Here is a 106,583-nt window from a genome sequence, read left to right as displayed (position 1 = left end):
TAAACACACACACACAGTAGCAGACTGAGTGCGTTTGTGATGGCTACTTGAGGCTTCATTCACTCGAACACCGCTTTTTTACTTGTCAGCCTGAGTGAAGCCTTTAAATAAACACTCAAGCTTTGAACAAATAAGCCAGTCGAGGCCTTCCTTGGTTCATGTTCAACTCTGATCCCGTTTAAAGACAACCTCATTTGTTTCCTCAGATGTTGAGAGTCTCTGGGAACTTAGACTAACTCCCTCTGTAAACATTTATGTTTACAAGGTCAAGTGCAAGAATAGACAGAGTCAAAATGTTTTACTAACAGATTACTTTGATAACATTTATACACTGGAGTGGGTATCAGGTGGAAATTTAAGCTTTTTTGATGACAGCCCATGCAAGAACAATATTGACTTAATTGAAAAAGCAAGCGTTTTATGACAAGCTTTGCACTATTCTTATTTAAGAGTACATAAAAAGTCTACAACATTAATTATGAACAATTTAATTATGCTCAATCTGCTCACAGACTTGCTCAAATCTCTAAAAAATCAAATTTAGACATGTGATGTTTAATGCTCATTTTACTAGCATATATTCTAAATGGTAAGTTAAAATTTCATCTACTCTGTACAGTAGAAAGTAAAACATACTTTACTTGTCCATATCTGCATGATGGGCATGAAGACTGTCAGTAGTGAGCTGTTGCAAAACTGATAAATAAAACAATCATTAATATCTAGTTGCAGACATGAACTGTTATTAAACTATATTTAAGTTAAATATGTGCAATTATTTTACAGTTATTTAAGCTGTTTTAACAAAAATATACAGCACTTGTTTTGGTTTGTATAGTGAAATAACCAGACACAAAAAAAGGTCAAATAGTTTTATAATAATTTGGATCCAATCTTTATGAACATTATAAACAGTATTACATGGTATTATTTATCAACATTATTCACACAATTATATGATACAAAAACATATACATTTACAGTAATCAAGTTGTTCGTCTACAATTTACACTAACCAAAATTTAATACAAAAATAAACTTTCAGTATTTGTTTTTATCTCTTTTAATATAAGTTTCCACAATAGTTCATAACTTAATATATGGGAGCACATATTTCCAACATATTTTTTTGACATCAAAAACAACTTTTCATGGTGTGCAGATGTTGGTAGCTCATCTAGGTTTTGGAACAACCTTTAACTATGGGATTCTGGCTCTGCGACTCAACTCAACTCAACTCAGCTTTATTATAGCACCACTAAAAACAACAACTGTTGACCAATGTGCTGTAGCCTACAATATATTCTTCCACCATTTTATGCCTTTAAAAAAAAAATGGTCTATTCTCTCGTGTACCTGTACAATATAAGCACCTAACCAAATGCAAATATAGAGTCAAATACAATGTGCGAATGAATCAATTACTTTCATAGGGTCTACTTTTCTGCCAGTAGGCAAAACCGTTTTCGAAATGAGACTCGTCTCGTGCAACGCAAATGTCTTGTGGTGCCACCGCACAAAAGACATTTTGAACAAAACACAATTGGTCGAGTCAAATTTTTGTATGTAAACCAACAATAAAGAGATAAGTTAAAGGCTACTTGTTTCAATGAGGGGAACCCCCCTTGGATTTCCACCGAGGATGCGATTTCATTTAGTTAGCTGGGCCCCAATTCGTGTGTCCTGGCGCGAGGCCTGGAGCGACTTCGAAAAAAAGCGACTTTGCGAGGGTTTTGATAACATGTAGCTTTACTTCTGCGGACAATGAAAGGTTGAAAACTGTAACACGTAGCCCCACACACACACATTTTGTTTTGACTTCCATATGTCCCATTATTTCCACCCAGGCCAAATATGCAGCTAACCACTGAACTCTAAAAACATGACTTATCTTAATATAAAAAGTGTTAAAATGGCAAACACCACAATTGAAAACTGTTGTGATCTTAAATCCCAGGCATCACTCTCTTCGTCCTCGTAATCCGTCTCGTAGTCGTCCTCCAAGTCGTCCTCGGTATCTGAAAAGCCACTACCGCCATATCTGTCGGCAAAGCAGAAGTTTTTCATGCTGACTTTGACATACTCGCATATGGCCCTTTCTGTGCCGTCGCACACGCAAGTGTCCAGAAGCTGGGCTTTAGGAATTGAGCGCATGTTGGTGATGACCCGCCGGCAATCGTCCGAGCAGCGCTCTCCTCCGAACAGTTTCCTGCAGTGATACAGATAGTCCCTCATGGCGGTACTGCACTCGGGATCCATCTCGCACTGCTTACGGGCTTCGGTGCAGCCCATGTGGCTGGTTCTGGGCATACAGGGCTCGATGGCTCGCTTGGTCATCTTGCATAATGTGTCCGAGGAGCATTCGCAGTCCTCCAGTGCCGGGCCGTTCACAGTCAGGTTGAGCTGAATGATGGAAGAAATGCAGTGGCTAGGACATTTCTTCCTATTCCCGTTTATCACCGGACCGCACGCGTGTAGATACTGAGTATACGCGTAGTGGCACTCCGGTTCTCCTTGGCACTTCATGATGGCCTGCCAGCATATCAAACGCTGGTTGTGTGTCGGTGAGGCGGTGGATAAACGACTAAAACATATCAACGCACAGCCGATGGACAAAATCAATATCTGCAGCCGTAGAGTGACTGCATGGTTGCCAGACTGTGCCATTCCTTGATGTGCCCACATGCAACAGCTTAAAAGTTAACTTATTGGGTCAAGGGTTTCCATTTGTTGGTCCATAATCCATACTGTTTCTCTGTTCTTACCAGAGATTGAGACGAACAACTCGCCTTGTTCCATGCCCGCCGTCGTCAAGCCGCGTTTTGTTGACCACTTTAGTTAAGTGTGCTCATATTTGTTCCTTCACTATCCACAGAAACATGCATCGAAATTTATCCGTGGACAAAACTCCAAATGGTTGGAACGAATCACATTTGCTCACTGCCGCGAGAGCAAAACGCGCAGCAACATCTTGATGCGCGTCGACTCGTTTTCTCGCTGCTCTTGATTGCAGTAATCCAGTGATAAATCAACGCTTTATAAATTACATCGAAACATCCCAAACGCGATCTCACACTGCACCTTGTTCAAATAACAAATCTGGAAAAAGTTCAACTCTCTACTATGCTATCTGTTCAGTTACCCAGACCCAGACGTAGCCAATGCATGCAGCACACTATTGGTCCGATCAGTTGTTGTGATTTCTGACGTCATTTGAGGGTGGAGGTCAGAACTTGATGAAGGTCGAGAATGTGGAGAGGGTGCGGGTCGTAATTTGACTTGATAAAGCATCAGTCCCTGACACAGTGCTAAAATATTTTGGCTGTCAATGTGCATTGCACATCTCATCCGATGTCTCTGCCCAACCCTCAGCACCCAAACAGCACTTTCAGTTCTAATTGTGCAATTATTATTTTAACTTGTAGCCACTTATTTAGCTCGACAGACCTCAGCATGTCTTAAGAAGTGTTTTAATATATATATAGTCCTATCCATAAAGTAGCATATTAACCTAGAGAAAAAAAGGAAAGGGACAACTTTTGAATATAAGGTTACAAAACACCATCATTTAATACCATTTAATAAAATACAGCCAATATGTTATTTTGTTTGATTTAAAATAGAATGACCTAATACTTTGGTTTCTCCGGGAAATATCTTGATCCATTTCTTCCATTTCTCACAAAGAAGGAAAATTACATTTTCCAGGTAAAATTATCAGGTCAAGTTTGTTTTGAATCTCCATTATTTAAGAACACATCAAACCAAAGATTCTAAAGGAAATAACAGAGACTTTGCAGACAGGTTTGCAGATGGTTTAATTTTACATTGGTTTATGACTCTTCAAGTCTCATGTTTATACACAATCCATAATGAATTTAACAGGCAGCATTTTGCTGACAGTTGTTTATTTTGCTAAGGAGAATTACCACAAACACTTGTAGACAGTTCAAGGTGTTTTCTGTGACAACTTCCTCTGAACAGTCCATTTGGTCTGCAATAACGGTCAGGATTGCATGAACAATCCTTTGATCCTTTCTGGTCGGTTTGGAGCAAAATAGCAGCTGTTACAAGTTACAACTTTTTTTCTTCTGTTCTCACACCAAAACTTCCCCATCCTCCACAGCATTTATACAAAAGCCCTGGCTTGAAAATGTTCAACACCTAAATAGTAGCAGGTTTGCATTTTGAGAAGTTTAATGAGATGAACAATATGTTATATGCTAAACTGACTTCCTAGCTCATGAACACATTCATATAAAAAAAAAACTCCTGTGCTTTCCATCTCTAAATGACTGATCATCACTTGGCCTAGATCTGCAGAAAGAGAAGGAGCAGCTTTTGGAGAACAGAGCGGTCTGTGTTATCCATGCTACATTGACCTTATCACACTTCTGCACTCAAACCACAAAGCTTGGGCAGCTGGCCAAAAATGTCCCCTATCCCTATACCCCCACCTTTCAGCATTTTCTCCTTTTCCCAATTAGAGAGATTAGATGGCCGATTTGGGAGGAAAGGAGCAAACAGTCTCATGCAAATTCTCTGACATTCCACTGTAAAACTGTATACAGAACATCCATTTCTCACAAGAATGTTTTTGTCGAAGTGAAGAAATGAACTGACTAGATGACATATAGCTATACCGTGAGATTCACAATGTTGTTTTGAATGGTAATGAGAAAAGTGCTGTAGTCATCTAATATGTATTTATTCAGATGGATATATTTTAAATAGTAAATAATCACATCACACTAAAATCTCAAAACTATAACACAACAAGCAATGAAACTGCTTTTCCAACACAGTGAGAAAACAGAATATGAGCCCTGTACATTTCATTCGCACACAGAGAACTCAGAGCAACTCCAGAATTCAAGGCTTCACTCCTCACAAAGGATGAAATTGTTCGATCTGGTGAGACTATTACTGCAAGATGTTGGCATTTCCTTTTCTTATAGAGAGAACTGCTGTGAAATGTATTCAGAATCTCTCTGAGGAGTCGGTTGTTCCCTCTTGCCAAGCTGTCAGACCTGTTTATCATTATTTGCTGTAAAGTAGCCCAGACTATGCGATCAAGGGAAAAACTAAAAAAGAACTTTCAGTGGAAAAACCTGGATCAGAGATTTGTCTAATTATTTGTCTAATTTGAGTTCTAGAAAATCTCTTTTAATACACGCATACTGCTGGAATCCAGTGTGAATCATGTCAGTGTTGGACGCAGACCAGAAATGAAGCGAGCCAAATTTTCTCTCGCTCAGATGAATTCTGAGGCATGAACGGACAGATCTGTCCTTCTTAACTTTAACCAGTTCCGTACTTTTACAGATATAAACTACATTGTAAAAAAAAGAAGAAGAAAAAAAGAAGATTTTTCGAAGTTTTAAATAAAACAAAGATTACTGGAGTATATGCAGGAAAACTATCTTGTTTTTTCTACTTCAAAATGTCATGTTTAATTCAATGTGTTACTTCCAGTTTATTTAATTATTTAATAGTATTTTCTAAATGAGTGTTCATTCATTCATTCACTAATTATTCAATAATTTATGAATACTGTATCTTATATTTGTTTTAATCTTGCCTGGGCTGCTCAATGTTTTCTGTTTTGTTTTTGTTGAAAATTTCAATAATGAATAAATAAATAAAAATAACACTCTATTTCCTTTTTCCTGTTTTGCACTGTTGCCCATGTGACAATAAGTCATAACAACTCTAGAATAGGAATGCTAAGGGGTTTTTTTGGAAAGAAGATAAATGGCTTTCTCAGCACTCCAGAAGTCTCAGTCTTCACGTCTCCACCACTGTCACAAATGATTACACACACTCAAGCCTCATTGCCAAAAACATATTCAGTCAAGAAGCTCTCAGAGGCACAGCGATTGCACACTATGATATTAGTTTGTTGCCAAAAATGGCCCGGCTCCACCAGTTCTTTTCTTTCTGATTTAATGGAAACAGCTGTTTACTGTCTCTCTGTTACTTTCACTGGTCTATGTTTTTTTAACCGTCTGCTTTCTTTTTCATAACTCAAGCAAATGTTTCTGAATGACCTGATGCAGCCATTTCCTGGGCTTTTTTTTTTTTTTTTTTTTGGGAAGATCCACTCTAAAGCGTTTTATATAAGTACCATCTGTTCAACTGAGCACATACTTGTATGTGGAATTTGGTAATATTTAAACAGTAGTTACAAAGCATCTGTGAAATGAATAGAACAGAACTGTGGGCTGTTGGCAGTGGTAAAGCTAATATCTTAATCAGAATTTCAAATCTTTAAAAATGTGCCAAATTTTTAATCACATGACAACTTTGAAACAATCATCTCTAGATGTTTGGTTGTGCTGCCCACAATATGGTTTATAAGATCTTAATAGAAGGCCCTACATGCTAAATATATTTTTTCACCTGCTCATTTGTATTGAGATGGGCATTATACTGAATAAAATTGACTACAGACTCTAGTTTCAATCAAAACTATGCACTATAGGCTGCTACACTATACTCAGATGACTTTACAAGAATAGCCACAAGCTTATTTTTTACATTGAAAACTGTAATCTCCGAACTGTTATACACCTATGGGGTGGTGGCACAGACTAGTCGACTAGTTGACTTGAATGCTCTGCCATGATGCTTTGACCTTGAAGATGAGTAGTCGGTGATCATGGCCGCAAAAGGATAATAAATATTTTAAAGTCTACTTTTACGCTCCATTTCCAACAGTTAAAATGACAAATAAATGCATACTCACTCAGAGAGAGCTCCACAAGATTTGTTTGATTATACCATCTGGATGCTCAAAACTGATCTGGAGAATGCACGTTTTAAACAGTTTATTGTACATGTAAGTTAATTGCTGTTCTAAACTAATGCTGCGTTACGCACACACAAAGAGTAACTCGCACATCACGTGCAGGTCGTGCGCACACAGAAATATTCAGTGCAGAAATGTATTGTCAACACTCATCTGTGATATATCAATAAAATAGATTAGAAACTGAAAAGTTCTAGCATATATTTCTTAGTAACTAAAACTCACTGGTTCACTATAATTAGAGAGACGCTGCATGCCAGGTAGAATGAATTCACACACAATCACTCTCTCAATGCATTCAAAGCCTTTATTGGCTACTTTATCTGTATCAGATTTAGAAAGAGCAGAAATCTGTGAGAAATATAATGACCAAAAGACAAAAGAACTGATAAAAATAAGCTCTTATGTTGGAGCAATAGCCTTGTGGGCAGCGCTGTTTCATATGCCATTGTGCACAAGGCAACCCGCGTGCGAGTCTCAGCTCCAGTTTAAGGCTTATTTGTTCATTAATGACGTCATCAGCGACTAGTCGACGTTGATTTAAAAAATCTGAAGTCGTTCATAATCAGCCTACGTCAAATCCTCACATATTGGTTGTTTTACAAGTTACACTCCTTGCAATTTTTTGTATTACTTACTAATGATATTTCAGTTTGTCAGAACACACAGCAGTTTCAACATTAAATTCGGCATGAAATGGAAATTGCAACTGATATTTTTTCTTTGTTGTGACGTATCAGAGTGAAGCAGCTCATCAACCAAGACAGAATGCAGAACGGGACTTGATTTTGTCCAGTAATTGATTGGAAGGTGGCATAGCAAACTAAATGTATGAATGAGAGGTTTCTGGAGGGGAGGGATTGAAACTTGTCTGGCCATTGGACAACCTTATCGCCCTGCCCTCATGTGAGTGAAGGCTACATTACATCAGAGCAGATAGTCGCATTCTGTTAATGTTTAATGTTAATGTTTTTGATTAAAAGGGCATATGTTTAAACTAATAATAATAGTAATAATAATGTGTGGATAAATCATTCACAATAAACTGATAAATAAAAAATTGAATAATCTATTGTGATTTTACGGTGACTTTAAAAAGAAACTGGTGAATTACTTATTGCTGTTGTGAAATTTAAAGCATTACTCTATCAATATTCATCGGTCATATTGAGTGCCATATTTTAAAAAAAAAAGAAAAAAGAAAAAAAAGAAAGAAAAAGCTATTTCAGCTAGCTGTTTTGTCAGGTAATGCTAATATTGGTTATACATAACCTTTCTGCAATGTGTTAACCATTTTTCATCAAAGAACAGATGAAATTTGTTCCATGTGGGACATCATAGCTCTCATGTCCCAAGACGGTTCGACCAATTAAGCCTCATGTTTGATGATTAAAAGAGAAATCATGGTGGTCCTGAGCAGAGCTTTTATTCTCTCATTGTAGATCATTTTACATTCTTGTACAATTTATAATCTTATACTGTAACATATTTTGAGAAAAACTTACATGCAGCTGTTGGTCACTATAGTTACAAATCAAAATCAAGTTTTGGTTTTCACCTTCTCATCAAGTACACTCACTATAGTTATATATTACAACACTGAATACAAGTGTAAACATTTTATACCATGAACTGCATTGATGATTAAGTGCATATCACATGTGCACCAATGCCAAAGTAAAGCAGTTAACATCAGTAGCGAGTGTAATGACACCAGCTCTGTCCCTCTCATTAGGCCCATGTTTTTGTTGATTTGTTTAGGGAGGGGATATGAGATGTAAATAAGGCCTCTGTTGCCTATTGTATCCTGTATCTGTCCCTGTCCCTTCCCTCCCCCTTCTAATTATCATCTCGGCTGGAAAGTTCCCACAAGGCCTGAATGTTTTTTTACCATAAGCCAATCAAGTGGCATGAAGGCAGGGCAGTGTGAATGATCCATTGTCTGTCCATGGAGCGCTGGAGAGAGGGGAGGAGAGTGGAATTGTTTGGGCCTTGAGTTCACCACTATCAACAGATGACACAGTGAGTTTCTGAATAAGTAAAAGAGTATAGACAAAACTCAGATTTATATGTAACCGTTATTGCGTCTGTGTTAGTTCTTGGTCCGATCATTGCAAAATTGCAAGGGAATGGGTTTGAAAGACTGCTAAATCAAAAGAATGAGACATTAAATTTTAGAAAAACAATTCTTCAAAGGAATTAGCAGGAGATAGAAATCAAAAAAGTTGATTTTGGACAACAATTTCAGAGAACTGAATAATGTTCAGACTAACCCTAAACCTAACCCTATATATCCATATCTATCTATCTATCTATCTATCTATCTATCTATCTATCTATCTATCTATCTATCTATCTATCTATCTTATCTATCTATCGAACAATTTGGGAATTCACTGTAACTTGCTAAAAACCTATATATATAAATTATTTTTTAGGTTTTTAGCAAGTTACAGCGAATAGGGTATATGTCGAACGTCGCATGACGAAACCGGAAACCTGGTCTCATTGCATCCGCTTGTCATAGAAAGTGTTAACAGCCGTATGAACTGACGCCGATATCTATGGAATTTTAAGGTAATCAGCTAACCTACCTATCTCACTTTGTTATTGCCGTTTTATTCTATTTAAATATCTAAACGTTAGTGTGAAGATTTTTTTTTTTTTTACTTTTAAATATCGATCTTCACATGCGAGGGACATTGGTTATGATCATCTTTGCTCGCCCCTTTTAAGTTATCTTGAGTAAAACAGTAAAAAAATGCAAGAAGCACATACAAAAGACCTGAACCGGAAGCGATGCGTTCTGTTTTCCGGTTTCGTAATGCGACGTTCGACATATACCCTATTCCCAAATTGTTCTACCACCTGTATCCTCTATGGCCTTTGTCCTCTGTTTCATGTTGACATCAGCATACCATGGTTAAATGAATGTCATCACTAGCAGTCATAAATCGATGTATACGTCTACAGACATAAGTTTTCCTCACATTGACTTAAATTCCCATATGCCCACTTGGGTTGTGCATTTGGAATTAAGTCTCACACACACAGTTAGACAAGCTGATGTAAACCATTTTGAGGAGCCCCTTAAACTCTCAGAAAAAAATTACCTTTAGGGGGTACAACATTTTGTCAATGGGGCAGAACCCTATAGAGACAACTTTCATATTCACCCCTAAAAGGGTGATACACTCTTAAAAATGAAGGTTCTTTATTGGTATCAATGGTCATGGAAATTGTCCATTGCACAAAATATTCTTTATAGTGGAATAAAGTTATTCAGATTTTTAAAGGTATAGGCTACACTATGTTTTTTTGGTTCAAAATGTATAATGAGCGAGTACATCATGAATCCATCTTCCAAATTGTATTTTTGTATTATCGTGAATCACTAATATAGCCTGGAAATCCAGACCTAAATCTAAAAGATTAATGGTCTGGCGTCGACTAATGAAAATCACCCAGCTCGAGGGGCGGCACCAAGCATGCATTTGAAAATCTCACTGGACGCAATTGGATAATAATATGACCAATCACAACAATAAACCCCATACGCTTAGTTACCAGCGGAGCTAACTGGTAGATTATACTCTTACCGTATCCGGTCGGCAAAACAGCAAAAACATCCTTCTTGCAGAGGAACGATTCGAGCGGCGTCTTCTGTTCCTGTTTTAGATAAAAAGCCAAGTCTAACTCGTTCATTGTAGCGGCCAAAGCCGTTTCAAACATCTGTTATTCATCCATAGCCATCTTGCAATGTTTACTAATCTTCGACGTCACAGCGCTGTCGTCATCTGTTAAGCTAGCCTCTGGCCCGCCTATATCAGATAGCCCGATGTGATTGGTGCAGCTCAGATCGAGGGGCATATTTAATGAGCATCATTACTCGACACCAGAGTAACTCGCTGAGCAAATTCAACTTGTGCTCTCGTGAGAACTCTGGATTACCAGGGTAAATCATAATGGTACGCCTATAATAAGTGCTTTACCTGCGTGACTCGTCATATACATAAACAGAGAGAAGTATCTCCGGCTTCATTGTTCTTCCGCAAGACGCATGGTTTTGCTAGAGTGCCAAAAGTTACATAGTGTACCTATAAGAAGTAAAATGGTTCTTTTATGAACTTTTAGGAACTGTTTTTACTGCAAAAAAATTTATATTGACTATGTATTGCTAATCTAAGATACTTATATGCACATTCGTATCGTTACTGAAATACAATTACATAAAATTATCCAAGATGACAGGGCGGCATGGGCACTGGGACATTACTTTTGAATTTGATAGGAAATGTATAGATAGGACTGGAATGATAAAGAGAATGAGATTGAGAAATTATGTAAATCGAATTTGCATTGCCTGCATGAGCACTGCAGCATAACATCTCAGAGCACATAAGCTGACAACTATATTGCAGTTCCATAGAACATATTATGTATTTTAATCATTACAATGATTGCTCCAGCCGAACACATAGGCCTACTGAGATGAGTGCAGTAAAAGTGGGAATGTCCTGTCTGATGACATGCACACACTGAGGGGAGGAGAATAGAGAATATGGCTGAGGGCCTAACCACAATATCTAAATATTGACTGTACAACTTGTAATCATGTTTGGTCTGCGGACAGGGTGAAAATAAACACCAGTGTGTGTGGTGTTCTCTCATCCCATAATAGAAACAGTGCAGACATGCCTTTTCAATATGTTTAGAGCACTCATAATTGAACATGCTTAAATCATTAAAAGGATTAGAAGAAACGTATCTCATCAAGACTTAATATGCTGTGCTTGCCAATGATATTTGCGATTTTAAGCATATGGAGTTCATCAGAGTGTTCCTTTGCATTGTAATTGCTTGTGGTTTCAAAGCATACTGATATAAATCTTTTTACGTGGGTGGTCTTAGGAATGGGATTTTACTGTCTTAGTGTAAAGACAGTAAAATGTTTTATGTTGTTTTATGTTCTATGCTAAGCATTTCAAATTCATCTTCATTGTTACATTTTCATAATTCACCGTTTGGGGTGGGTAACAGCTTTCCCTGATCCTTCCAGTACTGGAATGTCATTGAGCAAACATTTAGAAAAAAGAAGAAGAAGAAAAAACATTAATTTGACTAAATATCAGCATTCAAGCAACATTTCCCACCAATACTGTTCTTATAGCATAAGGAACATTTCTGAAATAATAAGAATTCATAATAATTCAGTTTATAATTTACTTAAACTGTATAAAATATGGATACACAGCTAAGTTCACAACTTCAAGAATTTTGTACTGTGCCATTAAATGTTAGTATTCAAAATTATGATAACACTTTACAATAAGGTCTCATTATTAACATTAGTTAATGTATTAACTAACATGAACTAACAATGATCAATACATTTGTTACAGTATTAGTCTTTGTTAATGTTAGTTAATACAAATACAGCTCATTGTTTGTTCATGTTAGTTCACTGTGCATTAACTTATGTTAACAAATACAATTTTTGATTTTAATTTAACATTAACTAAGAATGACAAATGCTGAAGAAGTATTGTTCATTCTAGTTTATGTTAACTAAAGTTTAACTAATGAAACCTGATATTGTAGTGTTACCAAAATTACTTTCAGCTATGTCTGATTCCCTCTCCCAGCAATAATAACAATGGATATAATCAATCTTTGACTAAATTTCTGCTATGAGAAAGCAGTTCTCAAGGTAAGTGGATAATAAAATGGAGTTTAATTCGATCCTTCATAAACCATTTTTTCAAGCATTTTTTTCTGTTTGTTCATAAGGACAGAAAAGGTCTTTTGTATGGTCAAATTAATGAGTAATTGGGACTGCTTGTGTAAACTGTGATGTGATTGAAAGTTTTGGGATTACGCCATATTAATGCTTAGCCCAAACAGCCTATGAATTCTGCACTGAGATTGAGAGGGAGAGACAGGTAGGCTAATAAGAGATATGCCATGTTATTCTTCTGCCTTTAACTCCTTCCATTGACCTTTGGAGGGGCTAAAGGGAGGAGCGCGAGGGGGAGTTTGGGGGAAGAAAAAGAAGGCGAAGAAAGGAAGAAGACGGGGAATATAAATTAGCTGAGAGACAATTGAGCAAGAAGAGGGAAAACTGAGATCAGACCGAGTGTACGCAAGAGCGTCGAACTGTGGGAACGACACTTAGCCTACATTTACACAAGCCCTAAATTATTTCGTTATACACTTCTACATTGAGTCAAGGGACAGTCACCCAAAAAGGAAAATTCATCATTCACTTACTCTCAGTGACACTCTTTTTTTATATATATATACATATTTAACTCTTATTGCCACACGATGTCCTCGCTCTCGCCAGTAGTGCAATGACGTACTGCATTTCACGTCATTTGTGCTTGGACACAAACATGTACAAATCCAATACAGCCCCCCCCCCCCCCCCCCTCCTTCCCTCCTTCCCTCCTTCCCTCCTTCCCTCCTAAACCAGTTTAAAGGGGGGGGTACAATGGTGTTTCATGTATTCAGAGTTGTTTACAGTGTTAAAGAGATAGATTCTCATGCTAAACATGGGCAAAGTTTTAAAAAAATATTTTGGACGAATAACGGAGAATTTCTATGCTGAAAATCTTACTTCCGGGTTGGTACAAGTTTCGGCTGGTTTTTTTTAGATCGTGGATCTAATGACGTAGACCAGAGTGGAACTCCTTATATGAGCATTTCTCTCGGAAAAGCGCGCCCGCGAGCACGTCGACTAGAGGAGAGCGAGACCGCGCACATCAACGCGCTTCAACAGGAAATCATCGGCAGCGCTGCATAGGATTTGTTCAAGAATGTCTCCAAAAAAGTGTGTATTTGGATGTGAGGGAAAGCTTACCGTGTTCAGTTTTCCAAAGAACCCAGTGTTACAGGAACAGTGGATGCAGTTTGTTTTTCCGGGGCAGCAACGGAGTGTAGGAAGTGCGGTTGTGTGTTCTGGTCGTTTCAGTGACGAATGTTTTATTAACAAGGCTCAGGTCGACGCTGGATTTGCAAATCGTTTGCTATTAAAACGTGGAGCGGTCCCAGTGATAAAAGACCCCATTCATGTAAGTACAACTGGATCAGATTTCTGTATTTTGCTGGAAATCAAGGACTACCGCTTGACTCTATAGCTCCGCCTCCAGGACCTCGGCTTTTTCCGGAGAGAATCGGAAAGCTGTATTTTTCTTTTCTAAATATAATAAAACTAAACACTTTTTTGAGATATTAAGGATGCACTACTACTCTATAGGTACTCAAGATTAACATGAGATTAGGTGAAACTGTGCATGTTATGTACCCTTTAAGGCTAGGGTGTAAGGTAGGTATAGGGATGTAGCACGTAGGCGATCAACTCTGAATAAACATCTTTGAAATCGACTGCGGGGCGGAGTTTGCAATAAACAGGTTTAGGAAATAAAAAGCACGTGTCCACTACGTATTAGATGATTTAGATAATAAATTGTCAGTCTTTTACCACATTATATGTGTTGCAGGATCGCCCTCTAGTGTGCAAACAGATTAAAAGCATGTTTGAGAAAGGCTCCTGGTTATAACTTGCATTGTGGTTCAGCGACCTGGAGGCTCTGTTGACGCAGAGCTGGATTAAATTGATACATCACATGCAAGAGAACATAACTAGATGTTCCACATCAGGAAAAACAATAAACATCATGAGTCAAAAGAAAGTCAACTTCTATCATTAGCTACTGTCATTTATTTGTAAGACAGCATGTTATTTTGTTATACAAACAACAGACCTGAATTCTGCTAATGATGGATGGATGCCATTACTGTCTGTGAAGTTAGCATTACAGTGAAGTAACACATGACCAGTGCATACAGACGTTGTAACTCTCCAATGACATTTTCGGATAATCATATTTTTACCCAGTATCTTTCCACTGAAATGTGTGAGCAACATGGTGAGAAAACATTAAACTATCAACCCCCCCCCCAAAAAACGTATTCATTTGTTTTGACGGTTTGGGAAAATAAAACGTTTCATTGTTCTAATGTTCCAGTAGGATATACAGAACTACAGAAGCAGATATATAAAGTGACAAAGGCTGGTTAGCCCTGGATTATGCTAAAAATAAGATCAGTCTTTAAAAATAAAGATTAAAAATGAACATTCAATGAGATTCACAAGAAACATTTTTTGTGCAATCTAGTCTGGCTAAATAGTGGTAAGACTAATTCTTACAGTGTCGATTACATTAGGTTAAAAAAATAAGCATAAAACATTTTTCTCTCATTGAGGGAGGATTGTAACATTGTGACACTGTAAATGCAAAGGGTTAAGTGTTAAAATAAATGCACGACTAATTAACTGAATGAAAAATAAAACCAAGGGTCAGTAACAGCAAGAAGCCACCTCTGAATGACCTTCATATGAAACCCATTTCAGACTGCATTTTATCAAATAGTATTTTCAAAAGCTCAGCAAAATGACCAACACAGATGTTTGGGGTGCAAGCCAGCGCCTACAGACGTAGAGGTCTGCAAATTCAAATTCTTCAAAAGGAAACCGTAGATTTAAGGCAACATTTCTCTATCTACAGGAAAATTCCTGAAGTTGAAAAGGTAGCACTCAAAACAAAACAAAAACACTTCATTGTCAATCTTGGTGATTGTGCTAGAAAAAAAACAAGCCAGCTCTACTGCTCATGCTTGCTGTGAAGCGATCTGTGCTCAGATGGTGCTGTAGCATTTCACTACCTCTCACTGGTGTGAAATCTGAATGTCAGTAGGAACTCTCTTAAATCTTCAACAAACAAAAGCCTTGGATTGTTCACATCATGGAGAGAAGCTATGGTCTGTACTACAAATCTTCAGATGTCTCCTTTTCTATAAATTGCAACGAGTAGAATGCGTGGTTTGCAAGTGAATAAGAAAGAGTGAAGCAAGAGTAAATTCCTAATCTGAATGGAAACAAATGCAAAGAGGGGTGAACACACTTTGGTCCATGCATTATCTAACTTGGTTGGCGATCATTTCTTTTTTCATATTGAGAGCACCCTTTTTTCTTCTTTTTGTTGTGTTCATAAAAGTTTTGCCTGATTTCAGAGCACAGGGCTAGTATTCACCACCTCTGTGTTTCTAGCCGTTCTCTCTCCAAAGAACCAGATGAATGCTATGGTCGGGCATGCTGGTGGCGAACACCAGGCCCGAATCGTTCTTGCCGTCCAGTCCGTTGAGCCAGGAGGTGACGCCCGGTAAGAAACTAGAGCCACGTTTGGATTTGCGGTAGGCTGGCAGTGGCCAACGGCCCACGGTGACCTCAGTCCTCAAGTCCATAACATAGAGGTGGTGGTTATCAAAAAGCAGAGCGAAGATATCACCGAAACCAAGCAGAGAGAGGCTGGAGGGTTCCTGCTGTGGTTTGATGACTCTGTAAATATGAAAAAAAATCAGTAAATAATAAACACAAGCTGCCTTTTATTAAAACGTCAATTTTAAAAAAAAAATGTTTTTGCATAAAGCAACATTGCACAAATGTAACTTATATAACCTAGAAATAGTGCATTAGGGCTGTCAAAATGGCTACTAATAAATAATATGACTAATATTCAAATTATATTCAAATTTAAAAGGCACAATTTCAGTTAGGTGAAAAATAATGTTTTGGCCTGTCTCTTAAGGCCACAACTGAGCACAATGAGCAAAATATGAATGCACTGTATTCATGATGACCCAATCACCCAAAAGTGAAAAGTTGACGGTAGCCATTGACTTCCATAGTAGGAAAAAAATACTATGGATGTCAATGTCTACCGTCAACTGTATGATTACCAATATTATTTAAAATAATCTTCTTTTGTGTTCAACAGAAGAAAGAAACTCATACAGGTTTGGAACAAAATGAGGGTGAGAAAATGATGACAAAATTTTCATTTTTTTGGGTGAACTATACCTTTAAAGGACATTTGATTCAACAGGGTTATTAGCAGCTTGGTTAAACAATTGAGGGGCTGAAATGAATGTACCTGATGACATCAAAACTTGCAAAGTCCCACTGATATATCCCCAGGTCTGAACTACAGACAATGTACCGGCCGTCGAACTGTAATCGTGGCTGCAAGCAGACACTGCGGTCTTCTGACACGGATAGGGTCTTTAAGCACTTACAGTTGATCTCACACCCTATAGGCCACACCTATGGAGAAACAGAAGCAGAAACAGATAAATACTGCGCAACTTTACATTTAAAAATCACAATCTAGTTGTTTTAGACATCAAACTTCACACTGAACAGCAATTTGAAAAACATTAATAGAGCTTGAAAAATACTTGCACAAGTGATTTACATTACCTTTATTTCATACTTATCAACACTCAGTAGTATGTAGTCACCAGGACTGTGCATCATGGACTCCACTTGGCTTTTTTGAAGGTGCACCTAAACCAGAGCAGATGTACAGAGAACATCTAAATAATAATAAACTACAATGCTTCATACCACAATGAGATCTGGTCAAAATAAGTCTTACCTTAGTGACCCACTCTGTGTGTCCAGTAAGAGTGTTGACACAGGTTCCTGCAGACAGGGACCAGACTTTTACAGTGAAGTCTGCTGAGCCGCTGACCAGGGTGTCCAACTCATCGTTGTAGTCTATGCTGAATACTGCAACAACAGTAAAACTGTTTTTTTATGCATATGCAATGTCTTGCCACCATAACATTACCATAAAGGTCAAGAGTGACAAAACCGAAATAAGCAAAATCTTTAATCACTGATCTTCTTTGTGCTATTAGCCGACAAAGCTTGACACCAACCTGCCCCAGTATGTCCTCGGAATTGCTGGATTTTGGCACCAGTGCTCCATTCCCAGCATGCAATGGTGTTGTCAAAAGATCCTGTTACCAGTTTCTGCTCATCAAATTTGACAGTGGCACAAGTGTGGGTCTGAATGCCATAGACGCACTGACCTGTGCGAACATCCCATAGTTTGGCTGACAGGTCATCGGAACCTAAGTGGAAAGACGTCTACAATCAGCGAGCCACTAAACGTGATCTTCACTTAAAACAAGCAATAATTTAAAACACCACCACCCATTCATATTTAAATTCAAAATAAATGAATTTGACTACATGGATTCAAAGAACAGTGTTGGTTTAGTGCGATAGAGCAAATATGGCTAGGTAAAAATAAAATTACAGCCTTATTGAGTTCAATCTATGAAAAGACTTCAACCATTTAATGCACTTCAGATTAACATTTCCTATCATTTTTACTGACCCTAGGATTTAACAAGAATCCATAAGAAGCACAATAACTCATTCTCTCCCACACTGGAAATTGAAAACTGAACTTACAAAAGGGAAAATTAGCACTTAAATGTCGCAATGTAATAGCCTGGGTTTCCCCATGCTGCCTTGTGCACAGCGCGATTTTATTCACGCTGCTAGGCAGCCTGGACACCATGGACCAGATTTTCCCCTCAAAAAGGGAACCAATCACAGAACGGGGAGGGAGCAGTAAGACGATGATGACGTCTATGCGACACACCGAAGCAGTTTGTTTATATCTATGGATCCAACATGGCATCAGACACGAAGTTACCTTTCGATGCAGCCTTAGATAGTGTTCTAAGTAGTTTAGAACGCAAGTTTATTTCGTCTTCTTCCTCGTCGAATTTCTGTTGCTCTACATACGTCATCTGGTATAATTGAAACGATTGGCTATGAGCTACGTACAGGCGCATTTGATAGACATTCATAGCGCCCAATAAACGGCTCTGGGCATTCGTAAGCCACGCCTCAAATACGCGAAAATGAACATGTGGTTCCCAGACCACGTCTCAATGAGACAAGGTCTGACGTTAGCCAGGCTAGCAATGTAACAGAAGTAGCAAGTAGTGTGTTTTTTGAATGATTATAGAAACATAAATTGTGGAGTGGCTACTTGCTTCTATCTATCGGTTGTTGATTTGACAAAGACAGATCTGAATGCAAACTTGAGGATGAATTTAAATAAGGGATGGGGTCTAAATGATTGGAGAAGTCTGCTAAACATTACACCAGAGGGAAGTCAAATTGACAATTTGATGACAAAAAATTAGATAAAAAAAAAATTAGATCAATAAGATGCATTTATAAATTAGATGAATTTAGGGTGAATTTCCATGTTGACTGGATCTCCTTTTGACCACATTACCAGGAAAAACAACCTCTATAAAGGTAACGCACCTGTGCAGAGAAGCCCATCCCGATAGTAGAGAGCATATACCCGAGCACTGTGTCCAATCAGAGAGCTCGTCTCAAACGCATCTTCCTCATTCAGCTGCTTCATGCGCAGTTTGGCCTTCAGATAAACACCCTTCCAGTGCCCCGCATCCTGGATGGACTCATCGATGCGCCAGCCGAGGTCTCGACACACGCTCTGCCACACTTCTGTACAGGTATTGATGACCTTATTCCACTGCTTGCACACCAGACAGCAGGTGAGCAGGGTCTGGGGGTCCAACCAACGGAGCAGGTAAAAAGCCAGCTCTAACGGCAACAGACGCAGGAAATCCCGCTTCAGCAGCGCTTCCAGCCCGTTGGACAGGTGTCGCAGCTGGGCAGCGCCGCTCAGTGAGATGAGGTGGTCCAGCGATTGGTTGCGCTGCTGGTCGCTTAGCGCCAGGAAGGAGGTGGAAACCGACTCCAGCCACCTCTCGAAAGCCGCCTTCTCCATGGGCACATGAGGGCGTCTACCTGTTGACAGATAACAGCAGGTTAACATATCAGAAACATACTTTTTGCACTGCATATAACAAACAATGATATGCAATTAAGCAGTGCCTTTTATATACAGAGTAAAAACAAGACTATAACAACTATCAAGAGAAATGAAAGAAAAAACACCTTCGGATTACATAATGGAGGTCTATCGGAGAAAACAAACACTTTCCACTCTGAAGCAACCTTTGAATAATGTAAATGTCATCAACATTGCTTCGAAACATATAAAACATGATGTTGAAGGTACTCATTTTTTTGAAGAACAAACCATGACGGTGTTGTTTCGAAGTCTGTGTTCCTCCTATGCTTCCTATGGACTGTCAAACCCTAAACCTAACCCTACCAGTAACCTAAGGGGAAACAGGGGGAACAGATAAAACGGTAAAACAAGACTGAGAAAAAAAGATGAGATCTCCATGATTACTTGACTGTCATGTTAACAGAATCTGATAGGCTGTCATGTAATTGGAATGCAGCTTTCTGGATTCCAAAAACATTTGACAAAAAGTCGCTAGCTAGCAGGCCAGAGACTTTATTAAACACACACACATAACAGTTACCGGTATATACATTTTTGTTGACCAACTCAATCTCAATAACATGGCCAGCAGATATTCAAAGATAATACATCTTATAAACACAAGCTTAACGGTGAATATAAAATAGAGTAGGGCAGAAATAATCACCATTTCCAGTAGAATCAGTCTGTGGAGAACGCTAGCTAGCCGCGCTAGCTAACAGGTGTCAACACAAATCGATATCGCTCTACAAAAGGTAGCTAAACTTTTCGTTTTTGCGGTTGAGTCACAGTCTGGCCTAACATTTATTTTTAGCGACGAACAAAGAAAAAGCGAAACTCCAAGCTAGCTGACATCAAACAAATCTCTAGAGTCCTGAGCTAGCATAATAACATACAATACAGTGTGAATCTAACGGAAACGCTTTGACTTTAAATTTATTCGATCTCTGTTCGTTCACATTTCAACGGCTGTGTTATTCCGGAACGTAATATCATACGTTAATTTAATGCACATTATTGTTGTGTTTTTTTTCTTTTTTTTTTTCTCCTTCTGTTTGTGGAGTTAGCTGGATAGGCTAAGATAGGAAGCCTCCGTTAGCAATGAGGAATTACAGCGACAGGAAGTTGCAGGATGAGCAATTTGACACGAGCGGGAGGAAGTCAGGAGGAGTGTCCGCCTGTCACTTTTTCAAACCATGACTTTGAATGAGTTTGCATTCCTTAAATACTGTGTGCAAAAATTATGTGAGTCATATGCAAAAGCATCATATGATGCTGTAGCTAAAATATCTTAATCGAGTTAAAGTCACACAGATGGTGTTTGTGGCCGGTCATTCACCGCGTGGTAAACAGGGGGCACACTATGCCAACAAACAAACCATAGCAACAAACAGAAATTTAGTGTACGTCTAATATTACTGTTTTTAGCAAACTCAAATTACTCGTTGTAATTCGTATATTATATACATTACATATTAGCTACTCGTTGTATATTATTATAGGCTAGCCTACCATTCAAAAGTTCGGGGTCGTTTTTTTTAATGTGTTTTAAATGTGTTCTCTTATCTGACATAATAGGCTACAATAAAACAGTAATATTGTGAAATATTGTGAACTGCTTTCTATTTTAATATATGTACAATATAACTTCATTTTGTGATGCCACTGCTGAATCAGCATCATTACTCTCGTCTTCAGTGTCAAATGATCCTTCAGAAATCATTCTATATGCAGATTTGCTGCTCAAAAATATTTATTATTATTATCAAACAGTGCCGCTTAATATTTTTATAAATATAAAATATATTATATAAAATATATATATCTTTTTTTTTTCTTGAGTAACGTTACTATAAAGTTTAAAAGAACAGTATTTATTTGAAATTAAATGTTTTGTCTTTACCAGGGGCGCGGGAAGTGTGGTGCAGCTGCAGCACCCCTGTTTTCACAGGATTGTAAATGCAACGCAAATTTGTATTGTTAGTTATTATGTTAAATGATGCTTATTAAAACATACGCGCATATTGTGTGTGCGTGCTTAGAAAGAATTCTACGGGGGAAAAAACGAAAAAAAGAAAAAAAAACGTCCACAGCCGCTCTCGTGAGCGCCCACCCTCAGTCATGTGTAAGCTTGGCACTAGGCAATTTTTTGTGTTCATTTCTACTTCCTGTTGCTGTGTAGGCTCTTTTATTGTATATGACACTGTAAACATCCCAATAACCCTTTTATTTTTAAATGTATAGCCTACGTGGGACATATGGTAGCATCGCAATCAAGTGACAAGATTCAGGGAGGAGTTTTAGTAGAATGGCTGTGCATCTGTTGAAGAGATAGTGTCTCTGCTGCATGTAAACACAAAACAGTCCCACCCTGCCATACTGATACCTACCAACTGCTGTTAACAACATGTCCACCGAGGCATGACATGACAGAAGTGAGGTGACCCTACATTCCAAGGGCTGAGGGTATCTGAGCCCAAGCAGCCCGTTAAAATTAATGCGCTGTCAGGTGAGGCTGAGCCCAGATAGCAAGAACGTGTAGATATCTGGTATAATCAGTCAGCAAAGTTCTCATATGAGCAAGAGGAGCTTTGACTGGGAGTAGTGTTAGCACTGAGTAATGATAATGATATTTAGTAATATTAACAGGGATGTATTTAATGGAATCCTGGTCAACCATATACATTTGACCATGTGTTAATAATGGGATCATTGTTTTGTAACATACGGCAGATTGAATATAACAGTACAGAAGTCAGGCCAAATATGAAAAGGCCTAATATATTTTCTCTTTTCTAGTGCCTTTCGTTTTCTGAACCAGCTTCCATTAATCATGAGAATGATATTTTCCACGATTAACTACATCTGGTTGGTTTAAATGATTATTGAACAATGAACAATGCCAAGTGTTCCATTTGTGAAATGCAAGCAGTGAGGTCTGCCAACTTGAACCTTTCCATCTCCATTTTTGGTCCTTTTAGTCTGGAATCTTTTCATACTGCATGTCTATTACAGCAGTTTTGATTGGATGGTGGAGTGAGGGATAAATTAAAGTCTTTTTACAGAACAATAATAGAGACATTGGAGTTGAAAATGAGTTAAAGATAAACAAAGATTGTCATTTTAAAACATGACGTTGTTGTGATTATTATCTAACATGCAATATTTAGGTGAAATAACTTCCTGTAGAGCAAGATATTTTCTTAAAAATATTTATTTAAAGAGACCCCATTAACATTAGATTTCATTAACATTACTCTATAACCATAATATTTCATCTACTGCAGTGTCTGTGTGACATTACAACAAACTCATCGGTGCATTTTGTAAGTGGAGAGCAGACAGACCTTGTAACATTTCCAGATGACCATATTAGAAAGATGAAATGTTAAGCTTTAAAAAATACATGAGGGTTGGTTATTTCATTGTTCATTTCAACATTACCTGAAATCTAAATATAGCAACACTGTACTGACCTCCAAAAACTGTATGTGCATGTGTAGTGCTGCTGAATGCTATATATGCTATTGTACAACATAAATCTCATTCTTTCAAACAAGCTAAGCTGTCTGAAAAGAGCACGTTTGGCTGTGTTGAATGCATCGCATGTATGCCCACACCATCACATATGCAATACTGTAGAAAAGTTGCATTCTACATCACAAGGTGTACAGTGAGACTGCCTGTGGGTCAAGCATGGCAGTAGATACAGGTTCAATATAATACATCATGGCTGTCAGAGTTTCATAAGGACTAATGATCAGATTTTGTTTATTGTTGAAGTTTGCTGATTTACATAGACAGGTCTTATAAATAAATACAAATGAAAGCATGTGATTCAGTGCCAGTGCTGGCTGAAGTTCTGTGGAGCGGTGCAACTTCATCTTCGTTCTTCATGTAGTAGTGAAGGCTAGACTACAATCCAGCTAGGTCCACCCTATCACTTATGACAAACACCACAGCAATATAAGGAATTCATTCATTGGTGTTAAGGATATTTGAGTTATACATTTAATAACATTGATGTGGACACCCTCAAAGTCACTCTCCATATGAGTGTCTCTTTTTCTTAACAAAAAGGGCACTGAACCCATCAGACCTCATAGGTTCTTTTACTGTACATCATTCTTCCCAAATGAGTTCTGGAAGGGTTCACATTGTCTTGAGCGGCTTTTGGTCTGATCCTCTCTCAAGAGCAGCACCCACAATGCACCTTCCGGTTGGCAGGCCAAAGAGCTTGGTGATAGGTCAGCTTTCCTCCACAGTGCCAGCAGAATGATATAAATGTATTGTATTGATTATCTAGATAGGAATGAAAGACAGAAACTTTACATTTACACAGAGTGGGTAAATGATTTATAAATTGCAATAATTACCATTAATTTAATTAGTGCTTTCAAGTTGTTGCAATGGTCAAAGGCCTTGACGTCGTTCCATCAAAATATGAAAAAAGGCAGAGGGTCTATAAGGCTTAATATTCTACAGTACAATTTTTCCCTTTGCTAAGTATATTTGTTTCAGTTTGCTCTAAAGAGTAAGAACTTTAAAGATGAGTGCCAATGTTGTTATTTTCAGCTAAAAATACATCTATTAGAAATCATTTTCAGTATTTTAAATAAAGCTGAAATAAAATAAAATAAGTATAGAATGAAAAAATTAAACTGAAAAAACAAACTAAAATTGGAAAAGTTGTCTTGGCAACTAACTGAAATATGTTGAAATTATTACAACTAAAACTAAGATATAAATGAATTAAAGCGGTGTATAAATATTTAAAAAAAATGAAAAAGCACATGAAAATTGCTTAAACTAAAATTTTTATTAAAACTGAAAATATAAAAATAAAAGCTAATTAAAACATTAATAAATACTATAGTAAAATATACCTGCAAACAGCAATTATCGGGGCCAAGCGCAAAGAAAATGATAAGACATGCCAACATGGCTGGGAGTGTCAGACCAACTTGCAACATTGAGCAATTAAAGACATTTAAAGATGATTTTAGGCAAAATGGCTGAAAAATCATACATACAGTAACTAATAATATGATTGAATGGTTTATCACTATCCCTTTCGCTGTTACGAAATTGATGTGACGTGGTCAGAGTGAGGTGACAATGACACATTCAAAGTTTGGTGTCAATATGTCAATGCATTGCAGAGATAAAGCCTGAGTAGTGGTGCCGAAGACACATGCCGAGTTTCGTAATGGTACACCAATGCATTCGTAAAGTGTAGCATTTAATATCATGATATTATATTGTAATTAAAGGCAATTTCATTGTTTTGTTCTATTACAGTTCCACCGTTTTTGTGTGTCCTCAGAGTGAGCCCATACATGAAATTTTGTGAACATGTGTGTGAAATTTGGTGAACATATCTCATTTCATTTAGGAGTTATAGACATTTATATGTATGAACACATACAAAATTACACACACCTGACTTTCATTGGATTTATTTACCACTTACTATAAAAATTTTGACATTTGGGCATTGGTGTATAGCAAGCGACCTATGTTTCCGAATTTCCTACGGTGGTTTCATCTCGATCGGACTAATAGTTTTGAAGATATTCGCAAAAGTTTTTTAAGCACTAAATCACAACGTTGCGCTAACCATAATGCAAAACCTAGCATGTTTGGTATCGTTGGACTCGGCTAGGATTCAGGAATGTAAGGAGATGACTCCCGTGAAAATAAGTCAATTACATCCAAAGTTATAAGCATAATATTATATTTTTTTACCACTAGGTGGTGCTGGTCCGAAACTTCTCAGACTCTTTCAGAGCATCGTGTCGATGACCCATACCAAGTTTTGTAACGATACATTCATGGGTTCATAAAATATAGCATTTTAGTACAAAATTCGAAATGGCCAATATGGGACAATTTGATATCATTCGATTCGGCATATATCGTGTTATAAACAAAAATATAAATTTTGTAATTTTTCAACATATAAAAAGCACTGCTTGTGATGACATGTACCAAGTTTGGTCTGAATACAATAAAGCGCTGCGGAGACACAGCCTTACGTCTGTTTTTGCAAGCGCTATGTAAAATTTGTTTGCGCGGTATTCGAGAACGGTTTGACAAATCATCTTGAATTCCATAACTTTTTGTCGGCATGGTCTGAAAATTATCTGGTTCAGTTTGAGTGAAAATTGTAGGTTTTTCGGAAAATTCAAAATGGCTGAAAATGTCATAGGATGTAATTGAATCGGCTTGAGCTAGGGAATCAGAGGGGGAAAGAGTTTTGTTTCTAGCCCTTACGGTTAAAAAATTATTAGCATAAACATGAGTGCAACTTTGGGCAGTTGGTGGCGCTAGAGGATTGAGTTGGAGACTCCAAATTTGCTATGGTGACAGTTCAGACTGTCCTCTATTAGTGTGCCAAATTTCATAACTTTCCTGCAAGCGGTTCTGTGGGCTGCCATAGACTTCCGAAGCGGAAGAAGAAGAAGAAACGGAAGAAGAATAATAAGAATGCCAACGATTTCAATAGGTGCCTACGCACTTTCAGTGCTTGGCCCCTAATAAATAATATTAAAATAACACTGTGTTCATTTATTAACTTCATTGTAGTCAGCCGGCTGGTACATTGCTGTTATAAGCATTTGGGAAAATGTGAAATGGGACTCACTGAACGCCACTTTGAGATGGGCCTACACCAGGCCATCATAAAGGGAGAGTGCCTGTACAATAGAGGGGTCCCCCTTGGAGCCCTCCTGAAACTCCTGCAGAGTCAGCATCCCATCTGCATTCTGTTGACAAAAGAAACACAGTTAGTCTTAAGTCACATCATTGTTTTCAACCACAAATACTAGGTATTAAAAGCTTACAGTTGGTGGCAGAACATATGCAGGGAATCAGGTAGAGACATTTTTTAAATAATGTATTCAAATCTCTTTTTTCTCTCAAGAGCTCCGTGTTCTTTCAAAGGTTCTTTTATCGAAGCTTTCCAAGAGCCTCTAGAGCTTCAATTTTGCGTCTTTCATGTGGTGTGCCTTCTGTGTTTCTAGTGCCTGACAAAGGACCGCTCTCCTGACAATCACAGCAAAAATAAGCCATTGTATTGAACCTATAGCTATGAATACAATGACTGAAAATGATCATAGAGTGCAATTCACTGTAAATGCAGTACATTTTCCATGTTTACTTTTTAAATAGACAATAATATACAGCATTAACCTTATCCATCATAGCAAAGATGCGGTCGACTCTTTTCTCTGGTGTGTTTTCCTCCTCGGGTAACTCCACTGTGTTCCCCTGCAAGACATAAACAAGATGTAAACTCCTAGGACACCTGGCCTTTCACAGCAAGATAAGAAACAGCCTCAGTCAGAAGCATGTTACCCATTCATCTCTTTATGTGGAAAATAATGAGAACTCTATAGTATATTTGTTTATATAGATATATAAAAAACCTTTTGAACAAAAAGAACACGGCAATAAATATAAGCTAACTGCATGTATTAGATCGAGTTGAAGGGGGAAAAAAACAATGTAAGCGATTTCAGCAGTTAAAATATGGCGAATTATGTCAATGTCATGTTAGGTTCAATAACATTATTTTATGTATTTGATATAATGAACTATCAATGAACAAGATTTTTTTATTTACTAATGGTAATTTATGAAAATACTACTTAATAAATGTTTTAAAAGTACTGTTAATTATTAGTTCATCTGAAAAACCATATTGTTGTAGCATGTATATTCTGTTATGTTCTGTTTTGCCTGAGTTGCCAGTTATCGTTAGTTTCCCTGGTTGTTAATTAGTTCCCACACCCGTTCTGTTTTACATTGATTACTCTCCCTGTGTATTTAAGCCCTCAGATCTTTCAGTTCATTTTATATATACTATATACTGTATGTATAATATATACATGCATACATACAGTATATAAACATAAAAAAAATGTGAGGACCTCATTTCAGAACACCACTGCACCCCACTGATATATACATTCAGTTGATAGAAAATTGTTTTTACTTTCAAAAAACCAAATCTGCTGAAAATATCTCATCTTCATATGTCCTCATAGAAATTAATGGTAACTGTAATAACTGGGATTCGTTTTACAGCACAGGTGATTGGGCCTCTTTGCCAATTGCATATGATCAGAACAGCATGAAAACATCTTGTGATCAAAAAAGCACACAATGCTATTAAGCTTCCTGGAAGCTAGTATTACAAAGGTAGTCATTGCAGTCTCTTTATCAATCAGATGCTCATAATCGATTTTTAGAGTTTAGGCTTTACAATAAACACCGTGTTGGCCTTCCAAGAAAGCACTTTCATTTACTCAGTTGAAACAGAAAGTTACGGTTCAGTGAGAAGCATATGACTCACCACCATCTGGTAAATGGCATCTACGATGTTCAGCATCTCATCTCGGGTTATGTAGCCATCATTATCAAGATCGTAAAGTTTAAAGGCCCCTGTGATAGCAATAGCAATCAAGCAGATTAAGAAAACTCTCTCTCTCTAGCTGCCACATCTTCAAAAGAGCTGAGAACAACAGTGTAGCTTCTCTAATGTTAGACTTTTCTATTGATTATTTGACATGATCATCTTTTCATTAGACAAGATGATAAATTAAAATGGAGCGGGAGACTTGTTCAGATCTAGTAGTGCATTCAGTGTGGGTAAGAGCCGTCTTAATATAAGACACTGAAATGTTACTCAGTCTTCAGACAGTCTTAATAAACACATCTCTGGTGCAGAAACAAGAAAGCATTGAGGTTCTGACGACATTATGAGATTTATAAAGAAATTCTGGTCTTACATCTGAGTTTTTCATCCAGTGTCCCTCTAGATGTGACAGACAGAGCTTGAATAAACTCTGAGAACTCAATCCGTCCATCCTGTAGATACACAACAGAAAGACAGCATGGTAGCTGATAAGTGAAATGTAAAAAGGAGCCTAAAAGGCTGAAAAAAAGTTTTGATTTTATACAGCTTTGTTACAGACTCACACCTCAGATGAAAGAGACACCAAAGATGACAAACAACTGCAGAGTGACACAGCAAAAAACTGCAGTTAAATACAGAAGCAGCAGGGAAGGCTGTTACGTTACCTGTGTTCAGTACTAGCTTACAAAAGTTTATACATATTGGAAATGTCATTTTGACAGTGATTCTGAAGTGTGTCTAAAGATTGTAGCACACAGTCCCACTGAGAATATAGAAACATCTGAAAATACTCTACAGGGGCATTGTCTGTCTGTCTGTCTGTTTCTCTGTCTGTCACACTTTGTTTAATGTGTGTAATATTCTCTATAAAGCTCCCAAATGCATCATCATTTTGTTCAGACTCGCAAATTGTTCTACCACACACAAAAAAAAATCAATTCTGCAAATCTGTTGAAGCTGCATTCCTGCAACTAAAATGGAAATGCATAAATGTCCCTGTCGCTGAGTAAATGAAAGTGAATGGAGTGTTTACACACTTTATTTTGCTGTTCAGTCAAACACCTCTTCAGGGAGAGATTCTGGTGGCAATATTTTTTGAAGATAACAAATCAAAACAGTGCATATCAAAACATTTATTGTTAAACTGCAACTTTAAAAAGCCCCAGTAGGCTAATATAACAGTGCTTTTCTTTTATCGATGTTTCCTTTTTTCAGCCTTGTGTTACCTTGTTCTCGTCAAAGACGTTGAAGACAAAGGTGGCAAACTTGGTGGGGTCGCCGAAGGGGAAGAATTGCTTGTAGATCTTCTGAAAGCCAGCGGCGTCCAACTGACCACTGGGGCAGTCTTTAATAAAACCCTTATACCTGCCAAACGGACAGGAAAAATGAAACAGGATAGGAAGAGTGGGGAGGAAGGAAAAGAGAAAGAAGAAAAAAAGAGAGACTTTCATTATGCAAGGATGAACCCAAAGACAAAACACAGACATCTCCCCCCTGTGAAGATAAACTGATAGCAGTGTTACAGAGTGCTAGCAGTGTTACAGAACATGTGGTCAGGGCATTTCAAGACAAACTGAACCTCTGTCACTCTATCCTGTAATTTTCAGAAACAACACTTCAGCGCAGTTTATTTTCTGTACGCTAATTGATCCCTGAAAAATCCGAGGACTATCATTAGGGGTAATTTCCGAGCAATTTGGGGCAAAGGGTGAAACTGTTGCCCAGGATATTACAGTGCATGTCAGTCTTCAATTGCAAATTCATTTCCAGGAACATCAGTTTGGATTCCGCATTTTAGGAAATATTTGATACTAATACTTAACAAGTAAAATGCAAACACTTTTTAAAAACACGTATTCACAGAAAATGTTCTTTTCATTGCTTGTCAATTTAAGTCATTGAACAAAATGGCCCTCACAATCATTATAAAAATCTCCAGCATATGTTGCGGTTAAAACACTTCATTAGCTAATTGTTCATTACCTCCTCAGAGGGGCTTTCAAAGACACATTTTTCACATTATGCTAATTTATAGTAGCTTGATGACAGAATCCTGTCACAACATATGTGCAGCACAATTTAATAAGTAACGAGTGCTTTAAATGATCAAAACTAAATAGCTCAAGAAAATCTTTTAAATTGTGTTTCAGATGGGGATATATGCCATCATACCACTGTTATACAGTCACATAAACGTTTCAGGCCTAATTATTACGTTTACTGAACAGCTGTCTGTAGTACTTGATTCTGATTGGTCAACTGCAGCATTGTCTGGTGAAATGTTTTTGTATAATTACCACTAAATTGCATATTTGACCGTTGCTTCTGCAACCAATCTCTTACACAATATGTCTCCCTCCACACTTTCTTTCCTTTCACATGATAACAGTCTAAACTCAAATCACTATTTAATGTACATTGATTTACTTGCTACCCATTAAATAAGTGGGATAATGTGCAGTTAGTCAGTCATTATCATAAAATAAATGTCTTCAGGATGAATGACAGTACATTATAACTAGGGTTTGTAATCGTTTAAATTCCGATTCAAATTTTAAACGATTCGGATTCTTATCGATTCCAATAAGGTCAAAAAAACCAAAAAAACCTGGGTCTCATTCACATTTATTCTTATTGCAAACCATTTAAAGGTTGTTTCAGCGATTTCAGGCCCAAACATAAATGATCACATTCATCTAATCTTTCCTAACGATCCGCTAGCTGCCCGCCCCATAAGCAAGCCGTCAAAAAACCCCGTCTCTCTAGGCAGCCTAGGCTCTGAGATCTGCACACAAAAACAACTGCGCTCACCAACACTCAAAACCAAAACAAATAGTGTTCCAACCAATCACGGACAGGGATGGGTGTTGTGAGGTTTTGCGCTCGTGCACGGCTGCCTATGACGGCGGCACGCGAAAACCTCACAACACCCGCCCCTGTCGGTGATTGGTTGGAACACTATTTGTTTTGGTTTTGAGTGTTGGTGAGCGCAGTTGTTTTTGTGTGCAGAACTCAGAGCCTAGGCTGCCTAGAGAGACGCGTTTTTTTTTTTGACGGCTTGCTTATGGGGCGGGCAGCTAGCGGATCGTTAGGAAAGATTAGATGAATGTGATCATTTATGTTAGGGCCTGAAATCGCTGATACAACCTTTAATTGTAGCTGAAGACCATGAACAAAAATCAGCAGGCTAAAGAACACTTACACAAGGAACTTTTGCCTATATGGTTTAAGTAACTAGCCTAATATAAATTTCAAACATCATTAAAGACAAGTAAATACCCAGTAATTAAAAAAGAATAACAAATAAACAGTGTTTTAAGATTTTCAGGTACAGAAACAATTGTAAAATAACACTGTAATTTATAAATTAAATATACATTACAAGTATATATAGTTACAAAAGTTATTCAGTCAAGAAGAGTTAGTTGATTTTCTCTGTCTTTTGTTGTTTGATTAGCGTTATTATAGAGATGGCAGCAGGAATATTAGGTTGCTGTCACTTTAAGAGCTGCACGGATCCAATGTACTGACTGTTACACATGCGTTTTCTTTGTCAACTGTTTTACGTTCTGTTCACACGAGAATATTTTGACATATTTTGTGTGTATTTGTCCATTCAAGTGCAAAAAGACGCAGAAGAGAACTCAGTATCGCGCACTATACAGTTTGAGAAGGGGCTTTCTGTGCGCACGTTTTGGACAAGTCTTCTTGCGCTTGACTGGTATAAAATCACTTTTTCTGTGTTCGTGGTTTGGATGTGTCGATAAGATAAGAGGAATCGAAATTTTTATTTTATAACAATTATCCAATTCCTGAGTTTAAGTATGTGATTACAGATTTGGCATCCATTTTCAATTCCCAAACCTAATTAACTCACATTTTTCCTGAATATTCCTCCCTAGATTCAAATATCTACTTTAATTTAATTGGAAAGACACAAAATCAACAATGCAACTATAATCCACAAAACTCTCCATGTGACAGTAACTCCTAGTTTTGATTATCAAAAGCACAATTCAGCCACTTTGCCTAAGAAACTGTAAAAAGTTTAACTTTAATCTGCTGTACAGTACATGTATTGCTAAACAAGGGAACAGAAAAATTGTGTGTCTGAAATTGTCTTTGTAAGGTTTCATCTACTGATCCTCTGAGGACTCAATACAGATAGCTCAAAGGCAAGTCTACTTCTGGTATCAACAAACATACTTCTATATCATCAGAGAAACGGAAGTAGAAAGTGATGCGCACCTTGAGCTGTGTGTGTGTGTGTGTGTGTGTGTGCGTGTGTGTGTGTGCATGTGTTTGTGTGCATGTCTAGGCTTGCTGCTTTGCGATCTGATCAGCACTAGACTGAGCTCCAAGGTGCTCCGCTTTCAACACAAGACCATAGTGCCTGTCTTTAACAGAGCTGTCCCCAGTGAAATGCCAGTGTATAAAGTACAGTGCAGTACATCATAGAATCAGACAAGAAGTAAAGGTAGGTTGTCTATTGGCTTGCTTTAACAGACAAACACATAAAAATACAAGGCTTTTTGAACAGTCACAGAAGATTGGCCCACCTTTGTAAATGTCATCAAAACTATTTTCCAATACTCTACGTACCGTTGACTGCCTTTATATGGATTGTTAGTCTCACTTCTTTGTTCCACGATTTTAGTTCTCTTTTCTTGCTCTTTCACTCTCTCTCTTCATCCTTCTCTCTTTTCCTACTGGGCACCCTGCCTAGAGTCAACCGTTTCCCATCTGCCATGAGAGGCATAGAGCAGCCATATGGATGTTGGCATGTGAAGTTAAGAATTTATGGGGAATTTGTGCTCTGAAAAGGCACTGAATATCTACAATGATGTGGGGTATTTGACAACATCCCCTTCCTTGGTGGCAGACATTTTCAAGATGAGCCAGTCAGCGTAGTAAAGAGAGGTACAGATATTGTTTGCTGTCAGAAAGTGCCCCATGGGTCATTGATGTGTGCCGTTTATTTTCCCCAATCTATTAACATTTTGTCAAAATTACACTTGCAATTCATATATGGCAAATTAGGTATGAATAAGGTCAATAAGTCTTATAAAATATAAGATAAGTGACCTTTTAATGACCAGGCATGTGGTGCAAATCCCCCAAAACAATGACATCTTAATAAATAATTAATACATAAAAAATAAATGAATTAATTCATCATTAATACATGGAAAGCAAATTCACATTAAGGTGAAATTAAAATACTTATAAAAATACTTACATTGTATTTACATAAATAAAATAAAAATCCATTTCTTTATCATGGACACTTATTTGTCATTGAACCCCATAACAAGCAAAATAAGCAGTCTGTCCAAAGAAACCACAACACATGAATTCATATTAATCTACTAAAGCAGATGCTCTCTACAGTATTTTCTGCCCATGTCAGAACTATGCACTCAGTATAGATGAGAAAACAATACCGCACTGCACTGTTGGTAGTAATGGAGGAGGATGGAAAAGTTACATTCTTTAAACATTTGGATAATAACATCTTTGTTGAGATTTGAAATGATTGATTGATTTCCTGTTTATCTCTCAGTTGAACTCATGATGAGGACAGGTGCGAGAGAGGAATGTTTACAGAAAGAGGACATAAAGAGCACACTTACCACTGCTGAACTTCCTTCTCCGTGACTGCAAAACAAGACAGAGTACAGAAGACAGTAAGATTTTGTTCAAACTACAGAAACTAGATGAAAGTGTGTGAAAACTTTCCATGCTAGTCTAGACTGGTTTGTGCTGGGTAATGCTGGTTTGGTGCTGGTCTAGGTGATGGACCAATGTAACCACTAAGGGTTGAATGGAGAATTAAATTTGAAATGAGGTAAGTAACAGAATGCTGAATTAGAATTAGAATTTAAGTTGAATTTAAGGAAGTTGGAAAAAAAATTATTTTAGATTAAATAAATGTGTAGAACTGTGATGAGTGTATTTTTTTAACAAGAAAAAGAACGTTTGTCAAGACAAACTTTGAATGGTTTGGCAAATCCTAATTTTGAAAGTTTAAAAAAAAAAAGGTGTGAAGGTTGAGGTGTGAAGCCTTTAATAATTCATAAATAACTCCCAGAGTGAATTATTTAACCAGCATTTATTGGCATGGGCCATGGGGCATGGAATTATACAAGCTTGATTCTGGCAGACGAGATCTGCAACGCTGCTGCTGCTGAGAAAATACAAGAATTTGTTCAGTTTAGTTAAAATAACATAGGACATGCTGCTGAAAGAATATAAAAAAAAAACGTAGCAGATCTCTACAGGTGGTGCTGGAGAAGAGGAGGGTTTAAACAGAAGTGTTCATAATCGCACAGCAGGGCGATCACAGGCTATGGTGCAAAATATATAGTTACGTGGCTCAAAAAGTACATGTGGTTGGCTAATGCCACAGCTTTAAAAGAACCAACCAGCACTTGGTTAGAGTTTCATGACTGAATTATGTATATACTAAATGTTCAAAGGTTTGGGGTATGCATGATTTTTTTAATGTTTTTGAAATAAATATTTTATGCTCACCAAGGCATTTATTTGATCAAAAATACAGTAAAAATAGTAGTATTGAGAAATATTATTACAATTTAAAATAACTTTTCTATCTTAATATATTTTATTCCTGTGATAGCAATGCGGATCATTATCCGCATTGTAAAAAGTTTATCTTATCATTATCAATGTAAAAAAAAAAAAAAATAAAAAAAAAAAAATTTTGTGCAGCTTAACATTTTTATGAAACCGGTCATACTTTTTTTTGGATTCTTTAATAAATAGAAAGTTCAAAGAACAGCATTTGAAATAGAAATCATTTGCAATGTAAATGTCTTAAATGCCACTTTAATGCATCCTTGCTGAATAAAAGTATTCATTTCTTTAAAGACAAACAGACAGATCATGGAATGAGTGAATTATTGGCATTGCATTTCTAGTAGATAACATATTGCTGCGGAGTAGCTGAATGGAGACAGGGAAACGTGGAGACCTGACAGGAGAACTGCTATATCTGTCTCTCACAGCTTAGAGGCAGACTGCCATGCCAACACAACTAACATCAGGCCTGTCACTACACTGTCACTACATTTGACAGCCCCTGAGCCATCGCACAGAGAGCTTTTTCACAAAGATTGATTCGTCATGCATATCCATAAACAGACATACACTTCAAGATCCACTGCTACAGTAAGTAGACCAATAAATGAAATGTAAAATATAGTTATACATTATAATTTATTCGTTTAGCACTTTTATCAGGTGAATTTAGAGGCCGTTTAAACATTGTTGCATTCCATTTGAACTTTTTTGTACACACGTGTTAGACCAGACGGGTGTGTTTGGCATTTGCATCTCGCTGTATCTAAAGCAACTTGCGTAATAAGCACATAGTTCTTATGTTTAAAACTTTGAACAACGTGCCTCGAGATGCTCCAGTAAGATGATACACTAGAGGATGATGCAACACTTTTGCATTTACTGACCTAATATAATATCAATATGTCATTGGCTCATGGTCATTGCAGTTTGTGTTAGTTTACTGTTTACATCTTAATACTCTTGAGTGCTGTGTGCAACTGTCTACACACACACACACACACACACCTCATTGTCTGGGGCAGGAGTGTAGTCATTACCAAGATTAGTGATGTGCATCAATGTGGACTGAAAGGTTGAGATGGGGAAAAAAGAAATGGGGAATTAAATAAATTGTATGAAGATATTTAAGATTGGATCAGCATTTCTTTGATTATGGATGAGGAGAAAGAGAATTGTTGAAAAAAGTCTATGACACAACCAGGCCTTGAGGAGTGAGAGCACTAGCTTAAATATTATAATAAATGTATAAAGGATTGAAATATTTACATTACTAAAGGATAAATGTAAGCAGTGGATATGACAAAAAGATGTCTGAACAGGGAGAGCAGAGGGCAGAGAGCAGAGGGCAGAGGGCAGAGGGCACTTGGTAACACAGGTGTGTCTCATCACCGCTCATGACCCAACATGACTCCATCCAATGCATCTGCTACAACAAAGAACAACAACAGAGAGAGAGAGAAAACAGAAGAAAAAACATCCTTCTCCATCAAAAATGTAAATAATAAGATACTCTGCAACCTCACAAACCATAATAACCCAGTCCATAACAAACGACAAAACATCTCATCTAATCTGCCTGTCACGCTGAAGGGCAATTCTACTCATTCTACAATGCCTCTCCCCCTCACTGTCAGCTATCATGGGCCATGGCAGCAAATTAAGACCAGTAAAGAGCAAGACAAGAGTAAAAGACAGAGACAGGCAAAGAATAATGAACAATCCGGTGCCTTGGGAGCCAATGCACTGTCAGAGCCATTTATACACTCACCTAAAGGATTATTAGGAACACCTGTTCAATTTCTCATTAATGCAATTATCTAATCAACCAATCACATGGCAGTTGCTTCAATGCATTTAGGGGTGTGGTCCTGGTCAAGACAATCTCCTGAACTCCAAACTGAATGTCAGAATGGGAAAAAAAGGTGATTTAAGCAATTTTGAGCGTGGCATGGTTGTTGGTGCCAGACGGGCCGGTCTGAGTATTTCACAATCTGCTCAGTTACTGTGATTTTCACGCACAACCATTTCTAGGGTTTACAAAGAATGGTGTAAAAAGGGAAAAACATCCAGTATGCGGCAGTCCTGTGGGCGAAAATGCCTTGTTGATGCTAGAGGTCAGAGGAGAATGGGCCGACTGATTCAAGCTGATAGAAGAGCAACTTTGACTGAAATAACCACTCGTTACAACCGAGGTATGCAGCAAAGCATTTGTGAAGCCACAACACGCACAACCTTGAGGCGGATGGGCTACAACAGCAGAAGACCCCACCGGGTACCACTCATCTCCACTACAAATAGTAAAAAGAGGCTACAATTTGCACGAGCTCACCAAAATTGGACAGTTGAAGACTGGAAAAATGTTGCCTGGTCTGATGAGTCTCGATTTCTGTTGAGATATTCAGATGGTAGAGTCAGAATTTGGCGTAAACAGAATGAGAACATGGATCCATCATGCCTTGTTACCACTGTGCAGGCTGGTGGTGGTGGTGTAATGGTGTGGGGGATGTTTTCTTGGCACACTTTAGGCCCCTTAGTGCCAATTGGGCATTGTTTAAATGCCACAGCCTACCTGAGCATTGTTTCTGACCATGTCCATCCCTTTATGACCACCATGTACCCATCCTCTGATGGCTAATTCCAGCAGGATAATGCACCATGTCACAAAGCTCGAATCATTTCAAATTGGTTTCTTGAACATGACAATGAGTTCACTGTACTAAAATGGCCCCCACAGTCACCAGATCTCAACCCAATAGAGCATCTTTGGGATGTGGTGGAACGGGAGCTTTGTGCCCTGGATGTGCATCCCACAAATCTCCATCAACTGCAAGATGCTATCCTATCAATATGGGCCAACATTTCTAAAGAATGCTTTCAGCACCTTGTTGAATCAATGCCACGTAGAATTAAGGCAGTTCTGAAGGCGAAAGGGGGTCAAACACAGTATTAGTATGGTGTTCCTAATAATCCTTTAGGTGAGTGTAGGTCTCATATGTCAACTCAAATGATTGCAAGACACACCAGCATAAGGTACTGACTCGGAGGTGTTTATTTGTTCATATATACCTTGAGAGGAGCCATAAACTAAATCAATTTTCAAAACACGAGTCCCAATTCTGAACATAAACTGTATAATTCTGCTAACATGGACTATTATAGATGGTAAAGCAGCATGCATCTTTTTGTTTTTGCTTACTGATATTTCCTTTTCATTTATACCGTTTAAAATTTTGGGGTCAAAGAAAGGAATTATTTTATTCAGCAAGGAAGCATTTTATTTGTTCAAAAGTGACAGTAGAGACTTTTATAACTATTTAAAATAAATGTTTTTTTTTTCTTTAGTAATGGCTGCTAAAAATTAAGCTTTGCCAACACATCAACACTTTTTAAAATAACATTTTAAAAAGGTAACACTTTATTTTAAGGTGGCACAGTTACACGTTACTACATGTACTTAAAATAGTAATAACAGTAAATTATGCATAGTTACAAGTAACTAACCCTAACCAAACCCTAACTCTGTAACATGTACATGTAGTTAATTAGTATTACTCAGTACTTACATGAGTAAGTACAATGCGCAAAGTGTAACCTTTAAAACATTGAAATGGAAAACAGTTATTTTAAATTGTAATACTATTTCACAATATTACTGTTTTTACTGTATTTCTATCAAATAAATGCAGCCTTGGTGAGCATAAGAGACTTCTTTCAAAAACAATAGAAAATCTACTGTAACTCTACAGCCAGAATACCACTGGATTCAATCAGTTCATTTATTTTCATAATTTGTTGCTCCCATCTGCTCTTAGTAAATGGTTCTTTTGTTGTAAAATCATTTTTGTTATACATATTTTGTTATATTATTTTGTTATAAGAATCAAGAGATTGTGAGTATGTTTACCAATTTCCACAGCCTTCGCCCAATGCATCTAGTTTAGTTTAGGTCTCCTTTTGGTGGTAGTCAGGATCTCCAACCCATTAAATTTGGAGTGGCAAACAAGTGGCAAGTGTTACATCTGCAACATCCTCCTTATTAGTTGAGGCTCAAGGCTGAGAAATCTTCACTAATTTCCTCTTTAAATTCCTACCTTCTCACTTCTGACATATAGCCCCAGATACACCATAAAGCAAATTAATTAATGACTTTTTAAAATTAGCAGAAACACAAAACAACAACAATTCAGTCCTATGATCGTACAGCTTCTGGTCATGGGCATTTTTTCCACTCTCCTATGCCATGGAAGTTCTTAGAAGATGATTGCTCCACCTGCAGTCACTTGTAAAAAATAAACAGAAAATGCCCAACCTTTGCTACAGCTTTCAAACTACAAGCCCACCAAAGAGACCCAATCAGTACCAGGTCAAAGTAAAACAGGCCAACAAAATCCCAAGCTGCAAAAGATCATGAACACAATACCTTCAAAACAGACTGCCATAAAACAACAGCAGCATTCCTCTCCTCGCTGCAGCACCAACAAGAATTATGACACCGGTTCCTAACAAAAGAGTGCACAAGGAATAAGGGGTTAAGGCTGCCTGTGTGGGCCACATTCTGTGAAGCAGACTCTAGGTAAATCTCCCTCCACATAACGCCTGCTGTATTGCCTCTCCTGGGCCACCCACTGTTATAGTTGATTAAGCCTATTTGTGGACATAAACTCAATGTGAAGGCAGGGAAGGAGACTGACCGGCATCACCACTGCTGGGTTATCCTGTCTGTCTCTTTCTGGATCTTCAGATGCCTTCTCTTGACGCACAAATATACACATGTACACAATGTACAGAGGACACAGCATGGGGCAATGAAGGAATAATCTGACATATACGTGCCTCTAAAAGGCAAGGTTCACACCAACACAAATGTTTGGCATGAAAATTTGGTCACATTTTTGCACTTGAGTGCACTTTTTGCACTTGTCTGTTCAGGTCATTGTGTAAAAAAAAACAGAAGATTGGCTGAATGCAAATTTACTCCCTGACAGTAGGTGGAGCTTATCCACCTTATTTTTTAGGTAGGCATGGGAGCAGCCATTTGTAATTTTAATGTGTCTGGATTCCAGTGTCATTCGCTTCCAGTTATTTTTAGCTGTACAAAACAGCTTGTTATGCTGCTTGATATTGCAAACTTTAATGTATTGTCTTAATTATACTGCACTTTCTTTGATAATATTCTTCGGCTAATAAATCGGAAGTCTCACACATTCACAGAAAACACCTTACTTCCACATTGAAAAATAGATAGAAAAGCAGAAATACCCTGGTTACTCCTCCAATACACCAATTGCTGTGCAACTTTCATTTTTGACACCCGATTTTCAAGGAAGTCAAAAAGTATTTACATGTTTTCAAACAGCAGTTCAGATTATTGTATTCTCTATGGTGTTTATTAAACAACACCAAATAAAAGAGTACAGAGACTACTGGATATTTGTCTGGATATTTCCTCTTCTATCACTGTCACTTAGTACAATAGTCCGTCCATGAGTGCCACCAAGTCATATTTTTATGTAACAGCAGCAGCTCTGGCATGTGATAAAAGCAGAAATCTTTATTGGTTGGTCAGTTTTCTTCACAGAACGATGGAAAAGCGACTAGGACCCTTTTTGTGGAAAAAACCTGTCATACCGACAGCTTGCGAACAGGATTACCTTTCCAAGTAAAATGTTTATTGCACTGAATTTTCACACTAAATATTTGTCTTATTGTGAAAAGTACTCTGAATCAGTGGCTCATAGAAGTCAATTTATGTAGTCCAATGGAAACAATGCTTGATCATTTGCAGAGCAGGTGGAAATAATCTGGAGTCTAGCAAGGAGGGTAAATCTATCATCCCATTTCTTATCCTTATCATCCTATTTACTTATCGCTCCGGAAGATGTACTAGCACTCTTTAAAATGGAACAATGGATTCAGCTCATTGTCATGGTGACTGTAGAAAATGAACTAGAACAGAATAGAAAAAAAGAATGTGTGTGAATTAATGACACACACAAACAATCAGAGTAAAACATTATGATATTACACAGAGCTTGCGGATGTGTTAAGCGAAACAGGCAGCTGTCGGTCCGCTAATAGATAAGTGAATCAATCAAGAGAACCCAAAGGTTACATTTCTGGATGAGAGAAGCTGAACATAGCTGATGTGAAACCAGTGGTAAAGACACAAAGATTGAGAGGTGAGTGGAATAGACAGTGTAGACACTATAGGCAAAGAGAACAAGAAGAGACAAGCTGCAACCAGGCTGAAAGAGAAAAGACGAGAGAGGACTGCAGTGGAGAAAAACTGAAAAACAATGTGAGAAGAGAAGGAGAGAGAGAAGAGAGAGAAGACTAATGGTTGATTATAGCTTGCTTGTTTGTTTTTGTGCATGCACATAAAGCTGTTACTGCAAAGCAAATATTTAAATGCTTCATGTACTCTTAATACTCAGATAACTGGTATTCTGTCATGACAACTCTTGGAGAGATTGGCATGATAATAGGCATGGATATGGCAATGTTAATGTATTTAGTCTTGGCGGAAAAGATCTGCTACGCTGCTGCTGCAGAGCAAGTACCAAGACCTGCTACTGCCGATACATTCACAGACATTGCTGTGAGCATTTAAGACATGCTGCTGCTGCAAACGTAACATATATGAAATAACCCTCCAGCAAAGCATGAGATAAGACATGAGAAAAATGCACAGTTGCACAGGTTAATGGAAAAAATAGACAATACAACCATATGAGTGAGAAAACCAGCTGCTGCTTAGGCAGATATGCATATGTTCATATGAACATAGACAAAGTCACAATGTAGCAGGACATGACAGCTCTTTTCTTTTGTGTTGTGACAAATGCAAGTGAACAGATTATCTAAAAAGAAAAAAGAAGGGCAGGGACTTGGTTCTATCCATCAGTTTTTGATTAGATGGAGGCAGATCTAAATGCAAGCTTGCAGTCGATTTTGAGAAAGGGCGAGATAAAGTAAATGACTGGAGAAGTCCAACATACATCAGAGAACAGAGAATTCTGCCGATTCACCGTAAAAATCGAGTCATGACAAAAAAAAAAAAAAAACATATGTATGGATGAATCCTTAAAGGGTAACTAAACCCTAAACCAACTTTTTTTAGTTAATGATCTGTAAGAATGGGGCTTTATTAGTGCTGTTCATTGATTTGAGTAACTTTTTTGACATTTGGGTATAAAGTGTTTTAATTCTACAATATATGGTGTAAAAACGTCTGAGTGCTGCCCTCTTTAGGTTGAACGGTGGCTACTGCAGTTGAATTTTCCTATTGGATGTTTGTGGTACTGTGTGACGTAAGCGGTACAACGCTACGTAAGCAGGTTCCAGTTCACCACGCCCTCCCTTGGTACGAGCTCACCACGCCCTCCCTTGGTACGAGCTAGAGCTAACACACTAGCATAGTATTGCATCAGTTAGGATAGCTTCAAGTTAGCGTAGATTTATCTGTATTTACTACAGTGATCGGGAGGGTACGTAGGTGTAGGTTTGCTGGTTGCAACAGCACTGCTGGACTGCATAGCTTTCCAGGTGGAAATGGGCTTCTCCACACAGCTCGCGCTGAAAAGCGACGCAGTGCCAAACGCTGCTCCTCCTGCATGGACTCCACCACCGCAGCGGCGTCTTGATGTGAGTGATCATAATCACAATTTATGGTTAGGCTAAAGTTAATCCACTGGGGTCGACAAACGCGGCGGCGCATTTTGCTGGATTTTTTCACATAGCTGCAAAATATGAATATGCCTACAGAGAGCGCGCGCTATTGACATCAACTCGATAAAACTCATCAGATGCATGTACTTTACGTCGTCTTTCGACCCTGTGAGTCTCTCCATTTTAGAGTCTGACAGCAGCTGTCAATGAATCCGTCACTGCGGGTCTCAGGTGCACGCCCCCCCCGCTCAGCCCGCCCCCTCGGTTTGTCCCGTCTATCTCCTCTGGGGTCTGCCCACTTTTCTAGCATTTTTCAAATATTGCCAGTGGGTGGAGTCAGGCTCTGACCAGGGGTTTAGTTACCCTTTAACAATAACATCAATAACATGCATTTAGATTCAATTCCATTTCAATTCCGTTTAAACTCTTTTACTTTAAAAACATTTTATTGCATATTCCTGGGATTACTCATTGGAAGCACTTTTTTTTCTTTCTTTTTTTTACAGAACCTAATTGTTTTCTCCTTGTTATCTTTAAAAAAAAATTTAAAAAAAATTACAACTTTTCTTTTCTGCTTGACATGACTTAGGCAATGCCGGCTACTGGATAATATTCACATAATATTGGCATTTAACAGCCATCTAATCAATTCCAAAATCAAGTCCCACCCTATATCCTGTTGTATTAATAAATGCGTCATCTTAGATTAAGGAAGGAAAATAAGATGTAGACATCAATTCACATTGAACTGACTTTGATTATAGGTCATCCTGTTCAGCGGCTCATTATAAAAGTCTGGCAGAGGCACAGAGGGGGAGCTGCCCATGAACACTGGAAAACTGGAAAAAGACCACAAAGAGAAGTGTAACTCCTAACTGATGTGATATTAGGGTGACATTCATAAAATCAAAGTCTTTAAAACATTCATGCTGATTTTTCAAAATTTCGCAACCACACTAGCCCACAGAACAGAAAAAAAGAGGGTTGGAATGGATCTCAGCCAGACCAGGGTGCTTTCAATCATTCACTCTTAGTAATAAACCTTACCAATTTCAAAGAAATTATGCTGAAAAAAACAACAACATTAAACACTTGTTGTCTGAACAGTGACTGCCATGAGTCTTTGATGCTTGGCTTCTATTCCAGACATGGTCTCATTGAAAGCCTGTTAGATTTGTGCACTGCTCCCACACTGATCTAACCCTGCAGCGAAGGTGCAGGAAATGATTTCTTGACAGCCCTACTTTACCCCCCGTTGTGCACAAAACCAACCTCTGAAGATGCTCATTAAACATGGTTCACTACCGCTGGGAATGTACTTAAATTCCATAAAAGTTAACCAAGATAGGCTACCTGTACCAAGTGGATCTTTGACAATTTCCTAGGAAACTAAAAATGTTAAACGGTAGGCCTAGAGAGTCATTCATTTCTTTAGCACCACTGTTTCATACTAACTGCTAATAATGACATAACTGGTATTGCTGTATTAAGAGGGAAAATAGGTTTGTTACAATTAATAACATGCATAATTTATCAACTTAGGGTAAACTTAGATACTTCCCTCCAAAGTGAAAATTTTGTCATAATTTACTCACCCTAAATCTGTATGATTTTCTTTCTTCTGCTGAACACAAAAGAAGATATTTTGTTTGTAGCCAAATTAACTGACTTTATTGACCAAATTTCTATTGACCAAAAAACAAAAATCTCAAAATATATTTTATGTTCCACAGAAGATAATATGGAATGACATGTGAGTAAATGATGATAACATTTTCATTTTTGAGTGAACTATCCCTTTAAGCCAAGTAAATTAAGAACAAATATGGATATGGGGATACTATAGGCTAGGGAATCTATTTGAATAAATTATAGTATACATAATAAAATATATAATCGATCTACTACACTTTCCAGTAACAATGCAAAGCATGCAGCTATGAAATTTGTATCGAGCCAGGAGGTCAGTCAAATGTCAAATGGTCAAATCTCTTTGCGCTATGGGAATTCACCAGACTTGAACTTTTTGTGGTCACAGATAAAAATCCATCAAGCTTCATTGACTTCCATTCATAAACATTTAAGTTCAAGGCTGAATGGCTGAACTTAAAGATTAAAACCATCAAAGCTAAAGGTTTGCAAGAAAGTGGAATAGATGGTATATTTTGACATCTGAAATGTATTATTTTTGTGGCAAACAAAAAACACGTGACCTAGTGCGCGACAAAATATCCTGTTCACTCAGTAGTGTGACGAGACTAAACAAAACCTCTTCACATGTGCTTGTGTTTCCGCTCTTCTCTGTTTGTATGTGTATGAATGCAAATTAATTGAACACAAGGTCTAGTGTAACTGTGACTTTACACTAAAACAAAACAAAAGCAGTTTTTGGTAATCCAGTCATGTAGATTTATTATGTCATAAATGTCATTGCTAAAATTTTCTTCAACTATTTCACACTATGATTAATATTAGTGAGGTCTAAAAGCCTCATCTCATTTCAGTAATCTAAATCAAGTCAAAGCCAGCTGATGTGATAATGACAATGCTAATATGTTTTCTCCACCTCAGGAAAGGATTGTTGCAATGCAATTATTAGTTAGCCCAACACCTTATTGACTCGACGTGAGAGTTGCTGCCAGCTGTTCATGTAGGCACCTTATCTTCTCACAACAGAGATGCAAGCCAGTCAAAACATGCTTAATGATTATATGATTAGTGACAGAGGAAAATCAATGACCCTAGTGATGAAATGATGATCCCGTTCGATTTGTAGAGACATGAACATAATAGCTCATAAGCAGGCAGGTAGGACAGTATGCACACAAAACACACACACACACACAATCAATAGTGCAGTATCAGAATACAGCTTAGTTATATTAAGCTTATATTAACTTCAGCCCAAATGCAACTTCATCAGATCCACCAATACCTAGGCTATATTTTTTAAACAGATGGTTTCAAAGTAAATACAAAAACAGGGTAGTTTCCACTTCAAATTAGAGATGGGAAAAAAGGCAGAGTAAAAAGTAGAAATAACATGCAATTAACCAGCACAAAATGGCACTAGACCATGAAAGAAAGGACTAAATAGCAGTACTCACAGTAGGTCTTTCTGCACAGCTCTTCCACTACCTCAGGCTTTAGTTTACTGTTGGATTTGCCCATCTCTCCAGCTGGTCACAACGGTTTATCCCCACTCCCTAATTCACTCCCCCCAATCCCACCTTCCACTTACATTTAAAGAGAGAAAGAAAGAAGAAGGAGAGAGAGAGAGAGAGAGAGAGAGAGAGAAAGAGAGAGAGAGAGAGAGAGAGAGAGAGAGAGAGAGAGAGAGAGAGAGAGAGAGAGAGAGAGAGAGAGAGAGAGGGGGGGAGCAAAAGGAGAGCAAAGTCCTTTTGAATCGTGCCTTTCCTCCAGACCGCAGCAGTGTAGAAAAGAAGAGGAGGAAGGACAAGTAATTGAGAGGAGCAAATTACACAGAAGCTGTGTGACTACAGCATGCAATGCCTAGAGTTGTCTCTCCTCACTCGGAGAGAATGAAAGAGAGACAGAAACAGAGAGGGCTTTAATCTGTCAACCGGCGTCCCTCCCTTTCCTCCAGTCCTCCTGCCAGTGTCTGCGGTTTCCTCGAGCCCTGGAGAGGCACTCTTCAGTTGGGTGATCGCTGCTGTCTGGCTCGGTCCACCTGGAAGAGGAATCGATTCACTAACTGAGTCAGACATGCAGACGCATTTGTTGTCTCTCTCTCTCTCTCTCTCTCTGTGTGTGTGTGTGTGTGTGTGTGTGTGTGTGTGGGAGGGAGGGTGCGGGCGTGTGTTGTCACCACGCTGTGTGTTGATGCTGTTGTCCTTGACAACAGAAGCCACTCCCCTAGTGCTCTCGGTCCCACTGAATGAAAAAATCCTTGTTCCCCTAAACATATCCCTGTGACAAAGACTTTTTTTTTCATATTTTTTTTTTTTCATATTTAGTTTCTTTAAAAGGCCCTTACTAAAATCTAAAACTTTAGATTTGATCATTGTATTTGATATTGTTATTTAATATAAAAAGGCAGACACATATTTTAGCAAATATATACTCAACAAATATTATTATTTTATTTGTATCATACATTTACCCAAAATTGTAAGAATCATCTTAAATTGGTTACATTTAAAACAATTACATTTTATCAATTAAAAAGTATGAGCATGGTTTAAATATGGCTAGCTGTGGAACAAGCTAAGTTCAGTTATAGTTGAAATGTATGAGATTTACATATTTAATTGTGATGATAAATATATAAAACTGGTCACTGTGTATGTATGTAATATTACATAAATCTCTTTTTACATACTTCATTTATGTTTAACTGGCAAATATGAGAAATATATAATAATTTGCTTTTGTTAAAATGGTGTAATCCAAATGGATGGAAATTTTAACTCAAAATTTAATATATACAGTACATCTAAACATTAGGTTAAACATCTAAACATTATATATACATTATAATTATATTTATAATTTTCCAATTATGTATATATAACAAAGGCAAAGGCTAAAACATCTAAGGATTGAATATAAATGTACATTCATAAGAATAATCCCAAAATAGGATTACAGTTGAGATTATAGTGCATCTGTTCAGAGTAAAGTCTCATACTCTGTCATATTGTGACGAAGCCACGGCTATAATCTGCTGGCCCAGGTTAAGTCCAGGCCAATTCACTCCTCATGGAAGGTTTAGTTTGTGCAGTGCTGTAAAGCGTCAGAAAGAGAGAAAGGTGAGTGTTTGATTTTTGCCTCTGAATGAAGGCGGACGCTGAGTCAGCTTCATGCTGCTCCATAAACACCCAGCGGCCATTGCCAACAGCATCACCTGCTAGAACACTTCCTGAACTATAGTAGACAATTGTGCCATCATGTCTAGTTGAATAACTATCTTGTAGATTTTAAAAGTATGTTGTAGACAATTCAATTTGTATTTGTCCTGTAGCTAAAAACTTTTTTTTTCTTAGCAATGGTGACTGGTTATTGTTACCTTGTCATTTAGAATAGAACTAACAAAAATAAAAATAAAATAAAAAAAATTGAGGGAACTGATACAACATATTTGTTGTGCACCATGGTAGTTTCATATACCTTAGATTACAATGTAAATACCATGAGATATGGATATGGTAATCATTCAGTTCCATAGTACATATCAAAGAACCACATTATTACCATTAGATACCATGGTGCCAGCACCAGTACCTTTTATAAAAGCATCTACATGTTCTCTACTTTAACTCAGGGCTCCATACTATGAAATACACTAAGAAGAACAGACTCTGGTCTCTGTGACATATTGTGATTAATTTAGTTGCATCAGAGCATGAATATAGCAAAGTTCTAAATCAGGACCAAAAAAAAATACAGATACAAAATATTTTGGAAGGTGGGAGAGGCATATAAATAGCATCTAAGCAAAGAGGAGGAAGGAATCGATTTGCAGATTGGGGTATTGCACAGCAGGAGAACAGACTGGAAAGTAGCCAGGTGTTTGAAAGGCACTTTTGAGCAGCATATTTTGTAAACGTCAGGTAGAAGAAAAAAAATAGTTTTTTAACTAAAAAAATGACATGTTGTGCCAAGCATTTGGCTTGGCAAGCACTACTTGAAAAATGATGCAGTAATAGGCCTATGCTATATTTGGTAACATTTATACAATCTACCGGTACCTCAGAAGAGACTTTTATGTTAGATGCTTTACTTTTAACAAGAGGTTACGGGAGCCTTTTTCTAGTGAAGTTTCTCTGGCCCAGAATACAAATGGCTCAGTAGAGTATAATTTAATCAAAGTGTCCGCACCACTGACAATGAGACCACAGACCACCTATGTGTGAAAGTTATTTAGGACTGCTTTTCTTCTTAGTCATTGTACATATTCAATACAAACAGCCAGATAATACATGTGGCAGGTGTTTCATCTCAGATCATTTTCAGTGAACTTGCCACTTTTCAGACTTTGCAAATGTGAGTTTGCCAGTCTGACAATGCTTTTAACAGTTAAATAATAATAATTCATAAATAATTAATATTAAGTAACTTACATTTTAGACACACTTTGCTCCACCAATGAAAATATGCGACACACAGTAGTGGTGTTTGAACAAATCGCTTGAGTGAATGATTCAATGCATCCTCCACAAAGATAGTGCACTTCTTGCTTTAATAAACGAATCAGTGTTTATAAAGAAACGGTTGATTGAATGATTAAACGACTAATTTCAGTGATATTTACTTTGTGCCACAAGGCGTAACGATGTAGCCTAAAGGACGTATCACATGAAGGCCGCTCAGCCAATCAAATTCGAGGTCCGCAAGGAACAATATTTACAATTTAATAATAAATATACAATACGATACGTTGATATACGATATTTACAATTGAATCTTTTATGAATTCTACTTAAAATTAAATGTTCCTTTTTAGATGCATTTTGACAATATAAATGTCAGAGTTTGCCACTTACATCCAGAAAATTGTGATTGTGTAACTCAACTCTAAATCTGAGGCATTTCTTTTCATTTTGCTAATGGAAAAAGAAAATGTTCATCGCTTCTTCCAAGACACTGGATTTTCAACAACCCTCAAACCATTCCTTATGCTATTGCACAGACAGCTTTAGCCAGACAGCTAATCTTTAACACCCTGGGCACATACTAATATTGTCAACTGCCATCTAATCCAGCTTCTGTTCACTCTCTTTTACACCAAGTGCGACATAATGAATATCTATTAGCTAGTTTAAGCAAATACTTACTAAAACTTCCTTATAACCATGCAGTCTGGTTATAAACAGACCATCCAAGTGACATAAGATTCTCTAATCAAGACTGACACAAAAAACTGATGAACGAAGTAATCAAGTTTTTCTGGCAACTGATTATTACGGATTCCAAATAAGGACTGAAATTTGCAAGAATAAATTCATCCAATGCATGTCAGCGTCTCGCGCCTCACTACATCTCGTCCCAACTGCATTACTATTATTAAGGGATAATGGATAGGAAATTAATTTAAAACATTTCTCATGCTTTATTTTCTAATCAGGCAGAAGGGAAATAGAATTAGCATTTGCAATTATCCCATCCTTAGCAGCCAAAGATTTTTTTTCGGTTTTTTTTTTTTCTGACATTTTGTCAATATCAGATGCTCTTAATGGCACTTGAGCAGAAGTGAGCACAGGACTCGAGACTTGTGAATTAATTATAAGTGAGCCGTTTGCTTCAGTGCTGTCGAATGTTTACTGTGTCCCAGCATGATAAGACACTGCTTTAGCATTGGTCTTATTTGCTATGATCGTTTCTGGTAAACATGAAAAGGTGTGGAAAATGTTGTCCTTCTGTATGTTTAAAAACAAAAACAAAATCATTAAAAACGCTGATAAGAATTTGAGGGTTGATTTCTGATGGGTTCTTTATCTTATAGATCGACATGCAACTTCACATGATTTATATAAACACTTTTAACCAAATATAAAAGACAAATGCAAATGAAACCATTGCACAATTTAATACTGAAACACAATTTCATAAAGCTTGCTCAAATATATATCCAAAAATAAGCAAAATATTAAACATCAAAATAAAATCCTCCATGGCATTACTAATAAACGCAAATGACAAGATCCCTGAAATCATTTTAATCCACGTTTGATACATTTGAAACACGTTTCTGGACACCCTGGATCTATTTCATGAAAGTCCATCATCATCATCCATACAATAACCCACAAATACTGAGAAAATACTAAGCAGCTGTCATCAAATCCTGACTAAGCTTGAGAACTGTACAGTTATTTCTTTGCAACATTAATCTGGGTTACGTATGTTTTAAGGGCCTGGATATTTACATAAAAATGATTCATTCTGAGAACTCAGAGCAGGAAATAATCATTTAAATAATCGCTGAAAGAGACGTCACAGGCACTGCAGTTTTCTACAGATTTCCAGTGACCTCACATACGCGTTCACTCGACTGGAGTGTACCTGTTAAAGTGCCACAGCGTGTCTGAGATCAAGCAATGCGTAGGAAGGTCATTAATAAATAAACACACACAATCATCAAGGTAAAATGAAAATAATGCACAGCACCTAGCATTTCAATTAAAACTTACAGTGGCTGAAGGAATCATGGAGCTGCGTACTGTGAATTCTCCATACTGTCTGTGCAACATTTACAGAGATAGACATATATGTGGATATGGAATGTGATGTCTTCACATGTGATCATGGGAGATGGTCCACTGGGAATTCTGGACATAAAGCTGTTAAGCTTTTCAAGAATGTCTCACATGTCAGTAGCTGGCCACAAAGTCCAGAGGCACACAGAACCGACAGAGAATTGTATCTCCCATCATGCCATGCTCTCCCTCTCCTCTGATGGTCCGTTTGACAGTTTCTTCACCTTCTTAACGCCCTCTCCCATGGCTGTTGAGGTAGTTACCCTGAAATTAAAGAAAAAGAGCATCATTAACAACAAAAACAAGCTCTATTTGAAACACAACAACAGGGACGATTTGTCATTTGAAGCTAAACACGCTTAAATACTCAGCCACATAACATTCAAGAGATAAAAATAGACATCTACATTAGATTTGGTTTCGCGCTTCTTGTGAATATCAGTGTGGACAGAATCTGGATCAGTAATAGCGAAATAAAAACAGGTCTTTAAATAATTTCAGACTGTCCCAATTTTCTGAGGAAAGCCCTTCAGCGATCTGCATGCATACAACTGATGTTTAATTCATAAAACAAAACAAAACAATCCTTCTCTTAATCTTTGTTTTCTACGGTGACCACGAGGGGACATGTTTGGTTCACTTAGTTTTGTCGTGGCCAGGACATATAAACTTACATTATGTAATACATTAATATAATTATTTCTTAATTACGCACTTTTTCTTAATAAATATAAAATATTATCCATTTCTGAAAATTGCAGGTTGTTTATGCATTTAACTTGTGGCCAAGAGAAATAGATGTCCTTCCCTCAACAGATAGAAGTTGTGGCCACTAGAAAAATATATCGTTCACTCAACATACGATCTTGAGGCCACAACATATCACATTCCCAAGAGTTAATATGTCGTGGCCACAACAAAACTAAATCAACCGAACATGTCCCCTTCTGTTCACCGTAGTTTTCTAAGAATATTGCAACAAATTTGGCATGAAGTTTAGTGTCTCTTGTTCTTTCTGAATCTTATCCCACTGAGCCACAAATGTTTGAATCACCTAAACCAAGATCATCTTATTTATATACAAGCATTTCCAATAAAATGTGACCAAGCATGACTGGGCAAGCATTCTGTATTAGATTCGAATGTGGACAGAAAGTTCAGAGCAAAAACTGAGACCAAGTGAGAGCAACACACGCATAAACTCTCTTGCTTTCATTCTCTGAGCACAGATTGGACTGCATATGGCCACACTAGTATCAGCATACTGTTCACGGCTCAGATGCACCACACATCTACTGTTGTTGAAGCAACCAGATTTACCCATTTGAGGTTCATTTTTATTATATTTAATTACATTAATGGAGAAGAAATAATGAGTGCAATATACTATTTCAAATCGAGTGCCAACACACGCATCACACACATGACCAGAGTCGGCCAATAGTGAGCCTACGTGTGACGTGCAACACAGATGCGCTACGCAGTTATACTACGTGAACTAACTCGAGGCCCAGAGAGAAGGAAATGAATAGTGGAATAAAGTCGTTATTTTTGTTGTTTTTTGTGCACAAAAAGTATTCTAGTCGCTTTATAAACTTAAGATTGAGCCACTGTAGTCACTTGGACTACTTTGATGATGTCTGTATTACCTTTTCTGGGCATGGACAGTATACCGCACATACATTTTCAATGGAGGGACAGAAAGCTCTCGGACTAAATCTAAAATATCTTAAACTGTGTTCCGAAGACGAACGGAGGTCTTACGGGCTTGGAACGACATGAGGGTGAGTCATTAATGACATAATTTTCATTTTTGGGTGAACTAACCCTTTAATAGTTGAAGCTGATTTGATATAATACTTTACAAAAGAGGGCAACTGTGACCATCCACTTTTTCAGTGCCATTAAAATGAACTACAATCCCATTTAGGATAGTTGATTTAAAAACAAGAGAAAAAAGCTTTATTTACTGTCATTATACTGTTATATTTTATTTACTGTTATATACATTAAAAAATATACTTTACAGTAATGAATATGAATATTTTGCGATAGATTTAAAGTTTTTTTTGTTGTCTTTTATTCAGCAAGGATGTATTCAATTGAACAAAAGTGACAGTAAAGACATTTATAATGCTACAAAAGATTTCCATTTCAAATAATTTTGCTGCTCTGTTGATATTTCTATTTAAAGAATCCTGAAAAAAATAAATGTATCACAGTTTCCACAAATATTAAGTAGGTGGGCGATCCCTTCAGGATTCATGGGTACTATAGTTCTTCACCTGGAATTTGGCTATTATAAAAATGTTTTAAAAGGAAGTTGAAATAACCATGACAAATTATTGTCCCTAAACGAAAATTATTTATCAATGGAGAAAATGATTGGAAAATTGTTAAACTGTTGCACTCTATTAAAAAAGATAAAAATGGAGATACTTTTTTTTCAATTAAATAATAATAATAAAAGCAGAAAGGGCAGTGTGGACCTAAACTCTGAATGCTCATGAGAGCAATGCCCTCTATTTTTGTGGTTACCGTCATCCATCTTTTCTGTGTTCTTTGCAAGACTCAATGAGGACAGCTGAATCAGGCCGCACCCCAAGTCACCCAAAAAAAGTTTTGGGAAAATAGGCCACAAAAAAAAATAAAAAAATAACACAGAGTAAAGCAAAATGTCCTGTGTATGGCATGCTGTCAGGGGGAGAAGGAGAAGAAGAAGAAGAGGGGGAAAGTGCAAGCAAGGAACAAGGACATACGGAGTCACAGGGCTATTTTGGGAAGTGCCGGGGTGGGGGGGGATAGAGCACATGCCGCCTGAGGGGATGCTCAATGCGGGGTGAATGGGAGATGGGAACTTGGGGGAAGGAGGGGAGGATGGGGGTTGTCATGGAACAGAACAAGACTTGGACATCAGGTAGTGGAGAGAAACGCAATCCACTGAGACCTTAGTGAGAAAATCACGAGGATGGAGAAAAAAGAAGGAAAAAAAAAACCCCCGGCAAAGCCAGTAGAGATGAAGCAAGAGAAAGAAATGAAAACAAAGAATCGTCTGACCTGATGAGGCCGTCTGGAGTAAGTACATGGCATGGCTTTAAAATTAGCAGGAACTGACCAGCATGAAAGTTTGGGAGTGCGTATGTAAATAAACAGGGTATGACAGGTGCATTCAGCTAGGGCATGTAATGAGGATGGCTACCAGGTCCTCCAATCAGAAGGAACCCCTCTGCGCTTCTTCTATCTAGAGCCATGACAGGTGGCTGGATCATTGTAAGCCTGTCCGTGTGACCACGTCGCAGCTGGTAATGGAGCGCAACAGGGTCATGGTATGTAGAAGAGCTGCGCATACACATGTTCTTGTAATTGTAAAAAACAAAAATGAGAGTAATGAGCTTTTAAAGGGATAGTTCACCTGAAAATTTAAATTGTCATCATTTACTCACTGTCAAGTTGTTCCAAACCTGTATGAATTTCTTTCTTCTGCTGAAAACAAAAGAAGATATTTTGAAGAATTTGGGTAACCAAATAGTTAATGGGCCCCATTGACTTCTATAATATGGGGAAAAAAGTACATGGGGCCCATTAACTATTTGGTTACCCATATTCTTCAAAAGATCTTCTTTTGTGTTCAACAGAATTTTTATTTTTGGGTGAACTATCCCTTTAAATTGAGACAGTCTTATATCATCTCTTGCGTGTGGTTATGGTCCTCCGACATCACTTTCTCTCTGCTGTGAGTGAGTCATACCATCTTGAGGAATCAAATTGCCCTTGATCTTTTGAAATAAAAGAATGACGCACTATGAAAATATATCATGAAAGACAGTGAATGTTTAGCGTTCATTGTGTCTGTAACTTGACATCCACCTTATTTTTCAAAGCGGAAATAAGCTATTTCCTGTGCAAGACTTCTGATTCATTAGTCTCTATGTAAATAAATAGAAGAATATTGCCAAGAAGAACATTGGCAACGCCTGCTCTTATATTAAAAATAAAGTGGATATTCACCAGTAGCTGTGTATTTAAGTATGATTTCTTACACATCATCCATCTCCATGTCTTCTTCCTCCACAGACAGCAGTAGGTAGGGGTTGTAGGAGGCCGGTCGGAACTTGTGTCCGGTTAAAAAGAAGAAGGTCAAAGTGGCCAGCTCATCCAGCAACTATGAATTAGGAATAAAATACACATATAAAACTTGAAAAAGCAATAAAACTTTGAATGGTTGCATGTATGTATTTGTGGATTTTTTTTTTTCAACTGTTAACCCAATATGATATCTTCTTTTCATGCATTTTATCAAATCTGAGATTCAAATGGTTCTAAATAAGTATTTGTAACCCAACAGTGTTATCTTATAGAATCTAAGCAACAGACATAAAACTTAAAGTCACTGAAGTCAGCTCAAAACATTATCTGTGAAGTGCACTCCTTCCACAAAAGGTCACTGGATAGTGACCTTGTACATGTAGGGTGACCACCCAAAATTGGGAGCTTTGTCCTGCGTCCTGCAAGACGTAAGCAGTGTCCCACATTTCAATTATATCGGTATTATATCTGTTTTTTTTCTTCTTCCCTAAAATTACAAAACCACAATAAGAAATATAATACTAAAAAATGCAATTGCCGTTTTAAAATCCATTTGCGCAGCCTTCATGTTCTAGCTAGAGGGGGAAAATAACCAACCAACGTATTCATAAGTAGTCTAATAAAGGAAAATAAGTTTGCCGCTACTTAAGGAAATTTATTTTATATAATGTGATTTTTTCTTACTACTACTAGCCTGTTATTCAGTTGTAATAATAATAATAATATTATTATATATATATAAAAAAAAATTCCACATGGAATAGGTCCTGTAAAGTGAAATACATTGTCACCAGTCACAAAGCTGGTCACAATTAACTAAGCTTAACTGTATATTTAAAAAGTTAAAATAAGCTTCCCAACTAATGTAAATCAATATTTACATAGTATAATAGCAGTAAATTTATCACACTGTCCCACAAAATCCCATCTACTGTCCTGCAACAGAGCAATAACCATGTGGCCACCCTATGTACTCTGCTAAGTAAAACAATCATGTGACCCCTCATGGCATTGGAAAATTGGTCTTTTACAGTAAAACCAAACTGAGAATTAACACAGCAAAGGCCTCCACATACTATTTGTTATCTTGGGGATGCTGAAGAATGACTTAACTAGCTTTAATGTAATACACCAGATATTGCTAAAATATTACACATATGAATGTCTGTGTGAAAGGATCAATAGGGAAGTTTATGTTTAATGTGAAAGTCTTTAGTGCACTTTTACTATAATGATGTTTGAGGAAGCTGCCGTCACTCACCTGGTAGAGCCACTTCCATTGGTAAGGGACAATGACCTTGATGAGACTGGCAATGATGCGGGTGAAATAAATATAGCATACAATCTGTGACAGAGAAAGAGAGAGTGAGAAGAGAATAAAAAGAGAGAGAGAGAGAGAGGACAGAGATACACATATCTAAAAGATTTCTAGTCTGATTTTGATGAGATAAAAAAGAATGCCAAAATAAAGAAATTTAGTTAAGGTTTTGGACTAATTAGGTCACTAATCGAATGAGAAAATGTGACATTGATCATGTGTCAGATGTTCTTGTTTCTATTGAAGCACTGAACAATATATGCGTCTTTTCTGTCCTTACAAATTGATTAATTAAATTTAAAAAATGCCAAATAGAATGCTTTTGGCTCAGACTGGCTGGAGACAAATCCAGACAAAAATGTATGTATAAAAACAGTGAATGCAATGTATTCATACACAGACCTTCATAAATAAATGCAATTATAGAGACAATGACTGTTAAAATAAAGCAAAACTAATAAGTCTAACAAGTCTCGTGCCATAACAGACAGTCAGTCCCGCACCGAACTGAGCACCGGGTACATGTCCTTTTAAAAGCACTGTGTCTGAATGCAAGTGAGAATGACAGTGAGGTGAATACATACCATCACATAGTAGTGCCTAAAAAGTTTCAGTTGAGCCAGATTGATGGCAGCTACAAAGGGAACGAGAAAGCCAAACATTACGATTAAAACAGAGTGAGAGAGTGGATGAGCTTTCCTTTTAACTTGCATGCTTCAATTACTGTGGTTCTCACTCCTACTGTGAAAATTGTCAAAATCAGAAGGCAATTTAAGTTTTTATCTTTGTGCCCTGTGAGGGAAAGGCAGAAGATGAAAGCAGGAACAAATATGATAGGCAGCAATGAAACAATGATTATTTGAGAGAAAAAATAAATAAAAAAAATTATTGTATTGAGTATTGATTGTGTGAAGAGATTTTTTTTTCCAATATAGGATTATACGAAGTCATTATCCACCAAGCAAACTATAGTTGTGCTACAGCATATGTATCTCACATTTTGCTTATATATTGCCACTTATGGAACTTATGAGAGGAGCCATTTCTGCAGTGGTAAAAATTGGGACACAGACATTGGGGCTAAGGGAATAACCTGCTTCATTTTGTGCTGATCTCCCTCACACACACACCTGCTCTTGTTCATTCAGCCTTAAATATTGGTGGAAAAAAAGTAACTGTAAGCATGTTAGATTGTTGGAAACAGGCATCCTCAGGGATGACCGAAATAGCATAATTCAGCAAACATCTCTATCGCAGAAGCTAAAGGCACAGCAGGACGTTGTCATCAAGACCCGCACACCTCTCTTCATTAAGCACTTTTTTTAGCAGTAGGTTAAGAGATTTATATGTAAGATTTAAAGAAATTAACTGATTATTTCTGCATATTTTAATAAATAAGAACCCTTAAAGCCCTTTTAGCAAAACATACACACACACAAAAAAATACAGGACTTGTGATGGTGCCAAAGCTTTGCTAGTAAAAAGCATGCATTTTTCATGTACGTTAGTCTACTAGTTAAAACACATACAATTAGATTATTGTAGATCTGACTAAATGCATGTTGTGTATAAGCTTTACAAATACAACCTGAAGAAGAAGAAAAAAAAGTCAGTCAATCGGAAAGGACAGGCTGAATGCTATGACGAATTTCATATATAAACCTATAAAGTGTATGTTATACTGTATGTGTGTGGATGTGACTAAACTTAAATTTTGGTGAAACATTAAAAGTATTAAGTTTAATAAGGTCTAGATGCATTACTATTAAACATTTTGGGGTCTGTAAGATTTTTGTAATGTTTTTGAAAGACGTCTCTAATGATCACCAAGGATGTATTTAATCAAATGCAGTAAAAACAGTAATAGTGTGAAATATTTCAGTTTTTTAATATATTTTAATATATTTTACATGTAATTCATTCCTGTGATGGCACTGGATGTAATGGTGCTCAAGAAACAAATTATTATTATTATCAATGTTGAAATCAGTCGAGTTGCTTGAAATTTCTGTCAACAACAAAAAACCTTACTAACCCTGATTTCTGAACAGTGTAACACAGAAAAAAAATGATTTTCTTCAACATATATGAAATACAGGAGGATACAGAATAATATAAATAAACAATTATTAATTGTATTTTACAATAAAGCTCAAAGAAATAAAAAAACAAACAGTAATGAGGTTATGGAATTTGCATTGATCCTATCTCTATCATAGGATAATAAATCAATAAAACCATAAATCTCTATCCATTCCCTGGATTTGTGGGTTAGATAAAGTCATAGCACAGTCTGGTTTCTCTGAGCTATGACATTTACAAGCTGCCTGGCATCTGCTGTCACAACAGGCAACAGTGCACAGTGGCAGAGCACATGCCAAAGAGAGCATCTCTAGCAGGATCCGTTTTCCACCCTAAAACTATCAAAAAAAACCTAAAAAATCAAGCCACAATGGGGACATACTATATGTGTGTTGTTTGAATTAGTAACACAGCTTGCAGAAGAGATGAATCAGGGATGACGCATGTACTGTTTGTTCAAGGGAATGGGAAACTAACAACTGACCAAACATTCATGGCCATTGTGGTCAGTGTTTATAATGATGATTGAATCAGCTTAGAGTGAATTCATCTGATTTATGATTTATCATACCACCACAAAACCAACACCACCAATAATAATTGCTCATAATAAGCAAATCATTGGAATGGTTCACGCTACACACTACCGTTCAAAAGTTTGAGGTTGGAATGTTTTTTTTTATGTTTTTGAAAGAAATCTCTTGTGCTCACCAAAGATGCATTTATTTGAACAACAATACAGTAAAAACAAATAATAATGCTGAAAGTATTAATGTCTTAAAACAACTCTTAATAATCCATAGACTACCACTGTTAGTAAGAGCATGTATACTATTTTGGTTAACGTATGTCTAGAGCAGCATGCCTAGAACTGCAGCACTCTGGAAGACAGCACTATTCAATTTCATGCTGTATAAGACCAAGTCTTTTAAATAGCATGTAGAGAACAGCCAATTTTGAAGGAGTACAGCTCAATCAACCAAGCAAAGCATTTGGAAAGATTAAAAATACACACTTTCCACAATATTTCATTTAAAATGGCTTCAACATTGTGACAGGGCTGACGTCTTTTACAAGTGGTCATAAAAAAAATGACACTCCAAATATACAGTATCAAACTTCACTGAACTGTTGACCACAAAGTGCTCTGACAATGTTACTTCGACATACCTTTGCCATCTGTTGCTGATGCCTCTTGTAAATGTCTTATGGACCTACCAAACAAAAACAATTGCTTTCAGACTAACTAGACTAAAGATAAAAAGCCAAAACAGCCTGCCATTTACTTATATAAGACAGACATCAGACTTTGGTCTATTAGTCTACAAATGATATCATTTATGGTACAGAAAATTAAATCTGGGCCACATCAAAAGGACAAACCGGAAGAGCACTTACCAGACGACTGGGAAGAGAATAGCCCCGCAGCATAGCAGATCTACTAGAAACAGGATCTCCATCCACAGGCCATATTCGCTGGAGCCCTCCTCTGTGGACTCAATAATGATGTATGCCACATTGGCCAGAACCTGAAATCACAATTATAACTGGAAGGATCATAGGACAGCAGCAGTTTAGCTTAAAATCCCATTAACAACCTTGTATTTAAAAAATAATGTGCTGACATCTTCAATGTTGTGCAACAGTGTACTATTAACGTCTGGAAAAATATGTTTTAGTGTTTTGTGACCTCTAAATTGTTTAAAAAACTGGGGATTTTACATGCATATTCATACACAACACTTTGCAGAAACACTAGTAGAAACTACTATGAGGATGGATGCTATTTTCAAGTGGGTGGGGAACCAATACCTGCAGGGGAATGACGATCATGAAAATCTTTTTGTCTTTATCTGAGAGGATATGCTTGACAAAGGCCCAGCCAGTTCCTATTAATGCTATAGTGATGAACAATAGCGCCCCCTTCAGCCTGCACAAAGTAACACATTCAGAGATGTCAAACACTCAGCTCTTTACAGTTATCAAGACAACAGCACAGTGGTTTTCATTCAAAATACAAGTTCACTACCCACCTAAAACAACCTAAGGAACTTTTTAAATGGCTGGAATACACTAAACAACTATTGTATTCTCCGATTCCCAGTTTGCTGAAAGTCAGAGCTAGTCTGGAGATGTTGTGTTCAGAATGACTTGAAAGTCTGGTAGTGTTGATCTTCAGTCATTTATGATGTATGATGCACAGTTTTTCACTGTAACCATTTTCAAAGTCAGCAAGTGTATGATTTGAATGGTTGTGTAGTGTGTTACAGGCTTAAGAGCAAAAACATTACATAAATATCTATCTGTTTTTTTTCTTATATGACAGTTCTTCACCCTATTCCTGTATTATCCAGTTTATGTTGGTGAACTTACAAGTGAGTTATGTAATAGACCACAGCCCAGCCTTCAATAGGAAAGCCCTGATTGGAAATGTAGTAGTAGTCAATCTGTAAAAAAGGAATATAAAAGTTAAAACAAAGGCAATGTAATGCTGCTGTTTGTCTTGGGTATCTAGCGTAAAATGGAATTGCATTTCAAATGCACTTTCCCTAAATTGCAAGGTTTTGGTGGAACTATCATGGTTTGATCATTTATTGCGTATGATTTAGATAATGTTTTTGAAATTGAATGATATTTACATCAAATATAAGCATTTCCTTCAAAAGTTCCCATATAAACAAAGAGGAAAAAACTCACTGCATGGAAAATAAGGGAAAGTGACTTTGTAAATGGAAGAGCAGCCATCAGCCAATGAATCTTGTAAACATCAGCACTAATAAAAAAAAAGAGAATTACACAGTGATCCCATAATATGCTCTCCTATTTTTTACAGAAGACAATCTGAAATATGATTTGCTGCTCTCTACTGGTCATTTCTTGTAAAATGTATGAAACTGTTGAATAGAAAATTTACATAAGGTCTGTTATTGTAGCACTTACCTATGAGTACGCAAAACATGAACCCACAGTGTGCCGATGAGGAAGAAGAACATGGACATGCAGATGTAAAGCTTAGGTAAAGGAATCTCTCCCGCTGAGAGGAAGCTTTCTGGATTCTTCTCTTTGATGTTGATCTGAAATTATATTTATTGCCCGAGTATATGAACTGCATGACTTCATTATATTTATAGACACTGTATTTTAGAACTCACAAACACTCACATCAATGTTGAAAGGCAGCATGTCTGACGCAGAGCTGTCCTGTTTTTTTGGCATGGAGTAGCAGTTGTAGAAATAAAAGTTATAAAGGCCTTGCTGCTCATCCGTTGTGATGTTGAAGTAAAACTAAAACAAGAGCAGGAGAGTCAGTGGGATGCACAAAATATTTCAAAAAGTAAACCTAAAAATGGACAGATATTACATCAGCTCAGAACTAATCTCAAGAGCTCTCAGCAATACCCTTTCATGTATATCCTACCTCAAAGGAGTAGATTTTGTCTTTGCTCTGAAGAGGATATGTATCTTCTGCCTTGCTCTGTGTGAGTAATACAATCAAAATCATTTCATGCAGAATTAACATAGTTTTAAGACAATACGCAGTCCTAAAACATTTATACAAATGTTTAGGCAGATCTCACCTCAACATCTCGCCTGGATTTAGAACCCACTGCAAATAAATAGGAGAGAAATAAACACAAAACAATAATTGAAAGGTAGACTGATACAAAAATATAGGAATGCGTACCAAACATTAAAATTTCCTTAATTAAAAGGCTTTCGTTTACAATACAAAAAAGATGAGAACAGACAAACACTATTGTTCAAAAGTTAGCATATTTTTACAAGCTGCCAGCCATCTGCGATCACAACAGGCAACAATGCACTGTGGCATAAAACCTGTAAATAAAATAATTTCATATATACAATTTAATAACATTTATATAGTTTTATATATGCATGCTGGAGTTTCCAGTGTTGACAGCTCCATAAAATAGCCTACTGGAAGCACTGTAGTTTTGCTGTACTATACAAAAAATATGAAAAATACAACACACAAATAGCATTTTAAGTTACTTCTGTTCATAAACAAATAAAGCAATTGATGTCATAAATTCACAAGCCTGATTTTTGTTTTAATTCTCAGAATCTATCATAGATGATTTTTGTTTTTAAATCACAAACATGATGCTTAGCTGACCTAATAATTTATAATTTAATTAATAAACAATTCAGTAATAAAATAGTTGTATATAGCCTACAGTTTATTATTTATAATGTAATTTTATTTTAAACGAATGAGGAAAATAAAGCGAGTTGAATCCACTCATTATCTTAAGCTTAAGGCCGCATCTGCAACTGAAGGCAAGCTGCCCGCACTCCTCTGTTGATGGCTCTGTTGCTTAGACCATTTAAAGATGTTAAATAGCTACACAAATAATATGTTTAGATTCCAACTGCATCTGTCTCTGAACAAAAATCAGCAGTGATTGATTTTCTTGTGTGTGTTATTTTCAAAGATTATTAGCTAAATACTCTCATTATAAAGCGAACGCTATTCCGCTCTTATTTAAAAATATATATATTTTTGCCAAGAACGAATGAAATGAAAACAATTAATTTTTAATCAATGTATTTGACAGCCTACACCCATCCACTCCCCATCTCAGGGCAGTACTGCCTCACAAACTAAAATCAGGGCGCCCACTCTGGGGCTGGGTGGGGTGAGGGGGCACAGTGACCGGAGAGGCCGGGCTAGGAAATCTCTTATTGTATGCTCACCAAGACTGCTTTTGTTGATCAAAAATACAGTAAAGAAAATACAGTAATATTTAGAAATATTATTTCAATTTAAAATAACAAATTTCTATTTGAATACATTGTAATCCAATGTAATTTATTCCTGTGATGGAATTTTAGCATCATTACTCCAGTCTTCAGTGTCCCATGATCCTTCAGAAATTCTAATATGATGATTTGGTGCTCAAATATTTTTCTCATTATTATCAACGTTTAAAGTAGTTGCTCCGCTTAACATTTTTTTGTGTAAACTGAAGAATTATTTAATGAACGAAGTTCAAAAGAACATAATTTATTTGAAATAGAAATCATTTGTAATATTAAAAATGTTTTTACTGTGGCTTTTGATTAAAAAAAAAAAAAAAAATCTTAAAAAAAAAAAAAAATTGTTTTAAACCTGACTCCAAACTTTTGAACAGTAGTGTACCACGTGTTATGATTTATAGTCCAAGATAAAAAGAAAAGACTTGCTCTTAGACTGAGATCCATCATCTGGCCCATTGTCGTGGAGAACTTTCTCCTTTTCAGCTTGCAGGTCCTCTGCAATGCTTTTGGGCAACACAGGTATGATGTTGGGAAAAACTCCAGCCTCCGCTGAAGTCTTCTTCCTCACTCTGAGGATATCGCAAGTCATGGCAGAACATTCAAAAAACTAGATAATACTTCCAAATTCATTCTAATTGTAATGAATAAAAAAAGTAACAAAGTACAAAAATAAAACTCACAGGTTATTTTTGAAGTCCAGCAATAGAAGTACCCCAGCAAAATTACTATTTGGATCCTTTTTCAGAGGACAATAATCCAGACCCTCATCCTGCGTGTTCATAAGACAGAATATCAATTATCTGAATCAGTTTGACCGAAAGATCATAAAAAGAATGCCTGAATGTAATATTAACTTTAATCTAATATTATATTAGGCCTATATGAATCATACTGTACTTCTATATAAGATCCTTAACTGACAAGACTGTCAAGTTACAGCAGTTAATTTATGCATATTTACAAACAATAACGAATCTACAGACACAGTCATCATACAACTCCGATAACAACTAAATAGACATTCAAAGACAGATACTGACCAGATATGTGGAGAAGCCATTATTGTTTGCACGATCTAGGCTAAAACCAATCTGCAAAATAATATATGACAAAGATATTTTATTTCTCTATGTGAAAGATGATTTCTATTTTCTGAAATGATGCCTTGTATAAGGTGAGATTAAAAAGTTCCATTAATAATGTGCGAGACATTTTTATCATATTATTAACGTGCACTGTATGAATCTGAAAGCCAGTCATTTGTCAGACAGCAGAGCGAGTCTGACCGTGGAGCTGTCAATGTTGTCCGTATTTCCATCAGTGAAGCTGAGGCTGTTCATGCTTATACTCATGTAACCATCTTTATATAAGCCGAATGTGTTCAGATGAACCCGCTGACGGATGTCGTCCTAAAACAGAACAAGAGTGTTTAGTGGCGCACGGGCACTAAGATCACGGGTTAGCTGCTGAGATCCTTTTGAATGATTTGTTAATGGTTTTTTGCATTGTCACAACAAAACGATTATGATTGATACATCTTAATATGATTCACACTTAAGACAGCATCTGTTGGCATTAAACAACAGTGATGACAATACAGTGACTATACGAATATCTTATAAAAACATTGGAAGCACATCACTCACATACCTTAAGTATGAGATGATGGAGTCGACACTGACTTTCTATGATAAGAGCTGTAATAATCGCATTAATAACTGTAAACATACATCTCTTCCTAGACGCCATTTTTAAAACAGCTTTTTCTTCTTCTTCTTCTGTTGTTTAAATGGCGGTTGGCAAACCAACTAAAAGGCGCATTGTCCGCCACCTACTGGATTGGAGTATTGGAGCACTACTTGGTTGAAAACACTTGGTTGAGGAAAAAAATAATAATAATAGAAATAAGTTTTTACCAGTCCTGTAACATTTCAATTTTTTTTTAAGAGTTCCTCATGTATTATATAATTTGTTCATTTTCCTAATATTTCCTTAAGTGAATAATTGCTTACACCCCTATCCTTTAGTGTATCCTATTTCTCTATTGTATGCTGTACATTCTAGTAATATATGATTTACCGTTTCTGGATATTTATCGCAATTACCAGTTTCATGTTTACCTATTTTATATAAACTTTGATTTAGTGTTGTATGCCCAATACTTAATCTTGTCATTATCACATCCTTTTTTTTTTTTTGCGGAACTGAGGAAGAACTGATGACGGAAATGTTTGATCCTCGGCTGACAGAAAATAAATATTTTCTCACATTCACTTGCATTGACGATTTTTCAACCTAGAGGTCCAGTGGGGTTAGCGGAAGGGGCGGGACTTACCAGCTCTTATTCAAGCTGTTTATTTATTTTTCTACCTCAATACGAAAAATCAAGCTGAATTCTTGTTTGTCGGGTTTTTTTTGAAAAAAGGAACTGTTTTCTAATTTTTCTACTTTCAATATTACATAAAAAACGACTGAACGACTTGGAGAGAGAACGCAGGACGCGTTTCTATGGGTCTGTTTCCATTGTAATGCCAGGGCTTGTTCTGTCCGACTCTTATTTTTTACAGTCTGGTCTGACTGTGCCGGTGACACCTGTGCTGTCAAGAGGCAAAAAGAAGAGAGACGAATTAATACGATTCAGGTATGTTTGCGGAAAACTTTCACTCTTATCGCCAGTTTTAGCTCAGGTTTGACAAAACATAAGTTACATGCGGCGTGAATGAATTGGGCAATTGTCGTAAAATGACAGAATTCTGCCGTAAAGCGCTCCATGACAATATGCTGGAAGTCTAGTTTTACTAGACGGGCTCTGGTTTTACACAGTCAGTCTTTTCTGTCAGTGTATGTGCTGACGATAGTGAGAGAGAGCATCACTTAAGGTGCTTAGTGCTACATTTTTAGGTAAGCCACGCGATCTTACACAATGGAATATGTTCTTAAATATAGATCTCGAAAAGTTGCAGGGGATGCATGAGAAATGTCACGTAACGTTAGATGGTGGATGACTGAGAGCTGTCATTGACCTGCCTCGATTTACAACAAACCCATTGGTATTCCGGTGGTATAATTGAATAGTATTTCTGATGCCGATTGCTCAAAAACCACAACAAAGTTTAACATTCGTTACTGCTCTTATTTGCTTCTCTGATTCCAGTATAAAGATGAGCATCCACACTCTCCTGGTTCTGTACGGGAGTCAGACGGGAACAGCGCAGGACACGGCAGAGCGGATCGGCCGTCAGGCGCAGAGGAGGCGGATGAGATTCAGAGTCGAAGCCCTGGACACTTACAATGTGGTCAGTGCACGTCTGCAGTCAGACATGCGAAGCTTTGCATTGAGTTGGGGTTATAAGTTAATATGATCTCTTTGCTTTATGTTATCACGTCTCCCCTCATTAGGCCAACCTGATCTCAGAGTCTCTGGTAGTGTTTGTCTGCTCCACCACAGGACAGGGGGACCCTCCAGACAATATGAAGGTCAGTCGGTTTATACATAACAGAATTTAGTCTATATACTCTAATGCAGGGGTGTCCAAACTCAGTCCTGGAGGGCCACTGTCCTGCAGGGTTTAGCTCTAGCCTGCCTCAACACACCTTCCTGGAAGTTTCTAGAATGCCTAAGACAGGGATGGGCAACTTCGGTCCTGGAGGGCCACTGTCCTACAGAGTTTAGCTTCAACCCTAATCAAACACACCTGAACAAGCTAATCAAGGTCCTCAGGATTACTAGAAAATCACAGGCAGGTGATTTTTTCAGGGTTGGAGCTAAACTCTGTAGGACAGTGGCCCTCCAGGACCGAAGTTGCCCATCCCTGGCCTAAGACCTTGATTATCTGGTTCAGGTGTGTTTAATTGGGGTTGGAGCTAAACTCTGCAGGACAGTGGCCCTCCAGGATCAGGATTGGACATCCCTGCTCTAATGCATTACATATATTTAAATGTTAAATATTGTAATATTTTCTTCATATAGAAATTCTGGAGATTCCTGTTCAGGAAGTCATTGCCTGCTGATTCTCTTTGTCGACTTGACTGTGCTGTGCTGGGCCTTGGAGACTCCTCGTATCCAAAGTAAGATGACAGATGTTCTGCTTACAAAGCCTTCATTATGCTTTCATATGTATTGTTTTTCTTCACTGCATATTTTAAATGAATTTGAAAGGGTAATTTTTGTTTTGTTTTTAAGAACTGAGGACATACAGTATATGTTTTCAGGCTGCATATTATGATTGATGATACAACACTCAGACCTTTTCGGTCCACTTTCTAGGTTCAACTTTGTTGCGAAGAAGCTCTATAAGCGTTTGCTTCAGATTGGTGCTAATATGCTGCAGCCGGTTGGACTGGCTGATGATCAACATGATCTGGGGTGAGCAGAGGTCCTCACACACAAATATAAGTTATATAATAAATGTTATATATGTTTTTGTACAGCTATATGTACAAAAACAGCCCGTATGCTGCTTGATATTATAGTAATCATAGGCACATTGGCTTGTAGTGCGAATAGTTTTACCGTTTACTACACTTATTGTTGTTTTATATTAGCAAATAGCTTTCCTTCACATTGCAAAATAAGGTGAATACAGTGTTTGTGAAGTTCGCATTCTGTACAGCTGATATTTCCTTTATTACTCCTCAGGCCTGATGGTGTGATTGACCCCTGGTTGCTTTCGTTCTGGCAGAAAACCCTGTCTGTCTACCCTCCTCCTGCTGGCCTCGCTCCAATCCGTGAGGAAGAAAAGTATGTATTTCACATAATCTAACCCTCATAGCTTCCAAACACTTTGAAATATTTAAGTTCATATATTTAAAGTAAAATGTTCTGATTTTTCAGACTTCCACCCCGATACGTTTTCCACTTCCTAGATGAAGTCCCAGATAAGCAGACTGAGCATCTCCAGACACCTGATAATAAGGCCCTTCCCACCTCGCTGCAGCCTTTTCCAGCTCGAGTCGTGTTCAATCAGAGAGTGACTCATCCCTCACACTTCCAGGATGTCAGGCATATCGAGTTTGACATCACAGGCTCAAACATCCAGTGAGCAGTGCGAAAGATTGAAATAAAATATCGAGATGTTATCACAATATGATATTAAAAGATTGTGTCTATCTCTGACAGGTACAATGCAGGGGACGTTGTAATGATGAGACCCTGTAATGCTGCAGAGGATGTGGAGCAGTTCTGCCAACTATTGAAGCTTGACCCGGAGCGCTACTTTACACTAACGTCCACTGACAGCAGCACAGGTGATACTTAAAACATCTCCATTTGTGTTCCACATAAGAAAAGCCTTACCTTTTAAAGTTTGAAAAAGTCTGTGTTCCCCTCCTCTCTGTAGCAGCAGTCCCCACGCGTCTTCCTCAGCCCTGCTCCGTTCGCTTTCTGGTGGAACAGTTCCTGGACATTTCTGCTGTTCCACGTCGTTCCTTCTTTGAGGTGTTGGCCACTTTTGCCACTAATGAGCTGGAGCGTGAAAAACTTGTAGAGTTTAGCTCTGCTCAGGGTCAGGATTCTCTTCACTCCTACTGCAACCGACCCCGCCGAACAGCCCTGGAGGTCAGAGGTCACGTTGACTGTTGATGTGAAATGATACAACTATTTTATGATGTCTGCAGACTCATTTTGTACACTGTCTTCTGTTGTCATTTGGAGTATGCGAGAACTGTGTGCTTGTTTAAATATTTTGTGGCCTACAAAGTTTTTTATTTGGTTAAAATCTGTAAGTAGTGTTGTCACTTTCTAATGTTAACATTACACAAAGGAAGTGAAATATCTACTGCATTTGTAAGCTAGTACAAGTGAGATTTGAATAGGTTTTGTGATCTCTGGGCAGATGTTATTTAACCTTTATCCTCTTGTTGATCAGGTACTGACAGACTTCCCTCACACCACAGCTGAGTTAAGCATTGACTACTTGTTGGATCTTTTTCCAGAAATTCAGCCTCGCTCCTTCTCCATTGCCTCTTCTCTCTTGGTAAGTCATTTTTAATGTATTTATTTATCTAAATATTTTTGGGAAAAATGTATATTTTTATTCAGCAAGGATGCATTAAATTGATCAAAAGTAACTAAACATTTAAAGGGTTAGTTCACCCAAAATTGAAAATTCTGTCATTAATTACCTCATGTTGTTCCAACCCCGCAAGACTTTCGTTCATCTTTGGAACACAAATGAAGATATTTTTGATGAAATCAGAGAGCTTTCTGTTTCGCTTCAAAAAGTTCATGAAGAGATTGTAAAACTAATCCATATGAATTGAGCGGTTTAGTCCAAATTGTCAGAAGAGACTCGATCACTTTACGAATGGATTGAATTTAGGCTTTTACTCACATATAAACATTGATCAGAGAACATAAACTGAAGCTCAACCGAACCTGCTTGATGTGTGAGAACAAACCTCTTGCTGAAGCTCAAAGTGCTGCGTAACACAAGAGAATGAACCTCATTGGTTCTTGCACATCATGTGAACATGCTTGAGCTTCTGTTTACCACAACTGATGTGTGAGTTGATGAATGTTTATATGATTAAAAGCATAAATTCAATCTGTTAAGCATATAAAGTGATCGTCTCTTCAGCAATTTTGGACTAAACCTCTCAATTAAAATGGACTAGTTTTACAATCTCTTTTTGAGGCGTCAAAATGTCAGTTGCGTAGCTGTCTATGGGGGGACAGAAAGCTCTTAGATTTCATCAGAAAGATTTATTTTTTTTGTGCTCTGAAGATGAGCAAATGTCTTACGGGTTTGGAACGACATGAGGGTGAGTAATTCATGACAGAATTTTCATTTTTGGGTGAATATCTCTATAATGTTACAAAAGATTTATATTTCAAATAGAAAAAAAACGTTCTATTCATCAAAGAATCCTCAAAAATGTATCATGGTTTCCACAAAAATATTAAGCAGCACTGTTTGATAATAATAAGAAATGTTTCTTGAGCACCAAATCAGCATATTAGAATTAAAAATCTTACCGACCCCAAACTTTTGAACGGTATTGTAAATGTATAATATTTATATAAATATTTGTTTCTGATTCCACAGCAACACCCTGATCGAATTCAGATCTTGCTTGCTGTGGTGAAATATAAAACCCTGCTTTTGAAGCCACGCAAAGGCCTGTGCTCTTCCTGGCTGGCATCTCTGGAGCCCTCGAAAGGTTGGTATGATCGACCTGAAAGAATTAACAAGTAAAGTCAAAAACTGCCAATAATGCAGTCAGACAAATAATGAAATCTGTATGAATAAATCGTGTCCAAAAAACTGTTTAGGAGATGTTTACGTACCGCTGTGGGTGAAGAAGGGGAGTTTGAGATTCCCTCACGACCCAGACTCCCCTGTGATAATGGTGGGACCAGGGACTGGTGTGGCTCCCTTCAGATCTGCCATACAGGAGAGGGCGGCTCTTGGGAAGATGGGTGAGTTTGTTGGATTTGGTTGTTATTCAGAAGTGAAAAGGGTAAAAAGTGATGGTCAAACTGTATTTTGCTAATACAATTTATTGTGAGGGACACTTCTTCCTGAATTGGGCTGAGGGTAAGAATCAAGAAATGTGGTGCCTATTTTTCTGATTATATCTTTATAAAATGTGTACTTTATGGCCTAGAACACTCATAATTTGATAAGTAGTGACCAAATGTGGGCCATGACGCATAATGCTGTTGGTTCTGTAAGTCTCAAGAGTGCTTAGTCATAATACATTCTAACTGAAGTCTCATCTCCTGTTTCAGCTAATGTGCTATTTTTTGGCTGTCGCTCTGAATCAAAAGACTTCTACTGTCGATCAGAATGGGAGGAGAAGGTGCAGAGGGGCCACATGATCCTTGTCACAGCCTTCTCCAGAGATCAGGTCAGATGAGTGTTATTTAGCTCTTACCATAAGAGCACTGCACAGGTGTATCTAAATAAGAGAGGGGAGGACCCAGGAACACTTAAAAAAAATAAGGTGTGTTCGACTTCATGCGGCGCTGCACAGACCGATCAACGTCTGACTTGAAGCAGTGAATGCCAATAATATATTTTGTCCGACTTGAGACAGCGTCACGGTGATGCAAGGCATCAACATACCGCGAAAGCAGCGGCTGCACAAGCTCAGATGATGACACTGCTGTTCAACGATTGGCCGGATTCACTGATGACAACAATGACGTTTTTTGTGTGTATCCTGACACCTTCAGTTCCGCTAATGCTCTCAAAGCCATGTTTTCATAACAATAAAATGGAACCATAATGTTGTACTGTCATGTTTATCAAAATAACACTAAGAAATATATAGACCCACTTTGTAGGTGTTTAAATAGTATAGTCTTATGTTGAACTTTATTCTTGTACAAATGGCGCTGCATTAAGCATTGCATGAAGTGTTTCTGTTGCTTGATGAAATTGTCTGAAACTTCTGTGTATTTGACAAATATCACATCTAATCCACTTCGTCTGTGATAAAGTACGCAAACACAGTGTAAGCGAGCGTCACTACAGGAAGCAGAAAGTGTCCGACTTGACGGCTCCGTTTTCAATTCTGCCCCCAACTGCGAGTGGCAGCTCTCGCTGATCAGTCTGCACAGCGCTGCATGAAGTCGTACACACCTATTGTCTTTTGTCATACAGTCAGTAGTATAATGCAGGTTATGGTAATGTGACTTTTGAAGTCAAATGTGTTCCATACTGCATGTTTTTATTGTAAAAGAAGGCACATCAATCTATGTTAATGTAATTTTTTGTAATTAAGGACATTTATAACATTATAATAACAGTGTTCATTTGATTGTTTTTGCAATAATTGTTGCCTGGAAATATTTCCTTTTATAGGCTGTGGGATATAATTAGGTAAATTTGAATATGATTCATTTACAGGAGGATAAAATCTACGTTCAGCATCGCATAAAGGAACAAAGCAAACTTTTATGGGATCTGATAGCAAGGAAGAATGCATTCTTTTATATAGCAGGGTAAGTCTTTTTTAACATCAAGTTAAGACATTCAACAAAATAGTGTTGAACATTTAATTTTTTATGGAATGTTATACCCCATACTGCATGTATGGTTGGTTATAGAGCAATATTACAGCATATATGAGGAGCAGGACAGAAATGAGCTACCCTTTTCCATTTTCATCCAGAAATGCCAAGCAGATGCCCACAAGTGTATGTGACGCGCTGAAAGAAGTATTCCAGAAAGAGGGTGGGATTTCTGAAAACCAGGCACACGAGATGCTGGATGCCATGGAGAAAACTGGACGCTTTCAAAGTGAAACCTGGTCCTGATCTCTCCATTAAATCCATAGCCTTAATAAACAAAAAACAGCCTCAAGTGTGAAAAGTGAGTTGAACTGAGATTAAATGTTATTATATAGTGCTTTGATTCCAAACCTCAGTTGTGGTCCAACCACTTTCTTCTCCCAACAAGTTCCCCACTGCCTTTGACAATGTAACTGGGACTTATAAGCTTAGCTGAAGTTACAAACAACACACACTACCAGACCATGAATTTGATGTTAGCTGTAATCTAGGCTGGTGTTACTGCTTTCATTTTTATTGTATGGATTTGACTTATTGAAGGACAAAGTAATAAAGACTTGGAAAATGTGTCAATAGTCGGAAATACTTCTATTCTTTTAATTTCTTAAAATAAATCATGACTGAAATAAAGAACTGATTCTTTGTTTAATTTTACATTGAAGCATCAAAACGACTTGTTCATATGAACACAGCTAGTGTGCACCAGTCAAAATTTAGTGTGGATGTGCTCATTTAGAAAAAAAAAAAAAAGATTTCAATAATGCAAAATCCAACTCACACTGGTATTTTCTATATTAGTGATTCTCAACCGGGGGCTAAAAAATACACAAATCTAAATGTTAACATAGTTTCCTGTGGCGCTGTATGCTTTTCCTGTGTGCTTTTGTAATTGTTAGGTTTTAACTATTGTTGTTATTGAAGAACATAAAATGCAGAACATAACTTCTGGAATCACAAAATGAATTGTGGTTAATTCAATATATGAAATTTACCGACCACGTTAATTAAATATATGAATAAAAATCAATAAAAATGTTTTAACTATCACAGCATATAGACAATAAATATCTTAGCAGTGATGGGGGAAGGTGATTATGGTATTTGAGTCAAAAAGGCTAAGACCACTGTTACACACAATAACAGTGTCATTCAAGGCCTACTTCAAAATATTCGTTTATTCAACGCAAAATACAACATATGGTTCAGTTGAGAGTTTTCTGTCAACAGCTGTAAATTCACACATACTAAAATGGAACATTCGAATTCTCATAAGTTATTCAAAGGTTTTACACACGCCGTTCACAGTCCCAGAAACTCTGATTAAAGAGTCTTAAAGGGATAGTTCTCTCCATTCACGCACCATCATGTGTTTCCAAACCTGTATGAATGTATAACACAAAATACAACATTTTGACAACATTCCCAAAACAGTTTTAGGGACCACTGACCTCCAATGTATGACAAAAAAAAGTTACATAAATATATATTATGTTCATCAGAAGAATGTCAGTCATAGAGGTGAGTAAATGATGACAATTTTTGTTTTGGTGTGAACTATCCCTTTAAGTATTTAGTCCTAGCTGTCATATTACAAGCTCTAGAAGTAAAATCCCAAGCTCCCAATATCACCTTCAGGTCTTGTGCCTTTTTCAAAAAACGGTGATCACACTGACAGTAACACGTAGCTTCTTGTGTAGCTAACATTGATCCTAATTTCCTTTCACGTCATTGGCTTCAGAACAAACACATAAAAACATGCTCGTGCAATGCTTGCAGCTATCTGAGCGCTAGAGTGTGGACCTGATAAATCTCCTCAGGGAAGTTCTGCTGTTGCTCCTCACAGATGATGCTGAGTCCAGCCTTGGCTACTAGCTGACGTAGTAGATTCAGGTCCCGACACACACTGCTGTCTACATCATCAGGTATTATACCCTCAAACGCAACATTATCCTTCACCACAATCAGGCCATTCGGACGCAGACCGCTCTGGCAACGCCTCAGGAATTCCACCAGGTGGTCGTCGGTTAAGTGACCTACAGATACATGGAGCAATTTGGCTTTATTGTGTTTGCAAAACATAATGGAAGATTCATCTGGTTATATTAACTGTTTCCATTTTATAAAATTGTTCTTATGATAGATGGTGTAGCCAAATAAATCCATTTACCAATCACCCACTGAATCCATATGACATCATAACGTTCTGGCTGAGGCTGAAAATCTTGCAGGCCACAGCAGAAGTAGTTCTCCACCCGCTTGCCCTCCTCACCCAGGTATGTACGAGCTTTATCCAGGAACTCCTGCGTCACGTCTACTAGGTCCACTGTGCGGAAGAGCGGCAGAAGCAGCCGCTTGGTGATACGGCCAATTCCAGCACCACAGTCCAGAGAACAGCCTGTCCCAGTCTTACCCTGGCCTTCCTTTGAGTAAAAGGAAACCAGACGATAGTGTGTTTCTCACGGACTTTCATTTAAGGTTGATGGAGCTTAGTAACTGTGGGCAAGATTACGGTCTTGCTCCATTTTCCTAGCAGTGAACTAAAATTTGGAGTTGTAGAATGAAAGATTTACACTAATAACTTACACTGCTATTTCTTTATGTTTTTGAAATAACTCTCTTATGTTAACCAAGGTTGCTTTTATATATATATATATATTTCTGACCCTAAACTTCTGAAAAGTAGTGTATTCAAATGTAGAATTACTCACCCCAAGGAATTTTTGAAGAAACTTTTTGGAGCCATTAATGTCAATGCTGGAAATGCTGCCATAACCTCCCAGCATTCCATCCACAGTGGGCGGGACATCCTTCCAGTAATGTTCTGCCTTCGAGTAAAAGGTTGTCTGGTCTTCTATCAAGCAGTCTTCCATCTTTGTGCAACTCCTGACCACAGAGATCAAAAGAAAGTAGTTTTACCAGTCAGAGTTCTTCTTCAGCATTTTATATTGAACATTCATCTTATGAATTTGTATAGATGTATATATTCAATTAGAAGTTTACAAGTACACAATTAAAAGTAAATCGAATTATTTCATGTTCCTATATTCATTATTTCATATTTAAATCAATTTCATAGCAATTATAGTTTCTGTGTAAAATCATATGCTGCATGAAAATCACACAGATGAAGCTTCTGTGCAGTGTAAAATTGCATTAGTATCTAAATGCATAAATTAATTGGTTGCAAACGCCATTCTTATAAAACTGTTATACTCCATTGCTATTCGTCAAGTTTTTTGTATAGTGCTTTTCACAATACAGAAAATATTTATTGATGCCCTAATGCAGGGTTCACCAATCTCGGTCCTGGAGGGCCGCTGTCCCTGCAGAGTTTAGCTCCAACCAGCTCCAACACACCTGTTTGAAAGTTTCTAGTATGCCTAGTGAGACCTTGATTAGCTGGTTCAGGTGTGTTTAATTGGGGTTGGAGCTAAACTCTGCAGGACACCGGCCCTCCAGGACCGAGATTGGTGAACCCTGCCCTAATGAAAAAGGCGAATGTGACAAGGGGAAAACCTTGGGCAGAACCATTCTCATAGAGCAAGGTACATTTTACAATAAATATACACAAATGTCAAATATTATTCATAGTAAGTAAACCTAGTCATGCATTCACTGTCAGTAAGACAATGTTTGAGTTGTTAGTTTATGAAATTATTATAATTGTAATTTCAATTAAATGGTAAAGAGCCAATTCTTTAGCCTGTAATGAGACCCAGGGGTGCCACTATGGGCCTATGAAAGAATATGAGGTAACTTGGGCCCCCTATTACATTACAACTAGTACTGTTACTACCAATAAAATTGATCTCTGGGGGCCCCCAAATGTGCGTGGGCCCATAGAATCGTCCTAACTTCTCCCCCTTAGCGGAGCCCCTGATGAGACCTAACGTGCTGAAGCTGTCAAATCCAAATGTGTGTCTGCTGTCTGAACTCAGCTGTCAGGAAGCATCACTTCACCATAGACTGACAGACAAATGACTGGTCAAATAAGATATAATCTCCTAACAAAAATGGAAGCATGAATAAATACATACAGAGGACCCACAGAACATACCAATACCCACTAAATATTTGTAGTCTAAAGACTAAAAAAATGGCACATTTACGAAGTAATGGTAATTGAAGAAAATAGTGTTACTGTTACAGTCTCATTACTTACTGGGTTTACTTGGACAAAAAAAGATCATACATGTGGCCCTGCTTTCGTGCTGTCGTTAAACGTGTCTTTTCCTTTTGCTATATTTAGGGGTGACAAATAGTTACACGTGTTGACACACGACCAGCTCTAAATCACAGGTATGTACTTATTCATGCGTCCAACAGGTCTTTCTGAGCTGTTTCTGTCTTAACAGTAATTCAGACAGTGAACACTACAGTACCTTTGCTTTCGTGCCCTCGCTGCCGCTGACTGTCGTTTCTTACAATCGGTCATGTCACTACTGAACAACTGTAGCAGAACTGCCCCATGAAAGCTTTCCTAGCTCCCCTGGCTTCCCAAAGCAGAAATGCTGAACACCGTACGTCATTTCCTTATTTTGACCAACGTGTTTCCCCTCAGCGAATTGTTTTTCATTTGTCTCCATCTTGTGGCAGCATGTAAACTTGCGTACACGACTAGGAAACTGTCATTTCTTCAATTAAATGTGTTTTATTATTATTTTATATTGTCAAAAATGTTTTAAGAAATGGTGTTTTTACACAAGGTTAAGGATGCATAGAGTAGTTCTCACCCTTTTTGCCTCAAAGGCCATTCCTAAATTTAAGGTAGGCTAAGATATTTCCTCCAGTATTTCTGCTAAAATTCTGCTAAATCTGCTTGTTTTTAATCTTTTATATATACACTGAAACTAGGAGACAAAAACAGAAACAATAGTTACAGTATGTAGGCTAAAAGTCTATGTGTGTGTGTGGGTGGGGGGTGTATATACCTGCATATATATGAAAATGAAAGGGTTATACAATTATTTTCATTTCTAGAGACCTAAAGCAGCATTCTAGAAAAAAGGTAGAGGTATACACTTTAAGTAACGGTAAAGGACTACACTTTAAGTAGTATAGCAGTTTTTTGTCCTAGACACTAAAAGCACAACTTTCTTATATTTTAGGCATGTTTGCATCCCTTCTTTGACACCAGAGCAATGGGAGTTAGTAGGTGTTTCTTTTCCTAGGGTTGGTCTTTAAGTAGGTATTTTATTTTCACTATTCATCACATTGTCATTTTAATATTGTATTTGGTTTACTCTTATAAACATCCTTTCACTCTCATTTCCCATGTCTTTCTAATAAATGTTTATCTGAACTGTAAGTTCGTCCTAACGATCTTGTATTTATTTTTGTATTCTGTCCAGCCTCTTGTTTTCCACTGTTCCGTTTCTTTCTTCTCATCCCGTCTCTTATTTTCACTCCCCTTATTACATGACAGCATGCTTTCTGTCTCGACTATTTATGCTCGTCTCTCCTCCCCCACAAGCCCAACGTTTCACTGCTCTCCTCTCACTCCCCTGGGCAACTCCTCTCTTTCTCTTTCTCCCTCCCGGCTCTGTCTGCTCATCCTTTTTCTGTCTCTCGTTCTCAGCCGAGCTGGCAGGGTATACATATGATGACTCAGTACACTGCCTGTCTGCATCGGACAGCCTGAAGTCAGTCGATATTTAATCTGATCTGCTCTCTTTCACCCTATCTTCTTCTGTCTACTCCCTCTCTGGCTCCTGACACCTTTTACGTTCTCATTAGAATTACAAAGAGGCTGGAGAAATGGAGCGGAAATCAACACTTTTGAAATGTCCTGAGTCAGCAGAGCTGGCCGGCACTTCTCCTTACCTGTCTCCGCCTATGGGTTCTGTCTCTCTCTCTCTCTCTCTGTGTGTGTGTGTGTGTGTGTGTGTGTGTGTGTGTGTGTGTGTGTGTGTGTGTGTGTGAGTGTGTGCCCTCCTCAAGTTTCTCCTTTTAGATTAACCTCTTTTCCACGGCTAAATATGTTTGACAGTATAGTCACCTAGTTTTGACTCATTCTAGACTTTTTTGAAGAATTTAAATATTAATAATCAAATGTCAAAATAAACATTTTTAATGTATCAGTGTTGTATTTAATGTATTAGTAATATTTATTTATTTATTTATTTTACAGTATTTGTTGATATTTGAATTAGCCTTTATTTTAATATTTTCAGTTACATTTTATTTGAAGTTTTAGTAATGTTGTTGTTATTTATTGTTTCTATTAATTTATGTATTCTTTTTTGTAATTAATTTATTTCTATTATTTCTATATTTATTGTTATTTAAATTTTATTTTAATAATTTTAGTACTTCATCTTATTTATTTTAGTTGTTTGGAAATTTAATATTTGTACTTTATTTTATAGAGATATTTGATGCTGTCTTGTAACTAAATCAAACTGCTACACACTGGCTATGGCTATCAGTTATACACGACATTGACAACAGTACTAGAATCTAGTCAATATCAGCAATACTAATAGTAGTTGTTGATTAAAATAGCAATGTAAGTATTTAGAAAAGAAACATCTATCCTTTTGTATCTCCTGATGTGGATGGATTTTCAGCTGAGGAGGGTGGTTGAAGGGAAAGGTGAGGAGATGTGTCTTGCATAGGGTGGAGGTCACAAAGTAGTTCTTATCTCATTCTGTTCACATGTAGACCTTGACTCAGACACAAGGACACATGCTTCAATCAATAAATCTGCTGTACTTACACATATTAGAGTGAACTCCACCTTCTGCATTCAAGGAGTTCAGTTCATTCATGCAAAAAAGGACATAGGCATCCCTGGAAAAATAAATGGACAGTATAAGGGCACTTATGAACATGTGTGCACATACACTGCAACCAAACACAGTATGTAATGAACTGCACTCAAAGTGAGTGTTAAACTTACTACTGTTTGAACATTGTTACATGTATAAGCTACCAAAAAATGTACATGATACATCTTGTGCTACTTGTTAAGCAGATGAACCAAACAATGTCTCCTACAGAAGTTTCCTTTAAGGTAGGGTAGGCAATTTTGGAGTGGCTAGCAATCAGGGCCAGAGTGGGGCCACTTTTCAGCCCGTGAGTTTCATGCCCAAGACCGGCCCACTTGTTCCATGGTGGAATTCCAAATATTAGCACTTTTTCCAAATTGGATAAATGAAGCAACAGTTCAGCTCTTACTATTGTGTAGTTTGTATTAATGCCATGGTTCAACAAATAATGTAAAGGTTAAATAATAATTCACTTAGACTTTATAAGAAGCAATTGCGACTTTATTTCACACAATTCTGACTTTACATCTTGCAATTCTGACTTTATAACATGCAATTGCGACTTTATTTCACGCAATTGCGACTTTATTTCACGCAATTCTGACTTTATATCTCGCAATTCTGACTTTATAACACGCAATTGTGACTTTATTTCACGCAATTCTGACTTTATATCTCGCAATTCTGAGAAATAATGACAGAATTGCGAGATGTAACCTCGCAACTGTGAGATAAAAAGTCGCAATTATCTTTTAAAATGTTTTATTCTGTGGCGGAAACAAGCTTTCATACCTCCTGGCCTCTTCCTCCCATCCATCCTCCCTGACGCGTAGCTACCGTTACGGTAGGGCCGGCCCTGCTATCGGTAGGCGCCGGCGGTGCCGCGGTAGCCAACCTGGGAAAACGTTTTGGAAAAGACGGGCTATGGACCCTACCAACTCTATACCTATACAGAGGCTGCGCGCTGCGGTGTCAGAATGCGGAACGTGTGTAGCCTAATGTAACGTGACAAATGTGAAGAAAAAATAATAATCCTCGACCGGCCCAAAAGTGAAGCGGCCCACCGGGAATTCTCCCGATTCTCCCGATTACCCACCCCGGGCCTGTGCTAGCAATAGCAAGTTAGCTCCCTTCAGAGTGTCTCCAAAGCCACACCTTCTTCAAAACACAAGGAAACGCACGAGAGACGCCGTTAAATTACCACGTCTCAAAGCACAAAAGATTACAATAATAAATGAATTTAAACAACTTACAGAGTACTGACTTGTACCACCTGACTGCTGCACATTGATTTCGATGTTGATAGTTTTGCCAGAGAAAAGCATTAAACGTGAACAGCTCCAGGAGGAACGTCACGGTTGCCGTCTCTAAATTACGGTTACGCCATGGCGTGAACGCAGCGTAAGCTTGTTGTTTTGGTTTAGGAGGAACCGTAAAAGGCAGCTGCTGTTTGTTTGCAGTGCTCAGTGACTGTCTGTCTACAACTCTGCATAGCTTTATGGATCGCGCTGATAACGTGTGTGATTGTCTGCCGTGCTATGGAAATACATATGTTGACAGGCAGGTATAGGACACTGTATATCATTGCATTCGGACCGAACATTTTTTGGTCCTGATACTGATACAGAAGTACATTTATTAATATTTAGACCACTTCTATTATTGATTGCTATTAGGATGCGAAGAGAGTTTCAACCAGAATAACAAAAAGTGTTCATGAAAAAAATTGCCTGCCCTACCTTTAAAGTCTGCTTAGGTCATTTGTAGGACAATCTTGGTTTGTGTCATATTATTGTGATTACAATTCATATGAATACAAAATAATGAAATATTCTTAAGCTGTTATTACAATAATAAGTAGCTGACTGTACAAATGTGTATGATAACTGTAATATTAACATTCCCCTGAATAAGTGTTCAAAACACTTGCGCATTAATTCCAGTAGCCACGTGATGGCACTGTTGTACTGTATGCAAGCTCAGTGGGACAGCTTGAGGTTAAAATCATTCCCTCATTCCCTCAGACAGTCACCAGAGAATCTGTAGTTCTCTCAAGCAATAAACACAATGCCCCATAGTGGTCAGAGCTCAGATCACAGTGGGTGAGACAATAGCTAACAGTGGAATTTCAGATATGTGTTGCCCTATTTCCCCTACTTCCCTGAAGTAAATGTTTTATTGACGACAACCATAGAGTTGTACAAAATTAAAATGAATGTAATTGTTAAAAATATTAACACTTAATTTAAAGTAGATATTCTGTAGGTACCCTTGGAAATTGTGCTCAAGATATTGGAATTATGACTGAGTGAGATTGCTACTGATCCACTTACTCCACAGTTCTTATAGATAACCGTGAGGACTCATGCTAAACCTGACAGTTAAAATAGCATATAACTTTAATGTGAAATAAAATAACAAATCTATATAACTTTATAATGCACAGCTGTATAGCTTTAAGCCATTTTATTCAGCAAATGGCTATTTTTATGTAATTATATATAAATTTACAATGCATGCTAAAATACAATAACAAAGATTTTCTATAATAATTAACTATAATGTGTATATATGTGTACATAGTGCGCATGATAGCATTGTTAGCATGATACAAGGTTGTGAGCGGATATGTGTCTGTTTGTTGAATTTGTCCGTTTATGTACTTAATTACAGATAAATATGAGACAGACAGTTACCATTTGCTACACATTCATATGGTTGTGCTTGTGCATATGTGTAAACAAATGTTTGTGTTTCTACACACAGAAGGGTCAGGAGGTTGTATGCCTTATTCAAGGAACCATATGGCCTGAATGTCTGTCAGAGCCAAAAGACAAAAACAAACAACCAACTAACTAACTTAATGTTAACAAAAAGTTAAAAATCACTAACAGTGTTTAGAAACGAATGACATTTTACCTCAAAAATAAATCAGAAGCACGTTTTAGCCAAACAAACTTTGAAGGGTGTGTGTGTATGTGTGTTTGTGACACATGTGGTTCTTTGATGTTTGGGATTACGGTCGGATTACATCATGGTAGTTTGGATGGGAGCATCTGTATTGTGATAGAAAAAAACAAGGTAAAATACACAGATGAAAAGAGGGGCTGGACTGAGGTCTCTCCTGAAAAAGAAGAAAACAATAAGACAAGCTTGTTTTCAGACATACCCCTGAAGAGTGTAAAGTTTATGCAAATCTGTGTATGTGTTTGTACCTTTAAACTAGTACTGAATGTCCCTGTACGATTTCAGTATAATGTTTGTTTGGAAGTAACCATCAGGAGGTAGCTATTATATACACAGCTATCTGGAATACTTGATTCTGATCATTCATGGCATATATTATATCAAATATTTCTGAATTCATGTCTAATGTTCATATAACTTAAAAACTAACTAAAACAGAAATAAAAAACAGCTAGAAGATTATAAAATTAAAATATAAAAATAACAGCTAAATCAAAATCTTAATAAATACTACAATAATATATATAGTACTTAAATAACACTCAAATAAATTTTATTTTTAAACATTATATTAATAATAATAATAATAATAATATAAAAAATATGGTATATTAATAATATGGGTTTGATTCTGAGGGAATGCATGAACTAAACAGACAGATGATAGTTAGTATGATATGATTAATGTAATAATGTTTATAAATAAAATGTTTAAAATAAAAGCAGTGTTATTTTAGTATTATTTCTATACTATTAGTATTTATCAGTATGTGTGTCATTTTATATATAGGTGCATCATTATAGTAAAATGCAGCAGTATATCAGCAGCAAACTTCAAGCAGTCAACACCAGGCTCTTAATCGAAGCCAGAGCTCTGCAGTGCGTCGAGCTGAATGCGTAATGACTGAATTACAATCAGGTTTGGGTGAGAGCAGGATTAGTTCTGTCTTTGAAGGTCCGAGGTCTGATGTGGTTTCTTGTTTCACAGTGCAGCAGTGCCTTGCATATTGAGAACAGAGGCTGTGCGAGTGTGTGTGCTGGAATGTTACGTGTGCGTTTATGGAACAAAACAGGATAGAATGTTACACAACCCACGCCTTTAAGTCCATGCTATGCTTGCCATGCTAACTTCCTTCTCTCTTTCTGCCTTTTCTCCACTGATTTTTCCTCTGTCTCTGTTTTCCCCCATGTGAGCCTCTAACACCCCCATCACCGCCAACAACTCTCTCTGTGTATATATTTCTGAGATCAGCCGCGGCTGGGTAGATTGAAGTGGACAGCGGTGCAGAGCACACGCTCGCTACTGCCTCCCCTGACCTAGAAACAGAGAGAGAGAGAAAACTAAAAGGTTACTGAGAGGATAAAAGTGTCTTGTGTGGGTGGCTTTACTTAGCTACGATATGGGGACAAACCCCTACAAGTGAGCTAAATCTGAATTTAAGATTCATAACTATAATCATAGATAAGGCTAGTATTGAACTCACATGGGAAAGATGAGTGTAAAGAATATAATGTTCTGAATTTAAGACAAAACCAGTCATAAGTCGCACTGGTATATTTGTGGCAATAGCCAACAATACATTCAAAATAATCAATTTTTCTTTTATGCCAAAAATCATTAGGATATCAAGTAAAGATCATGTTCCATGAAGATATTTTGTACATTTCCGACCGTAAATATATAAAGCATTTATTTTTGTGAGTGAATGCAGCACAATCGCGAACATAAATGGACAGCTTTAAAGGCGATTTTCTCAATGTTTCGATTGATGATCGATGAAAGCTTATTTATTCAGCTTTCATGTGATGGATAAATCTCAATTTCAAAAAATTGACCCATGTGACTGGTTTTGTGGTCCAGCGTCACATATATCATGAAAGATGTAGGCCTACTTTGTAAGATGTGAATTATCCAGGTTATAAGTTACTAAACCAAGTTAGTTGAACCTCCACACCTGGTCTGGAAGAGAATTTACACTCCTATTCCTCTGCGAGACTACGTCTGCCTGGCACATAGTTAAAAATGCATAAGCCATTTTCTTATTAATATTTCACACAAGTAAGCTCCCTATGACCAGTGCAGCTGTAACCATGCAAGCAGTACAGAGAGAAGGGAAGAGAGGGAGAGAAAGAAAGTGAGAGACTAAAAAAGTATAAAAGAGAGAAGAAGAAAGGGAGGGGAACGTGGTGAATAAAAAGAAAATAGGATGGAACCCTGTTTTCCAGTGTAACCAGACTATTGTTATTAAACCATTTCTATGTAGAATCATGTCAAGCAAGCAAGAATGTTTTGGGGGATTTAAAGCTCAAATGTTTAATGAAACTGTTTATTTAACATAAATTGTGAATTGTGCTTCTCACTTATGCAACAATATGAGTCGTATCAAGTAAATGACCAACTCTTGTGACAGTACAGCAGAAGTGTTTTTTGTTTTTTTTTCATAACCAAGTATATTTTCTCTTTGCATTGAAGTGAATCAGTTTCAATAACCACTGTAAGCCTACAGTGTAGAGTAACACCATCTAGTGGTAGTATGGCCAAACTGTATTTAGGAAGAATAAAATACATCAACCCCACCATTAATAAGGACTTAGTTTTATGATTGTGATTGGTAAGATTTTTTTTTTTTTTTTATGTTTTGAAAGAAGAATCTTTTGCTCACCAAGGCTGCATTTATTTGATCAAAATTACAGTAAAAACAGCAATAACTGTAATTTATTCCCTTGATGGTAAAGCTGAATTTTCAGCATCATTACTCCAGTCTTCAGTGTTACATGATCCTTCAGAAATCATTCTAATATGATCTGATTTGTTGTTTAAGAAACATCAGAAAACACCAAACTTTTGAATGGTGGTGTATATATCCACAAAATTAGTAAACTTACATAGGCTACTGTATGAAGCAGCATAATCAAAGCATAATTAAACGTTTAAAGCATTAACCACTGACATTTCATCTCTGTCATTCTGCATTTCTTCAGCAAACTGTATTATGTCCTATAATTTTAGTGATACAAGCCATACAAACAACTATTTTGTGAGCCAGTGTCTGACCGGCCCTTTGTTCTTATTTTAGTAAATGAAACATTTTCCCCCCACTCAGCTAGGAAAGACGTGTTTATAGTGCAAATTCTTTTATTAAAATCATGATCAATTTCTCTACAACCAAGTAGGCTTGGTGATGCCTATGGGAAAAAGGTGTTACAATTCTTTAAAAATGTTAATGTGACCTGGTTTCAACTGCTACACATTAAAATGATCTTCAATGTCCTCCTAACCATCTCTGGTATAGTTTGTGTTTCTCCGTGGCTGTTTCTTTGCCATTGCAAGTTGATTTGCTGATACTTTCATTCTAGAATGTATGCAAGTGAAGTGTTTTGCTGTCACTGTAAACCTGAATTTTCTGTCAGCCATCAAAGGTGAAAAAAGCATTGCAGATCATATTTGGATAGCGTCACACACGAGTGATATGTGGAAATACATTTCATTGTTTATGTTGTCATATTAGAAATGATTGAATGAAATTGTCTTAAATTGTAAGTTCACAGGTAAATGGAAGGAACAAGTTTGAAGAAACTGATGGCCTTGGTACAAAAGATAATGTGTTGAAAATGACAAGTACCTGTTGTGCTCGTGGATAGTTTGATTTATTTTGCATTGCAAAAGCACCTTTACACTCATATTTGCAAAGACAGACACAAGAACAATTACACAAAGAGATAATTTTGTGCAGTTCTAGGACAACAAACAATTTAACTTGTAAACTAATTTTGAGTCGGACATGATGAAATTGCTCAGTGAGTAAATCAACAACCATTTTGACTGATTCAGTGAGAGATTATTAGACTGAATTAAACTGATAACTCATGGGAACAAACTGGCTGCAGTGTTTGTTGCCGTGGGCAAGCAGTAATAACACAATATAAGGACATGTTGTCTCTTTATTGTCTTATTTATTTCATAACACCCAGGATTTCTTTGCAATCACTTTCAGTTCAGACCAGGAGTGTCTCTAGTCCCCATTTTTTTTATAGGCTACTCTTTTTTTAAAATACTGTTATGGATGTATACATAAATTGTCTTTACTTGCAGTATTGAGTCTTTTACAGTCTGCTTGCACAATAACGAGCTGCTTCATGTTTTTTCAACATTGTAGGTTAATATCCACGTCATCCAGTGCTCTTTTTGTCTTATAAATAAATCCAGTTATGGTTGTGAGAAACCACTGCAGACGCTTCAGTGTGCGAGTGAATATTCTGAAGGAATCAAACTGAACTGGAAACTATTTCAGAACCCATTCATTCAAAAGAGCGATTCTAGTTCCGATTCGAAACAGCTGATAAGAAAACACACACGTGACATGATTGCGGAAATATTATTAGGAAAAAAAATTCTCAGGAGGGTATTTGGTCAAATTCATTGTCAAACAAGCATTTATCATTACTAATATTTAACTGGGGCACAGAAGTATTTAACTAGATCTTGAGCCCCAGTAAAAAGGGTCTACTTGCATTTTTATTTATTTATTTATTTAATAGATTCAAGTTTGAAGAAACAGATTTTTGATTTGTTATAAATATATGGATATGAATTATCTTTGCCTGCAGTACTGTCATTCACAAGCTGCGCATGCAAAGAAGATTTGCTTCATTGCTGGCAAGTTGTTATTTTCCAGATAAAATCTTAACCATTTATTTTTTTATCATGGAAACCTGCTCACCATACTTGCATATGAGACGATTCATAATGATGGAAATAATTATAACGCACAATCACACACGCATTCAAACAGCATGCAAGGCTGCAGCAGTAGCAGTGACATGTCTTGAGATCCTGTTGCAGAACTCAGGCCTGTGTGTCTAAGTATGTGTGTGTTTGTGTGCGTGCAGAGGATCGATCCAGCCATCGCTAGCACCAGGGCCCTGAGAGACATGAGGCGGGTAGAGCGAGAGGGGGATGGATGAAGAGAGAGAGAGAGAGAGCAGCAATAGCAGCAGCACAGCTATTCAAGCTAACTCGTTATGTCCAGGGCTTATTGGAAAACAGTCCGACTGAGGCTCGCCACTGAAATTAGTTATTGATCTTGCCTTCCCATCCCCAACCTGCCTCTCTCTTGCCCTCCTCCTCCTCCTCCCCCTCCCCCTCCGCTTTGGGACCGCAAAAGCCTCTTCTGCTGATTCCTACTCTTTTTCATTTGTTCCCCTCTTCCTCATTCGTTCCCCGGCTCTCTCTTTCAGCAGACACCCCTTTTCGTTCCATACACACTTTCGTGTTTTACGTTTTCGGTCCTTTGTTGCCTAGAACCAGCCTTCCGTGGTTTTGATCAGTTCTCTCTCTCTCGTCAGTGGCTCTCTGATTTGTTAACCTTCTGCCGATGTCTCTCTCTCTTCTTATACCATAACTTCTCCTATCTCTTTGCCTACCTATCATTCTTTGTAATTCTGTTTTCTTTCCCATCCACTGCCTTCCGTCAACCTTGTCGTGCTATCGTTCTCCCTTGTTGTTCTTTTCTCATCCACGAGTGACTTTCTTTTCCATTGCTCTCTTTTTATTTCTCGTCTTCGCCTCCTTTCTCTCAGCTGCATCAATTCTGCAGTCAGTGGCACACACTAGTTATAATTTAAAGGAAAGAGAGCGAGAAAGAGAGAGAGAAATGGAGAGAGACAGAGCTGAGGGATAAATGCAGATGTAATTGGTGCAGTGAGGGGAAAGGAAATTAAGAATGTGTCAATGGTTACGCCATAATCCTAGAAAATAGACATATTTACACACAAAACAAAATATGCATTCACATATTAGCACACACAACAACTACAAGGAGAAACACATGATGCCATTGTGACTAATGTATGATCAAGAATTATGTGTAGCTAAAAAATATGATTATTGCAATTGCAATGCAGCAAAAAATAATGTTAAACCTAAAGGTGAGTTTAAGTTTTAGTCAAGACTTTGGTTCTGTGTAAATGAGATGGAGTCGTCATGACACTCAGTGTCATGTACTCACTGTACGCATTAAAGGAGAACTCCGGTCAATTTTAACATTGAGCTCATTTTTTTGTACATTTGGAGTGCTGTCAATACAGAGAACAACAACAAAAATCGGTGTTGCCTACACCGAGTTATTCTATTTTTAAAATTTGCACCCTGTTGACTTCAATGACTTCAGTCGACTACTTTGGACTTCACCCGAAAACAGGATGTAAACAAAGGTATTTGCGCTGGCTTAAATAACATCATTTTTATACATATCTTTCACATCTACTGCAGTCAGACTCACTCGTGTTCACTCAGAAGGAATCACTCACATTTTCTGTGCACTTGTAATGACACATCAAGGATGTTAAGAGGCTAAAAGCAGGTTTAGTACTTGCCCCATTGAAGTCAACAGGGTGCAAATTTTAAAAATAGAATAACTCGGTGTAGGCAACACCGATTTTTGTCGTTGTTCTCTGTATTGACAGCACTCCAAATGTACAAAAAAATTAGCTCAATGTTAAAATTGACCGGAGTTCTCCTTTAATATGTAAAGAAACAGTGTCAAAGTGGCTATAAATCATCAAACAGATGCAAGAAAGGAAGACCAATTATAATTTTGTATCCAGAATTGCAGATACAGTATTGTTCAAATTTTTGCAGTCAGTAAAAAATTTGATAACGTTTTTGAAAGAAGCATTTCTTACATCTTTCTTACATCTTACATTTATTTCTCGCAAAAATAATTGTAATTGGTCTTCCTTGGATATACTGACCAATAAACATAAATAATCAACATATGCACGTCTACATAATCTACATATGCAAATATTACAGTGATCGTCATTGGATATTTTCAAACTTGAATCTTAAATTTTCTAAAAGTATAACATTTACAAAAAACACAAATCTAAGGCTGATATCAACTGCAAAACAAAGCTTAAACAGAGTCTGTACGAGTGCTATTCAAGCTTCTGACCTTCCTCCTGAGCAGTGCCTGGATTTATCCGCTGCAGTTAATGTAATTTATTTGTGTCTCCTGAGTTATGGAATCATATTATCAGCATATTGAGATGCATAGCAAAGTATGCTAGATAAAAACATGTTAAAGAGCAGTCAACTCATCTTTAAATTGTACACAAGTTATACAACACATTCTGACTTGTGTCTAACATACCATTAATACAAGTTTAAGACAGTTTGTTCATTAATGAAAACTATAGGCTACCTTCAAAAAAAATAAAATCCCAGTGCTAAATGTAAAATCTCTGTGATGTACAGCAAATTTGTTAATGTAGTCAAAGACTCAACAAATCATAAAATATTGGCTTGGATTGATGATCTTCAAATGGAAGTTACAGAAAGTGAATGAAAAAAAAAATGCATTCAAGCGCAAACATTATCAATCAATTCCAATATAATTGGATAATGACTTTATTGAAAAGTTGAATAAATTAATTTAATCAAAATATTCTGGATATCTGTGGAAAATGTACAACTCATAAGGGAACACTATTTCATTATTTGGCAATGTGAGCACTACAGTGCTTTTGGAAAGAAGTCGGTTTGCCCCAAAATCTGTGGTCTGCATCTGCCTTATCTTTGAAAATACATGAACAGAAGTTTGTAAACCTGTGTTTATTGCAAAGGAAACGCCTGATTGCCATACACTGGAAAAGTATTTATGGTTCATCTTTATCATTCTGGATCAAATAATTGTTTTCTTGTATAGCAATAGAAAGAATTACTCAATCCAACAAAACACACATTTTTACAAGATCTAGGACTCCTTCCTTCATTTTCTAGAACAGAATGGACCGACTCTTGAGTAATACCAATAATGTGTTCATGCCAAAGTGTTACATTCACACACAAGGAACATTCACACACATTATATTTACATTTGTAGGTTCACACGCCAAAAAAAAAAAAAAAAAAAAAAAAAGTCTAAATCACATAAAACAGCTTTAGAGAAAGTTTTGTGGCACTATGTTGTTGCTCTGGAACTTTATTGCCTTCTGTTTCTGTTTCTCTTTTTCATTTTCTTTCCTTTAGCAGGACAAAGAGAGGCCCTCACATTACTTAATTTCATTCCTTCGGTCACATGAGCATTAACATGTGGAGAGAACATTGAACTGACATTCTTAAGGTAGCTTTAACAGGTCAGGGTAAAGTTTCTGACTCAAGTTCCCAGGCTGCATTGCTTTCTCATTTCAAGTAGACGCCACCAGGAAGGCAGCTTGAAAAGAACTTGGCCTCTGATTGGGCCATTAATTGAAGTGTCAATGATTTGTGCTCAAATTACAATTGGACAACAAAAATGAACTGACATGTACACTTAAGTGATTCAGTCAGGGAACGAGGAAGATTCTGTGCTTGGCAACAATGTTGTTGGCTCACTTATCCTGCTGCTGCCATTTGGCTACCAAAACCACAGTTCTCTGGGAAAACAGTTGTCTGTTCATGTTTGTCAGGGTTCAGATTTAGGCTGCATAAATGAAAGGAACATTTTACATCTAAGAAATAGATTTAACTTTTAATTCTCTTCTTCCTGTTTAATTGTGACCCCTAAACCGTTTTCAGGGTTATTATCATTTAGAACTTATTTTTTCGTTTTCAGTTTATTTATTTCACCTTATGGCTTTTAGATTGTTTTATTTTAGTTGCAAGGGTTTTCGATATCATGAAAATGTTTCAATTAGTGTTTAGTTTTATTCCATTAACAAAAATGTTTTCATTTAGTTTTTGCTAACACTGACAGCTTTACAATTTTACCAAGAAACTACTGAAGCAGAAGTTATATTTTGTAGTCAAACAGGAAGCAGTAACCTCAGCTCAATTAACCCACAGCCCTCCCGCTCTTAGCGCTCCGTACGCTCTTGCTCTCTTCTGATCTCACTAGGCTGGGAAACAGAGCTCCAGGAGGAGAAAACTAAGGAACGGGAATAGTAAAGGGGGTTGGTGGAGAACACGGGAACAAAGCAGGAATTTAAATGGAACCCATCATCCTCCCCCTCCTCCATTCGAACCCCCTCTGCACCCCCTGCCCAAATGCCTCCCAGCCCCCGCCTTTTCATGCGCCTGTCAGGGCTCTGCAGCGCGGGGGTAGCTGTACAGCTTGGCTTCAGGGGGAGTGTGGTACGATAAGGGTCTTCATGCCGCGCATGGTTGTGGGATGTGGCAGGGAGGGTGTATTAGGGTCATCGCGAGAGCAAGATTGTGAGGTGAAAGGAATGTTTACTTTATTGGGATCCCCCACTTGCTCTCCCAAATGGAAAAAAAGTGCTTCCTGGAACCTACCACATATCACCTGGCTCTGGTTTAGCCTCTTTTTGGATATGTATGTATGTATGTGTGTGTGTGTGTGTGTTTGCTAGGTGTAAAGTCCATTAGACCTCTAAATTCTAGTATGGTAGTCCAATAACCCACGTTCCAGAGAGGGGAGCTGGTCTCATGGCTAACCAAGAGTAAAGATTAACCGTAACACATGCAACTCTATAAAACAAATGGCTTGTGAGCACCTCCTGGAGGAATTACCTCTCTGTTTTATGAGAGAAATGGTACTTGTCCTTCTCAACAAATGAGATGATTGGTGATCTATGGAAACGAGAGCTCTTCACTCTCTTCCATGTGAGAAATGACCTCCAGAATTCAATAAAAGACAGGGTTTTCTACAATACAGGAATAGCAGCCATTCATAGTGCAAATATATCAATGGTGAAATCAATTTGCTGGTCTTGATGTGTGATTTTGTACTGTGCTTGCGAACCTTTGTGGTTTTTAGAATGTTAAATGGACAGTTCACCCAAAAACGAAAAACATTTGCTCATCCTCGTGTCAATCAAACATGTATGACTTTCTTTCTTCTGTGGAACAAAGATATTTTAAAGAATGTTGGTAACCTAATAGATTTGGTCCCCATTGACTTCCATTATATTTTTGACCATACAATGGAAGTCAATGGGAACCGTTACTTCAAAATATCCTCTTTTGTGTTAGTCAAACAGGTTAGGAATAACATGAGGGTAAATGATGACAGAATTTTCATTTTTTTGGTGGACTATCCCTTTAAATCAAGTTGTCTTGAAAATGTGCTAAAACATTTTTAACACAATAATAAAAAGGAAGGTCAGAATCGTTTTCAATAAATATACATATAATGTCATATCTCCAACTGAGCTGGAGTCACCATAAGGATCATCTTCTGCTCTTCATGTCACCTATTGTTCTGAGATTAACCTTTCTCCTTCCACATAATATTGATGCAATCTGAAAATGTGAGCCAGGAAAACAGTCATTTCCTTCCATGAGTTCTCTCCTCCACCCACCATTTCCCCTTATTGCACAGAAACAGACAGGAAGTGCGTCATAACTAAAGGAAGTACTTCCAGGAAACGGAGCAAAAGCACAAAATAAAGAGGGCGGATATGAATATGGTGAAGAAATGGCAATCCTTTCTTTTGCTTATTTGTTTCATCAAAATGTGCAATAAATAAATAAATAAATAAATAAAAATTAGAATAAAAATATTTAGGTCTGAGTCTGAAAATTCTTAAATAGCGGAAACTCGCTTCTAAAAATCAAAGTAGTGCTATGACAAATAGGTTAAGGCTGTTGAAATCTCAGCTGTGCAGTTGTGGCAATTTACCTGTGGTGGTGCTCTAGTTCCTATCCACGGTCATGTGATTAGCGTAGTAGCAACCATTAGCCATCAGGTGGCACTGTTAGTTAGGGCACTTCCCAGTATTCTTGACCCAGCACTTGCAAGCTACTCAGTGCTGCTAGCACAGGAAGAAATGAAGTGGACTATTTGGCCCAAAAAAAGTACATGGGGCTGAGTTCAATGACTGGAAATCACAGAGGAGATAGGGCAGGGAGCGGAGGTGAGTCAACCTCATCTGCCTCAGCAGGACTCTTGAGCCTACTCATGCTTTTATCAGCAAGCAGATCAGCAATACATTCACCGCCTCACTTTGTTGACGAAAAATCAAAGTTGTTCCCGTTTACGCACTAACAATATAATTCCACAGTTTTGGGAACGAGGACAAGTGGTTCAATTCAACCTAAATTAATTTGGTTTAAACGAACATCTTATAAAATGTAAAGGGCCTTTTAACGGTTCCAAAAAGTTTAAAAGTCGCTATACATATTTGAAGCTACTCAACTACTAAAACCTCAACAGGGTTCAAGCATATTTTTTTTTTTTAGTTTTGCCAGCTCAACCTATAACAATGTTCTTCTTCCACACTTTCCATGTGCTTTTGCATGGAGGCATAAAGAAGAGCTGGATGGTTGTGTACTGTAGGCAAAACTGTCTCTGTCAAAGTTATAGGTTTAATGTGAGCTTTAAACCCTTTTCAGCTCCAGAGCAGTGCAGCTCTTGTTTACCGGGAAGAGAATGACGTAGGACATTACATAAGATTGAGTCTGCTTTTCACAAAAAGTGGTATGGAACAATCTTTAAAACCAGTTCGTTGAATGTTAACTAGGCTACACCACACCAAGAAACAACATCACCTTCTGTGTTGGGTGTGTGACGTGCTAAATAGGTTGAATGACTCTTCAGGGTGTGGCAAGGCAGGTTTGTGTTTGTTCACATGTTTTGTGTACTGGCTGCAGGTAATTTAATCCAAAATGTTACTTTTGATTTAGTAATCTCATTTTAATTATAATTAACTAACTGTTAATTAACTAATTAACTGTGTTTGTGCTCTTTTTTAACACTGTATGTGGCAAGATTGTGGTTGTACACAGATCTCATCGTTCATTTCTTTGGTGTTTTGAATGTCGTGGCCAAACTACGGATAATTTTAATTGGCTGTTTTATGAGCAGTGTTTATTTAAGATGGCCCTGTCCAATTTAAATAAGACATTTGCCCTTACAGTCAGCAGTACTGCGTTTGGGAAGTCAGGTGTATCTTACACCAAAAGAATGAAAAAAAGTTGCTTATCAGCATGGAAAAAAATACAGCACCATTTATAAAGCTCTAGGGCTCAGAAGAACCATGATCACAGCCATAATGTCTGAATGGAGATTGTTTGGAAAAGTTGTACATTTTACACCGTCTATACCGGATGTTGATATAATTTTCCACATTTATAGGCTACAAATTTAAAATGATTTGTGTACCTCCAACTCTACCAAATTTCATTTTGAGCTATTAAATTTGCTATTTAACTATTAAAGCTTTAAAGTTTAAAAAGAAAAAAAATAAGAAATATGAAATGATTGAACAAATACATAAAACATTGGCTGAACAATGATGAAAAAGGCCATAATATCCAAATAGAGAATGTTTGGAATTATTGTTGTATCGTGTCATGCCATTCCAAAACAGTTTGAGGCTGTCTACACTGGACACAACAAAGTGACCATTGTAAATCCATTTGTCCTTCATGTCAGAAGCAGCGCAGGTAAGTGGAGTACGTCAGAAATAGAACGTGGCTTGAGTTTACTAATGGGGATTTGTTGCATCATGCCACATGTGGACAGTATCACTTATTATAATGGGTTCTATTGACTTTTGTGTCGCATTGCGCCGCTTACATCCAGTTTAGACACGGCGTTACAAGGAGGATCTATCTTAGCCTACAAAAAAGTTGTAGAAATTTGCCAGAAATTTTGTGCTGCAGTCGTGCAGTTTTGATATTAATAAGATCCACATGGATACCGTTTGAAAAGCATCAATCGTAAAGGACTATAAAAACCATACAGTATGCAGTTGGCTTTAAACACAATATGTGTTTATTAAAGAAAGTTATGGAGATGATTTTGTTGAGGAGATGACTTGTTCTTCGGATGAGATGTTAAACCGAGGTCCTGACTCTCTGTGGTCATTAAAAATCCAAGGATGTCCTTGGGGAAAAAAAGTAGGGGTTTAACCTGGTCAAATTTGTCCATCATGGCCTCCTAATCATCCCCATATTGGCTTCATCACTCTGTCTCTCCTCCACCAGTAAGTTGGTGTGGAGGGCGTTCTGGCGCAATGACTGCCGTCGCATCATCTAGGTTGATGCTGTACACTGGTGGTGGTTGAGGAGATTCCCCCTTCCATATGTAAAGCGCTTTGAGTACCTAGAAAAGCGCTATATAAATGTAACAAATTATTATTATTAATTTTGAACTTCTTCAAAATTATTTTTATACCAACCTCCAACTCTATATACTTGATCATCTATATCTATCTTTATACTACAACAGCAACAAAGTAAGGAAAAAAAGTTGAACGAATACATAAAAAATTGGCTAAAGATGAAAAAATGTGTGTGCATTTTAATAAACTTCACAGTTGTGTCAAATGTTATACACTGCCCCATTTTGTTCAATGTTCGAAACTACTTCAGTATAAGTAAATGTGAAAAGTAATGCTGCAACCCTCTTTGCCTACTCAGACATTATATTTTATTTTTAGATTTAGGAATTATATTTCTATTACTTAGATTTAGGTGAAAGTTTAGAGTAAGTGCTATATCAAATTAAACAAGAGGACCTGATTTAGAAAATACCAGTTCTCTTATTTAACATCCCTTAACCTGATTGCAAGTCAAATTGTAACACTGAAGTGGAATGTTGATTTTTGTACATAAAAATAGTTTTTTTGTCCTATGCATTCATATTATTTACATCTGGAAGATGCTGCTCATGTAGAGATTTCATTCTTGCCTAATTTCTAAGTGGTTAAACTGACGTTAAACCAAGGTTAAACTGAGGTCCTGACTCTCTGTGGTCATTAAAAATCCCAGGATTTAAAAAAAAAAAAAAAAAAAAAAGTAGGGGTTTAACCTGGCCAAATTTGCCCATTGGCCTCTGTCCATCATGGCCTCCTAATCATCACCATATATACTGATTGGCTTCATCACTGTCTCTCCTCCACCAGTAAGCTGGTGTGTGGTGGGCGTTCTGGCGCAATATGACTGCCGTCGCAGCAAGCAAGTCAAGCAAGTCAAGCAAGTCAACCTATGTTACAACAGTCTCCAGTCTCCCTGAAGAACTTATGACATTAAGTATAAGCAAAACAGAAAATCAGACACTTTTTCAGAGCGCTATAGCTAATGTGACTCACTAAAGTAAAACTGTCCTCTCTCCCCCTCCCTTCTCCCTTCTGTTGAGTCAAACTGTAACATTTACTTCTCCATCTCAACTGCTTTGCCGTTTCTCTCTCTTTCGCCCTCCCTCTCTCTGATTGGAGATTAAATGGGCATCCTGCCAGTTTTTCATATTTCCTGGCAGCAAAGGGGCCAGCCAACTTCCTGGAGGGGAGGGGCTTACTGAAAGGTTACATTTGCACAATGTGCCTATGGAAAAACACAGAGAGGGGAGAGAACACAAGAGAGGGAGAAAGAGAGAGGGGAGGGGCAGCAGGGGAACAGAGAAAGGGAGGGGGAGCTTGAGAGAGCGTTAGGCAGCTTGGGCTAAACTAAACGACTCTACCATTCTGCTGTGCTTGGGTAATGGAAAAAGCCCTCCAGGGGAATATTCAGCATGCAAGAGTATCGAGTTGCTCTCCATCATTACAATGCTGCCTAACACCCCACCCCCACCCCCCACCCCCACTCCCCTTCCCCTTTCAGTCCCTCCCCCGCAATGGCCCCCTCCTCTTCCTAAAGCTTCATTTTTCCCTCCTTTTTCTCCCATCCATGCGTCTATGAAATGAAAAGGCTTTCTGGGAGGCTAGCTGAGGGCCATGGGAGGTTGGTTGTCTAAGCCTGGCCTATCTGAAGTCGATGTACACTCACCTAAAGGATTATTAGGAACACCATACTAATACTGTGTTTGACCCCCTTTCGCCTTCAGAACTGCCTTAATTCTACGTGGCATTGATTCAACAAGGTGCTGAAAGCATTCTTTAGAAATGTTGGCCCATATTGATAGGATAGCATCTTGCAGTTGATGGAGATTTGTGGGATGCACATCCAGGGCACGAAGCTCCCGTTCCACCACATCCCAAAGATGCTCTATTGGGTTAAGATCTGGTGACTGTGGGGGCCATTTTAGTATAGTGAACTCATTGTCATGTTCAAGAAACCAATTTGAAATGATTCGAGCTTTGTGACATGGTGCATTATCCTGCTGGAAGTAGCCATCAGAGGATGAGTACATGGTGGTCATAAAGGGATGGACATGGTCAGAAACAATGCTCAGGTAGGCCGTGGCATTTAAACGATGCCCAATTGGCACTAAGGGGCCTAAAGTGTGCCAAGAAAACATCCCCTACACCATTACACCACCACCACCACCAGCACAGTGGTAACAAGGCATGATGGATCCATGTTCTCATTCTGTTTACGCCAAATTCTGACTCTACCATCTGAATGTCTCAACAGAAATCGAGACTCATCAGACCAGGCAACATTTTTCCAGTCTTCAACTGTCCAATTTTGGTGAGCTCGTGCAAATTGTAGCCTCTTTTTCCTATTTGTAGTGGAGATGAGTGGTACCCGGTGGGGTCTTCTGCTGTTGTAGCCCATCCGCCTCAAGGTTGAGCGTGGGGGGGGCGGCTTAATACTACGACGACGACGGGGGGGTTGTGGACGACGACGACGACACACGCATTATATTGCATTGCATAAAATGTGTGCTGGTCAACTAGTCTAAAATTAAGAAACCACTATTAAACGCTTAAAAATGCTTTCTGGCATTTTGACAGAAAAAAAAAACAAAAAAAAAAACAAGCAAGAACAAAATTTAAACTTAGCCCGTCAAATTTAATTTTACAATTATCTTCTCTCTGTGCGCGCGTCCGTGTTTGTGAGAGAGCTCGCGCAGCACTGATACAACAGTAGCCTACTTTTTAATCCATAACTAACGCGCTAGATTTCATACAAAATAAATATGTAACATAATTAGGTACTTTAGTTATTATTAACACAATAACGTAACACATGAAGGCTACGTTTCTTAGCACTGAGAATTAATTAATAAACGCCTGTTTCTCCAGACTCGCGCTTATCGTAATCCACAAATCACATCACTTTCATTATCACGAAGCCATAGCGATTTCAAGTTTATTAAGATTTATTGTTCAGCATTTCTTGAGCATTTTATTATTTGCGTGGCTGAATGATGTCTTCCTCTTTTTCTGAGTGACCATGAAGAACGGAGTATTTTAAGATAATCCATGCGATCCGTGTGATCATCGAATCCATAGGATTAGGTTAACTCAGTACAATATTTCAGCATTCTATTTCGAGCCCAGCCCGTTTACCTTCAGGAGTCAGATGTACAGTGACTATTGTACTGTCCTCGCTTATGAAATCAGCCAGACTGCGGGCCGCGGGAGTGGAAGGCGGATCGAGCGGGATTCTTTATTGGTGTCGATTTTCAGTCTCTTTTTAATGATACGCCTTACGCATCTGTCAATCATCCCCGCTTGCAATTTGGGGAATGAATCCAGCGCTATGATTGGTCGAACTCTTCTTCTTTTGCTGTTGCTTGATTTGAGGACTGCGCAGAGGTGTCACCAGGTTTTTGCGTAGTTTAGACTAACAAATCGTACCAGCATACTTTGAAGTCAAATGCGTATCCGCTACGCAAAATACATACAGGTTGGCAGGTCTGCCTTTCTTTCCCATTCTGACATTCAGTTTGGAGTTCAGGAGATCGTCTTGACCAGGACCACACCCCTAAATGCATTGAAGCAACCTGCCATGTGATTGGTTGATTAGATAATTGCATTAATGAGAAATTGAACAGGTGTTCCTAATAATCCTTTAGGTGAGTGTATAGGGTGTTCATGTGCATGTATGTGTTTGTGTGAGAGGCAGGAGCTGGTTGATTGGTTATGGGAATGGAGCTGTAGTTGTATTGGTTTATGTGTTGTAGCTACATAATGGAAACAAACATCCTTGTCATTATCTATTCATAGAAAGACAGAGAGAAACCGATGGAGATAGGAAGTGGTTGCTGTAAAGTCATTTAGTGAGTTAAACGCCTCAGTTAGGCATAGAGGCCCGTTCACACCAAGACAAATGTTTGGTGTGATAAACATTTTAATTTGAATGAACAGCTGTTAATGCATCTGTTCAGACTGAATTTTTTAAAGGAAAGATTTTCAAATCTCGGTACCATCACACTGCGAAGAAAACTGACCAACCCAATGAGATTTGTGTTTTTGGCCACATGACCAGAGCTGATGCTGTTACATAAAACTATGGCATGGTGGCACTCACAAACAGACTATTTTGCTAAGCGATAGTGAATAGCAGAGGAAGAATCCGGAACATCTATGTTGTCTCTGTACTCTTGTATTCAGTGTTATTTGATAAACACTATTGAGATTACAAAAACCTGGCTGTTTGAGAACATTTAAATACTGTTTGACTTCCTTTCTTCGCAGTGACAAAAACGGAAAGTTGTGCAATACTTTCCTTGTGTACCACTGTTTTTCACAATTTCCACCTACAGTCAGAGAGAGAATTTGCATTGGCAGTTTTTTTCTGCATTGGTCTGAACAGCATGTGAAAATCTGACTTGTTGTAAAATTCGAAAAGTCTTGTTGTAAACAGGCCTAAAATGTATACCTCAAAAATTAAATAATTTACTCACCCTCATGTTGTTCCAAACCTATATGACATTTTTTTTTCCTGTTGTGGAACACAAGAGTAGACATTTAAAAAAAAAAAGTTTGTCCATACAATGAAAGAAAATGGGGTCTAATGTTGTTTGGAATCAATTTTCATTTTTTATTGTATGAAAATATGTTATTTTTATTCAAAACTTTTGGATGGACAGAAATTCCAATCTAAAGTCTACACATATTTCTGATCATTTTTATCATTTGCAGACTGCCACACCATATTTTGAATTATTTTTGTTCTGTGCTGGTCTATAATTTAGAAATAACTATTTTATGATGAATATGATATGCCCCTAAGGGCACATAAAAAGAAACTAAATTGTGATTGGTCGCTTTACATGTTGTTCAGACTGTTTAAGTATGAAAAAATTGCCTAAGTATGTGGTTCTCAGCCCACAGATAGAAACTTGAATCTGAGATTAAGACTTAGAGCAAAGGAAAAACAAATTTCACAGCCACCCCCCATTTACAATGGAAAAAACAAGAAATTCGTATTGAACGAGTATTTACAGAAAAGGAATTTCCTAAAGGATTTGAGACTTGACTCAAATCATCATGACAAAAGACTTGAGACTTGACTTACCCTCTACATTAGAGGCTTTCTTGGCCAGAATGAGACTTATTTGTGGATATGCTCTGATATTTGCATGTCCTTCTTTTACGTAATCAGCATCTGTGACAAAATAGACCAGCACTAATGATGGTAGTGATGACATTTAGAAAGCCAGGCATACTGCACACTGCTAGGAATGGACTCCACCACACCCTTCCCACTCCTACTCACTCAGTATTTCAAGCGCAAAAACACTGCTAAATTCTGGCAGGACTGGCAAACCTGCAAACGACTTGAACAACCAAAAATAAACTGTATACTCATGGGGGCCTGAAGTGTCAGTGCAAACAATTTAAATTTAAAATTGAATGGATAGTCTTTTTGAACAATACTCCATTCTGCCTTTCTGCCCAGGTTTTGAAATCCCTATAAAGAGAGAGATGGAAAGTTTGAACGAGAAGCAGAGGAAAAGCTAAATTATTGTCCCTCAAATCCTTTTCATGTCTGTTTGAGCTCTAGCACTGCAGCCATACACTGAGAGGTTACTACAGTTTAGCACAGCACATGCAAGCCATGCATCGTCCACAAGACTCCTGTACACTCTCATACAATCTTTTCCCCCAGTAAACTTAATTTTCTCTGTGTCCCTGTCTGTTTTTTTTTTTAAACTGAGCCCAAACTTTTGAGTGAGCCCATCATTTTCCTCAAACCATTCCTGAACAATGTGTGTGGTGTGCATTATCCTTCTGAAAGAGGCCACCGCCCTAGGGAACACCATTGTCATGTCAAGGGTTGTACCTAGTCTGCAAAACAGTTTAGGTAGGTGGCATGTGTCAAATTTACATCCACATGAATGGCAGGACCCAGGGTTTCCCAGCAGAACATTGCCCAGAGCATCACACTCCCTCCACTGGCTTGTCATCATCCCACAGTGCATCCTGGTGACATCACTTCCCCAGGTGACCTTTTTCCAATGCTCCCCGCTCGTTAGAGGTGCCACAGTGAGGAAATTTTCACACCAGTAAATAAACTTGCGACAACTACGGTATTACTGATAACTCCAGGGGGTAGGGGGATATTGTATATAATCACATCATGTGAAGGGTACGTGGGGTATTGAAATCGCTTTATGGACGCAAGCTTTTCACTTTCACCTGCGAATTTGCAATCATACTCCGTGTATATGGAGCGACGGTACTGACCTCACATTTTACAAGATAAGGTATCTGTCGATGACGCTCAGGATCAGGTGTGCTTCAGATCCTCCGCCATCGTCTTGCCAGTCATCTCTCCTAACTCTCGTCACATGATAAGTGAAATCTTACTCCTGCTGCAACTGCTCATGCTGTATGAAGCAGAGCAGAGGCTTTCATTTTAAAATTATTATGTCAAATGTCAAGCTGAACTAAATGGTTTTTATATTGATAAAACAGCAAAACGACAGTGGGCAAGTAATGCAATCGGTGTATGGCCGAACACCGTGTAACACTGACTACCGCAGCAAGCCTAACGCTTGTGTGCTCATTGTAGGCACTTTCGACGGTGGACAGGGTCATCATAGGCACTCTGACTGGTCCGTGGCCACACACACTGTGTGTTGTGGCACATTCCTCTCATAATGTAATCATCATTAAAATTTTGTGTGACTTGTGCCACAGTAGACCTTCTGCTGGCTTGGACCAGACGAGATAGTCTTCGTTGCCCTTGTGAATCGATGAGCCTTGGGCACCCAAATCCCTGTCGCCGGTTTGTGGTTTGTCCCTCCTCAGACCACTGTTGGTAAATTCTCACCACTGCTGACCAGGAGCCACGCACAAGCCTTGGCGTTTCAGAGATACTCTGACCCAGTCACATCAAAGTAGCTCACATCTTTATTCCTGCCCATTACTTCTGCATCCAACATGTTGATTATGATATCTGATTGTTTGCTGACCATCTAATCTACCCACACCTTAATACATGGCCTTGTTAGGAGATGATCAACGATATCACTTCACCTGTGACTGGTCATAATGTTTTCAATCATCAGTGTAAAAGCACCATTTCTGGTACAGAAAACACAAAGTAAAAGCTTGAAAACAATGTTAAGTGATGTTAAGAGTAAATGAAATCGAGACATGAATAATAGCTTTTTCATTAACAAAATAAAGTATCTTGATTGTCTTTGGTTTGTTTTGGTTTTGGAAGGTATTCATACATAAAATGTAACAATTGGAACTCAAAAGAGGGTCATATGCTAATTGATGAGGGTTTCCATGACAAATGCAAAGACGCAGCACAGAGCTACACAAAATAATGCTGCAGATGTGTAGACTAATCATGGACCATTGTTCTCAGACACCAACTTTATCAGAGTGAAAACAAATCTGGTTTGAGGTCAGTAAGCCAGGAGAACTCATTTGATCACCTCCATAGACCGCATGAGAACTGAAGCTGAACGAAACACGTCCATCGAATGCAGCTCTCGTACTGTAAATCATCCACCCACTGCAATCAGGCTCTGACATCCTTTATTTCACCGGAGGGATCCAGGCCGTTTGTAACTCGTTTTAATCCCATTGCATTCTCTCTCTATCCCCCTCCCCCCTCCTCTTATGCTCATTGTGCGTGTCTGTTTCCCATACCAGACAGTGTCTAGACCGAAGCAATTACAGACAGCGCTTGAGCGCCTTGCCGCGGCCTGATGTTTGAGGGCCCTGGGACTGTCCTGGCAGCGGACAGTAAGAAGAGGGGAGGGAGGAGGTTTACTGGAAGGCCTTATCATCCAAACATTTCATTTGCTCAAATGGTTGGAAGAACACCTCTTATTGTTCATCTCACCTCTTAATTCTCATCTTCTACTTGGAAAATCAGGACACTCTTATAGAGTCCGGGAGAAATGAGGATGAAGAGGAGAAAGATATAAAGGCTTCACTGAACCGGCTCTCCTTGGCCGGGCCTACATCTTCAGGTTTGTGCTAGAGGCTGAAAAGAGAAGTTTCACATGTTGGAATTGGAAATTCCCTGCTGTACGGAGATGGAGGAGGGCTTTTGAATCTAAATATGAAGCTGTGAGATTGAGAAAAGTAACATAAATATTTAATCATGAGCATCTCATTATGGGGCATCTACGATTTTTATACATTATGGAGCTTCAGAAAGATCACCTCTTAATTACAGATACAAAAGAAAATTTGAAGATCACTCAATTTATACATTTCTCAAGGTTAATGTGTATCTCTTCCTAGATTGACAGAGCAAAATTATATTTTTGCTCTTATAAATTCAAAATTGAGCAAAATTTTGTAAATAGAATATTATCTATTATCTAACATTCAATGCAGTTAATCCATGTCATACTAAAAAAAATCACTGAGAATGCCCAAGTGATCAACCATGGCTATACAGCCTGCATCAAGTCTAAGTTTTCACCCAATGTTTTCAGGTTTTCGGATGATTTTGTGAGATTGAGAGCTCAGCACCAACATAAAGATATCTCATTCCTCACTAGAGATGGGAATTAAAGGAATGTAACAATTCTGCTTCCAATTTAAATTTTTGTTCCTTGATAGTTCTGTTAATGATTGTATGAGTACTTTTGTGAAAGAAAGAACAGACAATATTTGGAAAACAATTCTAATTGCATAATAAGCCTGTTGTGAATTTATGAAATAATTTCAGATTTAAACAGAACATTAACAAATCAGAACTAAATTGTATACAATTTTCTAGGAGAAAAACAGTTCCCATTTATTGAAGCAACTGTGCTGATAGCCATGAAAATGGGTTTGATGCTTATATTTTTTATTATATTAGTGTTCTGCATTTGTGGATGAATGTAAACCAGAACTGTTAAATGTACAGTTCACCCTAAATGAAAATTCATCACTCTTATGTCATTCCAAACCTGTATGATATTAAATCTTCTGTGGAACATACAAGAAAATATTTTGAAAGATGTTTGTGATCAGCGTTTGTCCCTATGATGAAAGTCTGATGTTGTTTGGTCAAGTTGCTTTGGACTTTCATTATGTTCAAAAGACACTGAGACATTGTTCAAAATATCTTCGTATTCCACAGAAGAAAGTCAGGCTTGAACCACACGAGGGTGAGTAAATGATAACAGAATTTTCATTCTTGGGTACAGAATAAAACTATTCTTTAAAAATAAGAATTGGTTCTGTACAAAAATGATCTGTCTTTGTCCTTTAAACATACAAAATATCCTTGTGTCAGTAATGAAAGAAATATGTCACAGACAGTATCATACATACCTCCATACTATTTATCACCCTCATTTATGTAGTCTGCCTTACCCACAGTTCTCTCTGGTTGTAAAAACTCTCTCTTTCTTCCTCTTTCCATCTGGCCTAACTGTAGCTCCCTTTCTCGTCCACCTCTATTTTCAGTCTACTCACCTGCACTTGTTTTACCCTCTCTCTCTCGCTCTCTCTCTACCACTATCTCTCATTTCTCTCTTATTTGTGTGTCTCTCTCTACTCATCCTTCTCTCTTTCCACTCTCTCTCTTTCGTTCTATCTCAACCCAAAACCCCTGCAGTGGTGTACTCCCACCCACTCGCACCGACACTGACACACAGAGGCGGCTGTGTGTGCGTGTGGACAGCATTGCTCTCCCATTGCCTTAGACAGGGTGACTTCAGCGGGAAAGAATGCTCTCTCCTTCTGCTCTCTGTATGACTTCCTCCTTTTCCCAGAGCCTCTGCCCTCCACACAGCACAGCACAGAGAGCACGCGAGCAAACACACACACACATTGGGTTTCCATGTTTTATAGGGACTTTCCATAGACGTAATGGTTTTTATACTGTACAAACTGTATATTATGTCCTCTTACACTAACTCTACTCCTAAACCTACCCATCACACAAAACTTTCTGCATTTTTACATTTTCAAAAAAAAAAAAAAAAATTTTTATAAGCTTGTTTCCTCATGGGGACCTCAATTTAGGTCCCCATGAGTGAGTGTGCATTCAAGTTAAATAAGCACACACACATACACAGTGAGATGAAAACGGGAAAGACACACATACAAATATTGAAAGCACAAATGAACTTATGCACAAACTATATTGCTACAGTAGATTGAGTTTGAGTAGGCTACACTGTAAACAAATAAAATAAAACTGTAAAAAATAAAACTTTTTTTCTTTTGTCAAATCAACTTAGATAATTAATATGGTTAAGATAACATAATATTTGGAGTTTCTGGTGATTAAACCAATCTCCTTTTTTGTATTAACTCAATTTTTTTATTTCAAATCAACTTAGATAATTAATATGGTTAAGATAACATAATATTTTGAGTTTCTGGTGATTAAACCAATCTCCTTTTTTGTATTAACTCAATTTTTTTATTTCAAATGGCAACCAGGTTACTTTAAGTTAAATCAACAATAATTTTTTTATAATAATCAATAATAATTTGTGTTAAGAATTTATTTTCAGGCAGATAATTGCATGTTTGCCAAACTACCACATATGATGTATTTATGTTGGTCACCACGAAATGTCACATAAAACCAGATGAAATGTGACTGGTGCTTTAACATGACAGTTAGACAGACCTTCATATCTGAATGGACAGTTCTTAAACAGAATAAACTAAAGTATGCTGCAGATTTAAAGGGTTAGTTCACCCAAAAATGAAAATTCTGTCAGTAATTACTCACCCTCATGTTATTATTTTAGATTATAACGATGTCTTTACTAACTTTTCTGGGCTGGCAGATATCAATTACCTAGCAGCCTATGAAGGAGTGAGCCAGCTCTCAGATTTCATCAAAAATATCTTAATTTGTGTTCCGAAGATGAACGAAAGTCTTACGGGGTTGGAACAACATGAGGGTGAGTAATTACTGACAGAATTTTCATTTTTGGGTGAACTAACCCTTTAAGCCAATACAACTAACAGTATTTTTTTAGTAAGCCTGGTGCAAAAGTCTTGAGCAAGAATATCTCCTAGTACTTAAAAAAAGAAACTCAAGTATATTTTTGGATAGATTTGGATAAATTATTTTGCCCATACCCTTAACACTTTACACTAAATATAACACTTAACATTTTTTAGTACTTACACCCCTGCTTGATGGTAGAGATTATTTTGAAGCTATTAACTTATTCGATACAAATCTTTTATAAAAAGAGTAAACGTATAATAAAAATTAAATAAATAAATAAATTGAATGGATATACAAGATGTGGTGGAATCCAAACATGTCTAATAATCCTATCAATGTCTGTCGTGTCGCTGACTCTGCACACTGTCCTTCAAGCATCTTTTCATTCAACACAATCATTACGGGATGATGGCTGTGCCCTTGGTGAGACGGTTTTTCTGCGTGCAGTCAAGGTACTTTGTTTGACCTGCCTTTTCTCCTCCAAAACCCATTCTGATGCACCGGCAGCAATTAAAGACACGGGCCCGGAGGCCGGCACAGGCGGTCATTAAAGACGATCAATGATGGACCCAGTTGTGTCCAAAAAGGAAAAGGTCTAACACCTGCCCCACATATTTTTCTCCGATGTGATGGAGAATAATAGCCATTGCATCTTGTTTGCACACTGAGTGTAGCTGTTGTGTGATATACATAATCGTATAAAAGTTTGGGGTTGGTACGTTTTTTGTATGTTTTTGAAAGATGCCTCTGCTCACCAAGGCTGCATTTATTTGATCAAAAATACATTAAAAACAGTAATATTGATAATTATTATTTACAATTTAAAATAACTTTTTTCTATTTTAATACATTTTAAAAATATTTTCTGAATTTCCAGCATTACTCCAGTCTTCAGTGTCACATGATCCTTCAGAAATCAGTGCTGATTTGGTGCTCAAGAAACATTTATTCTTATTATCAGTGTTGAAAACAGTTGTGCTTTTTGTGCAACTGATACATTTTTTTCAGAATTATTTGAGGAATAGAAAGTTTAAATGAACAGCATTTATTTGAAATCAAAATGGCAACATTATAAAA

General features: G+C 37.6%; 6 protein-coding genes across 12 annotated transcripts; 1 reads left to right on the top strand and 5 right to left on the bottom strand.

Annotated features, from left to right (window-relative positions):
- Positions 1 to 1,047: 1,047 nt before the first annotated feature.
- Positions 1,048 to 3,320, bottom strand: gas1b (growth arrest-specific 1b). The gene has a single exon (XM_079870439.1). The coding sequence runs from the start codon at positions 2,683 to 2,685 to the stop codon at positions 1,888 to 1,890; it is 798 nt and encodes a 265-aa protein (XP_079726565.1). The 5' UTR covers positions 2,686 to 3,320; the 3' UTR covers positions 1,048 to 1,887.
- An 11,191-nt stretch (positions 3,321 to 14,511) lies between these two features.
- Positions 14,512 to 20,685, bottom strand: fbxw2 (F-box and WD repeat domain containing 2). 2 transcript variants are annotated; one of them, XM_079871283.1, is made up of 7 exons: positions 20,234 to 20,685; positions 19,011 to 19,520; positions 17,597 to 17,791; positions 17,311 to 17,444; positions 17,133 to 17,219; positions 16,807 to 16,976; positions 14,512 to 16,211 (listed from the first exon to the last, which is right to left on the bottom strand). In XM_079871283.1, the coding sequence occupies exons 2-7, from the start codon at positions 19,498 to 19,500 to the stop codon at positions 15,920 to 15,922; spliced, it is 1,368 nt and encodes a 455-aa protein (XP_079727409.1). In that variant the 5' UTR covers positions 19,501 to 19,520; positions 20,234 to 20,685; the 3' UTR covers positions 14,512 to 15,919. The 2 variants fall into 2 exon arrangements, with proteins under 2 accessions (XP_079727409.1, XP_079727410.1); XM_079871284.1 differs by lacking the exon at positions 20,234 to 20,685 and adding an exon at positions 19,816 to 19,877.
- Positions 20,686 to 22,771: 2,086 nt separating this feature from the next.
- Positions 22,772 to 46,032, bottom strand: ncs1a (neuronal calcium sensor 1a). Its single transcript, XM_079870978.1, has 8 exons — positions 45,367 to 46,032; positions 33,622 to 33,646; positions 29,215 to 29,353; positions 28,362 to 28,440; positions 27,926 to 28,014; positions 26,761 to 26,838; positions 26,213 to 26,333; positions 22,772 to 23,868 (listed from the first exon to the last, which is right to left on the bottom strand). The coding sequence occupies exons 1-7, from the start codon at positions 45,428 to 45,430 to the stop codon at positions 26,235 to 26,237; spliced, it is 573 nt and encodes a 190-aa protein (XP_079727104.1). The 5' UTR covers positions 45,431 to 46,032; the 3' UTR covers positions 22,772 to 23,868; positions 26,213 to 26,234.
- A 3,662-nt stretch (positions 46,033 to 49,694) lies between these two features.
- gpr107 (G protein-coupled receptor 107) lies at positions 49,695 to 64,549 on the bottom strand (the record flags this gene model as incomplete). 2 transcript variants are annotated; one of them, XM_079871779.1, is made up of 18 exons in its annotated part: positions 64,397 to 64,549; positions 64,033 to 64,155; positions 63,787 to 63,837; positions 63,427 to 63,515; positions 63,173 to 63,315; positions 61,543 to 61,571; positions 61,383 to 61,439; positions 61,127 to 61,249; positions 60,905 to 61,038; positions 60,662 to 60,737; positions 60,338 to 60,411; positions 59,777 to 59,894; positions 59,363 to 59,493; positions 59,135 to 59,178; positions 56,467 to 56,516; positions 55,826 to 55,909; positions 54,519 to 54,640; positions 49,695 to 50,742 (listed from the first exon to the last, which is right to left on the bottom strand). In XM_079871779.1, the coding sequence occupies exons 1-18, from the start codon at positions 64,493 to 64,495 to the stop codon at positions 50,652 to 50,654; spliced, it is 1,638 nt and encodes a 545-aa protein (XP_079727905.1). In that variant the 5' UTR covers positions 64,496 to 64,549. The 2 variants fall into 2 exon arrangements, with proteins under 2 accessions (XP_079727905.1, XP_079727906.1); XM_079871780.1 differs by lacking the exon at positions 49,695 to 50,742 and having other exon boundaries at positions 54,515 to 54,640; positions 64,397 to 64,544.
- A 395-nt stretch (positions 64,550 to 64,944) lies between these two features.
- Positions 64,945 to 72,332, top strand: ndor1 (NADPH dependent diflavin oxidoreductase 1). 3 transcript variants are annotated; one of them, XM_079870828.1, is made up of 15 exons: positions 64,945 to 65,387; positions 65,901 to 66,042; positions 66,146 to 66,223; positions 66,717 to 66,814; positions 67,014 to 67,112; positions 67,386 to 67,487; positions 67,581 to 67,784; positions 67,866 to 67,993; positions 68,089 to 68,303; positions 68,614 to 68,721; positions 69,793 to 69,907; positions 70,020 to 70,166; positions 70,479 to 70,597; positions 71,602 to 71,696; positions 71,867 to 72,332. In XM_079870828.1, exons 1-15 carry the CDS (start codon positions 65,275 to 65,277, stop codon positions 72,009 to 72,011), a joined length of 1,908 nt encoding a protein of 635 aa, XP_079726954.1. In that variant the 5' UTR covers positions 64,945 to 65,274; the 3' UTR covers positions 72,012 to 72,332. The 3 variants fall into 3 exon arrangements, with proteins under 3 accessions (XP_079726954.1, XP_079726953.1, XP_079726952.1); XM_079870827.1 differs by having other exon boundaries at positions 68,086 to 68,303; XM_079870826.1 differs by having other exon boundaries at positions 68,062 to 68,303.
- A 590-nt stretch (positions 72,333 to 72,922) lies between these two features.
- Positions 72,923 to 78,560, bottom strand: ntmt1 (N-terminal Xaa-Pro-Lys N-methyltransferase 1). 3 transcript variants are annotated; one of them, XM_079870830.1, is made up of 4 exons: positions 78,484 to 78,560; positions 74,474 to 74,648; positions 73,933 to 74,185; positions 72,923 to 73,798 (listed from the first exon to the last, which is right to left on the bottom strand). In XM_079870830.1, the coding sequence occupies exons 2-4, from the start codon at positions 74,633 to 74,635 to the stop codon at positions 73,542 to 73,544; spliced, it is 672 nt and encodes a 223-aa protein (XP_079726956.1). In that variant the 5' UTR covers positions 74,636 to 74,648; positions 78,484 to 78,560; the 3' UTR covers positions 72,923 to 73,541. The 3 variants fall into 3 exon arrangements, with proteins under 3 accessions (XP_079726956.1, XP_079726955.1, XP_079726957.1); XM_079870829.1 differs by lacking the exon at positions 78,484 to 78,560 and adding an exon at positions 76,148 to 76,292; XM_079870831.1 differs by lacking the exon at positions 78,484 to 78,560 and adding an exon at positions 75,652 to 75,717.
- Positions 78,561 to 106,583: the final 28,023 nt, after the last annotated feature.

This window comes from Squalius cephalus, assembly GCF_949319135.1.
Source record: "Squalius cephalus genome assembly, chromosome: 5".
In the NCBI taxonomy this organism is placed as follows: domain Eukaryota; kingdom Metazoa; phylum Chordata; class Actinopteri; order Cypriniformes; family Leuciscidae; genus Squalius; species Squalius cephalus.
The sequence above is the reverse complement of the archived record's forward strand: the minus strand, read 5'-3'. Positions and strand labels throughout refer to the sequence as shown.

Coding starts and splice junctions, on each gene's coding strand:
- ncs1a (XM_079870978.1), bottom strand. CDS start 45,430: ATGGGCAAATCCAACAGTAAACTAAAGCCTGAGGTAGTGGAAGAGCTG. Junction 33,647..45,366: donor GCTGTGCAGAAAGACCTACT/GTGAGTACTGCT, acceptor CTTGTTTTGCAG/TCACGGAGAAGGAAGTTCAG. Junction 28,441..29,214: donor ACGTCTTTGACGAGAACAAG/GTAACACAAGGC, acceptor GTGTATCTACAG/GATGGACGGATTGAGTTCTC.
- fbxw2 (XM_079871283.1), bottom strand. CDS start 19,500: ATGGAGAAGGCGGCTTTCGAGAGGTGGCTGGAGTCGGTTTCCACCTCC. Junction 16,977..17,132: donor TTGATAAGTATGAAATAAAG/GTAATGTAAATC, acceptor GTTTCTCCATAG/GTGTGGCCTATAGGGTGTGA. Junction 16,212..16,806: donor GCAAGTTTTGATGTCATCAG/GTACATTCATTT, acceptor TCATATTTACAG/AGTCATCAAACCACAGCAGG.
- ndor1 (XM_079870826.1), top strand. CDS start 65,275: ATGCCAGGGCTTGTTCTGTCCGACTCTTATTTTTTACAGTCTGGTCTG. Junction 67,488..67,580: donor CCAATCCGTGAGGAAGAAAA/GTATGTATTTCA, acceptor CTGATTTTTCAG/ACTTCCACCCCGATACGTTT. Junction 69,908..70,019: donor ATCTCTGGAGCCCTCGAAAG/GTTGGTATGATC, acceptor AAAACTGTTTAG/GAGATGTTTACGTACCGCTG.
- ntmt1 (XM_079870829.1), bottom strand. CDS start 76,200: ATGACCGATTGTAAGAAACGACAGTCAGCGGCAGCGAGGGCACGAAAG. Junction 74,186..74,473: donor TTCTTCAAAAATTCCTTGGG/GTGAGTAATTCT, acceptor TTTTACTCAAAG/GAAGGCCAGGGTAAGACTGG. Junction 73,799..73,932: donor ATGGATTCAGTGGGTGATTG/GTAAATGGATTT, acceptor ATGTATCTGTAG/GTCACTTAACCGACGACCAC.
- gas1b (XM_079870439.1), bottom strand. CDS start 2,685: ATGTGGGCACATCAAGGAATGGCACAGTCTGGCAACCATGCAGTCACT.